Below are 114,454 nucleotides of genomic sequence, written 5' to 3' on the forward strand. Positions count from 1 at the left end.
CTCCCCACCCCCCAAAAAAAAAGTTGCAAACCAAACTGGAAGACAAAAACAAGTAATAGATATGCTGTCCCCCAATAAAGTCCTGTTCCCCTTCCCCAATAAAATCTTAAAAAAAAAAAATCTTTGTACCTATTAAATAATAACTCTCCCATTATTTCCACCCTTCCTCCCCTAGTACTTGTATTCTACTTTCTGTCTCTACGAATTTCCCTATTATAGGTACCTCATACAAATGGAATCATACAATGTTTGTTGTTTGTCCTTTTGTGTCTGGCTTATCTCACTCAGCATAATGTTTTCAAGGTTTAACCATGTTGTAGCATGTATCCGAATTTCATTCCTTTTTAAAGCTGACTAACACTCCATTGCATGTGTATACCACATTTTGGTTGCCCAGCCATCTGTCAATGGATTTTTATGTCACTCTCACCTTTTGGCTATTACGTATAACACTGCTGTGAACAGTGACGTGCAAGTGGCTGAGTCCCTGCTTTCAATTCTTTTGAATTCCACCTACGAGTGGAATTGCTGCATCATATGGTAATTCTGTGCTTAACTTTTACAGGAACCACCAAACAGTTTTCCATAGTGGCTGCACCATTTTACATTCCCACTAGCAAAGTACAAGATTTCCAATATCTCCACATCCTCATCAACTTATTTTCTTTTTCTTTTTCTAATGTTAGCCATCCTGATAGGTGTGAATAGTATTGCATTGCGGTTTTTTATTTGCATTTCCCATTTCACTTTCAAGCCTTTTTTTTTTCCAAGTCAAGTTTTTGTCCTTCCAATCTTAGTTATGGAGGGTGCCGTTCAGCTTCAAGTTGTTGTCCTTTCAGTATTAGTTGTGGAGGGCGCAGCTCAGCTTCAGGTCCAGTTGCCATTTTCTAGTTGCAGGGAGCACAGCCCACCATCCCTTGCGGGACTCGAGGAGTTGAACCAGCAACCTTGTGGTTGAGAGCCCACTGGGCCATGTGGGAATCGAACCGGCAGCCTTCGGAGTTAGGAGCATGGAGCTCTAACCGCCTGAGCCACCGGGCTGGCCCCCAGGTACAGAGTTTTTGTTTGGGATGATGAAAAAGTTCTGGAAATAAATGGTGGTGATGATTGAATAACACTGTAAATGTAGTTGTATTGAATTGCACCCCACCCCCCCAGTTCATAGGTTGATGTCATAACCCCCAATGTAATAATATTTGGAGATGGAGCCTTTGGGGGATAATTAGGTTTTGAGGTCATGAAGGTAAGGTCCTCAAGATGAGATTAGTGCCCTTATAAGAAGAGACATAAGAAAGTTTGCTCTGTCTCTCTCCCTACGCAGTGAGAAATCAGCCTTCTATAAGCCAGAAAGCGAGCTCGCACCAGAAACAAACTATGTTGGCACCTTGATCTTGGACTTTTTAGCCTCCAGAACCATGAGAAAATAAATTTTTAAGCCACCGCCCTATGGTATTTTGTTATGGCAGCCTGAGCTAAGACAGTAGTTAATGTCACTGAATTATATGGTTGCAAATGGTAAAAATGATAAGATTATGTATATTTTACCATGACAAAAAAAAAAAAAGGAAACAAAATGTGAAATTGGAAATTCTGCTACCTTGTCCCCCCTTTGCAAATCTCTGGATGCCAGTCTCAGAAGGACATTAGTAACTGTATAGTACTGACTCTAGTCCAACTCCCTCTGCCTTTCTGCCTTATATGGATAAGGAGAGTGATGATCAGAACTGAACTGATTTAACCAGGGTCATAGTTCTCTGTTCTTCATCCTGGATTCCCTATCTTCAGGACTGGCACCACTATCACCCAGCTGCCCTAGCCGAAAACGTTTGTCATCCTTGATTCTCTCTCATCTTGCTCAACAGCTATATGCCTTGGTGGGAAAGGGGAATGAAATTGGCATTAGATATTTTGGGTTAGATATGGATAGAGAGTTAAAAATTAAGCACTAAAAACATGGGTCTCTCTCTGTTCCTACCATCTCTGCCTGTTTGGGTCACTTTCATCCTTTGTATTATAGCTTTTTAGCCGGTTTTATTTCTTTTCTCCTTGTTCCCACTCAATCCATTTTGATTGAAATGGGGAACACAACAGCTGGAGTCTTTCCAAAATCCAATCTGATCATGTCATTCTCTCACTAAAACCTTCAATATCTCCCTTTCGTGACTCCGGTTAAGTTTAAATGCCTCAACATGGTATTCAAGACTCTTCAAGGCCTTCTGGTCTCCTTTCAGCTCTCCCGTTTTATTTCTTCTCTCCACTCATCACAAAGGCTGCACTCCAGCTCCAGTAAACTTGTGGTTTCCTAAACACATCCTGGTCATCTCTTTTCGTGATGATTGTTGGAAGATGGACATTTTCAGAGACAAAGGTCACAGAATACACGGATGTGGTCTTTCTTTAGTACCCCTTAACTGGAGGCCCAGGGCTTGGCCTCTTGTTTCTTCCTGGCCTGCAAGGCAGCCTCAGTGGGCTCCTTTGGTCACTGGATTAAACTGAATGTCTGCCCCTTCTCTTCTAGGGCTGGTGAGCAAGGCATCCCACCAAAATTGGAGTAAGAGCTGAAACTGGTGGTTGGGCTTTGGGGTAGAAATAGAACCAATTTTGTTCAAGGCTGCTGAGATCTATCAAAGGAGAGAAAAATGCCATAGTTTATGGGCATTCTACAGTGGGCACTGGGATCAAAACCCCAGCTAGTACTATGATGTTACCTTCTTCCTTTGTGACCAGAAAGTCAAGGCTGGCTGTTGGGAAATACTAGGTACCTTGGCCAATCATAATCTTAATGTCTTATCAATCCACTTTCCCCCAACCTGTTCTACCTGGTAAAGTCTTACTCATCCTTAAGTTCTTAACTTCTAAGAATGTAGCTCACCATCCTCCAAGGAGATTGTAAATTCTTTTAAGGACTGGACTATATGTTCATCATTGTATTCCCAGTGCCTAGCAATGCTGATGTCTATGTGAGTGAAAGATCATGCACTTAAGAAGTGTCAGGGTGGAATTTGAAATGTCTGTTGCCAAAGATTCATCCACACTTCTCTCTCATGGGGCCAGCCTACCATGTAGCACTGTGCCTTATCAACTTGTAGCTTCTCTCTCCCTGCTCAGTCCCCAGCTGGTGGCTGCATGTAGGGAAAGGCTGAGGATAATACTTTATTGAAATGATCTAGTCAGCAGTTTAGCTGCACCCTCACACACGTGGCTGTACTTAGGGGCACTCCTAACACATGGTTGAGTTGTTTTTTTTCTCTCCTCTAGGGCTTTGATATGAGAGTCAGAGAAACATGAAAAGGAAACGGGTTCAGTGACCAACATCACATCCAAGGAGAGGAGGGCGGCCAAGGGCGTCATGAATCTGCATAATTCTTTCATAGGAAAACTGTCAGCACAGCTCAAGAGCCTTTCCTCACCCCACAGCCTCTCCCTCATTTGAGACTAGGCCCAGCTGAGCTGCATGGTTTCCTGTAAGTCTTTTAACAAGGGCGTTTAAAGTAAGAAAGAGGAAGAGAAAGTTAGAGAAAGGGGCAAGCGGCCAGGGTTGAGCTAGGTTGGCCTCTGTCATAATTCAGGAGGGGTCTCTAGACTCAGAGAAAGCAGGGCATTTCCATCCGTTGCATTCTGCCTCTGCTATCCTCTCTGGGTCCGCAGGGACTGATTTACCACTGAGACACAGCCTAAGAGGGAAGAGAGTTTCTCTTCTAAGAGTCTGAAAGGGAAAAACTTTTAAGGAAACAGCTAAGAGACAGAGAGGAGACTGTAGCTATAGTGTCGGGGAGAGGAGGAGGAGGAGGAGGAGGAGGAGGCCGAGGCGGCGCAATCCATGGAATGGGAGGCCCGCGGGCGGGCGCGCGGCGAGCATCAACTACCCGGGCCGAGCCCCTGGCAAATCGCAGCGCGATCACTGGTGTTGGGACAGCCGCTCAACGGAGTCCTAGGCTCAGCCGGGCCTGGGTCGCGTGATGCGTGGCTGGGGAGGCCTGCGGCCACGACCCGGGGGACGGACCGGGGGCGGAGCAGCCCTGGGAGCCGGGCTCTCCCAGCTGGGGGCCTTCAGCCTCCCCGCCTCCGCGAGCGGTCGCAGCAAGGATGCCCCACGGCGCCGCCCGCCGGGCCTGGGAGACACCGCCGAGCAGCCCGCCGCCTATTGGCGGCGGCGGCGCGGCGTCCCCGCCCCCTCCGTGTCCCCGCCCCCTCCGCCGCCGCCGCCGCTTCCCGGCTCCGCCTCCTCCTCCTCCGGGAGCCGCCTCCGTCGCCGCCACCGTCGCTGCTGCTGCCGGCCCGGGCCCAGCCAGCGCCCGCCGCGCCGGAGTCGAGTCGCAGCCGGAGCCGCTGCCCGCGGCCCCGCCATGAGCGGAAGCGCCGCCGCCGCTGTCGCCGCCGCCGCTGCCTCAGCAGCCGCGGCCGCCGCGCACTTCCAGCCTCAGTCGTCGTCTCCCAGGCCGGGCCCCGCGGATCTCGGGCCCCCGCGCCGCCCGCGCCCCCCACCGCCGCCTCCCCGGCCCGAGCCCGCCGCCGCTGGCCGCCTCAGCCCTCCGGGCCACGGGCCTCTCCGGGCGGGCGCACACGGTGGCGGCGCCTGCGGCCGAGCACCGGGAGCAGGTATGGGGTCTAGGAGCGGGCCATGCGGGGAGGGGCGTGGGTTGGTCCCTGGGGTGAGGGGCTCAAAGGCGTGTGGTCCAGCCCGCCGGCTCTGCGGAGTGGGTGGAGCGTGGTCCGGGTCAGCTTTGTCCGGCCCCTGAGCCCCAGGGAGCCCTGCGTCCCTGCCGCACGGTGCAGCTCACAAAGCGTTTTCCCTCCCAGTGTGGGGCCCCCACCCCTGGGATGGCCAGGGCAGGACCTCTCTAGGTCTCCGCTTGGCGGAGGAGGAAACTGAGGCTCACAGAGGGAAGTGACTTGCCCAAGGTCACATAGCCGCTGAGAGTCGTAGCCTGGCTGAGACCCAGGGCGCGGGGCCCTGAGCAGTGGGGTGGGGGTTGGGGGGAGGAAGAGCCCCCAGCTTCCAAGAACCGAGAGAGATTGATCCGGGAGGAGGGGGCGCTAGGCCCTGGTCCCAGGCACGCCCACCCAACGCTTTTTGGGTTTCCTTAGGAGAAAGGATCTCTTGCTGGGTGGGACGGAGGAGCAGGGACCGTTTTGGGGGCTTGGTGGTGCCCTCCGGAGCCGCTTTGGGGAGCAGCAAGGGGAGAAACTTCATGGAGGGTGTGTGCTCTCGGAGAAGAGGGCTCCTTGAGTGAGTAGGTCAGAGCTTCGGAAACTTCTTATCGCGGGGACCGTTTGGTCTTTGCCAGGCCACCTTCTCCACCACAGCACGGACTAAACCAATCCAGCTGGAATTAATAGGAGGGAGGCCTGCCTACTTTTGTGGACATTCCCGTAAGGGGTCTTTTCCACGTAATGACCCGAGTTTCGCTCATGCCCCAAGCAGAAGTGCATATATGGCCCTAGTAAAGGCATTCGTGCTACCGAAGGCCGAATGAGTTTTTCCCCGGTGGTCTAGATCTGTCAAACTTGGAGAATCCCTTGAGAGAACAGCTATCCCAGGCCTGAAGGGGAGGAGAAAGCTGGGAGGATTGGGACAACTCACCCCCTTGCCTGGCAGGTAACGCAGGGCCGTGCACTACAGCGGGACTCCCGTTTTATTCTTTGGGGTGATTGAGTTGGTTGTTTTTACTGTGGATGCATCTTGGAAAGGGAAGGAGAGGACTTGGAGTTCTGGAGGAGAGGGAGAGAGAGCGCGCTACGTGTTATATATAGGCAATGAAGAGGGTCCTGTGGAGCTAGAAAATAGAAGCTGTGGAATGGGGCAAAAGAAAACGGTAGTTAGACATTGTGGGGGAAGGGAGATGAAAGGGTTGCTGAGGGGAGGGGACAGTGTCTAGTCTAGAGAAAAAGATTGGGATGTTTCAAAGAGGGAGCCAAACGTGATGAATTTGAAAGGTGTTCTGTTCGAGGTGGATGATATCTACAAGGTCGAGTAATAGGTATTGGTCTGCAATCATTTCATTTTCTTTGAGTAAAGACAGTTGTAGTACTTTTTTATATAAATGTTTTGGCTATTGCACTCCCCACCCCCATTCTCTCTCCTGATTTAAGGCCGCTGGCCCATAGTGGTTAGTGTCTAGGAAGTAAGGCTTGACAAAAGAGGGAATGGAAGACTAATTAGCAAATGCATTAATTAGGGCCCTTTGTCCAAGATGATTCCTTGTTTAAGTCAGCTGTTTTCTTGCTGCCCTCCTGCACCTCAGCTTTCCAGCTGTGGTCGCTGTTGGCAGGGTGCTTTGGGAAGAACTGCCCCGATTTAGACAAGATGAATTAGATTTTTCTAAAAACCTGTGAGAAACACATATTTGACAGATACTTATGAAAGCATGAAAATTTACTTGTCAGAGACTTATAATCTGGGAAATGCAAATTGAAACAACAGTGAGATGCCATTTCCCAGCCATATCAGATTGGGAAAAATTAAATGCTGTGATAACTAAGTGTTAGTAAGGTTGTGGGGAAATCAACTTTTAATACTGCTAGTGGGGATGTGTTAAGTTGGTGCAAAAATAATCGCGGTTTAAAAGGTTAAAAATAATGGCAAAAACCGCAATTACTTTTGCACCAACAAATATATACAGCTACCTTGGAGCGTAGTAGTGTAGTGACGTCTAGTTGAAGGAGGGCAAACATACTTATTTACCCAAAATGTCCATTTCTAAAAAATCCTTGCACACTTGTCCAAGAAAATATGTACGAAAGAAGTACATGAATGCCCATTGTAGCTTAAATATCCACCAACAGGGGAACACATACATTTTTAGATTGTCCCACACAGCTGAATATTAATGGCACTGAAAAATAAATTATAGCCACATGCATTAAAATGGTTGAATCTCATAAACATAATATGGGACGGGGGAGCAAGTAACAGAAGAATTTTTACAGAATGGTTCTACTTGCATATAGTCTGAAAACATGCAAAGTAATATTGTTTGTGGCTGTGTACAAATGTAGTAAAAGTATAAAAACATGCATGGTAACAACTAACACCAAATTCAGAGTAGTGCTTCTTTCTGGGAAGAGAAGATGAGGAATGGAATGGGACAGGGGTACACAGAGAGCTTTAGATCTATAATATTCTATTACTAAAAAAAAAAATCTGAATCAGATAATTGCAAATTAAGATTTGCTTATCTTGAGTGTAGGGTACAGAAATATTCATTGTATTATTTTAAATATTTTCAGATGTTTGAAATATTTCTCACATGCAAAAAATGTTCTTATTTATAGAGCACAGGGTTTTTATCATGTAATAAGGAAACTAGCTACAGGCTCCAGCCCTGCATGGCTTATTAGGATGCAGGCAGGTGATCCTTTTCTCGCCCTTTTTCGACCTGTAAAGCCTAGTTTTGCGATGGATGGCTTTTATTTTGGAACTACTGATAGGCGTGGAGGATTTCCCAATGTTTCTAAACTGTCTAGTGGACATAGGTCAAGCAGTTTGAGCTTTGTCAAAATATAAGTGCTCCAGGACATTTTGACTTATCAGATGTAGGGGGAGCTGGCAGAAATCTGATTCTAAAAAAGTTCCCCAGTAGATTCCGATGCCCGCTACAGTTTGAGAGCCACTGCCTTAGGCTCCTTTTGATTCTGGGTTGTAACTCCCTCTCAGCTTCGCCCCATCCTAGCCCCCAGGCTGCCTTCTGTTGCTCCTCCTGCAGGACGGACTAATTTGGACTCATGTGATACTCAGCTTTTTTTGTAGGGCATAAAAGAATGATATGGTTGGAAGCCATTGAATGTTAAACTCTGCATAATCCAGGTTGTCTGTTCCTCTTATTTTCACGCAGGTAGCCAAGGGGCCCACCACCCACCAGGGCTATTTAGTAGGTTTTACAAATTTTAATCACGTATGTCACAATAATGGGGTTTATAATTAGGATAGGAGCAAAAAAGGGTCTAACAGAGAAGGAAAACTAGCAGATCTGGCAAAATTAAATCCCCAAAGGTAAATGTACGTGATCATGACTTTCTTAGCAGATGACAGTGATGGTTTGAGTGTTTTAGTTTATGACATGCACTTGAAGTTTAGCTATTTGAACGTGTAGTCAAAGATTAGGGGCTTTAGGAAACAACTGATTATCCCTCAAGATGGAAGTTTCCTTTCTCCCAAATTTGCTAGATTTGCTTCTCTGCTAGATCTTTTTTGCTCGTGTCCTAATATGTTTAGAAATTAATTTCTTTAACGAATGTGAGTATTTCTGGTAATGAAATTTGTGAAATGCCTGTTTGTCTTTGGTGAGGTTCTTCTTTCTGGAAAGTTACTTTGGAGGTGCAGTGTTGCTCCTGGTCCTTTTGCAAGGCTGCTGTGCAGGGTTGTGCCGTCTGTGTCCAGCACGAGGGCACCTAGTTTAGGTGACAAGTGAGAGCGAAATTTATTCTGTGCTACAGTTACCAATATGAGCACCTTGTGTGGAGCTGTGTCCTCTCAGAGAGGGAGCACACGCACCCTTTTCTAAATCGCACAAAGGTGCCTTCTGATCTAGCATACCCCTGCCTTTCTGGAACTGTTGGTCCAGCTGTAACAATTGTGCCTTCCGTAGTCATCATGGGCTCTGTGAAGGGGGCTGGTTGGTGCTGGGCCTGAGGCTCCAAAAGAGTTTTCTCTACGTGAACTTTTCATGGGAAGGAACCCACTCCTGGCTTTTCATCACCGTGCTCAGTGGAACCAAAGAGTTCAGCTTAACTTTGTAAAATTTGTTTGGGGCTGGAAAAATATGTACAGAATAAACTATTTAGAAAATACCATCATTTTATAGATAGAATGAGAGAAATCATTAAAAAGACAAGCGTCGGGTAAGTGAAGGAAAGTAGCTAGCTATGGACCACATTTGCTCTTGCTTCTAACAGTGCTCACTTTGAGGGGGAAATACAATTTTATTTTTATTTTCCTATTTCCCCCTACACTAGCATTCCTGAATTTCTTAAGACCTGAGGCTTTTTAGCCAATTTTGAAAATATTTACCCATTAGTATTTTCCATTAAGTGGTTGTTTATGCTTCCTGCTGTTTCATTTTTTTCTTGGAGAGAGAGCAAGGGGGAGTGCTGAACCAAGGACAAGACTGGACTTCCTACTGCTTTTGCAAATAATGGCAGTGTGTTTTTTAGAATAGTTGTCATGGAAGAGTGCTGTTCTGCAGGCTTAAGGGAGAGGTACATTTGAAGTGGTTTCTGTTGTCTTTTTTATTATTTTTAAACATGGTTGAGGGTGATGGATCGAGAGTTCCATTGTGCTTTTTCTTCTGTCTTGACGGGATTTTTTTTTTTTTTTAAAGAAAATATATGTAAACAAAAAAAAAGGTTTAACAAAAATAGTCTCATGCCTACACAAGGGAAATAAACAGTTCTCACCTGCAGGCCTTCCCTAAAGCAGTTTCAGTTTTCTTCTGTCTTGCTTAAATGGATATTAGCACAATTATAGGGACTGTTTAGAGTCGTTACTGGAGTGATGTGGGCAGGTGGTGGAGGAGGATGATGGGATTATACTAGGGTTTATCAGGAGTTCACTGCAGCCATGATATGGAAAGCTACCACTGCTTTGTCTGCTTTTGTGATAAAATATGTGTAGAAATAAGGGAGAGATTGTGAGTTTTGATAAATATTAATACATATAATCATTTGATTCTGTTGAAAGAAGAAAAAAAAGAGAGGGAAGAAGTAGTGAGAGGAAGAAAATATATAAGAGAGCAATTAAGTAGCAGATGTTTTGTAATGCTTTTGAGATCTTCCTTGAGTTGAAAGTTACCTGTCTGTATCCGTTCTGCTTCAGCACCTTTGATTTCAGTGTCCGCAGATGGTGCTCACTGGTCTTCAGTTGAACCCTGTTTCATTGTCACAGCTAGAAAGTGCGCAGTTTTGAAGACTAGACTAGAGTAGTAGTGTAGGCAAAGTAGAACAAGTATTTATTTCATAATTGCTTTTACAAATAGGAGTTGGGACTCATTAACAAAAAGGTGTGTTTTTTTCCATTTGGCTTTGAGGCTATCTTATTTAAAAATTTTTTAAATTGAATTATCTTCCTATATATAGAGTTTTGTTGCTACCCGAACATATTTGAGCACCTACTGGGTGCCAGTGACACCTGTACAGACCACTGATTCACTGGGTTGATAGATTTCATTGTCAGGGACTTCATTACCCGAGGTACTGAGAACAGTACAGAGGTGTGAGCTTCAGCTGTTGCTTTCTCTCCCTTTTTTCATGCTTCCTTCTGCTCCCTGGCTTTCTGCGTTTGATGATGATCTAGCTACCCATCTGTCGGGACAGGCCCCATCCCCTTCTCCCCGCATGGGAGGAATACAGAGGTTTCAAAAAACCTTTTGACTGGGCAGCCACAAGTAAAATCCCTCAAACGATATTGAGCCAGACCTGAGGGCCACCATAAGTGGTTCCAGCTTCTCTTCCTTCGTTGCTGCCTGTGTTGCTACCACCCACCCTTTGCTGCGGAGCCTGGAAGGCGCCCCACTCACCCCCAATCATACAAAGAGGCTTTGTGTTCTGAGGATGTTCTAAAGGCGGGATCACTGTAATTATAATTCCCTAAGCACAACCAAGTAATAGGGGCAGGCAGGGTAAAGATGGTATCCAAGTACTCGTTGGTAGGGAGAAGTCAGGCGGGGATTAAAAATCATCTGGAGACAGTACCAAAATGGATAATGGAGCGTTGTTGGTAATGCTGATGGGAATGTGTTTAAGTGAATACATTTCAGGATTTTAAATTCTAATACTTCCAAGATACTTGAAGCTTTAAAAAGCACAAGACAACGCAAATGTTTTTCTTTTTTTTTCAGTCTAAAATTGTACGGTTACTTCCAAAAGTACTTTAGAAGAAGGTATGTAGAAATCTGGGCCTACTTTGCTTTATGTTTGTGTTGCCAGAATGATTGATTACCTAAGAAAGCCACGTACAAAACTTGCTTATTATCCAGAGGTGCTCTTACTAATCCTTTTTTTTTTTTTTTTTTCAAGTTTCTAAAAGTAAGCACTAACTGACACTTGGGGGAAGCTGATTTCCCCCTGCCACCACCAGAAAAAAAATCAATCGGAGATACGTTCTTAATAAACTCTTACATCAATCATCCTATGTCATAATGTGTTTCCAAGCTCTGATGGAAATCTTTTTTTAAGTTTTTTTTTTTTTTTTTTATTGGGGAAGGGGAACAGGACTTTATTGGGGAACCGTGTGTACTTCCAGGATTTTTTCCAAGTCGTTGTCCTTTCAATCGTAGTTGTGGAGGGTGCTGTTCAGCTCCAGGTCCAGTTGCTGTTGTTAGTTGCAGGGGCGCTGCCCATCATCCCTTGCAGGAGTCGAACCGGCAACCTTATGGTTGAGAGCCCACTGGCCCATGTGGGAATCCAACCGGCAGCCTTCAGCGTTAGGAGCATGGAGCTCCAACCGCCTGAGCCACCCGGCCGGCCCTGATGGCAGTCTTTTAGTGAACACTTTTTGTCTTACTATGTTAAAGTTAACTATTAGTGTATTACTTTTACTAGTGTCTCAAACAAACTTTTTTTTTTTTTTAAAGAATGCATCAAACAATTGACTGCAAAAGTTATCCTTATATGGTAGTAGACTTCAGTTGTCCTTAAGATGAGAGGGTAAAGAGGTCCTTTTTGTTGTAATTAGCACTGACGTCTGTGGTGAGTGAAGCAGCCAGGTAGATAGTATGTACTCTGGAAACCTGCAGCTACTGTGAGCTGGCCCTTCGTCTCATTACTTGTTGGAGTCACGTCAGGAGTTGGACTTTTATTTTTACTGTCCAGCATGATTTTGAGAAAATCTACCTTTTTATAGACAAATAAAATTGTATATATTTAAAGTGATGATTTGATACATGTATACATTGTGAAATGATTACCGCAATCTGGTTAATACATCCATTACCTCACAATTACCTTTGTTTTGGTGAGAATGTTTAAGATCTGTTCTGTTAGGAAACTTCAAGTATATGATGCAGTATTATTAACTGTAGTCACATGTTGTACATTATTAGATCTTCGAAACTTATTCATTTTACAACCGAGGGCTTGTGTCCTTTGACCAACATCTCCCCGTTTCCTCCATTCCCCAACCCTTGTTGTATTCTCTGTTTCTGTAAGTTTGACTTTAAAAAGAAAAACATTTTTTTTTTTAGATGCTACATATAAGTGAGATCATACAGTATTTATCTTTCTTTGTTTGGCTTATTTCAAGTAGCATTATATCCTCCAATTTCATCCATGTTGTCGCAAATGGCAGGATTTTCCTTCTCATGGCTGAATAATACTTCATTGTATGTATATAGTACCACACCTTCTTCATGCATTCATCTGTTAGACACTTAGGTTGTTTTCCTATATTACCTATTATGAATAATACTGCAATGAACATAAGAGTGCAGATATCTTGAGAAAATCTACCTTAAATTTATCTTCACATAAGACTACTGGGCAGTCCATTGCAAAGATACTACCCAAATAATCCTTTGAAAAGACTACCAATTTGACAGCTAATTTTTATGAGATTTCAAAATACACAAGGATCCATTTTATCTGCTTTTAATAAAAAGCAAGGTTGATCCCCACCCACCCCACTCAACCCCCCCTCACTGTTTTAGGCCAGTATATTGATCAGCAGTGACTTATATTTTAGCTCAATTATAAACTGTTATTTGGCTACTTCATTTGTTTCATTTATAATACATATTTCCTTTGGGGATTTACCTCTGACTGTTTACTTCACTGCTCTCTGGTGGCCATTAAAAGAAAAAACATTTATTGAGTGCCTACTATGTACCAGGCACAGTGAGGATTACAGATCGGATTCAGATATGCAACAGTTCTGGGATAGATTCTGACTGTGTTAGCAGAACAAATGCACCTTTGGGCCTGCTAACCCTTATATACAAGGGCAGAGGATGTCAAAATTGGCATTAATAGTAGTGATTAATAGTAGTAATTAATAGATATGATTTAACCTTGATACTTAACATTGGTAAAGCACAGATCTAATCAGATCAAAAATTTAAGTGGCTGCCTTCTAAATAAGAGAAATATTAATATTATTTGGTCTGGCATTTAAGGCCTGCACAATTGGGTCTTCATTATTCCAATCCCGACTCTTCTTCCTCTTGAATATTATTCTCCAGGGAAATAGAATGCCCCGTTCATCTGTGTATCACTTTTTCATCTCTGTTCCTTTGTTTGTTAATTCAGCTTAGAATGCCTATCCTTCAGTTTTTCCAAATCCTACTTATTTTTTTAATATCTCGATTCATAGTGGTCACTCGTGTGCAAGGTTCTGTTCTGTGTGCTTTACCTGGATTAATTCATTTAATTTTCACCGCAGTCATCTGAGGTTAATGCTATTATTATTCTTAATGTGCCTATGAGGAAACTGGAGCACAGAGAGGTAAAATAACTTGCTAGAGATGATGCAGCTATTAAGAGTGTTATCTGGGATATGAACCCAAGCCGTCTTGTTCCAGAATCTGTATTTTTAGCCATCCTGCTTTACTGCATCTCACTATAGATAGCCTAAGCAAACTTAGCAGTTAGTTTTGGTAACAAAAGACTGAACATAAACAAAGGTGATCACTGTTTTAGCAGCTAAGGAGAATATTCATTCTTTAGTTTTACCTTTGCTCCTCCTGAGAAATATGCTCCCCCTTTTTATTGTGTTAGGATTATTTGATTTTTTTTTTAAGTCATTCATTTTTCACAAAAGGTGTAGGTGTACCTATTTGAAGTGGGTTCACTTTAGATCAGGCATATTTAATTTGCTTCTTGGAAAATTTCCCATGTTCTGTGATTCTGAACATTAGGGTCTTAATTGAGTCCTTGTTTGGGCATTTAAATAGACAGAAAACTTTGGAAAAATTTGACCCTACTCAGAGGAACTTCTGAATCCCACCTTTTTGTGGATATGGGTATCCCTGCCAAAAAAAAAAATATTTAAAAAATCTGCATAAGAATGGATGTTGGACTTCTTTTTAGCCTTAATTTCCATAGTAAACTCTGATTTGTCACAAGCTAAAGCATAAACATATCCCTTTATCCAGTGGTACAGAATATGAACAGGCACAGTTGGAGAGTTTCGTGTTGGGTTGATGCTGTCTGAGGCAGTGGATTATTTGAGGAAGATAATGTAGCATAGTGGTTCCCACATGAACTGCGTCAAAATTGGTTGGAATGCGTGTTAAAAATTCTCTATCTTTAGGTGGCCTAAAGTTGGAATCATGAGATTGAGTAAATTTTCCCAAAAGCAATTACACATGGTGTTTCTAATATTATTTCATCTATATTGTGGCTTTCATAGGCATTGGTGGGCCATCAATTTAGAAAATGTTTTATGGCAAAATGGGATTCTAAGGTCAAAACAGTATTTATTGACTTTTGGAACATGGCCTGTTTTTGACTTGAGCCTGCCAATTCACTCTTTTTCTCTTACTTTGCTTATGGATACCTAGAAAGGAAAAAAGAATTCTATGCCTTTCAAATTACTAAACAATATGGAATTAATTCATAGGAGGTAGATATTCTTTATATTCAGGCAAAGTAAAAGCTGATTAATTTAGATAATTGAGGAATTTTCTGCCCATTTACTGGTTTAAGTTTCTTTAAGAATCTTAGTCTCAGAACATATCTAGAGTTATAATATATTTTGGGGCTGTAATGAAAGACATTGTATGATATATATATATTGATATATATCATTGCTATATATCAAGAATATGAGTCATGAACTCCTTTGATCTAATTATTTAATGTTTCTATTGAAAAGTGGGCACATATTGTTGAAAACAAATTATTACCATTTCATGACATTTTTGAGCTTTAACTTTAAAAAAGAGCTACCATTGTGTGCTTAAAAAATTAACCCCAAAAACCAACAAAGGTAACAAATTAAAAGATTTGCCTTCTTAAAGTGAATTTGTGTGCAGCTCATAGAGTTAATGTCTATGTTAAGATCAAAACTAAATCAGAATTTGACTCTAGAAGGTTTAGATAATACCGTACATATTTCGAGTCTAACTTTTGGTAGAACAAAATCTTTAAAAAAAAAGAACTGTCTCAACTGACAAATGATTTTAACATAAACAATTCTGTGAAGGTGGGGATAGAAATCAAACGAGCTTTTACCATACCAAAATCTTTTTATAGCACATTTGAGATGCAGACATACTTCCTTTCAAAATAAACTTTTGATAGAATAGTTTTATTTTTCCTGATGCTATGTAATTAAAAACCCAGGACACAAATTTATTTTAAGACTTGATTAAAACTTTGTTTTTATGGAAGAAAAGTTATCAAATTGAAAAGGGGCTTTAGAAATTTTGATTCCAAGATTGCTTTAAGAAAGGAGAAGCAAGTCAAATTGGGTATGAGCCCCACAGACTTGACTGTGCTACTTCCTGGGTCTGAAAAGCTCAGAGAGGGGAGCTGAGTTGCATTGGGGCGGGGCATAAGCCTGGTAGGAACTAGAAGTGAAACTGGAAGTGCCTTTAAAAAAGCAGATCATTGTGTTAGGCTGAGTCAGACTGGATTGAGCAGTGAGACTATATGGTTCTCAGGCACAAATGTGTATATTGTTCCAGGGATAGATTTCCTGAGAAAGTCAACCAGTTTGCCGTTGACTCAGGACAGACCTGAGACTCACTGGAGGAACCTGAGAGAAAAGCAACAGGGAGAGGCGAGGCAGGTGCCTTAGGGTGCAGGTTTTAAACGAACATTTCTGAGCCTTTGAGGGGGGGAGCAGGAAGTTAAAGGTGAAATTCTGGGGTCCCCCACCCCCCCACACACAAGCTGTGTGGAGGTGGAGACTGCACAGCGTGCAAGTGGAGGGTAGATACACTTGTAGATGTTGGTAAAGGTATCTTTGTTAGAACAGAAAAGGTACATCCAGGTATATCCCCGTGGTTTGTTTTAAAATGATGGGTTCTCACTACAATATAAAGGTTAGCGATGTAAAGGTTAACTAGTCATTGGTAATTTTATTATCCCTGGGGTTATAATTGAAATTCACTATTTTAAAAGAAAAATGAGAACTTACGATATAACATTGACACCTAAAAGCAATACATTTCCAGGGTGGTTTCATGGTCTTTATGTGCAATCTGTCACGCACAAAAGATGATACTGTTAGCATACTCTGCCTAACCAGGGCGTGCAGTTTTTCCCACAGGAGTGATAGATTTAAAGTCAAAGAGATTAAAAACCACTGGTCTTTCTGCTGGCCTCCTCCCTTTGCAGCACCGGAAACCACTCAGTTACTGTGTGCTGAGGGGTGTGGGTAACATGGATTGGGGTTAAGTTTATGGCCCTGAGGTAGACCAGCCTGCTCACACTTTAATTTGCTTACGCATCCCCTGGAGAGTTTGTTAAAATGCAGATTTCTAGCCAGGGCCCTGGTGTCGGGGAGTGGCTCTCAGAACCCTCAGTCTTGAGGGCTGCCTTAAAGGAAGATTACTGGGCCCCACCTCCTGAGCTTTTGGTTCACCTCACTAGGGTGAGGCCTGATATTTTGTATTTTAAACAAATTCCTAGATGATGCTAATGCAGCTGAGGGTGGGGGTGGGGGTGGGCATATTTTGAGAGTCACTGAAATGCGATGTAAATGACCCTGAGGAGAATCAAACTATCCGTCTTGGCTTCTTGAGCATTATTTTATAACTGAACTGAAAAGGTTGAAAGTTTGCAGAAAGTAATAGAGTAATTAATGCTGTTCATGTTAAGCAAATAGCATCTCATAGACCAATTCTAGGTATTTTATTATGAGTATGTGTGTCTCTGTCTAGAAAAAAATCAACAAACCCCACCAAAATGATGATTATGAGGGTGGGATTTTAGTTTTCTCTGTAAAGGTTTAATTTTTAATGAAGAGATTGTACTTCTATTTATGTAATCAATTTTATAGAAAGGTCAAAGAAATCTGGGTCAGATATCCTCCATTTACTTCTCCACATCTGTCCTCCAATCCTTTCCACCTGGCTCTTTGCTCCCTGGAAAGTGCTCCCAGGTCCTCTGGCTTAGTGTTGTGTTCAGCCTTAAAGAGGAGATTGAAGGGAAGGCTGAGAATGAGGTCAGAATGTTTATCCCCCCTCCTCTCAGGGGAGCCTACATTCTGGTAATCTGTCTCCTGTCTTTTTTTTGAGGGCTAGAGTGAGAATTGTTCTGCTATTGCTAGTTCTAGTTTCTTTTCCATCCCCTGTGGTATCCATAGACCTCACCTCCCAACTTCGTAATTATTTCTTTTATGAATAAACCTCCTTTAGATTATTCTAATTTGAGTTTACCATCTCTTCACTATTGGGACCCTGACTGATGGACTCCATTCTTATTCCTCTTTGTTATCCCAGAGGTAGTGACAGTTCTATTCTGGTATGGTACGTCCTTCCAGACATTTTTTTTAAAAAGATTTTATTGGAGAAGGGGAACAGGACTTTATTGGGGAACAGTGTGTACTTCCGGGACTTTTCCAAGTCAAGTTGTTGTCCCTTCAATCTTAGTTGTGGAGGGCGCAGCTCAGCTTGAGGTGCCGTGTTCAATTTTAGTTGCAGGGAGTGCTGCCCACCATCCCTTGCAGGACTCGAGGAATTAAACTGGCAACCTTGTGGTTGAGAGCCCACTGGCCCATGTGGGAATCGAACCAGCAGCCTTCGGAGTTAGGAGCATGGAGCTCTAACCGCCTGAGCCACCAGGCTGTCCTGACATTTTCTATACATAGAGTGGCTCTCAATTAAATGTATATATTTAACATACAAGGGATCATATTATACTTCCTATTCTATAATTTTTGTTTTACACAATACTATATTGTGACCACCTTCCTACATCAGTATAATTTACCTTATTCTTAATTGTTGTGCTTGATGAGAAGGGGATTGTAATGGTGGCACTAAATCTTCTATTTTGACATTTGGATCTCTGGTATATTTCAGATTAGTGCAGTATTCCATTGTATTTGATATGGATATACCACAATTGAACCAATTCCTTACATATTTAACATGGCATTTTAAATTATGTACCGAATTTCCATTAATACTTAGATCTGTTGCTGCACTCTTTTCTGTTCTATTGATCTGTCTCTATTCTGGCACCAACATTACACATTTTACTTATTGTAGTTTATTACAGGTAAATGCTTAGTAGGGCAAATCCTTGTATTTATTCTTATTTTGAAAAATACTTTTGGCTTTTATTACATACTTTTTTCCCTTCTAGATATATTTTTTAAAAGTTTTTGTCAGGGTTGCCAAAAAAAAAGATCGTATTGATACACTGATTGGAAATGCATTGTTTGTTAAGTTGGAAATAATTGATCGCTTCACACTGAGTCTTTTCAGGTACTAACATGATTTTTTTCTCCTTAATTCTCTTTTCACGTGCCGTAGCATGTGCCTTTGTGAAGTTTTTGTGGTTTAAATCATGTTTGTCGATTCCATAGCACTTTACGTTCTCTTAATTTTGATAATGGCGTGTGTTTTTTGTTTTTTTAAATTATACTAAGTTTTGCGGATGTTAGACAAAGCTGTTGACTTATATATTTATTTACAAACCTGCCTATTTCCTAAGCTCTTTTAGTCAATTTAATAATTTTTCATAGATTTCTTGGGTATTCTAATTGGACAATTTTATTATTGGCAAATTTTGCTGATTTAGACTCCTTTTCAGTATTTTCCTCTGTTATTTTTCTTTTTATTTCATTGGCTAGACTATCACATCTAGAAAAATGTCACACACTCGGCTTTAGTCTAGTGAGGCTGCCTCAGGTATGCTTCACTGTTCATTGCAGGGTTGACAGTGGGTCTGAAACCTAACAAGTTAAAGTATTTTATTAAGCGTTTTCTTAGAAAGAATAGGTTTGTCAAATGCCTTCCAACCTGGTTATCTATCTTTAGAGATTATGTTTCTTTTGACCTATTAGTGTGCCGAATTATATTAATCAATTTTCAGTATGGAATTATCCCTAAATTTCTGGAACAAACCTCAGAGCACTGTATTGATTTGTTAGTATTTAGGGCTTTGGTACATATTCACAAGAGAGAAAGCCTGTAGGTTTACTTCTTTTTGTCATCCTTGATATCAGGAATTTGGTAGTATGGAAAAACAATCTTTTGGGGAGGAGGCGCAGTAACCATTTCTATTTTGTTTTTTAGTTTATTCCATTTGGTTTTCTTTTTTCTTTTTTTGTGGGAAGGGGCGAGTAGTCAATTTTGGTGAATTAGATTTTTTTAAAAAATTATGTGTCTACTACCTTGTTTCTCCGAAAATAAGACCTAACCGGAAAATAAGCCCTAAGCATGGTTTTTCAGGCAGACATCCCCTGAACATAAGCCCTAATGCGTCTTTTGGAGCAAAACTTAATATAAGACCCGGTCTTATTTTCAGGGAAACACGGTACTACATAGTAAGCAATCCAATGATAGTTACTATAATTTTTTTTAAATGATTGTCTTTTATTCTTGGATTAATTATTTCTCTATTTTTGTATACTAATTCAGGAATTTCTTTTCTCATCTTTATTCTTTCTTATGACCTCAAAGTTTTTTAAAAATGTGTACAATTATTGTTTTCTCGTTGCAAAAATACACATTGCAAAAAATTCAAACATTACAGAAATATATACCAGAGAAAATAAAAGTCCCTTTATTTGAATTCGTAAGAGATCAGTGAGAACAAGTTGTTCTGTATACGCATATGTGTTTCTTTTTTACTATGCCCATACATATATGTGTATATAAATTTCATAAATTTATGCACATACTATATATTGTTTTGAAACTTGCTTTTTTTCCACTTTATATCTTGGATCTCTTTCCAATCAGTATTTACAGATCTAGTTATTCTTTTTTAAACCTTCCTTTGGCATATGATATATGTATAGAAGCGTGCACATCTTGTAAGCTTGCAGCTCAGTGAATCATCACAATGTGAACATACTTGTGTAACCAACAGTCAAGTCAGGAAATAGAATATTACAAGTGCCCCAAAGCTGCCCATGGTGACCCTACCTCATTCTTTTAAAAAATTTAACAGCTTTGTTGAGAAATAACTCAAATCTCATACACATTTCACGCGTACAGAGTATACAGTTCAAAGGCTTTTAGTATTTTCGTATATTCACAGTTGTGCAGCCATCACAACTATCTATTTCCAGAATCTTTAACCCCCCCCAAAAGAAACCCTGTACCCACTGGTAGTCACTCTTCATTTCCTTCCACCCAACCGTAGGCAACAATGATTTACTTTATGTCACTATTGATTTGCCTATTCTGGACCATTTATGTAAGTAGAATCATATAATATACAGTCTTTTACAGCTGGTTCCTTTCACTTAGCCTAATGTTTCCAGGTTCATCCATGTTGTAATACACATTAGTACTTCATTCCTGTTTATGGTCAAATAATACTCATTGTATGGATATACTACATTTTATTTATCCATCCTTCAATTAATGGACATTTGTGTTGCATCCACTTTTGGGCTATTATGAATAATGCTGCTATGAACATTTGTGTACTAGATTTTGCATGGACATATATTTATATTTCTTTTAGACACATACACACACACACGTGGAATTATTGAGGAACTGCCAAACTGTTTTCTAAGGTGGTTGCACCATTTCATTTTACATTTCCATCAATGTAGGAGAATCCTGATTTACATTTTCACTGATATTTGTTATCCGTCTTTTTTTTCCCTCTTTATTATTATCTGTCTTTTCTATTATAACCATCCTACTGGGAGTGCATTGGTAATTTTTTTTTTTAATTGAAATTTATTGGGGTGACAGTTGTTAGTAAAGTTACATAGATTTCAGGTGTACAATTCTGTAATACATCATCTATAAATCCCATTGTGTGTTCACCACCCAGAGTCAGTTCTCCTTCCATCACCGTATATTGGATCCTGCATTGGTAATTCATTGTGGTTTTAATGTGCATTTCCCTAGTGGCTAATGATATTGAGCATCTTTTCGTGTGTTATCATTGATCCATGTAGATATTTATTTATTTATTTATTTATTTATTTATTTATTTATTTGATGTCTGATATTATTTATTTGTTACTCTTAGAAAATCTCATTTTTGACTGGACTCCGGTAGAAGCTCGCAGAGAGAAACTCTTGGCAGTCTGTTCCTGGCGTTTTGCTTTGGCCTCCCTTCATTTTCTTGGCCAAAAGTTGACCATATTCCGTGGCCTCTTCATTGTTTTTCTTAATATGCCATTTCTTCAGAGCAATACAGTGACGTTTGTATTGCAAGATGCGTGGAGTAAAAAGATGCTGAATCTTGGGTGCTTTGGTCTTATTAGGTTTCTTACCTTCTTTGTTTCGGGGATTTCTCACAACATACTGGTGCACATCATCATCTTTAGAGAGATTGAAAAGTTAGTTTGTGGGGCCGGCCTGGTGGCTCAGGCGGTTGGAGCTCTGTGCTCCTAATGCCGAAAGCTGCCTGCCGGTTCGATTCCCACATGGGCCAGTGGGCTCTCAACCACAAGGTTGCCAGTTCAACTCCTCGAGTTCCGCAAGGGATGGTGGGCTGCGCCCCCTGCAACTAACAATGGCAACTGGACGTGGAGCTGAGCTGTGCCCTCCACAACTAAGATTGAAGGGACAACAACTTGACTTGGAAAAGTCCCGGAAATACACACTGTTCCCCAATAAAGTCCTGTTCCCCTTCCCCAATAAAATCTTTAAAAAAAAAAAAAGAGAGAAAAGTTAGTTTGTGGATATAACAGGCATGCCCCTTACTCAGTAACAGGTGGACATAGCCATGGGTCAAGCCACTCTGCATCATGGGGAAACCTTTTTTGTCGTTCCCACCACCAACTGGAACCACATAACATTTCCATTCTTCATGCAGCGCGTCAGCAGGAACTTCTGTGGTCATACGCTTCTCATAAAAGGTACAAAGTTTGCATTCATCGTCCACTTCAGTGAGTTTCTGGCAGCTAGTGGCTGGGAAAGAGATATTCAGCTTTATCCTAAAGCAGCCGACCACCTCCAAGGCACCACGAAAAAGAGCAGTCCATGTAGATTTTAAAAGGACTTTTATTAAAGATTTTCTAATCGTCAGAGGCGGAGCTAAGTAGTATCTTTTGTGTCATTATAATTTTTAGACAAGCATTTGAGTACACCTATACTTCTCCATTTTCCTTACTTTTTTCTTCGTAAGTATAATCTGGAGTTTTATTTATGTTATTTTTATATATTACATATTTTAAAAATGATTTTTTAAAATGTCATGCAGTTATGCAGCCAGATTTACAACAGTTATGTAGATTTATTTTTATTTTAAATTGTTTTGCTGTTGCCTTCCATTCTTAGCTATATAGTAAATGTAAATCAATGCATTGGGTGAGTACTGCAGTTCCCAGGATCCATGTTTTCACAGGTTCTGTGTAGGAACACATGAGTAGATGATCTATATGACTGATAAACCTGACTCAGACGTTTCAAAGGTATGATTAAGGTTTGCGTTTCATTGACATAATCAGGAGCTCTCTTTGCTCTTAACTCATCAGGCGTTTCAAGGTAATATTTTTCAGTCAGTTACCCTTCCAGGGAGAACAGCCTGAGGTAGGGAGTTTGCAGAGAAAAATGATGTAGTCTGTTTCTTGGTGATCAGAGAGATGAATAGAAGAACCAGATGGACAGACTGGAGAGCATGATTCCATTGTTTGTAAGAATCACTTAACCCTAGAGCATTGTACCTGCTTGCCTTTGTTCACATACTATAGGTACATGTCTTCATGTTTGCGTGAGTCATCAGTACCACTGTTCCCTCCATGACTTCTCCTCTTGAGTTATTACTAATAATTTTTGTCCAGTGTACTTTGCTTTACCTAAAGGATAAGCAGTTCATGAATGGAAATACTCTCTGGGAGTCTACAGCGGATGGCCCACAGGATATTATTGTGAGTTTTCCAAGCCTAGCACTTAATTTCATGGAGCCCGGAAACAACTTTTCTTGCGTGTCTACAGGTGATCAGACTAACACTGTCTAAAAAACAGAAGACTTGTATGCAAACTGAAAGTACCAGTTTAGTAATTTATAATGTGAAAGGGCCATTTTAATGACTTAAATGCAACAAATAAATATGAGTGTCTTCTGTGTACCAGGCCTGCTTACTGGACATACAATAGTAACAATAACAGGTAGAACCTCTGCCCTTAGGAAGTTTCCATTCTGGTGATGTGAGACAGACAAGATGACATAGACTATGTCATAAAGATGGTAAGTGCTAAGAAGATAAATAGAGTAGGTTAAGGAAAGAGAAGCAAAGAATGAAAGAAGTGGGTGCTATTTAAGTCCATTGGCCAAAGAAGACCTTTTTGGTGTGACATTTAAGCTGTGAGACCTGAAAGGGCGTGCAAGTACAGAAAGCCCCAAAGCTGAAGTGTGCTGTACTCAAGGAGCAGGAGAACATCTGCAGTGGCCAGCGAGGCGGAGTAGAGGCAGGAAGTAGGATGGTGACCTTCTAGGCCATTAGAAAGACTTTCTATTTGACTGTTGCTCTGAGATGAGATCACGGAGCAGAGGAGTGGTGATATGATGTGGCTTCCCTTCCCACAGCAGAATCACTGTGGCTGGTGCTGAGAATGGGCCGTAGGAGGGTAGGGGGTGATGTAGGCAAAGCAGTTAGGAGGCTCTTCTGGTAGAGCAGGAGATGAGGTGAGAAGAAAAGGTCAGAAGCTAAGTCAGAAACAGGCTGCTTGGTGCACAGTCACCCATCAGCCCTGGTCAACTCGACCCTTCTACTTCCTGAGACTGCTCTTGTCAAGGTCATCAGTGCTGGTGAGTTGCCAAACTAGTGGACGCTCAGGTCACATTTTACTGCATGTCTCACCAGAATTCTCCATAGAAATCACCCTTTATTGAATCTTTGTCTCTTGGCTTCTGGAATGTCATAATCCTGGTTGTCTTCTCACCTTTGTGTGTATGTTTCGTTTGTTAGCCCTTTCCTCCTCATCACTACAGGTTTCCGTGGCTCAGGGTGTGGCCCTGTACCCATGTCTCTTCTGTGTTCTCTGTCTTGACTATATCATTTGTTCCCAAGGATTTTAAATATCAGATGCTGAGAATTCCCAAATTTATATCTTATAGTAAGCTCATATTTTACATATCAAAAACTAAAATTATTATCCAGCCAAAACTGGATAATGTCCAGTTTTTGGAAAAATGTCCCCCATTTTCCCCATCAGATAATGATACCCAATTGCTTAATCTGGGAACCTGGAAGTCACCTTTGGCACCATTGTTTTTACTCATTGCGCCCCCCCGCCCCAAATCCTTCACCCCGTCCTTTCCAACTTAGCTCCAAAATTTATCTTGTATTCTCCCATTCCATTTCTTTCAATTGAAGTCATCTCATCTCTTCCCCAGGACTATCACTATAACCTTTCAGCTGGTCCTCACACTTCTCTGGCTTCCCACCCATTTTCTCTGTGTAGCATAGCAGCAAGCAAGTTTTTAAAAGAATGGGTCACATGGCTGCTTAAAACCATTCATTGGCTTCCTGTGGCTCTTGAACTTAGCTCATTTTTCCTTTTCCTCTTGCAAGCTGTTTTCTCTGCACAGACGACTCGTTCTGCCCTTGTGTGCTCAACCCTACTCACTCATTAGCTCTCAGCTTTCCTCTGAGGCGTCCTTGGCTACCCGTCTAAAGGAGTTTCTGACTCCGCTCTCTCATTGCACCCTGTTTTTTCCTTTGTAGCGCTTACCACAATTTACAGTTACTCATTCATGGATTTACATATGTGGCCCAGACACTTGTCCCTCTAGGTCTGGAAGGACATGAGTCTATCCTTTGCCAGAAAAGTTTGGTCTGATTGTAACTGATCACAAAGAAAGTGCATTCAGACGAGGCTGCAAATAATTTTTCACTTTGTCTTGGGTGAGTTCCCAGAAGCCCATTCTCTTTTGATCTTCCTTCTTCCTTTTCTTTATCCCTTCCCTTTCTATTTTGATAACCTTACTTTTGCCCAAGACTCGAAAGATCTTTGACAGCATGTCTTCAAGCCTGGGTTGACTTGTTCCTGGCTTCATCCAGTAAGGCAGTTTTAGATATTCTTCAAAACTGAACATTTACAAGACATACCAAAACCTCTCTCTTATTTGGACATCTTTCCTGATATAACTGATACTATTCTCATGTACTTCCATTTGACCAAGAGTTTGGCATTGGGAAGAACAGAGGGAATGAAGGGGGTTAGCGTCCCCCGGTCCCGCCCCCCGCTTCCTTTTAAATTGTCTTCTCTACTAGACTCCAAGCATCATGAGGCAATAATCTGTTTCCTGTTCACCATCAGGATTTACCCAGTGCTTATATAGTGCCTGGCACTTAGTAGCTGCTTAGCACATATGCACAGAATGGAAATGGAGCAAAAGCAGGTAGCACACCTGAGAATTTCACCTACGCGATGGTGGGGGCGGGGCTTGATGAAAAGTCTTTCTTTCAGCAGTAAATGCCTCTGGTATCCAGCATATTTGTGTGTCTAACCTCCCACCCTCACTGCACTGCCTCTCCTCTGGGCAGAGCTAGACATGACCAGAGTTCGGCTTCAGCACCTGTTCCTCATTGCTGATCGCCTCCTTCACGTGCCGCTTTGTTTCTTTATATGTGCTCATGTCACTGAAGAGCTATTCCTTCTCCCAGTCCAGTGAGTGTTCCTGGGCCGAGGAAAAGCCCGTTTCCTACCACTGTGTTTAGATTCACTGCACCCTCCGGGTCAACCCTGTTCTTGGGGTGGGAGGCGCCGGCGTGGGGCAGGCATTTGCACACACACACTGTTGTCACTCCATTTACTCCAATATGTATGTGTGTATAATAACGTCGCTGGCCAATATAGGTAACAGGTGTTTTTTTCACCTGTTTGGTTGCTTAAATTTTGGAATTTGTTAATTTTTTCCTTTTTACGGTCACCTACAAACTGAAAACAACCTATTTTTAATACTCTACTACCTTTTTTTGTTTGCTAGACACCTGTGTGGAGTTGTGAAGAAGGTGTGTGGGTCATTAACTCTGTGTGCTTATATCAGACAATTATTCTGTGCCTATAAATGGGAGAATTGGAATGTCTTGTATATTTCTTGGTTGTCACTGTTTTTAATCTTCAGCATCATCTTGCAGGCATTTGATAATGATTTTGAGAAACCACAAGAAAAATGTTTTTTTAATTATATTTGTGGTCTTTAATTGGAAGCACTGATTTTGGCCCTGACTATAGTTTTCAGATATTAAGAGGCATGCTTTTAGTGAATGGATTTAATTCTCTGCCTTTTAAGAGAAAATCAAATTTTTTTTTCATTAGGTTCGGAATATTCCCCTGAAGTGTTGGATAGCAGTAGCCTAAATATACACAGGTGTAAAGCAGAACATTAGTACCGACCGATGTTACCGGCCACTGTGGAGAATCTGTGTCCACAGATTTCCTGACTAAATAATCCTTTCCGTTTTCTTCTGGAAAACGCTAAAATCAGTTAAAATTCATTCTTAGTATTGTACATGGTAGTAGAAGATGAATATGAATAAATATTTCTAAAACGCAAAAACCTCTGAAGTAAACAGTTAATAGTATTTAGTGCTGGTGGAAGGAAAGAGGAATTTCTGTGTAAGCAACATACAGTATCTAATGTTTTATGTGATCTGTATGTGAAGGGGTACACACACACACACTCACGCTCACTCACTCACATTCTTTTTCTCGCTGTCGTGCATCCAGGGTGTTTAATATAAAACTATTCTTTTTTCTCAGAAAACACTAAGGGGATTTGTGATCAGAGTTTATAAAGTCAAGATAACGGACTTATTCTCAAAATACTAAATACTTAAAGTACCAAAAGGAGAGCAATACCAAATCCCTGATGTTTGACAGAGAGGTTTTCTTTTGGGGCAAATAAAAGAAGTTAATACCTTAACACAGCTTAGTAAATTTAACCTTAAGAAGCGGTAGTACTATCTGAGTTAAAGAAATTTCAGGGAGGATTTTTGCTAGTTCATGGATGCTGGAAGGCGCTTGACCTTGGGGACTACTGCCCCATCATCCCCCACGCCCCATCTTTTCAGTGTGTGGCCATGGAGAGCCGTCTTACTTTCTTATAAAAAATCTTGATGCTCTATGGTTAGGAGACCAAAGTGGAGAAACGTTGGTTGGAAGGTATAGTGGACTTAGTATATATTGTGGACTTGTCTCCCAGTCTTACGATCGGGGAACTTCTGGTGTTTCAGGATTTTACTACTATATTGAGGTTTTGCATTCCAGAGAGTTGGTGTGTGTGTGTGGAGAGAACACACGCATGACCTTTGTTGTTAAGCATGCTGCAGCCAGCAATGAGCTTCCTTGCCTCCACAGCTTGAAAACTGTTTTCCTGAAAGCAGAGATTCTGATCTCCTCTCTGACACATGCATGTATGCATATACATGCAGAAGTTTGCATAGTTTTAGTGAGTTCACAGACTTCCTAAAGTTCCCTGATAAACTTTCTTAGGGTGTGTGGACTTCAGTTTGAGAACCTGTGCCTTACAGATTGACATCAACAAGGCTTATCATGAAATTTGTGCCTAAGGATTTTAAAGTTATTCTGAACAAAGACTTTTAAAAAAACTATTGAGATAAATATTAATGTCTGTGCCCACTTGCAGGCTTTCAAAATCTCATGGTGTGAGCAGGGCTCTTCTGAAAGGACAGATGCATGCCATTCTCTTAAGACTCAGTAGAAAAGAGTTAAAAATTACTAATCAATTGCCAATTTAAATGGTTTAAGTTCAGTCAGAGAGAGTCTGTTTAAAGCAGGGGTGTCCAAACTGCGGCCCGCAATCCATTTTTAATTGGCCAGCAGCAAATTCCAAAAATATGTTTAGTTTACTTAAATAAACCAGGAGAGACAATACATACTTCACCTCGAGTGAGTGGCCCGGCTGTTTGTGTATTTTACCACGTATGGCCCTTGGTAAAAAACGTTGAAAAAAGTTTGGACCCCCCTGGTTTAAAGCATGTCCTCCTCTAACCTGTTACCTGTATGCTATGTGTGGTTCTGCAGGATAATTTTATCTTATGTTTGGTATAAGCGCGATTGATTCCTATGAGTTTAGTGCCCCCATGTTCTGGAAGAAAGCAAGCAAAGCACCAGTGATAAGGCTAGTCCTACCTTCACACAAATTCATATAGCAGGAATCAGATTTGAGGGTTTCATTGTCTTATTCCTGGAAGGACTAGTGTCCATGAATTTAAAGAATTTGGGTGAAATTTAGCTCCCTTAATGGTTTTATGAGCTTGTACCTTACTGTATGATAAACTGGCAGGATGTGAGTGTTGATGTGAGTAGTGCAAAAAACATTTGGACTAGAACCCAGCCGTTCTGACTATTATATCTTTTCTGCCACTAAATAACCCTGTGATCCCGAATGGGTCACTTAATCTTCCTGGGCTACTCATCTATAAAACAGGGAAGTTGAACTCGCACTAGGGTTCTCATATCTTATAATTCTACAACACCCACCATTAAATGGATCAGCCCAGTGCTGGAACACCCAGGAGGTGGGGCATATGAGCTAGCTAGACGCTGTGGGCATTCATTAAAATCAAAGTCCAGGAGGCTGAGAGCTGAATTGCAGGAACGGGCCAAGAGAAACCCTCAGGGGAGGGAGGCAATTTCACTTGCAAAGTCAGAGCCTAGGGTAAATCATTGAAGACAAAAACCAAGGACCTGGCAGTCAGGAAAACAAATGTCTGTCTCTCCCTTGATTCTGTAACAGCAAGCATCAGAGTTGGATATGGGGTGTTAATGATGATTATCCTGAAAAATTTTAAATTATTTTGGGTTTCATGTTTCATAAAGCAGAGGAATGCATATTATATTGTGGAATAACATCAGTAGCGATAGTTGAAATAAAAATCATTTGTTGGATCAGCTGTTATCAAGAAACTTCATCCATGTGGAGCTCCTACTCCTTACTGATTCTAGGAAAATAAAAATTACTGTGCTGACTTTTCTGTAATCTGGTCAGATGGCAATTTATGAGAGAAAAAAATGGGTTGAGGAAAACGAGGGCTATTTTAAACCTCCTTATTTGCTCCTTACCTTCCTTCTATTGGAGATGCTTGGGAGTTGAGTCCTTTGTATAGTTGTGCTTACTATTAAAGAAACAAAACCTTAATTGAGGTAAAGTACAGTACTACATTTGCAGTTACTGTATGAATTCATTTCTGCATACATGTGGGAGTTGAGTGCTGATAAATTTGATTTTTCATATGTGTAGCTAATGAGGTTTTGTTGGATACAGCACAACATTTTGTTAACTAGCATAAATATGTAATGTTGAAAATATAGTTACAGGATTTAAAATCAATATACAGAGGATGCCAGAAAAATGTACGACTATACACATTTAAGAAAGGAAAAACTGTATTAAAATTGTAATATATATCGATAACAAAAGATGGATACAAGTCATGTGTATACATTTTTTGGCACCCCCGGTATGATACTTTTATTAGGCTTAAAATATTTTCTCAGATTCTAAAAAATACCCGAAGAAATACAATATTTGCACAGTATTGATATATGGACTATAATATGTATATTTTGTTTTCTAGGGTTTAAAAATGTATGAAATCTATATTACAGTATTTTTAACTAAAAGCATGGGAGGGGGTGATATTGAAACCTACATACAGGTCTATAGCTCTGGATGGCAGTGCTGAAAGGAACATGTAAAGCCCAGCAAATCTACCTGTCAGTTTACACGACCGTGAAACTGAGGTCCACAGACAGGAAGTGACTTGCCCCAGGGCATACAGACAGTTAATGGCAGAACCTGGGCCGAACTGGTCTTAAGGCCAAGGCCAGTGATCTAGATTTGTAGGCACACTTTTCATATTTGTTATGGAAAATTTCAAACATGTACAGATTTCAGAGAGAGTAATATAGTCAACTCCTGTGTCACATCACCTAGGTACACCAGTTACCAGACTGGCAATTTTTATTTCCCCCATACCTACCTTGGATTATTTTGAAACAATTCCCAGTCTTGGGTAGTCATGACACTCTCTTGCCACCTGGTGGCAGCATACCATAGTTTGAAAGTTATTAAGACCTTTGGAGAATTATGAAAAAATGAAGGATGGGGATGAATGGGGAGTTATTGCTTAATGGTTACAGGGTTTCTGTTTGGGATAATGAAAATGCTTTAGAAAGTAGTCGTGATGGTTGCACAACATTGTGAATATAATTAATGCTACTGAATTATACACCTAAAATAGTTAAAATGGTAGGTTTTATGTCGTCTATATTTTACTAAAATAGTAAAATACACACAAAATAAAGGACAACCTCATGACAGTACAGGAGGAGATTTAGTAGTATGGTTCTTGGGGAAAGAACTAATATGTGTTTGTCATAACTGTCTTTTTTGGGGAGTGGGGGTGGGAAGAAAGACCTAGACCAGCCTTTATATCAGTGAGCTTCTAAAATTATTTTGAACAACAAAACCATGATAAATAAAATGTTAAATTGGAACTCCTTGGATGTAGCGAGGGGTCTAGAAAGCTTCTTCCATCTAGTCGACCCTCCCCTACCTCCACCCCTTTGTAGAGCCCCTAAATGTTTTAAACCATGACAAATCTCTGAGCAATTACTTGATAAGCCAAAAGGCCGTTATTCATCAGCATTTACAAGTAATTTTAGAGGAGATCCATGTATCAGTTGGGTGTTATAACTGGTTTATCATTCAGTTCTGTTTCAACCTGAGATAACCATATACTAAGAATTTTTTGAGGGGTAATGTCAGCACTTTCTGGAGAACATTGCAAATTAATAAGAAAACATGCTTAATGTTCTAGATGCTCTGAGTTTCAGCGCTGGAAGAGCTCTTACATTGTTTAGTTCAACATCTTTTCAAAAATGTGAAAACTGAGGTCCAGAGAGATTGGCTTGAATGATGCCACGTAGCTAGTCAGTCGGTGGTAGGGCTGGGCTCACTGTATGATACCACCGCTACTTTGTGGCAAAGATCTGTCAAAAAGAAAATGGCTCTCTGCGAATGTCTACGGACAGGACGAGTCCTCATTCTTTTCCCTCTCTCGTGTCCTTTTACCTGGTAATTAATTGTGAGGTTCAGTTATCAAAACCAATTTTTGGTAATAAGAAAATTAAGTCAAGTAGAGTACGCAGTTCTGAGAAATGTGCTTTAGGAAGGTTTTGCTATAGTTCATGTTTTCAATTTGCATTTGTACTTGCATAGTACGTAGTTTGATACAGTTTATCACAATGAACACAAATCTAGTCGCTGCCGGAGATGGTCTGGGGTAGCAGGTCACTGACCTTGGCCTTAAGACCGGTTCAGCCCAGGTTCTGCCCTTAACTTTCTGTATGCCTGGGGCAAGTCACTTCCTGTCTGTGGACCTCAGTTTTATGCTCGTGTGAACTGACGGAGGTAGATTTGCTGGGCTTTAGATGTTCCTTTCAGCACTGCCATCCAGACCTGTAGACCTGTATGTAGGCTTCCATATCACCCACTCCTGTGCTTACAGTGAAAAAGAATTCGCTGGGTAGAAGCTGCTGCTCTTGGTTGCCCGTGACAACAGTTATGCACATAAGAGAAAACAAACCCAATTGTGAAGTTCACGTGAGTGAATTTTTATTTAGGTCTCTTAATATAGTTAATAAATTTTTTGAATGTTGAAATCTCAAGCTTCCTCTTGGCCTGGGTCCTAAGGTCATTAGATTTGAAAAGAAAATAGAAGAGAAAAGCAAATGGTAGTTGGCAAGACCATTTCCTTTCTGTGTTTGTTACTTATTCAATAGTTTTTTGAATACTAACTGTGCTAAGAGGGCTCAAGAATTCAGAGTCTATAAAATAACCTGTATTTCCTTTGCTTCTTTGGGGGCTTATTCCTTTCCAATCTTTCCATCGTTACCTCTTGTAGCAGGTCATTTGTTACTAATCATTTACTAACATCATATTATCAAATGTCCAGACGTCTAGGGCTTGAGGAGCATAGCTGTTCAGTTAATATGGAATCCTTCATTGCTATCAGGGTTTTACTTAGAAATTTGTCTCCTGACTCCATCATGAGCCTCCTGCCTTTCCATTCAGAGCTATTTATTTAACAGCTTCTATGTGCCCAGTGCTGTGCTGGGCTTAGGAAACATGTTAAGTCATGGCTTCTACTCTCCAGCAGCACTTGGTCTAGAAGGAGAAGCAAAGCATTGTGTGTGTGACATGTTACCCAGAGGGCTGGGAGCACCGAGGAGGTGTGCGTAAATCGTGCTGTTCAGTCACAATTTCTAGCCACACTTGATCACAAGAGCTTAATCAGTCTAACTAACTTCATGTGTATGGAAACTAAATAAACATTTCGTTTTTAGATTTCATTTTTAACACAAAGAAAGAAACAGTTGTTTCCACACCATTTCCTTATCCCAAGTTTTCTTTCCACAAAGCACAGGGGAGAAAAAAAGCATTTCATGTAAAACTGTTGTATTGAATTCATATTGTCCTCAACTCTTAGAGATTGTCAGGGAAAGCATCACTGTGTATATGAGCCCTTTATATTAACTCCTTGCCCTTGACCTCCAGGGACAGAAAATACCTTCCATGTGATAAAAATCAGTGTAACATTGCCAGAGTCTGTACGTGAAGGGCCAGAAGTCCTGCCTGGAGGGCTGTTAGTTAGGATTTTGGCAGGGCTGTCCCTCAAACTCCCTGACGTGAGCAGAGCTCCAGTGGTGCATGTGGGCCACGCAGGGCAGCAGGAGAGTTTGTAGTGCACCTCAAAGCTGGTAGGCTTTCCCGTACAAGAGCCAAAACTTTGGGGGAACAGGAAGAAGGAAGACGAGGACTAGACTAGAGCAGAATTCAAGTCCTAAATGTTGTCCTGTGTGGGCTGGTTCTCATGTTCCACTTCAAGGTGAAGTGTTTCAAGCCTGGATCAGAGTTGAAAGGGGGAAGAATTTCAATACATCTTTTTCTAAGCTGTCATTTCAGGTGACATGTTGAAGCTGTGAATTGTTTTTGTAAAGGAAAATGTTCTCTGGTGTTTTGTTCTTTTTGACACTCCCTGAGATCGGCTGACACTCTGAAGTACTAAACTGGATTAAGGAGTTGTAGGCTGGCTTTCAGAGAGCCACGCTGGTTCAGGAGAGCCTTTCACCAGCTAGCTCTCTCTCCCTCTCCCTCTCTCTCTCCCGGTCCTTCTGGGCCATGGTTTGACTCCCTTGTTTTAGCATCGACTGTCTGCTTACACTGCTTCTCATCCCAACTCCATAATTTACTTGTAAGCATCTCTATACCAGTGTTGGAGGTTCCATTGTTTTGATACAAATGGCAACCAGTTGTCCAATCTCTAAGTGTCTTCAAGACCTGACAAAGGATTTTTTTTTTTTTTTTTAAAGATTTTATTGGGGAAGGGGAACAGGACTTTATTGGGGAACAGTGTGTACTTCCAGGCCTTTTTTCCTAGTTAAGTGGTTGTCCTTTCAGTCTTAGTTGTGGAGGGTGCCGTTCAGCTTCAAGTTGTTGTCCTTTCAGTCTTAGTTGTGGAGGACGCAGCTCAGCTCCAGGTCCAGTTGCTGTTTTCTAGTTGCAGGGGGCACAGCCCACCATCCCTTGCGGGAGTCGAACCGGCAACCTTGTGGTTGAGAGGACGTGCTCCAACCAACTGAGCCATCCGGGAGGCAGCTCAGCTCAAGGTGCCATGTTCAATCTTAGTTGCAGGGGGTGCTGCCCACCATCCCTTGTGGGACTCGAGGAATTGAACTGGCAACCTTGTAGTTGAGAGCCCACTGGCCCATGTGGGAATCGAACCGGCAGCCTTCGCAGTCAGGAGCATGGAGCTCTAACCGCCTAAGCCACCGGGCCGGGCCGGCCCAGGATTTTTTAAAAACTATTAATATGAAAAAGAATGGAGCAAATGATAATTAAGTGTGTTTAATTATACAATTAACAAATAACCATTATTAAAAAGAAAAAAATTACATGAAAATCTACTGTCTCAAAACTGGAGACACCTGGCCATTAAATCTGCTTTGAATGTCTATTATCTATTTCCCTAACCGTGTTCAGTTTCTCTACCATGCTCAGATTTTCTCAGAAAGCATTTCATGATTAACTTCTTCCCTCCAGGATTTTTTTCTGTTCTTTCTTTCTACGCAGTACTTGATGTTTCTTGTTGATAAGTTGTCTTAAGTGTTCGTTAAGTCATATCATTTGTGTGTACACTCTTTGTCATTCTAGGGTGGAAGCATGTCATAACATGCTGTCCATGGTAAGAAAGAAGGAGGTGGTCCACTCTTGTGGATGCTGAATCCTAGTGGGGCACCATGTGTCCTGGGTCGGCTAGTGGATGCAGGATTTCCTGGGGCCTCTGATAATGGATTAACCAGAGTGTATCATAAATGATCTCCAGAGATGGCTGTGAAGAGAAAGGAGAATGGTTCTAAAGCTGCAGTGTGAAGTTATGCTAAGTTTTAAGTTTTCAAGTTCATAAAGAGCACTAACAGCATTGGTGGGGGAGTATTCCTTTGTTTATTCAGATTTTACTCTTTTTTTTGTCTTCTGAAAAGCTCAACTATAGTTGTAGTATTTGTAAAGCCAGGGTCTGTTTGATTTTAACCAGGGGTATATAGATAATTTTGTTAGTTTTGCAAGATTTTCTACGGATTCCCTGAGTTCTCAGAAATGGCAGTGTACTTACGCATTTCACTACAAAGAAGTTGTCTGCTTACTGTCCCTTCTAGGCCTTTATTCCATCATTGAATTTCTAGTGAATCAAATTCTTTGGGCACTTTTCAGTCTTGATTTTTAGTTAAACTTCCTGTTTATCACTGTTCTTGAAATTCTTCGCCCTTGGCTTCAGTAAACTGTCCTGCCTCGATCATTCACTATTTTTTTTTTGTATTCCTTTTCAGGAATTGCTTTGTTCATGTCTCAAATCAGCAATGGCAAACTGGCAATCTGTGTGTCAAATCTGGTTTGCTGACATGTTTTCATTGGCCCTCAAAGTGTTTTGAAAATGTTTACAGTAGCTGCCAATAAAAAAAACACCCCAAAACCATGTTGAGAGTCTGAATGTATGGCTTTGGGGGCATTCAGGAAATGACCTGGCTGCACTGGGTGGCTGTCCCCCTGTGGCAGGGCCCCTCAGAACTGATCCTCTGGGACACACGTGCCGGCTGCTGTTGGCCTAGTGCCACCCGGTGCACTTCACTCAGTTGTTCATCACCCAGGCTCTGTAGGTTTGGGTCTGTAATCCGCGCCTCCTCCAGCTTCCCTGGGATCTCTTCGTTTCTCTGCACATGCTCCCTCGTTGCACCTCTGCCCCCATCAGTCGTGGACGCCAGATGGATGAGTCTGTTTGCCGTCTGAAGGGATTCTTTTGCAGTTCAATAGTCATGCCTGCCTTTCAGTGTTTGAGTTCATTTCTTGTTTGCATTTTAATCACATTCTTTTTGTTGCTTTCTGGTCTGTAAGGTTTGATAGCTTGAAATAATTTTCCAGCAATGTATGTTAATTAAGACTTTTAATCTGCTTGTAGTGATTCCTAATTGTTATTTGAGCCTTCTGTGTCTCAACAACTGAATGGTTGTTGTATTGTGTGTTTAAGTGATAGAAAGATTGAATTGCGTTGTTTTTACTTTTTAATGTAAATATGTAATAGCACTGGCCGTTTTCTCACTTTTGTACCTTTGCTTTATCACCTTTGTGTAAAAACTTGTCTTTGAGGTTTATGAATAAACTATACTACCCTTTCCCCTCTGTTTGTAGTCATCTAAAACTTACGGCGCAGACATTTCTCTCATCCTGCTCCCCTTCGTTTATGAGAGATTTTGTCATCTGCTTCATAGTGTTGCTATCCTCACGCTTAAGTCCGGCCATCACAGTGGACAAGCCACTTAATGTGCCACCCTTTAGGAGCTGGAAATGTACTTGGAGATAACAAGCATAGTAAGTGAAAACCGTAAAAGACATCAATGGAAGGAACATTTTACGGCATCTATAGAAGTGGCCTTGGCCTATGTTTGATACATTGCTAATCAAATTACATAAGTAGCTATTTGAAGGGTGGTAACCTCTTTTAGCCTAGATTCGGGTTTCCATGTAGAGGCACATCACTCTGTGTAATTCATTCCCTTGGCCTCTCTTTGTCCCAGGAGAAGATTGACTGATCTTATTAAAGAATTTGGGCAAGGAACTTGTCAGGGCCTAGCTCTCAGTCCCTTTCCTCTTTCCGTGTCCTGGGGAGCCAGCCACCTCTAGCCTGGTTCTCCAAGCTGCAAGTTTTCCAAAAACAGACCTCCATGTGGGGAGACCTGTGGTGTTTTGGCTGTGACTGATTGGGTGGGTGAATTGGCCCAGCTCTGGGGTGCAGTTTTAGGAAGCCCATTGTTGCTATGCTTTTAAGTTACACTTTAAAAATGTGGGCTTTATCTGTAATAAAGCCAACAGTTTGATCTGTTTGACTTTTTTGGCTTATTTCTGAATTATCCCAGAAGTTGGGCGAGTAGGTAGATGGAAGGCTGGGATTTCATATAATGATCCCGTAAACCCCAGTAGTAATCACTGCTGAAAAAATTCATAGGGAAGGTGATTCTTTCTAGCTTTATTGAGGTTTGAGTTGAGGTGGCAGAACTCAGCTAGGATATTAAAGGTGTGTTGACTTGAGAAAACCTAGGCAGATAAGGTGAGTTCACAGAACAGGAAGTTGATAGCTGGCCTAGGCTTTGGGAGGATGTTAAGTCTAGGAAGGCTGACCAGGGCATGTTACGTAGGACTTTGAGTAGCTGGTTGACAAATCTGACTTGTTTATCTTGCAAGTAGTAGAAAGCAATGACGGTTCCTGTGTAGGAGAATGACAATGTTAAAATGATGTATTAGGAAAGAGTTTTATGAATTGATGTTTTAATACAGTAAATACATAAAAGAATATGTTGTCATTAGTGTCTAAGAACAGACTAATATTTAGTGGTAACAGCCAATAGGCTACAATCTAATGTTCACTGTAAGTCAGTTTGCAAGTACGATTGATTTAATATACTAGGAAATAATTTGTTTTTTCTAATGGTATTGGCCTCCTAGTTGATTCATTTTTTTAATTTTATTGGGGAATATTGGGGAACAGTGTGTTTCTCCAGGGCCCATCAGCTCCACCTTGTCCTTCAATCTAGTTGTGGAGGGCACAGCTCAGCTCCAAGTCCAGTGGCCGTTTGCAATCTTAGTTGCAGGGGGCACAGCCCACTTGAACCAACAGCCTTGTTTCGAGCTCATGCTCTGACCAGCTGACTGAGCCATCCGGCCGCCCCTGGAAATAATCTTTCTTGAAGACACTCATTCCTTACTTAAGTAGCCGTGATGTCTTTGAAAAGAAGGCTGCCTCTTGGGCTAATTTACAGGGACTTGAAGTCATCCGTGAGCATGAGTATTAACTTCCCAAAGCAAGTGTTTTTGAAGTAGATGTACAAGGTTTTTAATCGAAGAATGTGTTTATGAATGTATGTTAGACATTTTGTAGTATCTGATAAAATGAAATGAGAAGAGAAAAACAGTTTTGGAATCCATCCTAGGTGATATAATTCAATATTAAGAAAGATTTGGCAGAGTAATTTAGTAACCCTGAACAGGTAAAAAGCCTGCAAAATGAAATTACATAAATTATATTTTTACTTATCAGCTTACATTCATGGAGAGGTTGGCTGTATCGCATGCAGATGGCTGAGGCACAGTAGGCGCCCATCAGAAGGGGCAAAGACTATTTTGTAACCCCAGCGATACAGTACAAAATGGAGAAGGGTGCTCGTCCTACATTGAGCTTTTTCTTTCTCGTCTTTTCTTCTACCACCTTCTCCCCTCCTCACGCCAGCACTCTGCTCCCCCACCCCCCAGCCACTATCTTGGTGAAAGGAGCCATGCCCAGCTTTGCCTTGGCTGTGTTAGATTGGCTGGCAGATGGAACCAAAAATAAGTCTGCTCGTGGGTTTTCAAGACTGTCAGGCCATGAGCTACTTCAGAAAAAAACACACACAAAACTGGATATGAAGGTTAAATCGGTATCTGAGATCTAAGTGCTTTCTGTGAGTAATTTTCATTTTAATTGTACCAGTAATACCTTTTTACTTGTGTTATTAGTTTTTAATCATACACATAATGCTTGTAATTATGGAAGATGCAAACAATACAAAATACATAAACATACCCCCAGTGCCATTGTCCTTCTCAAAGATAATTACTGTTAACAGTATATTTCCAGATAAACTGGACCTTACTATATTTATTTATTGTTGAGCGGCTTGCTTTTTTTCACTTAACTATGTGCGTTGGTAGCCTTCCCATGTCGGTAATTTACAGGAGGGCTGTATAATAAGTCGATCATAGGAAGGAGTAACAATAGTTTATTTAGCCACTTTCCTATTGAGGGATACTGATAAGATTGTCCCAGTTATAGACTTTGCCAGACAATTTTTGGAGGTCTGGAGAAACGAGGTTGGTACTGGTAACTTTTGCTTTTTAAAAACATTTTTCAATTTTCAGTTGACATTCAATATTAGTTTCAAGTGTACAGCATAGTGATTAGATATTCATATAACTTACAAAATGATCCCTGCAATAAGTCTGGTACCCACCTGATACCTTGCATAGATATTACAGTATTATTGACTGTACTCCCTATGCTGTACTGTTAATTTTTTCTATTGTCACATAAGAATAAGCACTAATTAGCCCCTTTTGTGCTAACCAGTGCTAAATTCTTTGTATACTTCTTTACATAACTTGGCAACAACCTGTGTCATAGGTGTTATACCCCTTCCCAGGGAAGGAAGAAACTGAGGCTCAATTACCTGGTCCCACAGCTCACTAATGGAAGAACAAGGATTAAAACCCATGCCTGCATCATTGCAAAATCTTGTTTCTTTTCCACTTCTTATTTCTAGGTCTATGTTATTAGCAGGTAATTTTTTTTTTCTGCCAGTGATGTTGTTAGAGTTAGCTTGAATATAATTTCCGTGTTCTATTTAAAATGCATTCCTTGTTGAATTGTAGTCTGTAGTTGTTGGTCCCCGGCCACTCCCCTCCTTTCATACATAGTTCTTTTCTGCATAGATTTGAAATACGGCAATATAAAGTGGCCCCTGTGGCTCATTTTACCTGTTTCTTCTAGTTTGTGGGTTAGGGGATATTTGATATAAATGTCTGTGTAGCTGTATCGAAGGCTGAGAGAAATGTCTACTAACGATTCTTAAGCTTCTACCGGCGGTGTTGTAAAACTTTGTACCTCAGGTATTGCTTTGCCTCCCCCCCAGGCCTATGGCACTCTAAGGTAGTGAGAGCAGGAGAGAGGGCATCTCTACCAAGCAGGGGAAGATGCCAGGCTTCTTACCTAGCCAGCTGGGTGAGAGGGAGATGTTTTCTTTTCTTCCACTTGAGAGTGGCATTGGCAACATGAGTTGCTTTCCTGCCTCTAGGCCTGTTGCTCAGCTCAGTGAAAGCTCTCCTCTGCACTGAACCTCTTCCTGAATGTCCCGAAAAGCTCCCTGCTTGTAAGTGTGTATTGGCATGAGGTGTGGAGGGAGGGCTCTTGAACACTTTGTTTTAGAGTAGTGAATTTTAACTTTTGGGGATTCCTGGACTACATTGAGGATCTGTTAAAAACCATTCCCCTGAAGTGCCTTTGCACTTAAGAGTCTGAGGTAAACCATCTTGACAAGATGTTTTAGGATTGTTCGCCCATATTTAGGCTTTGTTTCCTTCCTAGGTAGAAAGCTGCCTGAAGGTAGGGACCACGTTTTTGCTGCTTTTGTCCTCCTTCCAGCACCTAGCTCAATCTGTCAGCTAGTAGTAGTTGATTGGCTGGTCATTCATCAGGTGAGAAGCGAACACCGTTTTTTTTAGAGTGTGGCCCTTAGAAAGATTTGACCTCAGGTGAAAGGATTACTTACCTAGATGGAGGATAAACATTTTTTATCAAGGTTGTGTGAATTTTAGGCAAGATACCATCACAGTAACTGACCAAGCTTAGGTAGATTTTCCTGAGTTGATTTTACTTACAGGTATTTATATGGGGGTTCATTTGCATCATCATAGATAACCAAGAGTTGATAAAAGAAGGTATTTTAATGGTAAGACTTGTTGGAAACAAAGCATATAGGATAAATATGTATATATGATCCATCTGATGCTGGGTGAGGAGTGGCACATACAGTCTCACTATTCTTGCCCTGCTCAGCTGAAGTGCCAGGAGAGGGACGGAAGGGTGGCCACCTGCCGCTGCCCCCAGAGTGGCCTTGCTATGCAGCCACTCCTATCCTATTTGCTTCCTCAAATGTTTATCTGCTTAGGGGCAGCAGTAAGAGGAAAAGGGAAGGGCCTGACCTTTTGCTTCTCTGGGGGTAGAAAACTGCTTTCTCAGAACTAGCAAGTCAGGAAACAAACTTCAAAGATTATTGGCCCAGGTTGCCATGGCAAGGCTAAGAGATGGATAATTATCCATATTATATTATTCTTATGTTCCCATTCTTTAGTGCTAATCTTATTATGACTGTTTCCTGCTATTGATATGCTTCTGTAAATTAGAATATTTTCCACACATAATAGAAGGAAAAAATGGATGTAAATGAATCTAATACAATACAGAATTTATTATATGTGTACCGTTGCTAGTTTAATAATGGGCAGTCATCTTTCAGAAAAGGAGCTGAGTGTTTTAGCTCTTTCCAAACTGTATTGCGATCTCTTTTCTTTTGGATTATCTGTTTTATGTCAGCTTTCCCTGTGAGATCATTTGGCTTTCGCAGGTGCTGGACAGTGCACTTTCCCAATATTTTACTTTTCTACTCTTTACATTTTTGGGACCTCCCTCTTAAAAACAAAACAAAACACCCTGCTACCACTGAGGAGTGATAAAAGCCTAATTTCAGTGGAAGACTCAGCTACAAAACTTGATTACACAAGTATGAATATACGCACAGAGGCTATCCTTAGCATTAGGAGCTGACAGCATCATGTGGGAAGCTTAACATTTAAGTGAATTGTTTTGCCATTTTAAAACAGGTGGTAGTTTTTAGGAGATAAAAATCTATGATTCTCGGTAATTAAGAAAACACAGAAGAAAAAAAAAAGAAAGAAAACACAGAATTGCAAAGAACTAGATTATATTTGCTGCCTCGAAAACCCTATTCAATAAAGCCACGGCATCACCAGTTGTCCTCGAACATTTAAGAACCAGAACTGAGCATTAACTGTTGTTTATTTTTCAAATTCAATTTCTCCTAAATGATAGTCTGTTATCCAGGCAGCAACTATATGGACGTCACAGAATATTATAAATTATTAGAGAAATTTTATTCCACTTACTTTTTACTTTTGTTTCGGAAAGCAAATAATTCTTAGGTGCAAGTCACGTCTCACTTAAAAATTACAACTTTGGTGTTTGCCTTGCATTGTCAACTTGCTAACCTCAAGTATGTTTAAGAATCTGCCTCATTTTACAACCACTGTTTTTTAGAGCATTACTGATCTCTTTCTAAAATTTATTTTTTTGAATAGGTAATATATTCATATTGTTTAAAATTCAAAAACTATAAAAAAGCATATAGTGAGAAGACTTTCTTTGACACCTGGCCTTCAGCCCCCTGGTTCCCCCTATACCTAGAGACCGTGTAATCAGTTTCTACACACCTGTACCACCAGCCCCATCATTTTTATACAGTGGTCACCCACTGTGCTGTTTCAAACATTGAGTTCTTCCCTGAGCAGTATACAGTGGAGTTCATTCTTTATCAGTACACAAAGAACTTCCTCTTTTCTTCCCCTTACAGTTGCAGAATGTTCCCTTATTGATGGACATTTAAACTCTTAAATGAAACGTTGGCTATTAACCAACTATTTATCAAACACCTGCTGTATGCCAAGCACTGTTCTTTGCACTTGGGATAACAATGTATAAAGCTGGGAGAATTTCCTACCTTTATGGAGCCAATTCTAATCTTGGGGGATATGTAATAAACTATGATGCATAATTTGTCCATATATCAATTTGCCTGAGTACCAGTATACTTGTAAAATGAACTCATATTGGAATATCTGGATTAAAGGGTATGTGATTTTTCACTGGGGTAGTTAACTGCCAAATTGCTCTTCTTAGATCTCCTAGTTTACATATCTACTACTAAGTGTTTGAATGCCTGTTTTTTTCATACCTTTTCCAACACAATGTGTTATCAAATTGTTTGATTTTTACCAATCTGATAGGAAAAGATTGCTATTTGTGTGTTTTGTTTTGTAGTTAACTTTTTTTTGTAGCAGTAACTTAACCATTTATCATTTACGGAAGATGTTAGAGATTTTAAGTGCTTTAGCCCAAAGATTTGAATTTATAAGAACTAAAGTGTAAAATAAGTGTGTTGTGTTGCTATGTTTGGTTATTATAAATAGTAGTTAGGTGGTCACTCATGCCTAGCATATATGTATACCTGACATTTTCAATTGTGTGGCTGAAATAGTATTTGTCAGATTTTATCTTTATTCTTTGTAAAACGGGAAGTAATTAATGAACAAGAAAGTCAATGCTTAGATTAATTTAAAGCTGAGGGGGAGAACACCTAGAAATCACCAATTAGGGTCCTTATTTTATAACACAAGGAATGGGTCACGTTCAGATCCTATTTCTGTTTGGATATACAATTTCTGCATTCTCTTTATCTCCCCTCACAAAGAATAAGGAGATGCTCTGGAAATTGACCCCCATCTGACGTCCTCATATTTCCACTCAAAAAAAGAAAAGTGAAAAGTGGAGGTATTCTCTTTACTACTATCCTCTAGCCTCTTATTAACACTCAGGAAAATCGATCAGATCAGTCACTTCCTTCTTGCTCCTCCCATAGTCCCCAAACATATTACCTTGTCTTTATATTTTCTTAAGTCGCCTCCTCTTCCTTTATCTCCTTTATTAACTACTTCCCTCCATCCCCTAAAACTAAAATTCAAAACATTTTAGTTCGTGGCCATCGCTTTTCTCTGGCTATAACTTCTCCTTAGGAGATCTTATTTGTTTCTGAAATTTCGATGACCGTCACTTTGATACAAACACAAAATGTGACATAATTATGTTGGAGGACTAGGTGAGAGGGAAAGTAGAATAGGAGGGATGGGAGAGTTTAGTCCTCTGATAAGTAGCATGGCAGAAATCCAGTAAATCATAAAATTTGATACCCAAGGAATAGTTATTATATATAAGCATATTACTTAGAAAAAATGAGGTCTATACTGGAGGAAATGCCTGGAAGATTTGAGGATACTTGCCTCTGGGAAGGTAGACTGGGGACTAGGGAGGGGGGTAGTCAAATTCTTTTTTCATCATAAACCAGTTCACTCTTTCTTACTTTTTAAATGTGTATACATGTGTTACTATTATAGTTTGGTGTTTTACAGAATTATTGACTGGGAAATGCATCTTTATAGAGTTGATTAAAATAGAAGATAAATGAAGGGCAGGGAACTTGTCTTATTTATTTATTCCCATGTCCCCAGTGCTTAGGATAGACCTGATCGTGGGGATTTGTTAAGTATTTAATGAATGGAGCAATTGCGGAGATGAAATTTATGGAGTAGGAATGAGAATAGAACCTTCGGGATAGAAGTCAAATTGTTCTTTACTGAGCTGTAAGCTCCATAGAGCAGGAGCCATGCTTGCATTTTGCTGTGTCTTGTACAGAGGTGTCTGGTACAGATTAGGTATCCAGTAAATGCTCAAGGCTCTTTAGATTGGACCATTCAAGAATTACATCCCTGAGTGTGAGAAGAGAGGATACGTCCTCCAGCTTGTGTCTTGTTGCATCTATCCAGTTGTAGTACGTTCCTTGCCTCACTTCGTTGATTTCTTTGTCAGGCATAAACTCAGTTACTCAATTGCACAAAGTCTATATATTCGGTACACTTTTTTAGTAGGGTCTTCTGTGAACGAAACTTAGCATTCGGCTCTATAGGGGTTATAAAGATGAAGAAGGCTCAGACTCTGACTCCAAAGAAAATGTCCAGCGGGGTAAGTGGAATCTATCTGTTTTTATTATACGCAAGACATTGAGGCGTAAGCAGCTTGTGTGGGAGAAAGGAGGATGTGTAATTAAATCTAACGGGGTGGGAGGGTGGAAGGACTGCTTGAAGTGCAGAGCAGAGAAGAAAGGGCAGGAATCAGGAAGTCTTTCCCCCTTCCTCTCTTTCACTCTTACTTCCTTTCTGCCTTCCTTTGTTTCTGCATTTACTTAGTGCCTGCCATGAGCCAAGAAATGTGTTCCATGCTAGAATATGAAAAGATAAATGAAGGAGCTGTGGTCTGGTTGGAGAGCGCTGCTGGTGGGGAGTTGAGGAGTTAGGCGTGTCTCACAGGCAAATCAGCAGCCTTGGTCTGAATACAAGTGTTAATTATAATACCATTTCTTGCATTGCTATGTGCCAGTCACGGTGCTGTGAGCATTTTCATACATTTAATCTTAATAATAACACTCAGAACGACTATGAAGTGATGTAAGTAGATACTATGATTCCCATTTTACAGATGAGGAAGGCATATGATTTGTTACATGACTTGCCTAAGATCACATATTCAGTAAATGAACTGTATCTAGGTCTGATGCCGAGGTCCATTCTACTCAAAAAACTACCAGAGAAATCCTTATATACTGCCGGTAGAATTGTGAAATGATGCAGCCACTTTGGAAAACACTTTGGCAGTTCCTTAAAAGGATGAATAGAGGTACCACATGACCCAGTAATTCCACCTCAAGAGAAATGAAAACAAATATTCACACGAAACTTATATTTGAATGTCATAACAGTGTTATTCAGAATAGTTCTAAAGTGAAAATAACCCAAATCACCATCATTTGATGAATGCCTAAATAAAAGGTGGTTATCCATACACTGGAATCTTAGTCATAAAAAGGCATGAATTGATACATGCTGAAACATGGATGAACCTTGCAAACATCATACTAGGTGAAAGAAGTTAGTTACAAAGGCCACATATTTTGATTACATTTATCTGAAGTATCCAGAATAGGCATATACACAAATTAGATTAGAGCCTGTCAGGGGCTTGTAGAAGGGGAAAATGCGGTAATATCTTTGGGGTTTCTTTTTAGGGTGATGAAAGTGTTCTAAAATTAATTGTGATGATGGTTACACAACTTTGAGGATATACTTTTTAAAAATTTAATTTTACACTTTAAATGGATGAATGGTATATGGTATGTGAATTGTATTTCACTAAAGTTGTTTAAAACAAAACAAAACAACCCAAGACTCAAATTGAATTTTCTGCTCTACTCAGATCATTAAGAGCTATTTAACAGTAAATAAGCAGCTGATCCTCGCTTGTAGAGTAAGATTGCTTTTTTGTCACATGTTATTTATCAACATTTACCTAATATTAATAATGTCTCCAAGTGTATTACCTAATAAAGCCTGTAGCTTATCTTGTAAATTTTAAGTAAAATTTCTAAAAGTAGTGCAGTCTATTTTGTTATAAATTCATTTGGAGAAAGCATAAAACATGGAGATTAGGTGGGTAAATAAAGTTGGGTTTTACCAGTTAAGTGGTGCTTGAATCTTTGGAGCAGAAATATGGAAACTGTTAGTTGGTTTTTAAGACTCAGAACCATCTCAGCACATTGCCGTGCAGCCATGCCGTAGGCTCTGGTGTCCGGGTAGCAGATGTGAAGGCTACTTCTGCGAGTGATGTGTTAAAACCCAGAGAGATCATGTTGGAGAATTTAGCAACCTCTAGGTCAAGTATTGGGAAAGGCTCTCAATATGTTTTCATGTCCTGCTATAAAGTCAAGTACTTCAAAAAGACTCTTCATGCTAGAGTGAAAGGAGTAGAGTTCTGAAATACCAGTAATGGGAGCAGAACCAAAAAATTAGATTTAAATGCTGAGTATCTGTCTTAGATAATAATTGCAGTGACTGTTACTTAAAAAGTACAGGGCAAGTTTCCTGGGGCTGGATTAAAAAAAAAGAGATCCTACCTGTTGCTGTTAGTGTAGAATGAACAAAAATGTATCTGTTTAGGTTTTTGTTTTGTTTTTTAAATATCGTTGATTTAGTTCAAATGCTTTTTAGTGTTTACATCAATTATTCTTTTATACCTGCTTTTTTAACATTTCATTTTAGTAAATTTTCATCTCATATAATTTTACCACATTCAAATTTCTCTAATTCTCTCCCAAATATCCTTTTCAACTGGCTTATTTAAACTAATATACAACCTGGTATGCACATTGTATTTGATTTATTTTAATTAAATTTGTTGGAGTAAATTGGTTAATAACATTATATAAGATGTATCTAATTATTTTCCTTAAGTCTCTTTTAATCTAGCATAGTTTCTATCTTTTCTCTTTCCATTTAAAATACTAACACCACTGACTTAGTGAGAACCCGAGCCAGTTATTCTGCAGAACAACATTTGGACGAGGTGATTGCTTCCCTATGATGTCATTTGTTCATCTATCTCCTGTATTTCCTGTAAACTGGAAATCATATCCAGTAATTTGATAGATTCAAGTGAAGTATTTTTTGCTTGAATGCCAAACAGGTTATGTCTGAATTTCATAGTGTATCACATCGGAAATCATATCTGGACCATTGGTAATAATGCTAAGATTGTCCATTGGATTAAGATGACGGGAGTATAGATTGTATGGTTAGGTTTTCCCTGCAATGTACAAATAACCTGCGTAGTGTTACTTTGGCACTTTACAAATCACCGTCAGCCATTCGCCTAATGGTTTTAACCTAATTGATAACCGTGCCTGAATCAACAGTTTTACGGGGTTTGCAGAATGATGTTTTCTAACTCTACATGTATTAGCATTCTTCTGTCATGAAGAACTTAAGTAGGACTAGGGCTATTTGGTTACTCTAAAAGGTAGGATAAATGCATAATATTTCAGTTTTATTTACACATTTTTTGAAGAAGCTGTTTTAATAGATACCTCAAGAGGTGATAGTTTGAGGTTTTATGTCCCTCCCCCCTTTTTTGAGTACTATTCGGGGCTCAGGGATTTTCATTGATAGCCTGTGTTTTGGTCAGCTACAGTGTTTTTGTTGTTTTTAATGCTTAAATTGGTAAAACTTTGACCAGTGGGAACTGCTTCTTCTGTCTTATAGAAGAGGTCTTAGAGCGCATGTGTTGCTTAGGTTGTGTTCCTGCTCTCCCCATTGTCACATTTTGTAGTTAAAACCCTTCACTTTTAAACCCTCAAATCTTTGTTTCTGAGTTGACAGGCAGCTGGCTATTGAGTCCAGGAAATTCTTAAGAGGGACCCACTTCATATTTCTAGATTAACATATTATGACAGTGCAGACTCCCATCTCAGATGTGCACACTGAGGAATAATTCTAACAGCGCTCAAAATACCACACTTTTATGACAATTAAAGAGCGAACCACCTTTAAAGATATGTGCACACTGCCCACCTCTCTGCAGTTCAGTTTCATGGTTTAATGCCTCTTGTTTTTATACTCAGAGGGAATATGCATATGTCTCAACAATGTTTTTCTGCTGATGTTTGTATAAGAAGATTGTATGCTATGTTTCACAAACTCAATACGACATTTTTCTTTTTTTAAAAAGTAGTGTGTGGAAGAGTCTCAGTTACATTTCAACTATCCTTGATAGAACATGTCATTTGGAAAGTCACGCTGCGTGTCAGCAAAGGGGAATGTGAGTTCTGGATGGGCCTGGCACTAAGAGGCCATGTTATTGCATACAAAGGGTATTGTTTGGCATTGTTTTAAATACATTACATACTAACTAGCATGATAATTTGCTATGAGTGTGTTTACTGTGTTTTCGTTTCTTTTAGGAAAGGAGAAGTGGCAGGAGATATTGGTCAGAAAGGTCTGGGATAGATAGCCAGGTCATGTGAGACCTTGTGAGACCAAGGTCTAAGGACTTCGGATTTTATTTTGAGTGAGAGAAGGAACCAAGGTTTTCAGAGAAGTGACATCCATCTGAATCTTTAAAAAGGTCATTGATGCTACAATGTGGAGAACAGACTAGGGAGGAGATAGGGAAAATGTACAGGGAAACAGTGGAACTAAAAAGACCAGTTAGGAAACAGCTGCATTAGTTCAGGCTTTGATTTAGGCAGTAGTGGTGAAGATGATGCTACAAAGTTAAATTTCAGGCATATTTTCAAAGTGGGGCAACAGCAATTTGCCAACTCATCAAATGTAGGATGTGAGTGAAAGAGAGGAGTTAAGGATGATGCCAGGGGTTTCGGCGAGAGCAGCTGCTGAATGGTTCTGCCATTTACTGAAACTGGAGGAGGTGTATTTGGAGGGGAAGATCAAGAGCTCAGGTGTGGACATGTTAGGTTTGAGATGCTGGTTAGATATCTGTGTGCTGTTCAGTATGTAGAGGACATAGAAATACAGATTTCCGTAGGGTGGGAGGTGAGGAGTCCCGGCTGGGAGATGCACATTTTGGAGTCATCAGCCATGGGACTAGTTGGGGTCACAAAAGCAGTGGATGTAGAGAAGAGAGGTATGAGGATTGCTCCTTGGGACATTACAACCTTTAGACATTGGGGATATCAGGAGTATCCAGCCAAGGGGCCGGAGAAGTTTGCAGTCAGTGATGTAGGAAGTTTCCCTGAGGCCAAGTAAAGGGTTTCAAGGAGAGAGGAGTCAGCTGGGGCAAATGCTGCCAATTGATGAAGAAAGAGGCGGATTCAGTATTGACTATTGGGTTTTGCAGTGCAGTGGGTCTCTCAGAACATGACAAATAGTGTCTCTGCTTTACATCACTACCTGCCCCTGTGGACCAAAAACACTAGCTGATATTCCTGGCAGTTGCTCTGCAACTTCTCCCACATCCCACCACTGTTCAGCCACGGCCTCTTTGTATTCCCTCGTTAGTTTTAAACCTTGGGCTCCGTATCCTGATTTGTCCTCACTTCTGTTCTCTTCCCTCAATTTCTCACGTTTTTCTGACTCTTCCCAGGATGTTGTGCATCTCTTTCCCCTTACAATGCTTCCGATCTAGTTTGTTCCCCTGGTCCCAGCATCTTCTGCCAGCTAAAAAGTGGGTTTGTAACCAGTTTTGGAATGTATCATGGACTCTATTGGTACTCAGATGATAGTATAGGCCCCTTTCCTGGAAGAAGAATATTTTTAATTGCATAAAATAAAATACATGAGATTACAAAGGAAACCAGTTATACGGGAATGTAGTTATCAAAACATTAAAAACTAATTTGGGTGGCCGGATGGCTCAATGGTTAGAGCGTGAGCTCTGAACAAGAGGGTTGCCGTTTCGATTCCCGCATGCACCAGTGAGCTGTGCCCTCCACAACTAGATTGAAGGACAATGACTTGGAGCTGATGGGCCCTGGAGAAACACACTGTTCCCCAATATTCCCCAATAAAATAAAAAATACCCACTAATTTATGATTGGCATATATTTGCATCTTTATTAATGTATTAAATGACACATTCTAGCAGTGGACCTGATAGCTATTGTAAATTCATAGTAGTGATAAGTGTAAATGGTATTTCAGTATTCCTACAGCAGCTGTATTATGTGAAAATATATGGTTTTAATTAGTGACAAAGTCACAGGTACTATCAATACTAATATGGTTTGTTGCTTTATTCATAATAGAGTGAATTTTTACATTTCAGTTTCAAGTTAATGGAAATAAACATAGTTTTATTCCCATGGAAGTCTTGGGTCCCAGGTAAAGAGCCTAGAGTGAGAACTGTAATGCTGGTGTGAACAGACCACTGAACAGGTCACCAGGTGGACGATCAGGCCTCGTCTGCATGGACACGTACTGCCACTTTGGCCCCTGGTACCTGCCAGGCCACACTCATCGTGGGGAGAGGATTCAGACATGAACTTTATGCCTTCAATAGAGCACCGGTTTACTGATTCTTGAACAGTAATAGTAACTTTATAAAATGTATTTGGGGAAAAAAAAAATCAGAGAACTCATGGTAAACACTGTCATTTAATGTAATATGTTTGGCTGTTCTCTATGATAGTATAGGCCCCTTTCCCGGAAGAAGAATATTTTTAATTGCATAAAATAAAATATATGAGATTACAAAGGAAACCAGTTATACAGGAATGTAGTTATCAAAACATTAAAAACTAATTTGGGTGGCCGGATGGCTCAATGGTTAGAGCGCGAGCTCTGAACAAGAGGGTTGCCGTTTCGATTCCTGCATGCACCAGTGAAAAATCTACTAGATTTTTTTCAAGTTTCAAAAATTAGCCCCGTAGTCTAGTATAGACAGTTTCTTCTTTTGCTGCTGGGTACTTCATTCTCTGAATAGCTTCTCCCCAAAGCTGCCTTTAGACCTGTGTTTCATTCTTCAGCAGTTCAGTGTGAGCCATCTGTCTGCATCCTTTGTTTTCTGGGGCGGGGACCGCTGGAGAGGGAGGCTGGTGCTGCTGTGCGTTTATTCACCTCTAGGATGTTTTGCGTTGTTTTCTAGCAAAGGGCCCTTCCCTTAGCAGTAACGGACTGAGTTCTGATACTCAGGGCAGAAGGTCAAAGAGAAACCCTGCCCATTTTTAAATTGGATTGTATGTTTTCTTTCTGTTGAGTTTTAAGAGTTCTTTGAATACTTTTGGATACCAGTCCTTTATCAAATACGCATTTTGCAGGTATTTTCTACCAGTCTGTAACTTTGTCTTTTCATTCTCTTAACAGTGTCTTTCACAGAGCAGAAGCTTTAAATTTTAATGAAGTCCATCTTTCCCATTTTTTTCTTGTATGGATTACCATGTTTCCCCGCAAATAAGACCTAGCCGGACCATCAGCTCTAATGTGTCTTTTGGAGCAAAAATTAATATAAGACCCATTAGAGCTGATGGTCCGGCTAGGCCTTATTTTGGGGAAACATAGCATGCTTTTGGTGTTGCATAATCTATTGTCAAACCCAAGGTCACTTAGATTTCTTCTATGTTATCTAAGTTTTGTAGGTTTGCATTTTACATTGAGGTCTATGATCCATTTTGAGTAAATTTTTGTGAAAACTGTAAGGGCAGTGTCTAGGTTCAGTTTTTGTACGTGGATGTCTTTTCATTTAATTTTAATACTCTCTTTCAGAAGAGGTTTTTAAGTTACTAAATAATGTATCTCAACCTTCATCTTTCTAGCTCTATGGAGTCTTAAATTTTGGCGGTGATCCCAAGTAATGTTCCCCCACCACAGTCATTAGATGGTATGATGTGAACTGTTAGCAGCACAGTTTCATGTTTCTTAAACTGTGTCCAATAGGAACACAAAAGACATGATACGTTAAATATGTGGGTTTTGCATAAGAATGAAATGTCTGTTTTGCTACCTCTTTAAAGATACCTAATGTATACTTATAATCGTCTGTTCTTAGGATTCTTTTCACCAGTATAACTTGAGTATTACATGATACTAGGTTAATAGGAGAACAAAGTATAAGTTTTACTAACTCCTCCTTGGATCACATTTACCATATATTTGACACAATAGTTTATGTTGTGATTTGATTTGTCATTCTTGTGTCCTAGAAGATTTTAATATTTGGGGACATTGTTATATATTCTTTTTTCCAAATCATGGCTTTGGAATAATATGTTAAATGTTAACTGAAATCAGTAACAGAAGGAACTCTCTGATTTATATTATTATTATTCATAACTGCATGTACCTTTTTGGCAATTGTACCTCCCCCCACCACATCCTTCCCAGAATTGTCATCCAGTGGCAAAAACTTGTTAAACTTCTTAATAAGGTTGTTTCTGAAAAATAGAAATTGATAATAAATGTTAACAAATGTTTTTTCAACGTCTTTTGATGGGGTCAAACTTTAAAACATCGTTTTGTACCTTAATTCTTTGTTGATAAATTTTCTTTTATTGAATCAGGCTTTCCTTAGGTAAACATGAGTAGATTATGGTGACACATTATATTGTATATGTTGTCACTATGCTACATATACATTGTATGCTGCAATTTTATTTAGTATTTTTATTCCTGTGTTTGAGATTAATTTGTTTTCTTATTGTAATCCTTTTTGTATTTTATAATCGATGTCAGTATAAAATGAGTTGTGGGACAACTTATACTGAGTAAGTTAGGAATAGTCACTGTCACTCGGGATTATTGAATCTGTACTTTTTAAAGAAATTAACTGGTAAATCTATCTAATAAGGAATTTTTTTATCTTTTTTAGTTCCTAAATAATTTTCTCTGCTATTGCCAGTGTACTTTTCTCATTTTCTTTTATGAATGTATAAAAATGATATATGATAAAAATCAACCTTTACAGAAGTTCTAACAGTTATTAAAGTAAGTGTGAAATAAAAATTTTTAGTATTAAGACAGGTGTCAAATTTAGTTGGTAGCGTTCTTTGTCAATGGCATATGAATGGACATCAGAATTGATGGTATCGTAAATTTACAAAATAAGGTATTTGTCAGTGTGATGTCCACAGAGCTGGTGATGGAATGTTCTTAGGTTCATATAAACATTTACCCATTCAGACTGCTAAAGCCATCATAGGTTTCACTCGTCACCACTTTATTCAGAGGTGTATGGCGCAGAAACTATAACTTGTCAGTATTACAGTGGGAGTCCTTGCAGCAGACCATGTAGCAGTTCATACTTTCTGGAACACTCTTCCCATAGCTCAGATTGAAAGAAATGATACCCACGTTGGGTGGTGGCTAGAACTTCATCGGCATAGTTTCTAGGATCCTCTGCAAGGGATGTGCCTAATTAGCACGTAACCATGCTCAAAAACATGGTTTTCTACCAAGTGTCTATTGTACTTCCAGTCCAGATGCAGTTGACTAATTTGGTAATTTCTATCATAAGCAGTATTGCCAAGTAGCATAGTGGCGTGCTGTCTTAATCAGGTTAACGGATTAATCCAAATTCTCATACATAAGGAGAAAGGGTTTTACTCATCTTTCGGTCCACAGTCATGGGTGCTGACTTTTCATTTATGGCCTCTTGTTTTAGTATCTTCTTTCATGTTGTTCTTACTCCAAGATTATTTTTAAAAGTCAACATTAAAAACAACAACACTGGTTTCATTTTTTACATTTGCATAGAACTTTGAGCCACAATTTTTCTGTATGATGTGAAATAGGAATGGAAACTTTTTTCAAATGACTAGTCAATTCCAATCATTTGTTTTCCTATTAATTAAAAATATTGTTATAGAGCAGTGGTTATTAAGAGATAGTTCTTCAAATTAACAAATGGTTGGGTGTGTTAAAAATGTTTACACTTAAAGTAATAAAACCTTTTTATAATCTTATTATTTTGTATTGTGTTATTTCTATGGTGAGAATTTATAGGGTCAATTGTTTTCTCAAAGAAAGCATGTGTAGTCTGAAAAGTAGTATACCTTTTCTTCTAAAAAGAAGTTTGCCTTATTGGGGGCTGTTGTGCTTATTTAGGTGGCCTTACTTTGAAAGCGAACCACTCAATATAGTGGTAAGAGGTGGATTAGGGGTTTGAATAACAGGGTTCTAGATTTAGACCCGCTATTTCACTGACTGCTACTTTACGCAAGTCAGCTTCTCAGTGTTTTGTTTTGCACATTAAACTGCAAGAATAATAATCCCTATCCTGTCTACTTCCGAGTATTGTTGAAGATTAGATGGGATAGTGGATTTAAAAGCACTTTTAATTGGAAAAGTAGTATAAATGTAAGGAATTATTGCATCTTAACTTTTCCTCCCTTTCTCTTGTAGGTAGTATTGGTGCTTCTTTTCAGTGCCAGTCCATCCATCACGACCACATTTGTCATGATGACACTGACAAGGTGAGGTCCGTGTTGCTGTTTGCCCTGGTGAAATGCATGCTGCCCTTATGTGACTGGACTCACTCGTATACCTCTGGGCGTAGGGCCAGGAGAGTGGGACTTGCGGGCCACAATGTTGAGACGCAAAGCCTTGCTGGTTTCTGTGTCAGATTATTAGACTCTTCCAGAAAACGAGGGCCAATTTCCAGGAGGTGGGCTAGACTCTTAGTAAACCCTCCATGTCCTTACCCCCATCCCTGTCCCCCTCACCATGCTTCCTCTTTTCTTGCACAGCCTGAATAGATTATCTTATTATATTAACAAGAGCTCCCAAAGCTGATAACTGTCTAATCAATTTGTATGTTTCCAATTTGAAATATCTTAGACATTCCAGTTTGGTTAATTTTTATAGTTGATCGTGTTTGATTATGGTTTCTTTTCATACTTAGCTTTTTGCGGACTCTGTTTCCAAAGCCCAATTTACATGTTGAAAAATGAGAATGGAACCTGTCCAATTCATGCAAAAGAAACCTGCTTTGGGCCTGGTTTTGTTTCTTTGTTTTAAATCAGGTCCAAACTCTTGGTGGTTTTGTTTCATTTTGGTGCTTTGCTTCTGTTCTTTTTATCTCTAAAGAAAGTCGGTCTTTGGGGGTTTTCCAGTGCTTATCAGCACCCTTGATGGCCGAGCCCTTGCCGTAGATACTAATGTGGGCTTGGTGTTTGGAACATCTGGCCACTGATGTTGGGTGGGCTTAGCTTTAGTATTTTCTACCATTAGTTTCTGGCGGCTTCCTTCCCATTTCCTGTGTCTTGTGTGCAGGAATGTATCACTCCCATGGTAGTTTCCGCAGGCAGACCAATCCAAGCGATCTTTTTCTCTGCTGTTTTAATCAAGATCCTCCTCCCCTCATCCTGTTGGACCTAGATCAAGAAGTTGGTGGATCGTTGGGATTTTCCAAATGGTTTTCTTTGTTCTGTGTTGCTCTCTGTCTCTGTGAGCTTTGCTCTGACAGATTTCATTCTGTTGACAGTGAGAGTGGTATGCTGTTAGCATTCCAGAGTCTCTTTTATTATTATAGTAATCCAGAGCGTGGGTTTAACTTTTAACTTCTTTTAGAAGCAAGCCACTGAATGAGCCTTTTGGACAATATGTGGTTTTCTCCATAAACTTGACTATATCACAGATTTTAGAAATGAGCATTTGAAAATAAGAATGATGGTAGAGAGGAAAGACAAAATTACTGTAGGTCAGTAATACTGTAACAGTTGTGTTTCCTAATTGTGAAGATATTTTGGGGTTAAATTTTCTTTCCCCTGCTAAGTATAATATGCCTCTCTGCATTTGTTCATTTACAGTGGAAAAGGCAGACTGTGCCCTGTTCTGTCTCCTGGTTTACAGCCTGGAGATGAGATTTCTGTCTGTCTCTGCCAGATACTTTCCATCTATTTTAAAATGGTTTTCCTCTTAATTTCTGAATCTTTGTATGATTGATTTTGTGCTTTTAGGAGATGGGATTGTTCCTGAAATACATGGGGAGGGGGTAGAGAAGTTGAAGGGATTTTGTAACCTAGTTAGTATATCAAAGAACTTTCAGAAACTGCTCTTTTCTCTCTCCCGCCTACCATGTGTATATTTATGATGGTTTCCCAGGGGGAAATGGAGCAAATTGATTAAGATCTCTTGACTATATTTATAATTTATTCATCTGATTCAGTCAGTAAATAATATTTATTGATTGGCAGTTATGTGTCTAGGCACTTAGCGAATGCATCAAGATCCAAAACAAATGAAGATTGCTGTTTTTTTCATGAGTGTACAGTCTAACTGGGGGAGGCAGACAATAAAAATAAACATAATACATAAATTATATAGTATGTTAGAATAAGCACAGTGGATTAAAGAAAAGGTAGAGCAGAAAAAGTGGGACAAGGACCACTGAGTTGGATGGTACAGGTTGCTTTGAATAGGATCATCAGGCATTGTTCTGGGGAAGAGAGTGGTGGGTGGAATGTTTAACAATCACATCTCTATATTTGCAACAGCTTCCGACTTACTTCTTTCTGTAACAAATGTGTATTGGTTTTGCAAAAACAAAATGAACTTGCTGCCTAATACATATTGCTTGGATGTGTTCGTTCTCTCTCTCTCTCTCTCTCTCTCTCTCTCTCTCAATGGAAGGGATTATAGAGCACACCTAATCCAACCCTCTTTTAAAAATAAAATTGGAAGCTGTGACCCAAGTGGGAGAAACGAGTTGTTCAGGAGTCACCCTACAGTGCTACGGCTAAGTGCAGATCTACCTCTGATGCAAATCCTGTAAAATAATTCCTGCGCTCTTCTGCATACATTGTCAGAACACACTGATGCTTTGCTTAGTATCCTCACTTCATTTTCAGGCATAGTCCATTTCTCAGATGTGGGACTGAAAGATGATTTTTCTTAAAAGTTAAACTAATCCATGTGTGACCAGGAGTGGAACCAGGGGTCAGGAAGGAGAAAGTGGGCCAGTCCATTTGTTGGGCCTCCTTTGTATAGCCTTGGAAGTGGTGGCAAGTCCCCAAATTTTATTGGCTTGGCCTGTTTTCCAACTTAAGTTTCTCTGCTGACATACATCGGCTTGTATCCTATAGTACTGGAAGGAACTGATTCCAGCTCTGAGGTTTACTATTAAATACTGCAAACTCCCATATTCATCAGTTTATATTGGGCACAGCAGTTCACACAACAGCAAAAAATTAAACACACAGTACATTGTTTTACAGGCAGTTTCTTAGGAACACAAGTATGTACTTAAGTCCCTCCGTTATTCTATGGTAGAGAAAAGGGGGTAGAGAAAGATCCTCTAGCTTAAGATAGGAATTAGAATTTTTAACAAATGAGCATTATTTATCCACTTAAAAAGTAGTAGGAGTGGGACTAATTCATAAAATTGTTTTATTCTTGGTATTTATGTTTAGTAGTAGTGGAAAACAACTAAGGTGTATAATTTTAAAAGAAGAAAAATAAAGGAGTATAAAACTTGATTTATTAATGAAAAAGAAAGGTTTTAAAGGAAATGAGTAAGGCTAAACAACAAAATAATATGACAAAATTAATCAGTTATAATAAATGTGAATTTCTGTTTGGCTATTAAATGATAGACTGGGTGAAAAAGCAAAATGTCACCTATATATACTTTATATAAGAGACATACCTAAAAACAAAATGATATAGAAAAGTGAAAGTAAAAGATAAGCAAAGATAGTATCAAGCATATGCAAATAGGAAGAAAGCAGGAGTGACGTTTTAAATAGAATTCAAAGCAAAGGTTATTAATCTGGTAGAACAGTCATGAACCATCACACTATAAATGTTTAAGCCAAAGCTCATAGAAGTACAATAAAAAATTGACAAAATCACAACCGTGGAGTGTACAGATGCCATGGAAGTAGGAATACCAGGTAAGAGGTTAGTGTGTTGACAGTAGATGTATTGATTTTCTATTGCTATGTAACAAATTACCATAAATGTAGCAGCTTACAACACACATTTATTATCCATAGCTTTCGCGAATCACCAGTTGAGGCAAGGCTGAGCTGGGTTCTCTGCTCAGGGTCTCACAAGACTGCAATCAAGGTGTCTCCTGGGCCTTACTCTTTCTTATCTGGAGTTCTCAACTAGGAAAGGATCTGCTCCCTCCAAGTTCATTCAGGTTGTTGGCAGAATTCATTTCTGTGAGGCTGTATGACTGAGGACCAGCTTCTTACTGTCTATTGACTGGAAGTCAACCACAGGTCCTAGAGGCTGTCCATAGTTCCCTGCCATGTGGTCCTGTCCATGTACACTTAACAGCAGGTCTGTTTGCTTCTTCTAGACGAGATAGAGAATCTTTCCAGTTGGCTGAAATGATGTCTTACATAATGAAACATAATCACAGGTGACATCCCATCACCTTTGCCATATTCTTTAGTTTAGAAGCAAGTCTCAGGTTTTGACTCCATCAGTGGGAGGGGGTTATACAAGGGCATGACTAACGGTCACCTTAAGATTTGTCCATCACAGTAGGCAAAACAATAAGGATAATTTGAATAACATAATTAGCAAGCTGATTTAATAGTTCCTATAACATCAGAAAACATGCTTTAAAGTTTTTGCTCGTAAAAAAATTTAAATAACAGCTTTATTGAGCTATAAGTCACATATCATAAAATTCACTGCTTTAAAGTGGTTTATTTCAGTGGTTTTAATATATTCAGAGTTGAACAACTATCCCTACCATCTAATTTTAGAACATTTTTATCCCCTCAAAAACCACTACCAATTAGCAGGCACTCCCCATTATTCTCCTCCTCCACCTCAAGCTCCTGGCCATCACGAATCTGTCTCTATAGATTTGCCTATTCTGCACATTTCTTATAAGTGGAGTCATACAATATGTGGCCTTTTGTGTCTGGCTTTTCTCACTTAGCATGATTTCAAGGCTCATCAGTGTTGTAGCATGAATCAGTACGTCGTTCCTTTTTATGGGTGAATAGTATTCCATTGTATGGATGTAACACATTTTGTTTATTTATTCACTAGTAGATAGATATTTGTTTACATATTTTGATTATTATGAACAATGCTGCTGTGAACTTTTGCGTGAAAGTATGTTTTTGTTTAGTTGGTCACAGGACAGATTTTTGTTTAACATTTTGAGGAACTGTTCAACTTTTTTTCCAAAAGTGGCTGCACCATTTTGCATTCCAGCAAATACCTGAGGGTTCCAGTTTCTTCAGATCCTTGCCGACACTTTTTGACTCTCTTTTAAATGATAGCCATTGTAGTGAGTGTGAAGTGGCATCTCATTGTGGTTTTATTTGCATTTCTCTAATGATTAATGATGCTGAGCATCTTTTTATATGCTTTTTGTATATTCCTAAATCTTCCATGGTTAGTTAAATAAAAGTCAGTTATGGATCTTTTATTCTTGCCACTTTGTCCTTAAAAAAAACAAACCAAAAAAACCCCATTAAATCTCCCCATTCTCCCAATTTTGTAGTTCTTAGGTTGGTGCAAAGGTAATTGCGGTTTTTGCAATTATTTTTAACCTTTTAAACCGCAATTACTTTTGCACCAACCTAATACTTGTGTCCATTATGGAAATCTAGGGAAATACATAGAAATAGACTATGTCATAAGCCAACTCACCATTTTTCTTTTTTTTTAAATTTATTTTTTAAATTTATTGGGGTGACAATTGTTAGCAAAATTACATAGATTTCAGGTGTACAATTCTGTATTACATCATCTATAAATCCCATTGACCATTTTTCAATAAATTACTCTTAACATAGCATTTTTCCTTCAAGTATTTCTCTGCATGGTTAAAATAAAGCTAAAGTGTTCTAAGTATCTGTGACAGTGATTACCCTAAAACTCAGTGGTGCAAAACATATTTTTAGTATCTTTCATGGTTTTGGGGTTTCCTATGCTTAGCTAGGTGGCTCTTGTGTGGAGTTTCTCATGCAGTTGTAGTCAAATGGTGGCTCAGGCTGGAGTCATCTTGAAGTCCTTACTTACGTGTCTGAAGGTTGATGCTGGGGCTTCAACTGGGGTTAGCGACCTGAGCACCTATATCTATCCTGGGCTTCTTCACAGCATGGCGGCTTGATTCCAAGAGTGACTATCCCAAGGGGACCAGGCAGATGCTGTATGACCTTTTATGACCTAACTTTGCAGGTCGCAAAGCATTATTTCCACTTCGGTCACAGGCCTGCCCAAATTCAAGAGGAGGAAACATCAACCCCACCGCTGAGGAGGAATGTCAACATAATGTTATCAGAAGAGCATGAAAGGCAGGAGAACTTACGATGGCCATCTTGGAAAATATAATCTGCACACTATATATACTTGAAACATCAGTTAAAATGGCTGTATAAGGTTCCATCCTAAGGCTCCATGGGAATTCACTTAATGTGTCTTTAATTATGGAGCGTTAGGTCATTTAAAAAGAAAACTGTTATACATTATTCATTCAGCACATATTTATTAAGTGCCTACTATGTGCCGGGCACTGTTGAGTCACCAGGATACATTGGTGAAAAAACTGACAAGGAAGATCCTGGTTTTTCTGGTGCTTATATTTTTGTGGAAGGGGCAGAAAGTGAACTGTATATATAAACCAGTAAATGATCAGATACTCGCAAGTGCTGTGCAAGTAATTGAGCAGCTGGCTCCTCTAGATTAGGTGCTAGGGAAGGCCCTTAAGAAGGTGACACTTAGGCTAAGAGCTGAATGATAAGAAGGAACAAGTTCCAGGGCGGGGAAACAGCTGTGAAAAGGCCCTAAGGCTAGAAAGGTTGTGTAAACAGAAGGAAGGCTGCTGTGCACCAGCGAGGTGGATGAGGGTGGCAGTGGTAGGAGATGAAGTTCAAGAGGTAAGCACAGGCCAGCTCATGTAGATCTTGGTAAGTCAGGGAAAGAACTTCAAGATTTTATTCTGCTGGTTATGGAAACCCTTGGAAGGTTTTAAGCAAAGGAGGGACATGATCTGGCTTATATTTTATAAACACCCCTTTTGCTGCTGTGATGAGATTTTCTTGTTGTGGTAATAAAATACGCCTAACATAAGATTTATCATCTTAACCATTTTTAAGTGTACAGTTCAGTAGTGGTAAGTACATTCACATTGTTGTGCAATGAATCTCCAGAACTCTCTTCATCTTTTAAAACGGAAACTCCATGTCCATTAAACAATAACTCCTCATCCTCCTCTCCTCCCAGCCCCTGGCAACCACCATTCTACTTTCTGTCTCTCTGAATTTGAGTGCTCCGTGTACCTCACATAAGTGGAATCATGCAGTATTTGTCTTCTTGTGACTGGCTTATTCCACTTAGCATCATGTTGTGAAGATGCATCTACGTTGTAGCATTCCTTCTTTTTCAAGGCTGAAGAATATTCCATTGTATGTATACAGCATTTTATTTACTCATTCATCCATGAATGGACACTTGGGTTGTTTCCACATTTTGGCTATTGTGAATAATGCTGCTAGGAACATGGGTGTACGAATATCTCGGTGAGACCCTGCTTTCAATTCTTTTGAGTATATACTCAGAAGTGGAATGGCTGGATCATTTTTATTTTTAATGTTTTGAAAAACTGCTATGCTGTTTTCCATAGCAGGTGCATCATTTTACATTCCCACAAGCAAATGCATAGGGATTCCAGTTTTTCCACATCCTTGTCAACACTTATTTTCTGTTTTTGGTGGGTTTTTTTTGGGAGGGAGAGGGGAACAGGACTTTATTGGGGAACAGTGTGTACTTCCAGGCCTTTTTTCCAAGTCAAGTTGTTGTCCTTTCAGTCTTAGTTGTGGAGGGTGCAGCTCAGCTCCAGGTCCAATTGTTGTTGCCAGTTGCAGGGGCGCAGCCCACCATCCCTTGTGGGAGTCGAACCAGCAACCTTGTGGTTGAGAGGATGCGCTCTAACCAACTGAGCCATCGGGGAGCTCAGTGGCAGCACACAGCTCAGCTCAGTGGCAGCCTTCGGAGTTAGGAGCATGGAGCTCTAACTGCCTGAGTCACCGGGCCGGCCCCAAATAGGATCTCTTTTTGCCTTATTGTGAAATAGCTGAGGTGATTAGACATACCATGAAATGATAGGTGTTTTGAGATTATTGTTAATTTGGCATTCTTTTTTTTTTTGGCCTTTGAAATATCATTACCTGCTAAGTTTATTTTGTTTTTATTTATAAGACACTGTTATAACAGGAACAGGCAAACAAAGGCAGGGGGGATAGATTCGCTTCCTGTGGGAGCTTAAATTTTATATTTGCTTTACAAAGAGTTGTCTTGCTTTAGGGTTTTTATTTAAGGTTGTCATTCTGTTTTGTGGTGTAAATTGGAATTCTGCCTACGTTACACACTTCCTTCTTTAACGTAGGTAAAGTCTGGAAAGGCCTGTTGAATGTGGCATCAGCAGGAGGATACAGGGTTTGTTGGGATGTGCCCATGTGTCACAGTGTCTGTGCAAAACCGCTCAGGCAGGGTTCTAAAAGTGTGTCATCAGTGGAAGCCACCAGGAGAACACTGGCCGTTTCAGTGAGCTGGTCACATTTCAAGAATGCTAGATGTTAGATTTCTATAGCAGGGGGAACATCCAGAGCAAGTTATCAGCTATGAGGTTATATAAGATCCACCAGGATTCCCTAGAGGAAAGCCTGTTCCTCATCAAACATGGTGGAAGTTATAAGATGTTCATGTGGTCTGATCCACTTAGAGAATATTCTCGTGTTTCTTGCATCTCAGATATTTTAAGATCCCCTCTCATTCCCATGTCCCTTTTCAACACTGCTTTTTCATTTTTTTCCCCAAAGTGAAGGAGCTAGTTGTCTGTGCTTCTGTTTCTTAATCAGTGCTTATACCATCAATTATTCATTTTCTTGAAGTCCTTATATAAGTATAGCCCATTTCACTGGCTTTTCAAGTCATAGTTTCCATTAGTGCCTAATTCTTAATGATTAGAGTCCCTCTCCTCTTAACTGTACTTGACCAGTGTAGCTGGCTTTCCTCCCCAACTGTTTCTGGGACTCCCTGACAGAGTGCTTTTTAAGTGCTGCTGTTTTCACTGGTGTCATTTTGGCTCCAGTTTGGGCCAGGTTCCCTAGGCTATTGCATTTAATAAGACCATAGTAAAGGCCCAGTGATTTAACAGGATGGAATTATAAGAAAGAACTTAAAGCTGCATATGAAATATGGCTGCACTCAGTACCTTGGCCCAAGTTTTGTTTTTAGGGCTTCTCTCTCCCTAGTCCTTGACCTACTGCTATAGATGATGGGGTCAGCCTATCTCCCCTCAGGAAATGCCCTTAAATGCTGCTGTTTCCTCTCCAGAGTCGACCCCCGACTATTTGCATTCACTATTGGATGGAGTAAAAATTGGTGCAACTTTTTAGGAGGCAACTTAGCAATATTTCTCAAAATTTAAAAAGGCGCATACCCTTTGAACCAGCAATTGCATTGTTAGAAAGTTACCTTTTATGAATATATTTTCCAATGCAGGCCAACCTATATGTATGCTCAAGAATATTCATTATATCTTTATAATATCAAAACACTGAAGAAACCTATGTAAGACATGATTTTAAAAATAATAAATGGTTTATCCCAAATAATGAAATAATAGGCTTTGTTGAAAAGAATAACCTAGGTCTGTATGTGGTTAACTCTTTTCTTTGCCTCTGGCTGTCTAGTGGACTTGGTAAAACTATAGTATCAGAGTGTGATTTGTCCTGAGATTAATCTGTTGGAGCAATTTCGAGTGAGAGTCATAACAACTAGAATTGTTCCTAAGATGTGCCCTGTTCACCAGAACAGAACAGGGAACCTTTTAAATTTCTGCTTCAAGGGTACCGTTAAGGCAGATCATGCCTCAGAAGTCAGCTCTTTCCCACTTACCCTGCTCCAGAGATGGAATATGATGTACAGCGCATGCTTTATTTGCACTCGTGCCTCTCCATTTCTGGTTTGGTGTAAGTCTCTTTATTTTTCTGTCTTCTGACTCAGCTTATCCAAGGCCCTCAGGTTTATTCACTCGTCTCTCTTGAACTCCTTCCTGGCTGATGACTTTTCACCCTGGGTCTGCCTAGCTTCTTCCCACCTTCACTGCCCTAAGTGCTTTCCTTTTGTCTTCTCCTCTGCCCACAGTTCAGTGTCTGGCAACTCTCACCTGCACTGTGGGAACAGATATTTGACCACTCACCCATCCCAAAGCCTATGTGGCTATTTTATGGGAGGCTTTTGGTGGATTTGGATTTGGGTGCACCTTTGCTGCCCCTTTCTGGTCTTTAGCTATAGCTGGCAGCTGCTGGTAATTAACCTTTCCATTCTGCCAGGGGGTAACATGGGTGAAAGTGCTTATACTGCTTGTTTTGTATTAGATCAGGTCTTGTCTTGCGTGTAGATACTGCACAGCCTGAATAGTGCTAGGCTCCCCCGTGCACCTTCATCTTATTAGGTCCTTTAGCTGGTTTTTGTGGAAGGAGGGGACCTTTTAGGAAGGAGGGTGAACAGAGCTAGCTTCAGGAAATTTTGAAATTTATTTTTTGTGTCCTTGTTCCTCTCTTTCACTACTCTTCTGTTTCTGTGCCCCATTTCTCCCTGGGAATTTACCTATTGAGAAAAACATTAGAAATACCATTGCCGTGAAATATTTACATATTATTAATTGAACTGTTTATTAAGCGCTTGCCATGTGCTAGACCAGAATCAGTGAGACTTAGTCCATAACTTCAAGGAGTTGACTGGCTGATGAGCAAAAGAGTAAAGTTAAGTATATATTTGCAAGGCAGGATGCTATGTTAGAGCACAGAGCAGAGGCCACCAACTCAGCAGTAGTGGGTGGCATTGGACTGAGGGTATAGACAGGAGACTTGGCAGTGGCTCTGATGGCAGCACAGCCCTACTTCTGATAGTGTTAACAGTGGGAAACTGTCTCCTCATTATAGAGATCACAGATTTCTAGCAGGAAGGCCATTCTTTACCCCAGCACCTTCTTTGGTGGGGCTTAAAAGTGTGTAGTTTTTTCCCCCCCTGATACTTACCCTCCATGTGCATGGTTCTTTGGCATCTGGACAAGTAATTCTTTATCTGTAGCTCTTCAATCTTGCCTTTCAATATATTAAAATAGGAGATGCCCCTTCTTCCTTTTTGTGTATTCTCAATCAGCCAACATTCTTCCAATATGGACGTCAGTAATACACAGACAAAGGAGAAATGGGACCTGCCCCAGAGGGGGCTTATTACTGTTTAATAGGGGGAAACAGATATTTAATAAATACCGTAAGATGTTGTGATAGAAGAGTGTAGAAAGACAACAAAGCCTATAACCTCATAGTCACCTCTCTTGTATTAAGACCCTTCAGATAACCATTATTTAGATAGTCTTTGATGTCTAGAAATGCAAAATTGAGCACAAAACCAAATTTTATATTTACTGTCTAGCAGACTATTAGCTATCACTTATGTAAAATTTGTTTATGCTTATTTATACAGTGTACTTGAAAATATATTTCCAGCAATAATACTCTTCAAATTCACAAGATTGTGAGTTAGTTTTCTAGGAGATTGTGAGTTTCAGAGTGAGATCTTCCTTATATATGTTCACAGATTATAGTTGGTTTTCCTTTGTTAGAAATAAGGAAAAGAAAGAAAATCTAACAAATCTGTAACTACTAAAGAAATTTAATTCCAAATTCAGTTGGCTAACCAGCAAATACTACCAAACATTTAAAGAAAGCCTAACACCAATCTTACAGAAACTCTTCTAAAGATTAGAAAAAGTGTGTGTGTTTTTTTCTATTTTCACTGATTTCATTTTCTGAGGCTGGCGTAATCTTTGAAACAAAACTTGACAAGGATGTTACAAAATGTAAAATAGCAGTTAATCTTACTCCAGAACACAGATGTAAAAATCCTAAACAAAACACTAGCAAACCATATCCAACAATACAAAAAAGAGGTAATACGTAAGACATGGTTTTATTAGGTATGTAAGTTTACTTTAACATCTAAAAACAAAAACCAATAATGTAATTCACACATGAACAGAAAAAAATCATACGAGTATCTCATAGATGCAAAAACATTTGATAAAATTAAACATCCGTTAATGATAATCTTTAAACAAGGTAGAAATAAAACGCCCTTAATTTGCTAAAGGGATCTACAAAAAAAACCGTACTGCAAACACCATACTTACTGGTGAAATGTTGCAAGTTTTCCAGGTTTAAAATAAGACAGAAATGTGTACTCTCACCATATCTGTTTAGCACTATACTAGAGGTCCTAGCCAGTGCAGTAAGACAAGACATAGAAAAGGAAAATGTGTTGGAAAGAAAGAAAGAAATTGAACAGTTATTATTTAATGCCAACAGGATTGTATGTATAGAAAACTCAAAAGAATTAATATAAACTATTAGAATTAATAGTTATATATAAAACCTAGAATAAACCTAAGCACAAAATGTACAATACCTCTACAGAAAACTGTTAAGCATACTGAAAAAAATTAACAACTCAAGCAATATAAGGATACATTTGCTCATAGATTAGAGTCAATATTGTAAAGATATCAGCACCCCTTAATTTATCAAGATGCAATGCAGCCCAATCAAAATCTCAGCTGTTATTCCCACATTTTAGAATGGTAGACATTCCCAATGACCAGAGGACACACTTGAAGGAACTACAATATTGTCCTATTTGGTAAGCAGTATATTGGTATACAGGTTTCCCCTGGTATCCAAAAGTAGAGCATTCCTTCGAAACCTTCCGTAAGCCAAAATGGCGTAAAGTGAAGAAGCAACTACCTAAGGGCACATCTTGCTAATGGATGCACAAGACAAACTGAGTTAAAGCACAGATGCTCACAACGTTCAGAGCTCTGGCAGCTTGATGCTGAGATGCTGAGTGTAGTTCTGGGGAAGGAGCTTGGCGGCCAGTCCCGCTGCTAGGGGTATGCACTGTCCCTATAAGGCTGCTACAAAACAAATGCTGAATGCCATTTTTGCTTTTCTCTGTTTTTTTCCTAAAAGTGAAAATCACCTTTGGATTTCTTTCAGTTAGCGAAAACAGGTACTACATAATGTAGGTCTTTCATAAAAGTGAAGTACTTGTAAAGCAGACTTTTGAAAAGCAGAGGATACCAGTATTTTTATTTTAAAAGTGAGGGGACTTAAATGACATGGCTATCTCAGAAAGAAGTTTTTAGTAGTCATTGACGGATTGTTTCACTTCTGCTGTGAAAACCAATTTGAAAGGGCAGGCAGTCTTTGAGTCAGAATTCTGGAGAAGTTCTTGTCACAAGCAACTACTCCTGCAAGTTCTGTGCTGTCCCCTAGCCACATATGACTATTTAAACTGATCCTGGTCAATTCATTAGTTGCACTAGACCGATTCCACATACTCAGTAGCCACATGTAGCTTGTGGCTACCTTTTGGATGGTGCAAATGTCAAACATTTCCATCATTGCCGGAAGGAAGTTTATTGGACGCCTCTCCAACAAGGCTTCCCATTTTTTTGAACGGACACCAAATAAAATTAGAAGTGGACTGGAGTTGAGCAACTGCTCTGGTATAATTGGCCCCCCTTAAAGCTTATCCTTGGGTGTTTATTAGCAAGGCACCAGATTTTCTGGTTAAGAAAATCAATTAGAAAAGAGATTACAGGACAAATTTCAAACTATCCAACCCAAAGGTGTGGGAACATTGTTTACATCTTAACCATTTGAGAAGGGTTCTGAAGGAGTTTGCCTCACAAAGGATTGGCTGAAGCCCTGGGGCATTCACGTAAACTTAAGAGTTAGGAACCCTAGAGGACTGTAGATTTTTGCTGCTGAGATTTAGCACTTGAGGAATCTAACTCTTATGACTGGACAACTCCCCAAATGGTAATTTCCCTTCCCTTTCTCTGTCCTCCCCACCCCTACCACCCTACCCCACCCCACCCCTTTTTACCCTTTGATCATATAGATATCCTAGTATACAGGAAAAGCAGCTTCAGGGTAGTCTGTATTACCCTGTTTCCCTGAAAATAAGACCTAGTCGGACAATCAGCTCTAATGAGTCTTTTGGAGCAAAAATTAATATAAGACCTGGTCTTATATTATAGTAAAATAAGATCGGGTCTTATTAATTTTTGCTCCAAAAGACTCATTAGAGCTGATCGTCGGGTGTGGCTGAGATTCTGCTGGAAGATCTGTAATGCTAAGCCAGTCCATAGCAGTAGAGAGAGTTGTGAGGGATTCAGAGGTTAGAAAGGGATAATGTATATTGTATGCATCTAAAGGTGTGACTCTACCATGAAATGGAAAATTAAAAAAAGTAAGTATTTGGAGACTGGCAGAGCGGGCTTTGGGGGAAGAGTCAGCTATATAACTGGGCTACATAACGGGGGTGTGGGGCTGGGGAAGGGGTTGTGTTCATAGGAGCCTGTTATGTCACTTTAGATTTTCTTTGTCTGAGAATTGTAAAAGCCTGTGATGTTTTTGCTGGAACTTTGATTCAGCAGTTGCTAAGCACCTGCTGTTGTGTTTCAGTCTGTAGGTTTGAACTTTGGGATTAGAGTCAAAACAGTTCCAGTGTTCAGTCTGAAAAAAGGGAGACAAATAATCACCATATAATATTCTTCATACATAGAGGTTCAGAGGGTCCTAAAACATCATTTTAGTCTGATTCCCTAATTTTCTACTGGAAGCAGCTGAGGCCTAGAGTGGAAAGGAGACTAGTTTAAGTAATGCCAAAGGAACCTGGGTTTTTTGCTGATTGGACCATTGTAAAATCTCATCACCATCCTTGAAGACAATCTAATTCTTATCTGCTTAAAGCCCACTTCTTCCATAATGTACCCCTCACCGACCTCCTTTCCTCCGATACCACTTAACTATCTTTTCCTTGTATTTATTGTGCTTTTACGGAAGGTCTTACTTCCTCTTCTAGACCTTGAACGTGATCAGGCCACCAAGCAGGTTTCGGTCTTCGTTCCTATCTCATTCTCTTCCTCAGTATGGTCTGAATAACTGTCACTTTTAATTTAGCCTTACAGTCAGACAAGATGGGTTCGAACCAGCTTGCTGGGACTAATCACCTCCCTCTACCTCAATAAAAATTCCTCGGTCCACATGAATACATATTGTGAATTTGAGTGAGGTCAGTTACTGTTTGAGTGCGGAGTTTTGGAGGTGGGAGGCACAGACCAACAGCAACAATTTTGGGAGAGAAGCGCAGAAACTGGGAAACGCGGCCCTTCCCACTGTCCGGTGGTGTCTGGGCGCCAGACGTGGTCTGGGGCGGGGCTGCGTAGCGGCTCCGCGTGACGGGTTGTGTTGCCGGAACTAGTCTGTCTGAGTCGCGCTGGGACTCGCGCAGCCCCGCCCCGCCCCCTGTCCGGCGGGGTGGAAACAAAGGGGGCTCGGCTAGGAGCCGAACCTAGTGGGAAAGAGGTGGAGCATCTGGCGGTCTCTCGCGTTGTGTTCTTTAGGTTTGTTCGGGCGAGGGGGCGGAGCGAGCGCAACCCCGAACCAAGAAGTGGGAGGGCCGCGTGTTCGTGCATCTTGCGGCCTAGTGGGGAGGGGCGTCGCCTGCGCGCGCAGCAGAGGATAGTGCGCCGGCGCGTGGTCCGCGGGCACCGAGGTGGGGTGCAACGGGGCGGGGTCCCGCGTGCAGCGGTGCAGGGCAGGGTAGCGACCTGGCGGTTAGAGCACGGGGGCAGAGAGGATGGAGCCCCCGAGGCGTTAGCCGACTGTGTCAGCTCTGGGCTTGCAGCGGTCATTTCCTGGCGCGGCCCGTGTGATGGTGCCGGAAAGAAGGAAGCGCCGTGACAGCGCCTCGGTCGGAGCCCGGGTTCTGGGGGTGAGGAGGCCCGGGTACAAGGGATCTGGCGAGCTGGCCGTTGGCTGGGAGAGCGGTGGTCACAATAGGAGGCGGCGGCCCAGCGAGGAGCTGCGGGAGCAGCCCCGCTGGGCGGAACCTTCCCTTGCAGGTACTGGTAGCTGGGCCGTTGGTTCCCGCGCGAGGGCGGGATGGGCCGAGCTGCAGGCCGTTGGGAGCCTCCCAGGCCGCTCCCGGCGACCGAGCAGAGGTGTAGTTGTCCGGTGCTCGGTGGGGTGCGGCCCAGTCGCCCCGCCGCTCTTTGTTCCCGGGACTGCAGTGAGGAGGTGAGGGCGCAGCCAGCAGGAGCGTCGACCCGCTGCTCCTAGCAGATGGCCTTGCTCTCTGGCTCCCTCCCTTTTTGCGAGGCGCAGGTGAAGTGATGTCACCCAGGAGAACGCGGAACCAGGTCGGGAGGGTCCTGACTTATATCCGCGCGTTTCTAGACAGGCTGCATTTTGTTCTCAGGGCATGGACGCTCTTCCTTTCGGGGCTGAAGAAGGAGCGAGGATGGTTTTGAGACGGGAGTTTTTCAAATTATTGAGGGCCAAAGAATAAAGTTTTCATTTTCATGTGTAGGACTTGTAAGGGACCTCGCCTTTTCTTTGTGCTGCAAAAATGATGCATGTTACTCAGTAAAAGTTGGGTATGCTGGGGTCCGCCGGTTCGCCCAGTTTGTTAGAGTGCAGTGCTGGTAACAACAAGGTTGCGGGTTTGATCCCCCACATGGGCCACTGTGAGCTGCGCCCTCCACAACTAGATTGAAACAACTATTTGACTTGGAGCTGATGGGTCCTGGAAAATACACTTAAATAAACAAAAGTTAAAAAAAAAGTTGGGTATGCTAATTCTTCCATCATAAATAGAGACACGAATACTTACATGTCATTGTTGGCATCATATGAGAATTGCTTTTTCATTTTTCTTAAAGAGGTGCACTTAACCTATGAAAATTTAAGTGTATGTAACTAATACACACTCGTTTGTTACCTTAGAAGTGTAGGCATTTTTAGGTCCTATTTGACCTTGATTGCAGTGACTATTAACCCATGTACCATAAAATTCCTCTAAATAACAAGCAGCCTTGGTAACTAGGCTTTAAAAAAAATCTATTCATACCGTTTTTATGAAATCAAAACAGTAAGGATCTAGGGACAGTTGGAATCAAACTGAAATTGTTCCTGTCTTTGGAGAACATGGTCTAATGGAAGAAATTGGACTTCTATAGAAGTAACAATACAAGACTAATTATAGGTATCAGATCAGTTGCAGTGAAGCTGGGATGTACTTGAAATCAAAAGATGAAATTATTAACTGGATTTTCAAGTGAGCATTGTATCATTTCATGTACTCCTTTCTCTAGTTCTTGCTGGCTTATAAATTTATTGGCATAATATATTTCACTTTTTGAAAACCTATTAAGTTATACAGGGGTTCGATTTTAAGTTTATTTCTATAATTTTCTGTAAGACTAACTTGTAAGAGAATTGGTAGCCTTTTAGAGGCCATACTTGAATAAGTTGTGCCATAAACTAGCCATGTGGGCTTCAGGTCCTCATCTGTAAAATATGAGAGTTGGGTTTAAATGATCGCTCTGGTGTCTCCACCTCTGATACTTGCTGTGATTCCAGAACGTAGTTTGTGTTTCTGTACTTGTTGAGGTTTGTATACCCATCCTGCTTTTATAGCTAAACTTTAAGTTGGCAAGTATTAACCTGAGTAAATATTGGGAATTTACTGGAGCAGCCTGATTTTGTTATGAAAGGTGGGCAGAGGATGGTATTGTCAGACATAACTGAATCTGTTAGCATCATAATGTAGAGTGTAGATCTATTGTCTATGCCAACAGCTTTGGATGAGGCTTTTAGTTACGCCACCAGACTTGTTTTTATTTGTGCTCATTTTTCACTTTTTTTCAAGGCTGTGGGTGAGAAAACATTGGTGAGAAGTCCTTAGATAAAAATCTCTGAAATGATTGATTAGTATAGAAAGATTATTGGTCAAAATTATCTTTGTCTTCTACTTCCAGTTCGTTCCATCTATTTCTCGGCTTGTGCTGCCCCAGTTTTGTTTAGGCCACCACCATTTTGTAATTCATTTTGCTGGAAAGGTAGTTATTGATTAGTCCTGTGATTGTTCTGTAGTGTCTGGGTCTACTTACTAGTTTTCTGGTTGTTTTCCTGTTAATCACATATGTGAGACATTCGTTTTCACTTCCACTTGGGTTATCTCATGGCTTGCTCTATTTTTCTCTGGAGAGAACATACAGATTGTAAACACATTTGAACCCTATGATTCTAGTCTAGTTCATTCATTCAGTAAATGTTAAATTTAAATTCCTAATGTGACATTGTCTATCTGGAGGAGATCAAGCAAATATTTGAACTCGCTAGTAAATTAATGAGTGAGAAATTTGAGCATATAGATCAAGAGGGGCCATGCACACAGTATCATTTCCCCCCCCCCCCCCCACACTCTTATCTTTTCATGTTCCTTTTTTAGGACTTGAACATTTTCTCCCTTCTGAACACCTTACCTCCAATCTCTTCTGTGGCGGTAGTGTCTTCATTTAGTTCTTGTTGAATTGCCCGTCACTAGACTGAATCTCTTTGAGGGCAAGGACTATTTTTTTCCCATTGTATTCACAACATCTAGCACATGGTAAACATGCAATAAATATTTGAATCAATTATGCTTTTTACCTAATAAGAATTATAAAGAGTTCAGTCACACTATCTTTTCAAACACACACACACACACACACACACACACACACACACACTTTTTGTATTGACTTGGACTGGTCATGGTCTTGATAGTTTCCAAATCCATGTAGTTCTTAGAGATAAGTCTTGAAGAGATGCTTTAGAGCAATGTACTAAGAGGTTCCCAGGCTAAGTAAATGATTTTAGATATACTTCCTTGAGAGAATAATCCTTGAATAGGCAAATCTGGATTGGGGAAGGGAAGGGAAGAAACAATTTACTAAAAGAATGTGTAACTCTTATTTTTCCTAACCTTTATGCCCACCTTCTCAATACGTGTAATGGTTACATGTGTGCCTCTCTTCCCCCTTATAATTTATGGGACTGTGAGGTGGGGAACGTGTGGAGCCTTTCAGCAATTTACACCAACCCTGGCTTTGTGCTGCTCCTAGGAAGATATGGGCCCTTAACTCAAGAATGAGAATAATAGTTTGTTTTAAAAAATGATTGCCCCAGTGCTGGACAGTAATGATCTTCCCCCAGTAGGTAGTACCAGTCCTTGAATGGTGTAGCAACTGCATGGATACCAAGCATGGATACCATAATCTTACTTAGCAAATACTTAACTTGTTCAACATTTAGGTTACTTCTAGTTCCCTTTTAAATTGTTGCTATTAATGTGTTGTGATGAACATACCAGGGATGCCAAAAAAAATGTATACACATGGCTTGTATTCATCTTTTGTTATCGGTATATATTATAATTTTAATGCAGTTTTTCCTTTCTTAAAATGTGTATACATTTTTTTTGGTACCCTCTGTATTTGTACATGTGACTTTTCCTATTATTTTGGAGTATAACCTGAGAATTTATCAGAAGAAAGATTACTGATTCACACTTTTTAATTGTTAATAAAATCTACCTGATTACTTTGCAAGTGATTAATGTTTGCCGTCATGGAAGCAGTGAGTCTTTGGATTTTTAGATAATTTGGATTTAACCTTTTCATTTTTAGGTACCTAGACGTGGACCTAGAGGAGTAAGGGACTTGTTGGAGTCAACAAACACTAAGCATCTGACCCATCTTTTGTTTTATTTTGTTTTTCCCTTCTGTTAGGCTGTTGACCAATTGGTATTGCTAGCAAGTAATAGTGAACAATTTTTTTTCTGGAGAATAATGTTGCTATTTTGGGGAAGGCTGTTTGGGCCTTTCAATAACTTATTTTGTAGAAAGTACATTATTTAATACTGGCCTTGATGTCATACACCTGCACATACTCTGCCTCACCTTTATGAAAAAAATGTAAATGAATGAAGAAGGAAGCTGATCAGAAACGATTTGAGAGGAAGCAAGTTCTGGCACAATATCTGGACCTAAGTCCTATGTTATTTTTAGCACAATAACTGATAATTACTACACTCTCCAAGACAAAGGTTAAATTCTTGGTTATGTTATCGTTACCAGGGCAGGAAAAGGCCACATTAAACAAAAGATGTCCTAAAATAGTAACGTGTTGGTGCTTAAAAGGTTAAAACTGTTTTCTGTAACTTTAGTTTTGTGAAACAGTGCTATTCTCAGTTATACTGGGTGGATTAGTCATACAGTTATATGTAAATAAACATTAAAAATGAGAAATGTGTGAGTTGCAGATTTAATTCCGTCTCAGGGATGTTTTATTGGCATGACTTTAAATATAAGTTGCATTTTGAGAGAAGGCTGAAGTTACCACGTGTAATGCTCAACAGTTTGCCAGGTTAGAGAAAAGTAGAATTGTGTCAGTTTCCACATACAGTATAACCTCAGTAATTTTCACTGAGGGAGAATTAGGGAAGTAGTGGAAATTTATGTCAGAAACAATTTAAAAGGAAACAAATTTATTTTAAAATATTTAAAATAGCTTTAAATAGGCCTTGTGGAATAGTTGTTAGTTACTAATCCAACTAAATTATAAAGGAGAATGTTACTTTTTAAATTCTTAAACTACAAGGTCGTTTAGTGGGCTGAGTATGAACCTTACAGCCAGATAGACTGGGCTTGAAATTATGGTTCTGGTATTTACAAGATGTGTGAATTTAAGTTTACCCTGACTTGCAGTGTAAAGATTAGAGAGCCCAGTTCATTTCCTGGCATGAAGTTAGCTATTATCAGATGGAGGTTTTTAAAAACTGCTGTATTGCTTAGATTAAAATCTCTTAATTTCTTTCATCATCAAATTAATATAGCTAAAATTCTGGAGGAAAAAACTTTTCCTTTGAGTGTGGTACAACAACTTTTTATTCTATTACATACATATACATTGTGTTAGTTTTCTGTTGTGTATAACAAATTACCACAAATTTGATAGTTTAAAACACAAATCTGTTATCTTACAGCTTCCACGGATCAGGATGCTGGTATGGGTGAGCTGTAGGGTTCTCTGTTCAAGGCCTTTCTTCCCTGATGGAAGCTGTGATTTCATCAGAGACTTGACCTTTTCCACGTTCGCTGGATGTTGGTATAACATGGTTCTTGTGATTGTAAGACTGAGGGTCCCCCATTTTCTTGTTAGCTGTCAACTGGTGAGCACTCTCAGCTCCTAGAGAATGCCATCAGTCTCCCACATAGTCCCTTCGTATGCCTTCTCACATAGCTTCCTCTGCAGTTGACAGGAGAGGCTCTTCCGGAAGGGCTCAGCGTTCCTCTTGAGAGCTTTCTGTGCTTAAGTCAGGCTCACCCTGGATAACCCCCTTTGATTAACTTAAAACCAACTGACTTGGAATTTTAACTACATCTGAAAATCCCTCCAATATAATTTAACCTAATCTTGGGAGTAAAATTCACTGTATTTACTATAGTCCTCCCCACACACCAGGGAGGGAGGGATTATAGAGGAGATGTACAGGAGATTCCCGAGGTGAGAATCTTGGAGGCATCTTAGAATTCACCCGTACACACACAATGATTGCATATGATTTTATCTTATCCACGGGGGCATCTGGTTTGATCAAACCCATTTATCATTTTGTCCCAGATCTGTATTAACTACAGGGTTTAAATATAGCTTTTCTCCATTGTCTTGTTTGTCCTCCCTTTTTATAGGCAAATGGAACGTCTGACCCAAGGAAATTTGGGGTAGGAGAGGAATATGCTTCAAAATTATTAACTTGAGGCCACAGGGGCCAGAGTTTACCAGTTTTTTACTTATATATTACTGAAATCTTAACTTTTCAAAGGAACAAAGAATTAAGGAGAGGAAACCTAACCCTCTGGTTCTGTTTTCCCATCTTGCTACTTGTACTAGTAGTTTGTAAGCGTGCTACTAATGCAGACTGCTTCAGGTATGATAGTTGAAGGCAGGTGGCCTTATTAAAACTCTTCAGAGGTATTTACTGTGCAAATTATAAGCTTAAGATTGCAAAAGGAATATGAAACCTACGGAAAGGAACAGACTGTTTTGAGAGAGAATTGCTTAAGTAGTAAAAGCACTCTTTAGATTGAGTGAGAAGTCAGAAATATATGAAATACACTTTTTCCTATGAAATTTTTTTGTAAAACTCTTACCATCAGATAAATCCAAGGTTCCTACGGCTACTTTAATTTATACCTGTATTATGGCATTTAAAACGTTATCCTATAGTTGGCTACTTGACTTTCTTTTTTTAATTAGACTAAGCTTTTTGAGGGCAGGATCGATGTTTTCTCTTCTTTCCTAACATAACTCTTTGCTTATAGGAGGCAGTCAGCAAGTATTCCTTAATTCAGCAATTCATACTTTATCATAGTGGTAAAAAGGATATTAGCATGTTCATATTTATGTTTGTAGTAGAGATACAAGCTTTAGTTCATATCCAGAACATTTTGTATAGCAGTACTAATGAATTGTAAAGTTACTGCCCTCAAGTGTTTTGCTTTTACTCCTAGGAAGGTCTTTTTGGAAGTAATTTTAATCTTAGCAGCAAACATGGTTATCTGTTTACCAGGCTCATTAACGAACCAGAAGCAAAAATTTATTAAAGGGGCTAAAGAAGTTTATTATAGCAGGATTATTAATATAAACAACATGCCACTTCATGATTTGTTTCTGCCTTTCTCTCTGGCTACTTCCTTACTGACCAGCCACATTGAATGTTGTGCACATTGAACTGACTAGTCAGACCGCTGTCTCTTGCCAGTTACCTCTCCATAGCACCCAGTACCTACCATTATCGTAGAAAGATGATGCCCTTTATATTGTACAGTGATTTGCTTTTGCTTCTTTTTTTTTCATATAGCATACACTTCTTGAAGGTAGGAAACCATGCTTATCTTTTTGGTTTAGTGTTCGTTACAGAATAGATGAGATTGAATGAGGCAGTGAAACTCTAAAAACAGCCTGAAAGCACGAGGTCTTCAGTTATAGGGACAAGCAGATTCACAAACCTTAACCCCCAAGGGCAGTTCACTTCACAGCACTGTGGAGCAGGGGATGTTTGTCATTTAAAATGCCACAGATTAAGTATTAATATATTTACATGTGTGTTTAAAGGGATTAAACCACAATCAAGTCATGCATTTAAAATTTGCAGTCATTTACTTTGGTCTTGTGATCTTGTCTTGTATTCCTTAGGAAGGTTGCTAGGTTTTTGTTGAATAGAGCTGAGATTTTCAGTCTTGTTTTTTATACCTGTGATCTCTATAGAAGTTTTACACAGATGTTCTGAAACCTCTCATCTTCCTTTGCACAATCGCTTGGAAGGTTAACTAAAAAAATAGAAGAAAAAGATACTAATCTTAATCCAGGCAGACACTTATCTTTCAGTACTTGAGATAATGTATTTCTACCTCAGGTTTTCTTAGCCTGAAGTATTGTCTATATCCTTTAGGATTTCAGAATTAATAACAGAAAAAGATATCAGTAGATACTATATGAGAAACACAGGAAAGCGTTTGCATTCTTGAATAGTGATGTTTTGCCTTTTGTAAGAGAGATCCATTGCCAGAGGCAACTTTTGCCATCCTTACATTTGTTTTATGTTTAAGATTAATTTTTAATTTCTTTCCAGTTTCTGCTAACAAAATCAAATACCTAGAAAATCCGGACTGTCCTTCATAGGCATGATTCTCCACATTGGTGCGGCTAGCCATGAACTATCCTTTTCTTCTCCCTCTTTTTCCCAGATATCTCCCGGGGCCAATTCAGCACCTCTGCCTGGCCATCCTAACAAGGTGATTTGTGAAAGGGTGAGACTTCAGAGCCTGTTCCCTCTCCTCCCAAGTGATCAGAACACTACCGTTCAAGAGGATGCTCACTTCAAAGCTTTCTTCCAGGTTCTTATATATTTACCCTTTCCCTACATAGGCCTGAGAGTCACAGATACAGTCGAGGTTGTTTCTAGGGAGGCTTGAAACAAAATTCTCTCAGTATCATCATCTTCTTTTCTGTTGTATGTGGGAATAAGTATTCTTCTTAGAGGACTTCTTTAATATAACTTTCTCAGCCAGCTTTTCTAAAGAATGTTTGTCTTCTCTTGAGGCTGCTGTTTATTATTTGACCACTTAATATTTTTGTTTTTTGATCTGTACGCTAAAAGGGTGGATTTTACTGTATGTTAATTATTATATACCTTAATATTAAATTTTTTAAAAAATTACAGGAGGCACTTTGATTCTCATTTTAAATATGGCTTTTTTTTGTTTTTATAGAGATACAAATACTCCACTTTTGTAAGAAACCACTGGACAATAAATTCACAAAGCCATCACTTTTACATGAAGCATTAAAATACCAACTAAATGTACATCAGGAAACATACAAGAATATTCATGGCAGAACTGCTTGAAATGCCAGTGAAAAACTGGAAACTACCCAAATGTCCATCAAAAAGAGGGGATAAACTACAGTATATTCATATAATGGAATACTAAAAGAAGGAAAATGAATCATCTACACAGCCACATATATCAGTAAAGATAAATCTCAAAATGATAAAAATACACTGAGTCTGATACCATTTATATTAAATTCAGGAACTAGACAGTGTAGTATTGAGGGATACTGTATGTGTTTGTGGTACGACCATATAGAAAAGCAAAGGGATACTAAACGCAAAATTCAGTCACGTTTTAACCAAGGCACAGGTATGGGACAGCAGGTAGGTGTGACATAAGGCCATGTGGGGCTTCAGAAATACTGGTAGTACTTGATTCCTATGCTGCGTGGTGGGTTTTTAAAAATTATACATGTGTCTGCCTGATAGTTTATAACTTGCATATATGAAATATTTCATAATTTAAAAAATGAAAAGCTTGCAAGATTTTGGCTAGGAGTAATACGATGTAAAACAAGTAAAAAAAAAGCAAAGTGCAAAAGTTTAATAAACAAGGGCAGTGACAAAATTGATAAATAGTGGAGATGAATGACAAAAAGAGATCAAAAACAGGATGAACTTTTTATTCAAAGAAGACTGGTGTTTGGAAACATGGATCTAGAAGAATATCAACACTTCTCTGACCATCCACTTATTTCTAGATGTTTATATTAGGATTTTCACATTCAGTCCATGATTTTGTCACAATACAAATCTTTAGTTACTTCATATCAGAGTTTACAATACTCGTTCTGTTCTGTAACTGCAGTAGTGATCTTTCATGCCTTGTCCTTGTTGATTTTAATTAAAAAACAATTCCTCATAGTGTTAGGAATACCTGTATAGTCGTTGTAAAACCAAGTAGCGTGTTTAGCCTATGGAATAGTAGCTGTAATCTTCTCACTACCTTATTCAACTCAAAGAATGTTTAGGTGACAAAATGATGTGTATTTGTTATTGTCTTGGTTTTTCCTGGACTCTGTGATTGCCTTTTATATTTCTTAAGAGAGTTATGTGCTTAAATTTTACTAAGAACTTCCAAGTTGTCAGTCATGGTCTTCAATGCACATTATTTAGGGTATTTTTCTCAGAGACCTCTGACTTCTTGTTCTAATTTGGAATGCTTACTTTTCAGACCTGCTGTGCTGCCATCATCTTGGCATTTCTTTACATTGCATTTCTGGGATTTCTTCTACTCTTTATTGAATCCTGTATTTATACACAGAGGGTACCAAAAAAATGTATACACATTTTAAGAAAGGAAAAAAACCGTATTAAAATTATAATACTCAATATATACTGCTAACAAAAGATGAGTACAAGTCATGTGTATACTTTTTTTTTGGCACCCCCGTATAACTCCTCAAGTGAAAGAGAAAAAGAGCACGCTCACACAGTATAAAATCTACCAAGTAACTTCCTCTGAATAGATATGTGAGAAGCAGCTTTGACTCTTCATACATCTCTAGCAAAGTCTTTGTTTTTGCCCTCACACTAGATTAATAGTTTGGTTGGAGTATAAACTCTAGGTTCAGTATTATTTTCCCTCAGAGCACTTTTAGCTTCTTTTGTTTTCTGTGAGAAGTCTAATAGCTCATCTAATTCTTGTTTCTTTATAAATCACTCCCTCTTCCTTTTGTTGGAAACTGAGGATTTTTTTGGAGTTCAGTTAGGGTGCTAAAATTGATGAGAAATGTATGAAACTAGGTTGCATATAGTAAAACTAACTTGAATACTTACCTCTTTAAGTGTCCATTGTAGTTTCCCTATTACTTTGAGTAAAAAAGTAAGACTTATTACTATGCCATAGTATTAATGAAGAGTTCACTTTCCTTCACCTATTGTCTCTCCTTTTATTCACTAATGTGAACCTATAACAGCACATAGAGATGAGATGGGGAACTTAACCGTATTTCCCCAAAAATAAGACCTAACCGGAAAATAAGCCCTAGCATGATTTTTCAGGATGATATCCCCTGAACATAAGCCCTAATGCATCTTTTGGAGCAAAAATTAATATAAGACCCGGTCTTATTTTCGGGGAAACACGGTATTTGGTCACCTTTCCTTATCTCTTAAATGCATTTGTTGTAAAAATAATAGTGTTAACCCACAATTTGAACATCACTGAAAATATGTAGAGAATTATAGCCTAAGTGTTTTTTCAGGTCTTTTTTTGTGGCTTTATAGCATTCCTCCTCCATTTTGGGCAGTGAATTTTTAGAATTCAAAGTTCCATATTTTAGCTTGCATCAAGCTTTGTAGTATAGTACATGCGTATGAAAGCTAATGATCGCATTTGGGTTACTAGCATTTTATACTTTAAAAAAAAGTCCTTAGTAAAAATCTGTTTTATGAACTGTGGAGATCACTTCTAGTGCTTCTGTGTAGTTTCACGTATGAGTTTGTCAGATCTTGGTCATTAAGCCATTTTGTATTTTAAATCAGAATATCTAAATATGAGATAGTATCAGGTTATTTTCCATTTTTAAGTTTTAGGATTATCAGAACATAACTGATTTTCTTATTAAAATCAAGGTAAAAATTATACTTATAATAGCACCATTAAATCTAGGGAGAAATTAAGAGTGTGGTAAAGAGAGTTTGCAAAAGCATTTGTATATGGTTCTGAAAACTATTTTCTATTTTAGTTGTAATGACGAATTTGAATTATAATAATATGCTTAAATATAGAAAGAAAATAACATGGTTTTTGTAATACCTCTTAAATAGGAATGATCAAAAGTCACCTTTTAGCAGTTTGCTTCTTTCCTATCCATTTAGTCAGTTCTGTTCTATGTTATCTCTTAAAATCAAATGTTGTAGTATGTAGCCCCATATACTCTTCAGCTTATATTATAACATGGTTTTTGTGCTAGTAGCAGGTACCAATTATTTTGCAAGCAGAAGTGCTGTAATACCTGAATAATTAGAACTTGCCAGGGGTAGATTGGAGATAGGAGAGATTCTCTTAGAAAACACATAGCCCTTGTCAGACTGAGTTTGTAATTTTGACACTTTTGGTGAGACTCCATTGTGGAATTGGGTTGTGTAGGGACTCCTGGAGGGCTAATAATTCAATTAAATGGTTCATACCAGTTTTATAGCTGGTAAGCAATGCTGTGACCCTTGAAAATTTGAGACTATGCCTCAGCATGTAACAGGCACAAGTTTTGATTTATCCACCATTACCATCATCTACGTGCAACTCAATGTCTTTCCCCAAATGCTGTGACTTTCTAGTTAAGAAATGATCTAGATCAGTTGACTATTTCTTTTTATCTTTTTCACGTAAATTTTATTTTATCCAGGTAACTTTCATTAAAAAAAAATAAATGTAATAAATAGCCTTAAACAACAGGAATAAGAATGCAGAGGAGTGTGATTTAGAATCAAATCAAGGATTACTTAAATTTTACCATCTCCTAAATTGATCTCAGCTGTGAATCGATGCTTAAAAGAGTTAACTGATGGGAAAGCACAGTGGATTTCTCAGTTGAGTTGGGATTTTAAAGCGATTTGGTCAAATATCATAAAATTGCTTCTTTCCCTGTTGTGTACTGTGTATGTTGTTGTTACCTGATAAATTCTTTGATGATTTTTCAGAAACAGAGTTCGCTTTTCATTTGAGAGTATTTACCGTGCATCTCCCTTCTACCTGTGCCCCCAGCACCGTTTTCTTTGAAGGTGTTTAATTTGGGTTGATAGCATTTTTTTCCCTCCTTTACACTTTAGGGTAAATATATCTAAACACCTATGCATAAATAGTAATGTAAATGATTTTTGTTGCATTGGCAGAGTGAAGATAGTCCAAGTCCCAAGAGACAGCGCCTCTCTCATTCAGTCTTTGATTACACATCAGCATCACCAGCTCCCTCACCACCAATGCGACCATGGGAGATGACATCAAATAGGCAGCCCCCTTCAGTGCGACCAAGCCAACACCACTTCTCAGGGGAACGATGCAACACACCCGCACGCAACAGAAGAAGGTTAGTTGATTACAGTTTATTTCTTCAGTTTTCTTCCATTGGTAGATTTGTGAGTTTTGTTTTTTAACATCAGTATTTTTTCTGTAGGCATTTTATAAACACCAACACATATGTATTCAGATACTCACACACAAAAAACATTACAAGTTGTTTAGATTCCTACACTTGATCATGACTGTTCATTTAGCTTGTGATTGACAGATGAAGAAATTGAAAGAGGCTAAAGTGATTTACCTAAAACCAATCCATACCATTATATATGAATTCAACTTCCTTATGGTTTATGACTTTGTGGGCTAGCCTACAATTCTGATTATGGAAAAATGCATTTTATAGTTCACAACAATAAGGAAATAAGGAGATCCTGGAAATGAGCTACCTATTCTCCACTCTATTTCTGTTCTTTCTGTGTCCTGTAAGTTAATTGGGAGCTTACTTGGGTTTCTTATAAAACTGTCGAGTCTGCGGTATGAAGAGTGATTGAGGTTTAGTTCAACGCTCAGTCTTCTCTTCCATGGGACTTGGTCTTTGCCTTTCCTTCCCAAGGGAATACATTTCTTCCTGAGCTGCTTCGCCTTTGGTTATCTGAGGTTATAGATTTCTTCCGGGGAAATAGTGCATCTTTGAGCTGAGACAACTGTTTGCATGTGCAGGTTGTTGATAATCTAAGAAATACTGATAATCTTTAGTTAGGAGGGTTTTGTAGACTGAGTGTTTGTGTCTCCTTAAAATCCCTATCTTGAAGCCCTAGCCTCCAACGTGGCTGTATTTGGAAATGAGGCCTCTAAGGAAGTAATAAAGGTTGAAAGAAGTCGTGGGAATGGGTCTCTGATCCAAGAGGATTGGTATTTTTATAAGAAGAGACACCAGAGGGCTCCCTCTCTCTGCCATGTGGGGGCACAGCGAGAAAGTAGCCATTTGCAAGCCAGAAAGAGAGACCTCTTGCCACAAACCAACCATGCTGGCACCTTAACCTTGGACTTTTAGTCTTTAGAACTGTGAGACAATACATTTCTGTTGTTTAAGCCTGTGGTATTTTGTTATGGTAACCCTGGGAAACTTAATACTGAAGGGATCTTAAAGCCACCTTTCCTTGTTCCAAACAAGACAAAATAAACCTGTTTCTGAGCTATGTTCTGTTGAGACGCTAAGATTTTTACATTACCTGGTGTGTTATTTACCCAGTTGTGTTTAAGTAAAACAATGTTAAGTCAACCAGGTGAAACATTTTATAGCTTTTAAATATAAGTGTGAGGAAATATGGTTGGTTGTTTCAAGGTTATAGCTTGAGTACCTGCTGTAATCTTTCCTTTTGTTCTTTAGTGAAACATGTCATATAATTAAGAAGAACATGTAAAACAAGTATACACTTAAAAGGACCACACACAAGTGTACCCAACACCTAGGTTAAAATAGAACATTGTTAGTACCTTAAAAAGCCCCCCTTCTTTTTTTCTAGAGAATAAACCCTGTCCTGTGATTTGTCGTCATGCCCTTGTTACACTTTTTAATACGTTTAAATGTATTCTTCAGCTTTGTTTAGTAGATATTCTGTTTTTAATGTGGATAGCAGTAGTTCATTTGTTTTACTGTGATACAATCTTTTATATTAATGTACTATAATTTTGTACCCATCTACTGTTGGGGACAAGCCTCAGGCTCTACATTCATGGTAACACAATGGAGGGATGGGGGAGCACTCACCTAGAAAACTAGCTACAGTCTTATTCTGCCTGGCACTGTGTGTTATTCTCCTTACTCCATTCTCCCTTTCATATTTTATTATAGCCTAACTATAAGCTTAGCTGCCCGATTTTCTTACAGAAGCAGCTGTACAAACAGATGCAACATTAAAAAACAGTCTAGCATAATTTCAAATATAAAGATGAGCACACAACCAGGAAATTACCAGACATTTGAGGAAGACCAACAAAGTGAAAAAAGGGCACTAAACTCAATAAAACAAAGAACTTGAAGAAATAGAAGAAAACAAAATAGAATTTTAGAATAAGTGTAACATGAGAGAGATGCAAGAGGAGATTGATTATATCAATAAAAATCAACTAGAAATCTTAGCTGGTAAAATTAAAAACTCAATACATGGGCAGAAAAAGGGCCTCCATTTCTGGAAGATCAAGTAGAGGAATTTTCCCAGAATGTAGTATAAAAGGATAAAATGGAAAGTGTGGAAAAGAAAGTTTTAATATAGACACAGATCCAGCAGTTCTAAATATGTCTAGTATTATCAGATGGAGACAGAAGGAAGAAATTTTTTTTTAAATCATCTTCCAGAATTGAAGAAAGACTGTGTGTTGAGCAAGATCTTGGTGAAATTTCAGAACATACACCAATGATAAACAAAAATTCACAAATATCCTAAGACAGAGAACTTTGATTTCTACCAGTTGATTAATCATTTAAGTGTAAAGCCAAAATATAAAAGCATTTCAAACAGAGACAAAATTGACCAGTAAGATCCTCCGTGAAAGAATTATTAAATGCTGTATTCTATCCAGGAAGCAGAAGAATAAATGCAAGAAATAGAATTCAAGACCATTGTTTAAAAAAGGGAAAGAAAAGTGGAAAAGATCTGAACAGGAGATGGGGACAGAGCAGAGAAGTAAAAGTGTATTGTTTCATTTTCCCCCCTACTAATGCTGAGAAAACCTAGATATTTTTAGAAAAGTGCAAGTATGTGTTTAAGGGTAATCACTAGAAGAATAGAACTAGACTATGTAACTTCCATGTAATGAAACAGATAAACGACATGTAGCAACCTTAATCCAACAAAAGGCAGCTGAGGCCAGGAGGGAATACCTTTGTGCTATTTACAAGTGGTAACAACTAAAACAAAATAAAGTACATGTCTATCACTGGTGTAAAATCAACTGAAATAAATATTTGTATATCTGTTACCACTATTTCTTATTTCTAAATGTTCTACCACAGAGGCACACGTAGCAGAGATTTAATGAGAGGCAATACAGGAAAGATAGTGACCAAAATTGTAAGGGGACATACATGTCAGCGCGAGGACTTGGATGTTAATTTGTGTTTAGTTCGAAAGCTATTTAAATTATTTTTGAGTAGGAAAGGGAGAGCAATTGACAACAACAGAACAAAACAAGTTTAAAAGGGTCCCTTAAACTTTGTGGAAACAGTCCTTTAAAATAATGGTACAGGGAGTGTCCCCTTCTAGTGGCTACATGGGATGCTGCCAGATACATGAATTGCTTAATTAAAGCCAATTAGGTACTTAAAAAGAAATAAACTAAAATAAAATACTTGCACAGATACAAAGATATGTTAACATGAGTTAGTATATATAGATAAATTTTCTTGTTCCATTCTCTCAGAGACTAGAAATAGTGACTCCCATGTAACAACAGTGAGCACACCTGACTTCTAAATAACATTCTACAGTTAAAGGATCCAGGGCTCTTTGTAGAACTGATTAATCCCAGAATTGGTGTAGGGAAAATACAAGATGAGCCTACAGCATATTGTGGTGTCAGATATTAAGGAAGTGCTCAAAAGGAGAGGGACAGGGTGGAGGGCACAGGAGTCAAACACAGTGCTCCTATTGGACACAGTTGGAATAACTTGAACAACACTGTAGGTTATAACCCAAGGAATAAAGTAAATATCCATCAGCGCAGCCTGGTTATAAATAACTGAGGAAACAAATGGGCGAGGAGCGACCGTTCTTCCTCATAGAATTCCAACTAATATATGGCAGAAGAAATCAGGGGAATAGGAAATCACCATTAGCATACTATAATAGTGATTGCTGAAGATCCATTCATGCATGCTGAAATTTTTGGCAAAACTTTCAATAGAAGCAGAATATTTGCATGGTCTCAAAGTATCTACCCCAGATATTTGGTAATTACAAAGGGAAGTATGGTGGTTTTGTAGTACAGGGTGTTGGCAGATAGCAGTTAGTCAAGTGATCAATGATACATAAGTAACGTACCCGTGATGCATATCAGTGTCCTGTACCCCTTGGTGGATGCATTGAAAGGGCATATTACCTCTGTATCCTTTCCATTAATGCATAACCTCAGGCAGATCATGAGAAAACATTAGACAAACCCAGGTTGAAGGACATTCTGCAGAGTAATTGTCTATGTCTTCAGAGGTATCATCAAAGTCATGGAAAACAAGGAGGGACTGGGGAACTCACATATCGGAGAAGATTAAGGAGACATGACAATTTGCAGTCATGGGATCTTGCATTGGATTCTGAGACAGGGAGGGGACATTGGTGGAAAAACTGGTGAAGTCTTAATGCTTTCTGTTTAATTGATAGTATGATACGAAGGTTTGTTTATTAATTTTGATAATTTTTCTATGCTAATAGATGATAGTAGCGTGAAGGAAAGCTGGGTGTGAGGGGTATGCAAAAAGCACACTGAAATTTTCTCAAAAGGTTAAAAAAGTGAGTTCAAGGTGGATAGCCTCTTAAATTCAATGAATATGTAGATTTTTTAAGCAAAAATGCAAAAAGATACACTAAAAATAAAGATGGAGGAAGCAGTTAATGAAGGAAGAATTTGGGAGATGGTATCAAGTTCACGGTGAAGAGTTAATTCACAAAGGAATGTCCCTTGTTCTCTTTAAGATTGAGCAGTTGGTAGTGAGAAGAAACAGATTTAGAGGTGCAAAGTGGGACCATTGAAAGAAAGGTGACCCGACCTCAGTAAAGATTGCTAAGGTGGCTGTGTGCAACTGTGGTCTGGAAGGGAGCTGTTTAGCCTCTTTTGCCCAACGTAGAGTGCATTTTAATAAGGCCTGCTGCTTTTCGAATTGCATTGGTGCTGAGCCACGGCAAAAAGCAGTGGAAATGAATTGTGGAATAGTAGGAAAGTAGAAAATGGAAGTCTACTTAAAATAACAACTTACTGAAATTTTTGTTAAACTACATAGATGATTAGTGCACGGGGAGTAAAAGTTTCCATCAATTATCAGATTCTAACTGAAAATTCTGTGTATTAATGGAATATTTATGCTGACATTACCTCTCAATCATTTCTATTCTCAGCATTTACTTAGTTACTGTTATGTTTGCAGTTGTCAATAAATCAAATGTTTAGTTACTTCATGTATTTTCTACTCATTTTTAAAAATTGTCATTTTGGGCATATAGAAAGTTTGTCTTTATGTTTTAGCTAAATAGACAAACACATAATTAATGCCCATTAGGCATATGTGAAATACTGGTAATATATATGCAGATTAAATTTTGTTTTATATTATTTATAAAATAAAAGGAGAAAAACAATATGTTAAACCATATGAAATTGCTGACATTTGACTATTTTTTGCCTGTAAAAAGGGCAATTTCATACAATTAAACCAAAAAAGACTGGTTGACTACTGATTTCTAAATTCTTTCAGAGCTGAATACCAATTTTGTTTTCTTTTGTTTTTTAAAAAACATATACATTCTAATGTATTTGTGATGTAATACAACAAACTGATGGTTGCCAGAGGGGAAGGGAGTAGGATGAAGAGTGAAAAAGGTGAAGGGGGGAGTAAGAGGTACAGATTTCCAGTTATAAAATCATCAAGTCATGGGGGCGTAATGTCCTCGTTCAGCAATAGGGAGTAGTATCGTAAGAACCTTATATGGTGTCGGATGGTTACTAGACTTAATCCTGGTAATCACTTCATTGGGTATTTAAATGTTGAGTAACTGTTGTACACCTGAATCTAGTATAGTATTATACATTAACTATATTTTAATTAAAAAACATATTCTATTTAAATATGTAAGCTTTTAGAGCTGATGGGGGACTAGACAGTTAATACTCAAGCTTACCTTAGCATAAACTACTGATGGATTGCAAAGAGAGACAATACAGAATTCTGATGCATCACAACAGTAAATGTTATGACCTTTTTGACATTTGCTATGTTACAGTCCTCCTGTCAGGCGCCAGAGAGGAAGAAGGGATCGTCTGTCTCGACATAATTCCATTAGTCAAGATGAAAACTATCACCATCTCCCTTATGCACAGCAGCAAGCAATAGAGGAACCTCGAGCCTTCCACCCTCCGAATGTATCTCCCCGTCTGTTACACCCTGCTGCTCACCCAACCCAGCAGAATGCAGTAATGGTTGACATACACGATCAGGTATAGTAACAATGTCCAAGAAACACAGATGCTAAAAGTTGGTGACAGTTTATTCAGGTTGTTTTTCGTTGTAAATTACTTTTAATTTTACCTAAAAGGAAACCATTTTACCTAATATGAAGCAATTTTAGGTAAGTTCATCATTCTTCATAAGGATTGAAATGTAAATTCTGCACAGAAGGTTGAACTTTGAAAAATTAGGATAATGTTATGAAAGCTCAGAATGACTTCATGTAGTAGTTGGTTTGAAATAACTGGTGTAGGATTAATAGGACATATGTAGCTGGTGGTTTGAATACATATCCTTGTTTCCCTCTTCCTTCCAGTTTCTTCTGGAATAATTCAGTAGGCAATTGTAAGCAAGGATACATCTTTGCTTACAAGTTTCCATAGGTCTCCAAGGAGGTGACAGGTATAAGGCTTCCTTTCTGCCTGGAACTGAAGGACTAGCTGAGGAGAGGGCCTGCCAGTCTTTAGAGCCTGAGGGGGAAGACCAAATTGTCTGATTTTTTTTTTTTTCCTGTGGAGTTTTCTGAGGTCAAAAGAGACACAAATGTAGACAATCTTACAAAGTTGGTGAATTTTAAGGACCAGGGAAAAAATCTTGCAAGTTTAGGGATAGGGAAAATTATAAAGGAAGACGACAGACCAGCATCCAATTTTTCATCTGCACTGGATGATAAAAACAATGAAACTGCTGTATACTGACAGTGAAAGAAAATATGATCTCTCCCAGGCGCCATTTTTCTGTCAGACATGTTCTCCTATTATGTTCACAAACACTTTAAAAAATTGATTTTCTAGACCACATTCTTTATGGTCATAAGTTTTAAAAATTTATTGAAAAAAAATGACACTGAAATATTTGAAGCAAGAGTATAATTAAAGGGGAAAATCTTCATAGCAAAGTCAGTGGGACACACCTAAAGCTGTCCTCTGAGAAACTTTCGTGAACCTTTATTATTTATTTTAAAAACTAAAAAATGTAAATTTCAGCTAATTGTTTGAGTAATTAGGGGAAAAAATAGCAGAATAAGCAAAAATAAAGAATGAATTACTAGGAAAAACAACTAAAGTTAATGATAAGGAAATCTATTTTTAAGAGAAGTAGTTCAAAGAAACCCCAGTGCTTTGAAAAATTGATAAGAATGGCACACCTCTTGTGACCTTGATTAAGGAGAAAAGGACAAATATAAAGAAGAGTAGAAATGATGAAAAAAAAAAACCACACCATATCCACTCATAGGGGAAACATTCAAAAAATTGTCTTCAGTTGTAAAATGAAAATAGCACTTGTTAGGGATGTTGGGAGAATTGAGAGTTAATCCATTTTGAGCACTTAAACTAGTACAAACGGTAACTGCTCAAGTAAATTATTTCATTATTAACTATTATAATGAAATTCTATATATAACCCTAGGGAGACAAAAAGAAAATTTAAAGGAAGTTCAAAAATTGACCCAAGAATAATAGAAAATTATGAATTACCACATAAGTGTGAAAGCTAATTAGAGATTTACTATTGAAAGGGCACAATGACCAGATGGCCTCACAGCTGTTTTTTTCTAACCTTCAAGAAATACTCATTTTAATAATATACAAAAGATTCCAGACTTTTTTTTCTTGGCAAATTTTCTAGTTATTTTATGAAGCCAGCATAATTTTAATACCTATAAACAAATAAAGATGGTAATCTCCAAAAAACTGTAGGAAAAAAACTCTCAAAAACGTAGAATTTCTAAATAGATGTTTTGAAGATACAATCTAGCAATGTATCAAAAGAATAACCTATGACCACATAAGATTTATTCCAAATAAGAGGATAGTTTAATATGGAAGTACTCATTTCATAAATAATAGAAGGAAAAACATATATCATTATATCAAAGGATGTTAAAAAGTCAGTTAAAATTAAATAAAATACAACAAGAAGGAAATTAACTTACAATAAGTAAAACCAACAACAAGTATCCTAATTGGTGAGAGAGAAATTAGCAACTAGAGAGATGCTTAACTTACTCTGTGCAATATTATGTTAGCAGTTCTACCACATGCAATAAGATAATGTAGTAATGGATATAAAAAATTGAAGGAAATAATTGTATTTTCTCCCCCTCCTTATATAGTAAAAGAAAACAGATTGTGGTTTAAAAGAGCTTGATATGGTGCCTAAATGCAAATTAAATGTATAGAAAACAATAACTTATGTCAGTTAACTGATGGATAGCTACAATAAGGTATATGCATGCAATAGAATATTACCCAAAAAATAATGAAGTACTGATTCTTGCTGCATCATGGATTAATCTTGAAAACATACTAAGTAAAAGAAGCCAATCAGTGAAGGCCACGATTGTATGATTCCATGTATATGAAATGTATAGAATAAGCAAATTTATAGAAACGGAAAGTAGGAATAAATAGTGATTGCTTATCATCAGTAGAATAAATTATACCTTTATATCCTGGGATGTTACTGTTACAAAGAATTAGAATTATGTCAGGAATGTGAGCAATATCTGCAAGATGTTGTTGAGCAAGAAAAGCAAAATTGAAAGTGTATGTCCCATTTTGTAAAGCATGACAAATATATGTATATACATTGAACTATATGAACACGAGAAAAATGCGGAGAAACATACACTAGGCTTGGGAGTTGTACGCTAAAGTGAAGGGAAGGAGACGGTGCTTAAGGATGGAACCAAAGAAAGAAAAGAGACTACATTTCAGAAAAGGTGAGATCTCATTTAAATAAAATTATGTGTTGGGTCTACATATTGAGAAATGAAATAATTACGTATGTAAATTCAGGACAATCCAAGACATAGAAAACCTGAACAGACCAATAGCCATGGCAGAAATTGAAGGCATAATAAAAAACCTGTGTTTAGAAATTACATCTGAATTGTCTCATCTCTAAAGAACTGATAATTCCAATTTAAAGTATTCCAGAGTATAGTAAAAGAAAGCCTCCAAGCATATTTTAGGAAGCTTGCATAACCATAATAATGAAATCTCAGACAATTAAACAAAATTATCAACTAGTTTCCCTTTTGAATACAGATGCAGATGTTTTAAATAATAAATCATAGGTAGTGATGCAGTGAAAGGATCTGTTGTTGCAAGAATTGTTGAAAGAATTGCTATTAAGAGTTTATTCTGGAAATGCAGGATAAGTTCAAAATTAGGAACTCTCTCAAGATGATTAATTCCAGTATAGAGCAGGGGAAAGCAAACTTCTGCTGGCTGTTTTTTGTAGAGGTTTTTTAATTTATTTTTTTTAATTATATTGGGGAACTGTGTGTTTTCCAGGGCCCATCAGCTCCAAGTCATTGTCCTTCAGTCTAGTTGTGGAGGGCGCAGCTCAGCTCCAAGTCCAGTCACCGTTTTCAGTCTTTAGTTGCAGGGGGTGCAGCTCACCATCCCCTGCGGGAATTGAACCTGCAACCTTGTTGAGAGCTTGCGCTCTAACCAACTGAGCCATCCGGCCGCCTCTCTGGAAGCTCAGCGGCAGCTCGTTGTCTTCAGACTAGTTGTGGAGGGCGCAGCTCACTGGCCCATGTGGGAATCAAACTGGCAACCCTGTTGTTCAGAGCTCGGGCTCTAACCAACTGAGCAACCTGGCCGCTTCTGTAGAGGGTTTTTTGGAATACAACTATGTTTTTCTTATCTATAGTCGATGGCTGCTTTGTGCAGAGACTAGAATGGCCTAGAAGCCTAAAATAATTACTTGATGTTCCTTTGTGAAATAGTTGGCCAAGTGACATTCACTCTGGTCTAGAGTCTCTAAGACCAAGTGGTTCTCAGAGTATGTCCTGATCAGCAGCAGCAGCACCTAGAATTTTGTTAGAAATGCAGATTCTCACACTATACACTAGACTTACTGAATCAGAAACTCGGGGTGTTTTAACTCGGGTGATTCTGATGCACGCTGCAATTGAGAGGATCACTGGTCTACAATCCTGAAGAACAACAAGGTGGGCAAGAGTGGCTCTTCCAATTATTAGGACTTCTTATAAAGCTATAGATGAAGGCATTTATGCCAGAATAATTAAATAAGCTAATGAAATAAAACCCCAGAAATAAGCCAACGCATTTATGAAAACTTTATATATGATATGTGACTGTAGATGAGTTGGGAGAAGACAGCATTTCTTTCTAATAAAATGACTGTGGGACAATTGGGTATCCAAATGAAAACATGCAACTGGATCCTTTATCTCATTCTATTAACAAAGGTCAATCCAGGTGGATCAAAGATGAAAATATTGTTGGCAAAACTATAAGTTTTTAAGGAAGTGACATGGGAAGAGCTTCAAGACCGTAAGTAGGGAAGGCTTTCTTAAATATGACAGGAAAAGCACTAACTATACAGAGAACTGTTGATAAACTTAAAGAGCTGCGTTTCAGGATACCAGTGAGTTTTGAAACTGGATAAAATTATTTTAGTTTTTTCCAGACAATTTTTGGTTTTTACATGTATTTTTAATTTTTCACTTACAGTTGACATTCAATATTATATTAGTTTCAGGTTACGGTATAGTTAGACATTTATATAATTTACAAAGTGATCCCTCAGTAAGTCTAGCTCCCATGTGACACCATACAGTTATTACAATATTATTGACTATATTCTCTGTGCTGTACTTTACATCCCAGTGACTGTTTTGTAACTGCCAGTTTGTACTTCTTAATCCCTTCACCTTTTTCACCCAGCTCCCAACCCCCCTCCCATTTAGCAGTCATCAGTTCTCTGTATTATGAGTTTATTTACATAAGAATAAATGTGTGAAGACGGCAAAAAATAAAATGATAAGAAAGTAGGATAATAAGAAGACTTTGTCTTACTAAAGATTAACTTTTCTAGTAAAACACTGTACATTAATTGAAATAGCATGAATTTGGCACGAAATAGATACAGGTGTATGTGGGATGTTATTGAATGGAAAAAAGATGATATTTCAGTTTAGAGGAAAAAGGATGGTTTAATAGATGGAGCAAGTATAATCTCAAGAAAAAATTAGAGCCCTACTTCATACTGTAAACAAACAAACCAACAAAAAAACCCAGGTTTTAGTTGGAGTATAAATTAAATACAAAAATTAAAAAGTATTAAGAAAGTTTAGGAGCATATTTGTGTAACTTCATAAAAGAAACTACAAAAGCTCCACTTTTGACTACATTCAAGAAATACAAGATAGTGAAAGAAATTTTTCCATTAAAGCATTTATCAAAAGATAAAACGTAGACTAGGAAAATATTTTTGTTAAACATGACAAGCAATATGTGCTTTTTTCTAATTAAAAAACAAAGCTATACATAAACATGACAGACAGCTTATTAGAAAATGGGCAGTGAGCAAAGGATATGGATTATTTGCAGAATAATCTAAATGGTCAATAAACATATTAAAAAATGTTCGACCTCGCTAATTAGAAATATGCAAATTTAAAGCAAGCCTGTTGATACGGTTGTTTTCATCCTTTAGGTGGGTAAGCATGCTTATAACCCAAGCATATCTACCTTGAGTGGGGGTGCTGGGAAATGAGCCCTGTTGTTACTGTTGGAATTGTGACTTACTCCACTCAACCTTTTGCAGAAGTGAAAAATACATTTATCCTTTTACCCAGTAATACCTCTGAAATAAATAAAACTACTAATAAATGAGGATATATGTTCAATGAAATTTTTTTCAGTTGTGTATGTATTGGCAAAAGGCTGACAACTTGAATGTCCATTAGTATATGAATGATAGTGAGTGTGTTAAGTGAGTGTATTGAAATATCTGGGTAGGATCAAAAAGAATAATTACCTTTAACTCACTTGAAGAGATATCTATAATGTTAACATTAATTGGAAAAAGTAAGTTGCAAGGTAATATCTCGTTTCTGTTAGGAAAACAAAAACAAACAAACATGATAATGTGAGGGTAACCATGCTTACATATGTTTGTATACTCAGGAAAAAGATGTGGAAGGATAAGTCATCAACATTGTTTGTCTCAGGATATGGAGGATAGGAATAAGACTCTCCAAAAGAGCAGGAAATTATTTACCTTTTTAAAATACCGCTTTACATTGTTTCACTAGTGGCAAAGAATTTTTTTCCTGTTGGATGTAGCCAGGTAGTAGAAGGTACAAGCTGTCCTTTTCCCAAGTTTTCACTTTAGAAAAGTTTTATGCTTTATAAAGCAGGCTAGAAGACTTAATAGAGCAATTCATTATTTTCCTAGACTTTACAAGAAGTCTTTTTGGGGAACGAGTTTAGTCCTGCTTCTGTGGGCATCATATATTACTTTGAAAAAGTCAGCTTTCCTTTACAATGATAAAGTATTCTGATTGAAACTATTGGAGAAGTACATTGTGAAAATCTGTGTAGCTGAGAGGAGAATCAACAAATGCCCAGATTTTCATTTTTAATAGTTGATGTTTCATCCAAACAGAGTTCTAATGTTTTGTTCTTCTTTCCTAATAGCTTCATCAGGGCACCGTCCCAGTTTCTTACACAGTAACAACAGTGGCACCGCATGGGATTCCACTCTGCACAGGCCAGCACATCCCTGCGTGCAGTACACAGCAGGTCCCGGGATGCTCTGTGGTTTTCAGTGGACAGCACCTCCCTGTCTGTAGTGTGCCTCCTCCGGTAAGTCTGTGCACCCCCTCTTCAGAATGACTCAGTGCAGTATGTAAGCAAACCAAAGTTAAGAGACTGCCTTCTGTAGCTTTGCACTTACTTCCAAGTAAAAAAGTCAGTTTTATTGCAGTGGAAATCTCAACAGCTTCCTTATAGCAATAGTTTAATAAAACTTTGCTTTTAAACTTGATAGATTTTAACATTAATTAAATTATACATGCACTTTATGATTAAATTTTGATAAAGGTTGGCCTTGGAGTGTTAATAAGAATATTGCACTAGTTAGTAGTAAAGTCTTACAAAGTTCAGTGATCAACAGTAATAGTCTCGTGCCCGCCCGGAGGCTCAGGCGATTGGAGCTCCATGCTCCTAACTCCGAAGGCTGCCAGTTCGATTCCCACATGGGCCAGTGGGCTCTCAACTACAAGGATGCTCGTTCGACTCCTTGAATCCCACAAAGGATGCTGGGCTCCGCCCCCTGCAACAAAGATTGAACATGGCACCTTGAGCTGAGCTGCCTCCCTGATGGCTCAGTTGGTTGGAGCGCGGGCTCTCAGCCACAAGGTTGCCGGTTCGATTCCTCAAGTCCTACAAGGGATGGTAGGCTCCGCCCCCTGCAACAAAGATTGAACATGGCACCTTGAGCTGAGCTGCCTCCTGGATGACTCGGTTGGAGCACAGGCTGTCAACCACAAGGTTGCCAGTTCCACTCCCACAAGGGATGGTGGGCTGCGCCCCGTGCAACTAGCAATAGCAACTGGACTTGGAGTTGGGCTGCGCCCTCCACAACTATGATTGAAAGGACAACAACTTGACTTGGAAAAAAACCAAACAAACCAGTAATAGTCTCAGCACTTACTGAGTTTTAACAGGTACTTTGAGTGTTTGGTCTATTTATTCTTCACTATAGAAAGCCTGTGATGAAAATGGTATACCATTTCTAGATGATGAAATGAAAATTACTTGCTTAATGTCATAGAGACGATTAGGATGAGAGAGCAGCATTCACAACCTCTTTTTTCTGCCTCTTAAACTTAGGCTTTATCCTTTAATCTACCAATCCCCAGTCCAGCCTCCTTATTTCACAAATAAGGTTGCTGAAATTCAGAGGATTTAAATGACTTGTCTAAGGTCAATAATGTCTCCAAAGTTAAATACTTCACTAAATCTAAATATAGTCTGAATGTGACATTAAAAGGAGCACACGTGCAAATTCCAACTCATTTTAATAGATGAATTTACCTAAGCTTGGTTTCTCTGTAATAGATTATAGAACCAGCGTGCTAAGTCAGTGGACTTAAAATATTGAGACCATTAGGCACTTAGTTGTGAGCAGGACATTTAATATAAAAATCATTTAATATAAAAATTCTAGAAATAAAATTTTTTAACAAGATTGAAAAAGAGCTTTGGAAAGCAGTATACCTGCTACATCTGAAACCAAGTAAAGAGAGATTCCTCTTCTGTGCAGCACTTTCCTCCCATTTCATAGGTGTTCAACAGTCTTAAAGTAAGAGGAGGGTTTTGACTGATTTGTAAGAACTATATAAACTGCGGAATAATTACTAGTTACTGGTACAACATTTTGGTATGACTTTCAGGATAAGGCATTGACATTTCAGTCTCACTGTGTAGTTTTTTAAATTAATTATGTATTCTCATACTTTTAACAAAAAATAAATTTCTCTTACAGATGCTGCAAGCATGTTCTGTTCAGCACTTACCAGTACCATATGCTGCATTCCCGCCTCTTATTTCTAGTGATCCATTCCTTTTACATCCACCTCACCTCTCTCCGCATCATCCTCCTCATTTGCCACCACCAGGCCAGTTTGTCCCTTTCCAAACACAGCAGTCACGATCGGTAGGTATCTCTACTCTTACGTCTGATTTTCACAGAATATTTATACCTAAAAGGCAGATTAATTTAGTAGGTATAAGTTGTTACCATTTAAAAACTATAACTTAGCCATTCTTCTTGTTCTTCAAAGATTTAAGGAATCCACAGACAGACAAATTAATATAGACAAATTTACCTAGAATTATCTTGGTTTATTAAATATTTTTAGTTATTTCATGTCACTTGTCTAATTTAAAATTTGTTCCTTCATATCTGCGATCCTTCAGGAAGTAAATGTGGAGAAAAATTTAGTTTTTCTGGTTTTTCTATGTATTTCTAAAATGGGAAATGAAAATATAAAATTTGTTTATACTTATTAGATTAATATTTATATTCATTTAGGCAAGTAAAGTAACCCGTTGGTCCGCCATTAGGGTGTTTTTGCTGTTTTTTGAAGGTCTGTTTTTCCACTATGTTCTCATGAAAAGTAGATGAGATTGTCCTGGGACTAGAATATAGCTGAGAGTCATATTATTTTGGGGGGCTAGAGGAGGTAAGTACTGTATATGTGGAAGGAAGGGCACAGGAAGAAGGTGCAGTTGTTTTTTGGACAGGCTCAGTTGAACATCTGAACATTAAGATGAGAAGACCATTAAGGCATTAAGAGAGAAGAACAGGAGAGAGAACATACGGAAATGGTCTGAGAGGAAGATTTCAGCACTGTCAGATGAACTTGACAGTCTATTCCAGCAGAGCTTAACCATCCTTTACTAAGGATTTATGCACCATGCTGGATCACAGGCAGAGGTGAGCTTACATGGCTGCTGTCCTGGAAGCCAATTATAACAGAAGTTTAGCTAATCCAAAAAATTCTAATTACTCCTACAAGAAAATCTTTTATTAGAGTCAGGACAGGATTCGTGCCAGGATGTTCCCTAGCTTCCAGTGCCTGGGAATTCAAAGTTAAAACAAAATTTGGCCATTACGTAGATCCGAATTTGGAATTCTTTAAAAGGTCCGGTCATGTAGCCAAATCAGAACTTAGGTTCTCTTGTGTTGTGTTAGAGTCAGCACTTGTGCTTTCTCTCAAGCATACATAAGCTTCCAAATTAAAGTGTTAGTAATTAACTATATTTGAATAATGTGTTTTGCTATTCATAACTGCAGAAAGTAGTCACACTAACATTAAAGAATATGTTGAAAACGTCATCATAATGTCATTATTCCTAATAGCCAAAAAGTGGAAACAGTCCAAATGTCTATCAGCTGGTGAATGGATAAACTAAGTGTGGTATTATTATACAGTGGATTATTATTCAACCATAAAAAGGAGTAAAGTATTAATATACAAACTACAAGATGGATGAACCTTGAAAACATTATGCTAAGTGAAAGAAGCCAGATACAAAGATACAAAGACCACAATATTATGTGGTTCTCTATATATGTACATACATATATACATATACATGAAATGTCCAGAATAGGCAAATCTATAGAAACAGAAGGTAGGTTAGTGGTTGTCCAGGGCTTGGGGAGGACCGAGGGTAAATTGGTAGTGGACTACCAATGTCCACGGGGTTTGCAGGGGGAAAAGGAGGCGAAAATGTTTTGGAATTAGATGGTGGTAATGGTTGCACAGCTCTTGTGAATATACTAAAATCCACTTACTTAGGGTGAATTCTATAGTATGTGAATTCCATCTCAATAAAGCTATTTTCAAAAAAAGCCCACATGCTATGTGCTTTGCATAGCACTGTGTACTGTTTGTACATTGTTTCAGTGTCCACAACACACATTTGAAATAGGCTATGAACATGGCAGTTTTATAGGTGACAATATTAGGGTTCAGATTAATTAATTTATATAAAAGTCATATAGCTGATTAGTGATAGCACTAAGAGCCTGTCTAATGCCAAAGCCCATAAGCTTTCCACTACAGCATATAATGCCTGTTGGATCTTACCCATTTAGCCTTGGTTCTGATTTATAAATAAATATTCACCATGTTTGATTTCATATGTTATGGGTTAAGTGTCTGAAAATTCTGAGTAGGTCAGTGTACCATGATTAGAAAGTAATTTTAGTTACATAATTGGCTTACTATTAAGTTGGTGCAAAAGTAATTGTGGTTTAAAAACTCAGACACAGACAATAGTTTAGTGGTTACCAGAGGGTAAGGGGGAGGGGGGTGGTAGAGGAGGAGGGTAAAGGGGATCAAATATATGGTGATGGAAAGAGAACTGACTCTGGTTGGTGAACACACAATGTGATATATGTAGATGATGTATTACAGAATTGTACACCTGAAATCTACGTAACTTAAGTAACCATTGTCACCCCAATAAACTTTAAATTAAAAAAGTAATTGCAGTTTAAAAGGTTAAAAATAATTGCAAAACCCGCAATTACTTTTGCACCAACCTAATGCATGACATTTTTGTCTTTTCCTTATCTTAAGAGAATGTTCAAATAGTAAAGGAAATATATCCTTTAATGGATAGTGGAAATGTGTAATAACATGTTTCAGAGACTTCCTTATTCAAATTCAGTTAAAGACAGGAAGATTTTACTATAGTCTATGTGTCCACAAGTAGGAATTTAAATTGATGTAAACATTAAGAAATGCATGACCTTAAAGATCGTGGCAGATAATTTTTGTTATTATAGCACAACCTATCGAAGCACTGGAAGTACCTTAATTTGCTTTTTCCCTCCCTTCAGCCTCTGCAAAGGATAGAAAATGAAGTGGAACTCTTAGGAGAACATCTTCCAGTGGGAGGTTTTACTTACCCTCCATCAGCGCATCCCCCAACATTACCTCCCTCAGCTCCTTTGCAGTTCTTAACACATGATCCTTTGCATCAGGAGGTGTCCTTTGGAGTAGTGAGTTTTCATTCATTGTTATTAATTTATTATTTGCTTTGAGATCTGTTTCAGTATAACTCTGCATCTTTAGAATTTTAAATGTATTGTTGAAATCATTTGGTCGAAAAACTTGTATTTAGAAATATACCTAAGTATGTTTTAAACTAGTTGTTGCATCTATGTTAACATTTAAGAAATATTAAATACTACCTGAACCGTAAAGAACTTTCTAGGTTTCTTTAAAAAAAAAAGAAGAGACTTTATTTGACAGATTAAAAAGTTGTAAAGGTAGAATGATCTTAAATCGTTTCAACATTTTCCCCTACAGCCTTATCCTCCATTTATGCCTCGGAGGCTCACAGGACGTAGCAGATACCGATCCCAGCAGCCAATACCACCTCCCCCTTATCACCCCAGCTTACTACCATATGTGTTGTAAGTTCTCTTCTTCCTTTAATAAGTCCTGAATTTTGACACTCTTGAGATTCCCTTTCCTTTATGAGTATCTTCTGTGTGGTATATAATTTATTGTATTAGATATTTGTTTTTATTTCATGTTAAGGGTGAAAGAAAGAGAAGAGGGAGAAGGGGGGGAAGAAATTTGTGGCTAGAAAATCAGTTTACCAAATCAAAAGGTAGAAAAATTCAAAATGTTTGCTACTTTTACAACTAGTAGTATTACTTGCCACCTTCTTGATTATCCAGCTTTTGATGCTGCTGTTTCTTTCAAAGGAAGAGGGGAAGAGAAGTTATTTCTGTGTCTTAGAAATACTGTTAGGATTAAGTTTGTAATGAAACACCTATGGGTTAGACATGATAGTTCTTTATTTCTCTCTTGTACAATGAAATCAAGAAGTAGGCAATTCAAGGATGGTTTGTTAGCCCCATAACTGAGGAATGGTTTTACCATCCTCAAAATTTTATGACTTTCTCTACGTGATCTAAGATGGCTCCTCATGTACTAGCCATCACGTCCACATTCCATGTAGCAAATATGAAAATGGCTCTCTGTCTCCTACCTGCCTCCTCCTCTCAGGGATACTTTCTAGGAGTTGTGTGTATTGCTCCTGCCTACATTCCATTGGCCAGAATTTAATTTTGTGTCTATGTAACTACCTTCTAGGAAGGGTAGAAGGTAGGGTCATGTTGTCTTTATACCAGAGGGTCATGTGCCTGTATCACTATTTTGATTATTGTAGTTTTATTATAAGTTAAAATCAGTTAGGATAAGTCTCCCAATTTTGTTCTTAAAATGATTTTATTTAAAGTCTTTTTTGTGAGTCATAAATTTTTAAATGAGCCAATCAGTTTCTACTTAAGAAAAGCTTGTGAGATTTTTGTAGGGATTGCATGAAATCTGTAGATACATTTTGGAAAAGAATTGACATCTTAGTGTTGAGTCTTCTAGTCTATTTACACGGTATATTTCTCTATTCATCTTTTTAAGTTTATCCTGGCAGTATTTTTACAGTTTTTATTGTACATGTCTTACATATGTTTTAAATTTATCCGTAATGTTTCATGTAATTTTATGCTATTGTGAATGGTATTTTTTTAATGCCAGTTTTTAATTGTTTATTGTCAGTGAAGGCAGTTTTTTTAAGGATTGCCACTGTTAAACCCTGACCATTCTTTGTCCCTGTAACACTGGCCTTGTTTTCCCCATCCTGTTCATTGAAGTAATGTAGTAATGTATCAGTGCTGTGTTGGTTATTTTCACTACAGATCAATGCTTCCAGTGCCACCTGCAGTCGGCCCAACTTTCAGCTTTGAATTGGATGTGGAAGATGGAGAAGTAGAAAATTACGAGGTTAGTAGGTGAACTTTGAATTAATTTGGGGAGTATTGTGTGCACAAAAAGTATTGTTCTACTCAGTCATTCATCTCTTTAAACATTAGGTGACTCCATTGTACATTTCAAGATACAAATAGGTTAAAAAGTGTTCAGCATCCTTAAAGATATTTTGTCTTGTACCACACAGCTACAACAAGACAGGTTTTGGTGCTGTTAGAATTACAATTCTTTTGAGAGAAGGTAAATGAGAAAACAGTAAATTATGAATGGGTACTCTCAAAAGATTTGGGGGAAGCAAAAATGCTTGAGCCAGTTCTTGAAGGATGGGAAAAAGTTTTCGTGCCATAAAATTGATGCAGGGAAGTGCTGGATATTCTTGAGGAACTGCATACAGCCTGTGGCCAAAGTGAAAGGAAGAAAATTGAGGTTTGATTGAAAAGTTCAGCTGGAGAGTGGACATAATTTTGAAGATTGTGGTAAGAAAAAGCAGCTAAATTTTTTGGTGCTTATGGCATCAGATCTCTACCTTTAAGAGTCAAAACTCTGCTAATAGCATGAAGGAATAGTTGGAAGTCAAGACAATAAATTATAAAACCATGCAAGTTCTGAACTGTGGGAACTGCAAATAGAGAATACATCTTCATAGACATTTTAACCCTGGAATCAACAGTATTCAATCACTGAAGAATTGATGCTAGTGTCAGGTGTGAGTGAGAGGGTTGCAAAAGAAGATGCTCTACAAAAGGGACTGCAGTAGCCCACAAAGAAGGCAGAAGATGACAGTGGGTCAAGTACATGATGTTCTCTAATTTAGGTGATACTGACATTATATTATTTGAGGTTAGGAATAGGAGATGCAGTTTTGGGGTTGGAAGGCAAGTTTGGATATGTTGAATGTGAGTGACTGTATGACTGTTTTGATACTGTCAGCTGTCTTTCTCACCCCAGCCTCACTCAGTCTCTGTTTACACAGTATGAATACAGATGCTCCTTGACTTACGATGGGGTTACATCCCGATAAACCCATCGTAAGTTGAAAATATCGTTAAGTCGAAATGCATTTAACCTACTGAACATCATAGCTTAGCCTAGCTGGTTTCTACTTAATGCATATCGCTTTTGCATCATTGTAAAGTGGAAAAATCGTAAGTCAAACAATCGTTAAGTCGGGATTTTTCTAAATGCATGTGGAAGAGATCAGGCCAAATGCAGTATATTCTTCTATAGTTTTCAACAGGCTGTTATGTCACTTTCTTTCTTCATGTATAATCACACTGCAGTGTCCTTTGGATTCCATTCCCAGATTTCTTGAGAGAGAAAGGGGCTTTAATAATTTCCTGGTTTTGTGTCTGTACTTTGTGTTAGTTTTGTACAGAGCAGTAAGAAAAGGATTGGGGTTGAATATATTTGATCTTCTGCAAAGCTGTACTTTAATCCAATCAAGAAAGTCTTGTTTGCTTTTCTGGTTTTATCTCACAGTGCGCACGCCTGCAGCGCTCCCTAGTGCAGGGTGCTCACCATTTTCTGAGTCTACCCTGTGCAATCTTGCCTCAGTGCTTCTCCCCACCCCCATCCTTCTGCCTAAGAACTTTCCCCCTTCCTTCATGTTTTGAAACATAGCCCTCAAACTGCCTCTGTGGAAGGCATTTCTAGTCCATCGCTCCCCTCCTTTTGTTCTTAGAAAACTGTACACACTAATCATGTCTTGCCCTCAGTTGTCTTGCCTGCTGTGTCATAAAAATGTGTTGAGCACTTGATTATTACATTCTCCATCCACTAAGTACTTAATAAACATATTTTATTGAATGTAATTGTCAAACTTGTGTTAGTTGACCTAAGTGTCACATAGTGTATACACTAGAGGTATAAAAATACATACCAGCTATATCATAAATTTTATATGCTAACTATAATCAGCACCAGTTAAATTTAAGAATTTACTATCCTAGCATTTAGAAGGACTTAGGGGGCATACATGTTCACTAAAGGGGAGCAATTTGTATAGGTGACCCAATTCTCCAACTAAATCTGTACCAGAAGCAGTGTTGTGGCATCACCATATTAAAATACACAGCTATCACAAAATTAGTTCTTGAGATTTTGAGAAATTAATTCTATACCTGTCATTGTCATCATTTCTTTGTTACCACGTCTCTTAACCCTGTGGCAGCCTATAAAGGGGGAAAGCAGCATAAAGAAAGCTAGCTGCCTGATTACAGGATAATTAGAGCCATTGGAAACTGGGAGAAAGGAGGTACTGGTGTAAACAGGAAGCAGAATAGCTGCAGTATAATACAAGAAAAAATAAACTCTTTGGTCTTATTTAACCTGCACTATATATGTGAATTATGCTTCTGAGTACACTTTGGTATGAGGAAGTTGCTCAATATAGAAGTATTTCATCTAATAAATGAAAGAATGATAGACTTAGAATATTACCATTTTGCCACCTTTAATGGGTCTAGGTCGTGTTCCATCAGTTGCTGCTAATATAACAACTAGACATGATGAGCCTTATGATGGAAATGGTCAAACCAATTTATAGGAAGAACGGGGGACTAAGAAACTCAGGTCAGGGTGGGGAGGTTCAGTCAACAAAATTCAGACTGGGAATTTCTATAGGCTATTGACCTGGTGTCTTCAACAAAGTAAGAGTAAAAAAAGATACTTAAGACATACCAAGCAGTGATAACGTATGGATTTATTTGGATCCTGATATAACAAACTATTTTAAAAAGTGTTTTGAAAATAATTGAAACAGACATGTTGACATTAAGGAATTATTAATTTTTTAGGTGTGATGATAATATGATTATATTCTTTTAAAAAATCTTTATTTAGAGTGGTAGTTCTCAACCTGGGAACAGTATTATCCCCCAGAGGATATTTAGCAACATCTGGAAGCATTTTTGCACGGGATGGGGGACAGTGCTGGCCAAGGATGCTGCGAAACACCCCCAGTGCACAGAACAGCCCCCCACAACCAAATTTTACCCAGCCCAAAATATCAAAAGTGCTATAATTGACAGACTGTTTTAAATATACGCACAACTATTTTACCAATAAAATACCATGTTTTAGTTTTGTTTGAAAATAATCTGGGGTTTAGGAGTGGACAGCAATAGATGAAATAAAATTAGCCATGAATTGTTGAGCCCAGGTAATGAACCTATGGAAGTTCATATTCTATATCTCTACTTTTGTATGTATTTAAAATTTTCCACGATAAAAAAGATATTGTAATAGAAAATTTAAAGAAAGATGAAAATATGTCTCCTTTTCCATCAACAGGCCCTTTTAAACCTGGCAGAACGACTGGGAGAGGCTAAGCCTCGAGGACTGACTAAGGCAGATATTGAACAACTTCCTTCTTATCGGTTCAATCCTAACAACCACCAGTCGGAACAGACTTTGTAAGTACATTTTTCTGACATCAGTCTGTGTTAAATTTCCTTTCCTACCATTATAATGAAATAAAAACTTCAGTCAAAGACAACTTGATAAAGAGAACTAACCTCTATCTCATGCTGTAGGCCTGTGCTGTCCAGGTAGGTCACTAGTCACATGGAGCTATTGAGTTTAAATTAAAAGGTAAATATCTTAGTTGTACTAGCTAGTGATGTAGAGTAGACCATGTCTGTCACTTCAGAAAGTTTTATTAGTGCTGTTCTGGGTTTTTAGGTTGCCTATAAATTTTGTGGTTTCTAATTCAAACTGTATAATATTTTATGTATGATTAAAAAGTCTCATACCTGTAAAATGTGGGATTTTTACCTCAAGATACTGCTTATTATAGTATCATTTTTAATAGCAACTCTACTAAGACTAATTCAAATTTATAATGTACAATTTTGGTGGGTTTTAGTATATTCAGAATTTTGCAGCCATCATCACAATCCAATTTATACCATTTTCATCACCCCAAAAAGAAACTCCTTACCCATTAGAAGCCACTCCCATTTCTCCCCAACCCTCCACCCCAGCACGACCCCACACTAATTTCCTTTTATCTCTATAGATTTGCCTATTCTGGACATTTCACATAAATGGGATCATACAGTATATGGTCTTTTGAGTCTGGCTTCTTTCACTTTAGCTTGTTTTCGAGGTTCATCATGTCATAATTTGTATCAGTACTTCATTCCTTTTTTATGGCCAAATAATGTTGGTTGTATAGATATTATTGTTTATCCTTTCCTCAGTTGATGGACATTTGGGTTGTGTCCATGTTTTGGCTAGTATTAAATATACTGCTGTGAACGTGTATAGATTTCCCTTGCTATTCAAAAGTAGAGTGTGCCTATGAAAGCTTTCATAAGCCAAAACGGCATAAAGTGAAAAAGCGATTACCATTAATTATAATGGAAAATTCCTTGAGTATTCCCACACCCCAAAAAATAACCCACCAAGTCATACCCAAGAACACATAAAACCTAAAATAGCACTAACACACAGTAAAAGCAAGAATGATATGATAAATACACAACCTGTATAAGTGGAAATAATGTATGCACAGTGTAGTTTAACTTACAGGAATTGGAAAGGCTGAGAGATGGTGATTATAGTGTCTTGGGCTGAGTCATCAGAGGGTGGGGAGGTGGGAGATGCAGGAGACGGGTGTAGTATAGGAGAGAGAAGAGGATCGTCTGTTGTCGTCATTGTTGTCTGATTCCATCAGGGCAGGCAGGTTACGCCTTCTGTGTCTGCCTGCCTCAGCATCAACGTCGAGGTCCGTCATCTGCTGTGGCTGATGTGTGGAAAGCCTGAAATATAACAATATGTTTGACTGCTTATCCTCAGGGGTTTTTCTATCATACAGTTCTTTGTAGGCACTCAAAACATCCTGCAAACCTGCCCTAAACCTATCAAAATTAGGTGCCCTTTCAGCATTAAAGTCATACTTTTCTGCAGTCAGTGCATCACTGTCAGTCGTATCGAAAATCACACACAAGTGCTTTATGTTCACTGCCTGGATGACTTCACGTTTGGGCTCAGTTTCAGTTCGGATCCTTTCATCATGCAATTTCATCTCTTCAGAACCAATACTAACTTAGGCAACTTTCAGGATTCTTTCTGTCTGCATGTAAATAGCATGAATGGTGGCTGCAGGCAAGTGCAACACACACAATGTTAGTATTTTGTTCACTCTGATCAAAATGCTTAATTACATCCAATTTTAAACTAAGCATCCTTATGAGCTCTCTTAGGCTTCTCTGATACCTTAGCTAATGGTTGCACAAGATAAATTGAGATGTTCACAGACACAGTTCAAACCTATGACGGCTTGATGCTCAGATGCTGAGTGCAGTTCTCAGGGAAGGAGCTTCATTCACCGTGCTACGGTTGCTGCTTGGGAGGCTTGCTGCAAAACAGTCGCTGGACACTAGTTTTGCTTTTCCGCCTTTTTTCATACAAGCAAAAATCCTCTTCGGATTTCATTCAGTTAGTAAAACAGGTACTACTGTAGGTCTTTTGTAAAAGCAAAGTGGTGTAGTGCGAACTTTAGAAAAGGGGGATACCTGTGCAGTTTTTGCATGGATATGTTTTGATGTCTCTTGGGTACATAGATGTATTGGGTCCTGTGGTAACTCTGTGTTTAACCTTTTGAGAATGTCCTGTTTTTCTAAAGTGGCTGCACCATTTTACATTCCCACCAGAAGTTTACAAACTTAATATATCCACGTCCTCTCCAATGCTTCTTATTATTGTCTGTCCTTTGATTCTAGACAGCCTAGCGAGGGTGAACTTTTGATTTTCTTTCCCAGATGGCTAATGATTTTGAACTCTTTACTGTACTTGATTGTCTATTTTCGTATCTTCTTTGGAGAAATGTCTATTCACATCCTTTTTCCATTTTTTAGTTTTTTTATTGTTGAGTTGTAGAAGTTTTTATATATTATAGATACAAGACCCTTATTGATTTAAAACAATTGATTGATTTTCAAAAATATCTCCTATTCTGTGAGTTGTCTTTTCACTTTCTTGATGGTACCTTTTGAACCACAATTTAAAAAATTTTTTTTTTTTTTATGAAATTCATTTTATCTATTTTTTTTGGTTTCTTGTGTTTTGGTATCATCTCTGAGAAACCGTTGCCTATTTTTAGATCACAAAGATTTACTCATATGTTTTCTTCTAAGAGTTTAATAGCTTTTAGCTCTCACATTTAGGTTTTTGCTCCATTTTTTAGTTAATTCTTGTATATTGTGTGAGGTAGGGGTCCAACTTCATTTTCTTGCATATGGATATCAGTCGTTCTAGCTCCATTTGTCAAATGTCATAGTATCTTCAGTATGAAAACTGGCTTGGATGTTAAACCAGAGATTTTATTGATCTTAGTAAAGAAAAGTACTTTCACTAAATGTATTAACTTCATGGTTTTTCATCATTTATTTTGTCTTAAACTTTAAATGACATTTTGATAAGTGAGATGGTATGTGGTTTTGTAGGACTCAGTAGTTGAAACAGAACAGAAGACCACTTGGTTTTATGGTTAAATTATCTTTTTGCTTTTTTTAGGTGTGTAGTATGCATGTGTGATTTTGAATCAAGGCAGCTACTTAGAGTTTTACCCTGTAACCACGAGTTCCATGCCAAGTGTGTCGACAAATGGCTTAAGGTAAAGTGATGGCATCTGTGAAGTGCATAACATTGAATTTTCTTTTTTACTGACCATAGTTTCATGTAGAGAAGTCCATGGTTGGTGGAGGGTGGGTAAGGAGGTAAAATTGAAACACAGCTTTTCAGTGTGATTTATGCAAATGAAGAGAAGAAAAGGCCAGTAAAAATTAACTATGGTCATCAACATGAAAGTGATTTTGCAAAGCCTGAAAATTGATTATCTGTCATTGATAATCAGTATGTCCTAACTTTCTCATGGTATACAGGGGCAAGGCCTGACCTTGTTAGGCCAGTTTCCTCTAAGAGTTTAGAAGGGGACCTCACTCTGGAGTTCCTTAGTCAGAGATTCGCCAGGGAAATAAACTTCTAGTGCTTTTATTTAATTCTGACCATTTTCTTTTTTTGTAGATGGGGGGAGGACACAAATTCTAATGGTTATTATACCAGGATGAAATTATTTTAGGGGCTTCTTATTTTCTATTTTTTATAATAAAATAAAAATGTGATGCAGTAATCTAAATAATCAACTTTATGTTGTGTGGGGGGTTTATTTTAGAGTATTCTGATGAGGAGCTAATACTGGGTTAGATAACTTCACAGTTTGGTAAGGCAGGTAGATAAGCCACGGTTAAGGGTACCCAGTTTAGCTCAAACTCAATCCTGAAGGCAAAGTCTTAACTTATTAGAAAAGGAAAGCATTATATATACACAGCGCTGCCATGTGAGAACAGAGAATAATCTGAAAGCCACAGGTTCTGTGTGGCTGATAGAGAGAGTGGCAAGAGAAGGGACGTTCAGAGGGGTTATGACCAGTGACCAGGCCACAGTGAAGTAACGGAAGTGTGACGGAATTCGGACTTGGTCCTGACAGCAGAGTGGAAGGATGTGACTGAGGTTGTGTTTCAGACAGAGCACTGGCTACTGTCTGGAGAGTGGACTAGAAGTGACCCTTGCAGAGACAGGGAGATGGAATAAGGATGTTCTGAGCCTGATGGAGAATGAATAGTGGCAATTAAATGAAAAGAAGAGGACTGATTTGAGAGCTGTCATAATAAAGAAATGAGAGTATTTGATGAATGGGTTGTAGAAAGTAAGAGCACGTGATGCCTGTGTTGGTGCCATTTATTGTTAAATTTGTCTGAACTGGTGATGGGTAATACTGTCTGTAGAGGTGAAACTGACCTATTACAAAATCATTCATAGGCTATTGAGTTTTTGAGGTTTACGGGGTATTTTTTAAAAGACAGATTAAATCGTTGCTTTGTACCTCCTTAGAGGAACAAAGAATGTAAAAACTATATGGGAGGTAAAAAGAGTTCCATTGCTTTTAATATGTTTCATTGTGTAAGTCACAATTCAGACAAGTTTTCTCTTTTGTGTTTTAGGCAAATCGCACTTGCCCAATTTGCCGAGCTGATGCTTCAGAAGTGCATCGGGATTCAGAATGACCAACCTAAGAGCACAAATTTAGTTTGGGTGTTCCTCATCACATGTATATACGGACTATCCATTGAACTTAATCTGTGTGGCTTCCAGCCCGCCCTTTACCAAAAGGGTCAATGGACCTTTCTTTGCACTGTGTGACTTAATCAACTATAAAAGCTTACAATTAGTCTTCATAATTATGGGATTGTTATACTAACCGTGTGATTGGAACTCCAAAGACTTTTTCTTTAGCTTAATTTCGTGTGTGCACTAACATTCCCTGGTTTTTGTGTGATCATTCCGAGTGTTGCTGCAAGATTACAGTGGACGTGATCTTTTAGCATGTGCTTTTATACAAAGTGGTAGCTCCAGGTGATATAGCAATCTACCTTATTAGAGCCTTCAGAAACTGTGAGTGGAAATGAATGCAGCGTATGACTGTTGGTGATAAATACCTGTGTGCGTGAGAGAGTGTGCGCAGCCACTTGTGTGAGGGCATGGTAGCTAATGTGTGTATGAGATCCTATATACCAGCATGTACCAAGAATGTGTGTGTAGTTTTAATTATGCTGCAATGTATAATCTGGTGTGTTATTTAAACAGCACTAGTACTGTACACTGGTTTTTTCCCCTTGTGTTTGCTGTTGCACACTGATTGCTAAGGGTGCATCAATTATAAGCATTGAATACTCCATCCCCTTCTCTCCCAATGAATGGAATGAGAAAAGCCTTCTTCCTTTGCTTCAGGCAGCTGTCACCTTCTCTTCGTTGGTGGTCCCAGGTGGGTCACTTTAGAAAAAAAGTGTAACAGATTCTCACTCCATGAACCTGATTTTTTTATTCTATTGTGAAAAAATTTTAAATCTCCAACTTGCTGTTTCCAAAAAGAAGGTGCAATATCATACATCATCAGTTAGCAATATTAGCATTTCAATCAATGATTTGAATGTTGATACTTTCTTGTTTTTTCCCTTTACATTTCCAGTACGCTTCTTACAGGAAGTACTTGTGATATATTTTTTTTTAATGTTTAGATTTGTAGTCTATTCTGAAGATATTTGAGTAATATATTTCTAAGAATACCACTGGTCCCATGAAGTCTCACCTCCTTGACTTCCAACCAGAACAAAAATCTGTTAACTAACTCAGCTTGAGAATGTGTTCTTTGTTCTGTCGGGCAACTAAATTGTTTTAAGAAAACTGTATTTCTGTTCGTTTTAATTCACCTGCCAAGCTCCAATTCTGAAAGTTGTCTAGTTTTTCTTCCCTCAGTAAATGTGCTTCTCATCAAAATCTGTATTTCCTGGATGGATCAAGTGCTGTGACAGCTCGAGTTGCTTAGACCTGGTGTGCTTTGATGTTTTATTGCCTTTCTTTTTATTTTGTTTGAATGAGAAAAATTAATATAATAGGTGTCCAGAATACTTGCAGTATAAATGAAAATTTGATTTTTGTATAAAAAATAATGCTGTAAAACAGAAATTGACCTTCATTTAGTTGATCTGAAATATTTCAATACATAGCTGTGTGGGTTTTTGTTTTATCGGTTCATTGAGCATAATTCAGATTGTTGAAAGTCAGTTTTCCAGCAGTCTTTAGAGTCCTCTCTCATTCTTTGTTTTTTCAACATTTTCTGCATTTTTCTGCAGTCGACGTCTTTGCTTTGTTTGCAGTAGCACAAGCTGCGTAATTCCAGTCAGTACTGTGATGACCAGCTGCCAGCCTCACTCAACTTTAGTTGGCTTTGTGTCAGTTTTCTACTCGACAGTGTTAACTACTTGTTACTGCCATGCTACTTGCCTTCCCTTTTGAAGTCTCTATAAGCTCATCACAGCTTAGAGTTCAGTAAAGTCAATTTACACAGAAGCACAATTTTGCCCTTTTCCAGACACTGTTGCCTCTATCTAGTGATACAGATAGGATTTTGCATACTTTGTTTGCCCCTGTATTTGTCAGTGCATCACAAATACATCTAAACAGTGGTAAAATGCACATGTTACTTTTAAATCATTAGGATATCACCCACCTATTTCTGATGAATAAAAAGTTTGTTAATGACCTAAATTATTGGCATAATAATCAGCTACATTACACAAATCACGTATAATCTTTATTTTTTTTAATTAAAAAATCATGTTTAAAAAGCCCATCTTATACATACATAGACTCTTTTATATAGCTGCAAAAAATTTATATCTGTACAGATCTAACATAACACTACTACACTCAGTATTCATTTTATTGAAGCATGCAAGTAAAGCACTTTCTAATTTATATAGATACCTAATTAACAAGGCACATTGTACTAATGACTAGGAAAAGTAGCTCTTTCTTCCCTCTGACAAATTCTTGTCATAATATCCCTTTTCCAATAAATTTTTGAGAGGCAGTTGGCAATTTAGGAGGCAGCAGGGTCTATTTTGGTAAAATCCTGAATTAATTGTTGCACTCTTGTGACTGATCTCTCTTTGGGAATGTCTTTTCTTTGCATGGGGCTCTTAGAGATGTGTGCAGACTTATTTATTAAGTGGTTAGTGCGATTAGGAGCATACATGCATGTGTTCTGAACCAGCTCGGACTAGCTACAGTGAGCAGCTTTGTGGCTAGCAAAAGAGAAAGAACTGTTGATTCGTGCCCAGCTGTTGTCACCTTGGTGATGCACCAGATAGCAGGCAGATTTTGGTTTGTTGCCTTCTTCCTCTTTCTTCCTCCTAAAACAATATTGGCTTTACCGCCTTAACTCTGCTGTGGGGTTTTGTTTTTTTTGCATGAATTAATCATTTTTAACTTTTTTTTTAGCCACCCCCACACCACCCCCCAAAGAGAACAAAATTAAAAATAGTCAAGGCTTCCAGGTATCGAGATCTCATTAGGATTTTCTGTCCTGAATTTTTTTGAGCAAAATCTGGAAAATGTGAAAGCGTATTTAGATTTTATACACTCTCTCAAATGTGATTTGTTAAGATTCTTAAATTTGGGCCTCCTAAATATTTTGAATGAGATCTGCAACTCATTTATGAGAATATTTTCCACAGGTATCTTTCATTAGGAAGCTCTTTTCCCCCTGTTGGTACATTGGGTTGCCTCATTTTGCTGTTTGTTTCAGATTATGAAAGCTTACAGGGGTATTTTTTGGAATCATTTGCTGAGTCATTTCCTCAAATCATATTCCATTATATCAGTTAACATATAGTTTTAAATGTACGTATTATAAATATCTGTAACCAAATCATTTGAAGGCTTGATAAATTTTTAACAAAGTTTGTACATTTTTTATGAAAGTTACTAGTAATGCTTTACTAAGTAGTGCAATGAATTTTTATTTTTAATCCCTGTGCCCAATTTTGGAGTTGAGAGGGTTGTTGGTAATAAATGTATGATGTACACTTAAAACATTTTGTTGTGTTTCATGTTACTGTGTTAGGGAAGGGTAGGGGTTGTGTGTGTTTGGAGGGAGGGGTGTTCGGGGATTCCAGCAGGAAGAGAGGGTTGTTGAGCTACGAAGCTTCCAGACTTAATTTTTAGACCATAATTCATATTTTGTTTCTGCATTTGTGTAAACATCTTAGAAACACAAAAGCAACTAGCATTATAATGTAGTATATATTTCTATCATTTAAAAGGCCAAAAAGATAGCTGAGAGCCACACATTGAGGCATAAGCTTATTGAACAGTAGAAATACATACAACTGATAGGTAACATGTTTCCCCGAAAATAAGACCTAGCCGGACCAATCAGCTCTAATGGGTCTTTTGGAGCAAAAATTAATGTAAGACATAAGACTGGGTATAATATAATATAATAAATTAATAATACCAGGTCTTATATTAATTTTTGCTCCAAAAGACGCATTAGAGCTGATTGTCCGGCTAGGTCTTATTTTCAGGAAAACACGGTAGAAGTCCTTAAATGAGAGATGAAAGGTGGACTCTTAGGACTTATCTTTGCCAACTTCCCCCTTTTACAGGTCTTCCATCTCATTCTTACTGTGCTTTCATTATACTAAACCTCAAGCCAACCAAATATGCCAATTAAACATCACTGGCTACATTATTTCTTCATAGATCACAAGACCTGATTTGTACCAGAGGATAAAATTCTTGTGAATGTTTGTGGTCAGGTCACTACCAAGTGTTTCAGATCTCTGAGTGTTGTAGACTAATGAACTGCATAGACAGTGCTGTCTAGTAGAAATATAATTAGCCACATATGTAATTTAAAAATTTTTAGTAATATTAAAAAGTAAAAGGAAACAGTTGAAATATTTTTAATATATTCAACCTAACATATATTTCAATATATGATCAGTTTAAGAAATTACTGAGATCTATTTTCTCATACCAAGTTTTTGAAATCCAGTGTGTGAATTAGATAGCACATTTCAGTTTGGACTGCTACACTTGTCAAAGCCTTGTGGTGGCCACCGTGTTGGATGGGACAGGTCTAGACTGGGCCTCTGTCAGGTTATCTCGTTTCTGAAGAATTGACTGTTACTCTGGATACCCCAAGGCCGTTTTGTCATTGCATGCTTTAGTAAATTACAATATTATTAGAAGTATTTTACTCTTTGTATAGTTGACTATACCTTGTTGCTATATTCAATATGCAAATAATACATAAAAAGCAGACTTAATTGTTATGACCATCATATATAGCTGCCCTTGTTTGTTAGAAAATTCCCCTTAGCACCTTCAGGATTCTCACAGCTATTTCAATGATTAACTTGCCAATCAGAAAATTGGACATTCTGAAAAATTGAGAGCCGGAAACTAAATCTGCACTGAGATGACGGGGCACGTTGCTGTTGAGTTGCACATGCTTTTAACCTTAGTCGTGTGGCTCTGCCCCCCAAGCTGGCAGGCAGGCAATGTAGGAATAAGAAAGACTGGATTTCAAATAGTGACAGCCGGCCTACTGAGGATCTCCTTACAGTCTGATGACGTGCTGCAGAATCAATACGGCTGTTTCCCACTATCGAGAGGAAGTGAATCGCTCAGAAAGAAGGAACTCACGTTCCCCTCCAAGCACTCGTCCTTGGTCTGTCTATACATGGAAACAAAGCATAGTGCCTGGTCAATAAAAGAATCCGTAATATTACCCAACTTTCTTGGTAGTTACATCTTCTAATAAGTTCTTCGAACATACCAAGATACGTTTCTGACAGTGCAAACGTAATCCTAGTAATATTTCTGTAGTCAGTGCAAGCAGTGTGGTATCCACATGTTGTAGTTGGTCCTTTTACTCCCCTTTAGACATGTTAATACTGACTTCAGCTAAATCAGAGGAAAATAACCTTGACTCTTAAACCAAAATAAGGCCAGCCTTGCCAAGAAAAAAATGCATCACTGTCTATGGCAATTCAAACTCAGTACCCCA

The 114,454-nt window shown here is 38.7% G+C and overlaps 1 protein-coding gene across 12 annotated transcripts; it reads left to right on the forward strand.

Annotated features, from left to right (window-relative positions):
- The first annotated feature begins 4,233 nt into the window (after positions 1-4,233).
- RNF38 (ring finger protein 38) lies at positions 4,234-112,470 on the forward strand. Of its 12 annotated transcripts, XM_019729101.3 has the most exons (13): positions 4,244-4,599; positions 53,791-53,861; positions 77,075-77,224; positions 81,562-81,755; positions 87,682-87,895; positions 94,370-94,537; positions 96,222-96,392; positions 99,093-99,254; positions 99,565-99,671; positions 100,962-101,046; positions 104,323-104,444; positions 107,551-107,650; positions 109,038-112,470. In XM_019729101.3, the coding sequence occupies exons 1-13, from the start codon at positions 4,347-4,349 to the stop codon at positions 109,098-109,100; spliced, it is 1,860 nt and encodes a 619-aa protein (XP_019584660.2). In that variant the 5' UTR covers positions 4,244-4,346; the 3' UTR covers positions 109,101-112,470. The 12 variants fall into 12 exon arrangements, with proteins under 12 accessions (XP_019584661.2, XP_019584660.2, XP_074186815.1 ...); XM_019729102.3 differs by lacking the exon at positions 77,075-77,224 and having other exon boundaries at positions 4,234-4,599; XM_019729096.3 differs by lacking the exons at positions 4,244-4,599; positions 53,791-53,861 and adding an exon at positions 60,171-60,239.
- The last annotated feature ends 1,984 nt before the right edge of the window (positions 112,471-114,454 follow it).

The sequence above is a fragment of the Rhinolophus sinicus genome, chromosome 16, assembly GCF_057876585.1.
Source record: "Rhinolophus sinicus isolate RSI-liver-muscle chromosome 16, RSI-T2T, whole genome shotgun sequence".
NCBI classification, from domain to species: Eukaryota; Metazoa; Chordata; class Mammalia; order Chiroptera; family Rhinolophidae; genus Rhinolophus; species Rhinolophus sinicus.

Bases quoted from the DNA above. Each gene is read 5' to 3' on its own strand.
- RNF38 (XM_019729101.3), top strand. From the start codon at position 4,347: ATGAGCGGAAGCGCCGCCGCCGCTGTCGCCGCCGCCGCTGCCTCAGCA. The intron at 99,672-100,961 runs GTAAGTTCTCTT...TTTTCACTACAG, and splicing joins AGCTTACTACCATATGTGTT to ATCAATGCTTCCAGTGCCAC. The intron at 104,445-107,550 runs GTAAGTACATTT...TGCTTTTTTTAG, and splicing joins CACCAGTCGGAACAGACTTT to GTGTGTAGTATGCATGTGTG.